The sequence below is a fragment of the Sus scrofa genome, chromosome 7 (genome assembly GCF_000003025.6).
Source record: "Sus scrofa isolate TJ Tabasco breed Duroc chromosome 7, Sscrofa11.1, whole genome shotgun sequence".
In the NCBI taxonomy this organism is placed as follows: Eukaryota; Metazoa; Chordata; class Mammalia; order Artiodactyla; family Suidae; genus Sus; species Sus scrofa.
Window position 1 is genome coordinate 75632729 of NC_010449.5, and position 136901 is coordinate 75769629.

A 136901-nucleotide genomic window follows, 5' to 3' on the forward strand; every position below is an offset into this window, starting at 1 on the left:
AGGGTTGAGGATGCTGACTCCCAATTACCTCACCACCAACCAATCAGGAAAATGTCCATGAGCTGATCTCGTCCTGCTTTTTGAACACTGTCCCCTCCAGTGGGGGCACAGTCCTTGAGGTACTAGCCTGCTGAGTTCCTTCTTTGCCTGGCGATTAAAGCTACTTTTTCTGTTTCCTCCAACTCTGTCTTCATGTTTCTATTCAGCATCGGTGTACAGAGGTAGCCGATATTTTAGCAGCAAGATCATTTTCCCATTTTTTAATTGAGCTATTTGTGTTTTTTAGGGCAAGGGTTTTTTAGGGCTGCACCCTTGGTATATGGAGGTTCCCAGGATAGGGGTCAAAGTGGACCTGCAGCTTCTAGTCTACCACAGCCACAGCCACAGCTACACCAGATCTGAGCCACATCTTCAACCTACACCTTGTGGCAATGCTGGATCCTTTAAGCAAGTGAGCAGGGCCAGAGCTCAAACCAGAATCCTCATGGATACCAGTTCGGCTCTTAACCCCCTGAGCCACAATGGGAACTCCAGGCTACTTGTCTTTTTATTATTGGTTATAAGTCTTCTTAACATATTATGAATTCAAGTCCTTTAACAAATACATGATTTGCAAATATTTTCTCCCATTCTGTGGGTTGTTTTTAACTTGCCTGACATATATCATCTGTATCATTTGAAGCACAAAAGTTTTTTGAGAAGTCCAATTAATTTCTCTTCAGTTGCTTGTACATTAGATGTTATTTTTAAACCATTCCCTTATACCAGGTCATGAAGATTTATGCTTATAGTTTCTATTAAGAGGTTAGCTCTTATATTTACATCTTTGATCCATGTTGAGTCATTTGGGGGGGGGTGCTGTACCCAAGGCATGTGGAAGTTACCTGGCCAGGGATCAAACCTGAGCCACAGCAGCAACTTGAGCCACTGCAGTGAAAATGCCTGATCCTTAACCTGCTGTGCCACAAGGCAACTACATGTTGAGTCCATTTTTTTCTTCTTCCCTTTGGGGCTGCCCCCATAGCTTATGGAGGTTCCAGGCTAGGGGTCGAATCAGAGCTGCAGGTGCCAGCCTACACCACGGCCACAGCAATGTGGGATCCAAGCCTCGTCTTTGACTAAGACCACAGCTCACATCAATGCCAGATCCTTAACCCACTGAACTAGGCCATGGATCAAACCTGTGTCCTCATGGAGGCTAGTCAGATTTGTTTCCGCTGAGCCACAACGGGAACTCCTTGAGTCAGTTTTTGTTTATGGTGTGATGTAGGGTTCTGCCTTCATTCTTTTGCATTTCAATACCCAGTTTTTCCTGCGCTATTTATGGAAAAAACTACTTTTCCCCATTAAGTTCTCTTGGCACCCTTTTTGAAAATCGGTTGACTATAAATGTATAGGCTTATTTCTGAACCCTCAATTCTATTCCATTCATCCACCTGTGCCAGTACCACACTGTCTTCATTACTGTGGCTTTGTAATAATAAGTTTTGAAAGTGGGAAGTATGAGTCCTCCAATATTGTTTGGCAATTCTCGATCCCTTGCATTTCCAGATGAATTTTAGGATCAGTTTGTCAATTTCTGCAAAAAAAAGTCAACTGGAATTTTGATGGGGATTTTGTTGAATCCATAGATCAATTTGGAGAGTATTGTATTGTCATGTCAGCAATATTAACCCTTCTGATCACTGAATCTGAGATGTCTATTTGTTTAGCTCTTTTAAAATTTCTTTCAAAAATATTTCCTGATTTTCAGAGTGTAAGTTTTGCATCTCTTTTGTTAAATTCATCCTTAAGATGAATACAACACTAAGAAGAATAAAAATCTTAAGGATGAATTTAACAAAAGAGATGCAAAACTTACATTCTGAAAAGCTCCACTTGTGACCTATGCCACAGCTGCAGCAATGCCAAATCCTTAACCCACTGTGCTGGGCTGGGGATCAAACATTCAAGCCAGCATTCTCAAGACACATCCAATCCCTTTGCACCACAGTGGGAACTCAAAGACTTTATTCTTTTTTATGGCTGAGTAATAGCCCATATATACCACATTTTCTTTATCCATTCATCGATCAGTGGACACTTAGGTTGTTTCCATGTCTTGAGTATTGTAAATAATGCTGCAATGAACATGGGGATGCACATATCTTTTGAGTTAACTTATTCCTTTTCTTCAGATAAATATCTGGAATTGGAATTGCTGGATCATATGACACTTCTATTTTCAGCTTTTTGAGGAACCTCCATAATGTTTTCCATAGTGGCTGCACCAATTTACATTCCATCAAAAGTGCACGTGTTCTTTTTTCTCCACAACCTCACCAACACGTGTTATTTCTTGACTTTTCAATAATAGCTATTCTAACAGGTGTAAGGTAGTATCTCATTGTGGTTTTGATATACATTTCCTTAATGATTAGTGATGTTGAGCATCTTTTCATTTGCTGTTGGTCATCTGTAAGTCTTCTCTGGAAAAATGTCTATTTAGATCCTCTGCCCATTGCCCATTTTTTTTTTTTTTTTTTTTGCCATTTCTTGGGCCGCTCCCACGGCATATGGAGGTTCCCAGGCTAGGGGTCGAATCAGAGCTGTAGCTGCCAGCCTACGCCAGAGCCACAGCAACACAGGATCTGAGCCGCGTCTGCAACCTACACCACAGCTCACGGCAACGCCGGATCGTTAACCCACTGAGCAAGGCCAGGGATCGAACCCACAACCTCATGGTTCCTAGTCGGATTCGTTAACCACTGCACCACGACGGGAACTCCTGCCCATTTTTTTTTAATAATTTTATTTTAGTTTTTTTAGGGCCACACTTGCGGCATATAGAAATTCCCAGGCTAGGGGTCCAATCAGAGCTACGGCTGCAGGCCTACAACACAGCCACAGCCACGCCAGATCTGAGCTGTGTCTGCGACCTACACCACAGCTCATGGCAACACTGGATTCTTAACCCACTGAGCGGGGCTAGGGATCAAACCAGCATCCTTAATGGATACTAGTCAGATTCGTTTCTGCTGTGCCACAACGGGAACTCCTCACATTCCCCCCCCCCCCGCTTTTTTTTTTTTTGTCTTTTTTAGGGCCGAACCCACAGCATATGGAGGTTCCCAGGATCTGGTGTTGCTGTGAGCTGTGGTGTAGGTTGCAGAAGTGGCTTGGATCCCACGTTGCTGTGGCTGTGGTGTAGGCCGGTAGCTGTAGCTCCAATCTGACCCCTAGCCTGAGAACTTCCATAAGTGCGGCTCTGAAGAGCAAAAAAGAAAAAAAAAAAAAAGGAGTGAATGGGAAAGAAGGGCTGAAACACGATGTTTTGAAGGTGGAGTCTACAGAATAACAGAAACGTTGGGTGCCTTTCTGCTGCGCCCCCTCCTCTTTCTCATTTATAATTCCCAGCTTCTTTGTGCAGGGCTCTTCATTCCCTACCTATGAAATCTAGAATCTCCTCCACAAATGACTCAGAAAATTTAGTGTCCCTTTTCCCAAGAATGACAGGTTATACCACCAACTCTATAACATCAGATAACATCACTCCCTCCCACATACACCAACACCACTTTAAAACACATTAATGGCTACTTGGTACCTATAAGTTAAAATCCAAATTCCATTAATTTGGTTCACAAGGTCCTTTGTGACCAGCCTTCACCTGCCTCACGGGCCTTCTACTGTCATATTTCCTCTGACTGCTCCCCTTCTTTAGCCACACTGAGCTCGTTTCAATTCCTCTCAAGCCTTCAGACATGCTGGTTTCTCTGCTCAGCCCCTTCTTTTCTTGACCTACTCCAGCTCATCCTTCAAGTCTCACCTTAAAAGTCATTTTGTCCAGGGGGCCTTTCCTGATCTCCAGTCCAGATTAGGTGGCTTTGCTTTGTGCTCCAGGATTTCTTCCATCATAGCCTTTGATGCCCCCTCCATCATAATACCTGCCACACTATGTGGTTCCTGCCTGTCTGTTGTCTGCCCCTCCATAATACCAGTGAGTTCTTGAAGTCAGGACTGCGTCTGCCACAAAGTTGGTGCATGATCAGTGTTGGTGGGATGAATGTTCATTCCCAGGCTGTGGAATTATCATTCTCATTAATGAAAGCTGAACAGTCAAACTGGAAGGAGCTGGGACCTGGAACTCTTAAACGGGGCCCACTGAGATGGGGCCGATCCTTTGGAACACTGTCATTGCTGGAAGGAAGTCTGGATCAGCCTGGCGGCAGATAAAAGGAGGTAGTAATCTATTAAAGCCGTCAGACTCAGGAAGATATTCTAACAAGAGGGCACTGGAACAGGTTTAGAAAGCCAAGCAGGCAAGTGGAAGTAATAAATACCACTTACTGTTAGAAGATGTGCCTACGACTTCTTTTATTTTCTCCATTTTTATTAAAGTGTATTTGGCAAATAAAAATTGTATATATTTAAAATGTACACCATGACATTTTGATATATGTATATACTCTGAAATTTTACCACAATCAAGCTAACAAGCTAATTAAAATATCTGGTCAGAACAACTAAGATCTACTCTCAGAGCAAATTTCATGAGCGCAGTACAGTACTGTTTTTTTGGCTACACTTATAGCATGTGGACGTTCCCAGGCCAGGGATCAAACCTGCAACACAGCAGTGACTCAGGCTGCTGCAGTGACAACACCAGATCCTTAACTACTAGGCCACCAGAGAACTCCAATCCTTCCTATCCTGAAATTTCATACCCTTTGAGCAATACTTCCCCCACCTTCCAGGCCACTGGAACCACCATTCTACTCTGTGCTTCTAAGAGTTTGTCTTTTTTAGATTCCACATATGTGAAATAACGCAGTACTTGTCTTTCTGTATCTGATATATTTTACTTACCATAATGCCCTCCAGGTTCATCCATATTGTCACAAAGGATGAGATTTCCTTCTTTTAGAGCTGGGTAATACTCCGTTATAAATATGCCACATATTCTTTGAGTTAGGGCTTGTGATTCTGCAGTGCTAACAAGCTCCCAGTGATGTGAATGTATTAGTCCATGGACCACACTTTGAGTCACAAGACTCTACCCGAGTCGCATCTGTGACCTACACCACAGCTCGCAGCAACGGCGGATCCTTAACCGACTGAGCAAGGCCAGGGATGGAAGCTGAATCCTCATGGAAACTAGTGGGATTTGTTAACCACTGAGCCACAACGGGAACTCCAAGGATCTGGTTTTGCTGTGGCTATGGCATAGGCCGGCAGCTGCAGCTCTGATTTAACCCCTAGCCCGAGAACTTCCATATGCCACAGGTGTGGCCGTAAAAAGAAAAGAAAACAAAACAAAACAAAAAACAAAGAAACAAAAAAACCCTATGCTCTTCGGCATTAAGTTATGCTGTCTATTCTCAGGAAACAGGGCCCCCAGCTTCCAGCCTGGGGCTTAAAGGAAAAAAATTCTAATCCCTGAGAAGTAGAAAGATGCCAGAGAAACAAATAGGTTACCAAGACAGGGCCTCTGGCAGAGGCAACAAAACAAGGGCTCAGTTACCAGTCTGGGGCACAGGGTGGGGCCCAAGCCTTAGGAACAAGATAGAAGGTGAGTTTCCAGAACTACAGCACAGCAGCAAGGGCAACTTCATGCTGAGATTCTAAAAGGTGGGCAGTAGTTTGTTCTATCCCTGGGGCCTGAAATGGGGCTAGAGCCTGGGGCAGGACTGACACTGCCAGTGTGACAACGTCACACTGAGGAGAAAAAGGACACAGTGTAGGAGCCACAGCACCCATCACACCCTCCTCACCAGGATCCTTGGCACTGACCAGAGAGGCCAGGCCCTCCTAGGTCCCACCAGAACCCTTTGTGGCTCCTGACCCCATTCCCCGCACTCTCCCTTTCCACCTTCCCATCTCTTGGTTTCAAGGCTTCCTCCCACCTCAATCCTCTACATACAAACTTCCAGTTTGAGTGACAGGATGGTTCCATATTTCAGGCCCTGACCCTATACCTGTTCTGTCAGGATCAACAACAATTATCTAAAATTTTTTTCTTTTTTCCCATCCTGCCTTGTTCCCTTTGAATGGCCAGGGTATAGGTGTCTGGGAAGTGGCAGGAACCAGGCTCACCATACTGACTCAGTCTGGGGTCTTCAATGGGAAGTGGGGGCATGCAGAAGTAGCACAGAGCAGGGCGAGAGTAGGGTGCAGGGCATTCGGATGCTTCTGGGTTTATGCTTTCACATCAGGAATCCATCTATCCATCAGGAATCCATCCACCAGCTGTCAGCTCAAGGGCTGCAGAGTCATAGACTATATTAGGATCTTGGTTAGAACTTTTGATTGACTTCTGGCCAATGGCTACTTTAGAACTTCCAATACAAAGGACAGGTACGAATGCAACCTAAAAGAGAAGTTACAGAGCCCAAAACAGAAAAATGACTAGATAATCTTCTGAGTTTGAAATTTTGACAATTCAGAATTGGCTTTGCCAAAAAAATTATTGGACATCCTTATGTCAATGTTACTGTTTTGGAAAACAAAACAAAACAAAACTCTTTTTCACAGCCGAGATAGATATAGTCTCTGCTATGTTAGGGTAATTTCCCATGACCCAAAAGCCCACCACATACCTTCTGCACTTCTGCCCCCAGGCAGAGTCTATCAACATGACACGTCTTCCGAGAGGCGGATGTCCAGGGGCAAAGAAGGGCTGAGGCAGAAAGTGGATGTTTGTTGGCATCCTCTTACATGTAGGATGTACATGTCTTTTCTAGGGCCACACTTGCAGCACATGGAGTTCGCAGGCTAGGGGTCTAATCAGAGCTGTAGCCACTGGCCTACACCACAGCCACAGCAACATAGGATCCGAGCCGCGTCTATGACCTACACCACAGCTCACGGCAATGCCGGATCCTTAACCCACTGAGCGAGGCCAGGGATTGAACCCACAACCTGGGGCACAGAGACAATGCAGGATCCTTACCTGCTGCATCACAGCCAAAGCTCTGGGCTCATTTTTTGAGAACTGATGACTGTTTAGCCTCTGGAGAAACTGGTAATCTTCCAAATGCTCGTTACTTGAGCAGGGACCCCCTAGAATCATCCATGACTTAAGAAGCCTCCAAAACTGCAACTAGCTCATTTTTGTACATCCCAGTTCAAAAAATATATATATGTGTATTTTATACATACACATAAAAGTGTATCTGGATGAAAAAAAAATTGTATCTGGGATTTCCTGCTATCGCACAGTGGGTTGATGATCTGGCTTATCTCTGTGGAGATGCCAGTTCGATCCCAGCCCAGTGCAGTGGGCTAAGGATCCGGTGTTGCTGCAGCTGTGGCATAGGTTGCAGCTCCAGCTCAGATTTGATCACTGGCCCAGGAACTTCCACATGCTGTGGGGTGCATCCAAAAAAGAAAAAAACAAGTGTATCTGGATGGATTCACTCAAATTATTAACCATATTTTCCTTTGTAGAATGGGACTGTGAATGATGGAAAGAGTTTCATCTCTTTTGCCTTATAGAAGATGTAGTGTTTGAATTTTTAAAGTAACAAGCATTTCTTTTATAATTTGTCAGGAAAGAAAGGAAGAGGAAGGGCGGGAGGAGGAATGGAGAAAGATTTGAGAGAGAAGAAAAGACAGACAAAGAGGGAAGGAAGGAAGGGAAAGAAAGAGAGAGAGAAAAAAAGAGAAAGGAAGGAGGGAAGGAAGAAAGAAAGAGAGAGAGAGAAAGAAAGAAAGAAAGAAAGAAAGAAAGAAAGAAAGAAAGAAAGAAAGAAAGAAGGAAAGAAAAACAGAAAGAGAAGCTACCTCCACCCTCTCCCTGAATTAGGTCCAGGGAATCTCATCTATGTCCTTTTTCCTGCAGGAGCACTTGGAGCCCTCACAGGAAAAGAGAACAGCAGCTGTTCACCCTCTTTGGTACATTATTCATCATGTATTTATTTTATTTAGATCTGTCAGCATTGAAAGACCTCAAGATAAAATCTGAACTCTTTCTGGACATTTAAAATATCAAAACAATGAACAATACTTGGAGGGACAAGAGGCAGGAGAGAGGACAAAGGGAAAACAGAGAACGAACATATTGGGCAAGAAAGAAATAGCAGTTTCGAGTAAATAGCAGCAAATACCCGTCTGCCTAAAAATCCTGGAGGCTTAAGCCATGACAACCTTTTCCCCTAGAGGCTGGGCCAAAAAGGTCAATATAGAAGCTTCTGTCTCCTTTATTTCCCCCAGAATGCACACAGCCCTAGATGATGGCAGTGGATGGGGCTGCTCAAGACTTGGCCCTTTCAGGACCCACCTCCAGCTTACCTTCCACAGAAACCTTTCCTCTCCCCTCACTGCCCAGCCTCTGCATTCCTATATTTACGGACTCAAATTTTCACTTACTTTACACATGATAAGTGTTATTATTCTGGACCTATGATCACATTGGCCATGTGTTCATTGATCTGAAAACTCTTTGAAGACAAAGGGGCCTCTGACCTGCCTCTTAACCCCTCAGTGTCTAGGTGCTGCCTGGTCCACAAAGGGAGTGCTGTGACCTTCCTGTCCCCTTCTCGCCACCTCGCCACACTCTTCTCCAGTGACAGTGCCAGAAAAGCCAGAAGGACCCTGGTTAGCAGATGACCACACAGGCACGTCTGTCTAATTCTAGCCAAGGGCACGAGGAAAAGGACAGGGCCCAGGGACCTGTGGCCTCTTCTCTGAGAGGACGCAGGGCTAATAATAGGATGGGAGATTAGGAGGGATTTGAACTGCATTGTTATCTCACAGGAATGGCCTTCGGGAGCCTTTTTTCCAAGCTCTTCTAAGAGCTACCCCATCCCCTCCTCTGCCCTGTGTCTCTGTAGGTGTGCCCACCACTGCACCTTCACCATTTTTTTTGTTTGTTTTTTTTGTTTTTTTGTTTTTTTAGGGTCGCACCTGTAGCACATGGAGGTTCCCAGGCTAGGGGTCTAATCGGAGCTATAGCTGCCGGCCTACACCACAGCCACAGCAACTCAGGATCCAAGTCTCATCTGTAACCTACACCAAAGCTCACGGCAACGCCGGATCTTTAACCCACTGAGCTAGGCCAGGGATCGAACCTGCAACCTCATGGTTCCTAGTCGGATTCGTTTCTGATGTGCCAAGACAGGAACTCCTGACCACTTCTTCCTCTTCTCTTTCCATCTGCTCTTCTCTGTGAACATCCATCTGTTCTGGTCCCCTAGTCCTATCCCCCATCCCTCTCCAGCGCTGTCCTAATTCTTCATCCCCTTTTACTTATGCTCCTGCCTCCTGCACCTCATCCCCTGCTGCTCTGCCTGGATCTGCTTCCTTCCTCCACTTCCCACGCGTCTCCCCACTTAGCCTGCTCCCCTACTGGCTCCTCTGCCCCACCACCTCACCTCCTAGGCTCCTCACTCTTTTCAGCTTCAGGCACAAGATTTGTTTTCCAGGCCGGTGGCCTTCGTTCCCCCTTTCCGAACACATTTGGACCCATTTCTTGTCTACCCCTCTCTCTGTCCCATTGCTATGTGGTCCCCCCTCAAAGCTGAGCTGGACATGCACAAGTAGCAGAGGTTGAGGTAGACTGACAGCCTCTACTCCCCTAACAATCAGCACCAGACACCAGGCAAAGGGACACCTCTGAGAACAAGACCAAGGACGTGCAAGCCTTAGGCGACACCTCCCCCAGCCCAGCTATTCTTAGGAACGCAGTACCACAAAAGGGCCTTTTGCTTTGTTTCACACCAATCTATGGAGCCGCTCTTGGCAGCTGAGGCTGTAATCTCAGAAACAAGGGGCCCAGGCACTTGGGGGGGGGGCTGGCTGCAACCTGTGCCCCTGGCCATGAGGCTCTGCCCTTGGGGCAAGGTCACCTTCCATCACAACACACAGACACACAGCTACCCAGCTCTGTCACTCTTTCTGTGGTCTTGGTATAGTCACAGCTCTGTTGCCCCCCACCCCCACCCCCGCTCCTCTGCTGCCCCACCCTGGCCTTGCCCCCTCTCTGGTCCCCACGTATCCTTTCCCGGCTCTTCCCCACACCCAACAAACCCACTCCCTCCTCATCTTGCTTCCTCCCCACTCTTCCTGATCACAACGGGTCAGGCTCTTTTTATCTAGTCAGTCCAAAGCCCTATGACAAAGGCTCTTCTTTCCTTGCTGCATGTGGGGAAGCCAAGACCCCGGCTCTGAGGTGTCAAAGAGCCTGACCAGCTCTCAATCCCTCGTCTGGTCTGTGGATCTGAGGGAACCTGGCAGTCAGGTTGCCTGCTGCCCTTGAAAAGCTCCCTTGGGAGAAAATAGCAGCCAGCTCCTGGCCTCCTTTTTTCCAAATCAGACCCAGAGAGGACCTGCAGGATGTGTGTATCTCTTTGCGTTCTTAGTTAGTTTCTAATATTTGTGTAGAACTTTGGGGCATGTGTAGCTGAGGACCAGAATCAAAGTCCTGCACTAAACTGGGGCTTGCAAACCCAGCAGCTGGAATGCAGCACAGGCACATCAGAAAAGGGCCAGTCTCCACCTTCTATCCCCTTGGAATACCAGCGAGAGCTCTGTTCTAAGAGACCAACTGTTATCCCATAACCAGGTTATGGGTTGGAACAGAGGCACCCGTGCCATTAGAGCAGGTGAAATAAAAATACTGAGGCATAAACAACAGAAGACGCTGAGTCACAGATTCTACTGTTTCCAGATCACTCTGTAGGGCTAGCCCTAGGTTAGTCTTCATTCAGTGGCTCACAGGAGGCTGAGTCGCTTCTCAGTGCAGTCAGTGAGGACCACAGGGTGAGAGTGTGGCTGCCCTCATGTTTGGCTGCGAGCTCCCTACATTCTTCTCCGGGCATGAGGAATGAGCTGGCTGAGCCTCCACCCCTTTGCAAGCCCACTCTAGGGAGGCGGGCACCTCAGTCCTTCAAGTATTCCCAAATCACCCTTCTGGTTTCTAGAAAGAGAATTAAAAAAAACAACAGAACAGAACCAGAAAATGTAAAAGGGACTGGAGAACAAAATGAGCGCATCTTTTATCGGCCCCTTGTCATAAGGGCAGGGGTGCTCGATTTTCTTTTCTTTTTTTTCTTTCTCTCTTTCTCTCTTTCTCTCTCTCTCTCTTTTTTTTTTTTTTTTTTTTTTTTTTTTTTTTTTTTTTTTGCTATTTTAGGGCTGCACCCACGGCATATGGAGGTACCCAGGCTAGGGATCAAATTGGAGCTATAGCCACTGGCCTCCACTACAGCCACAGCAACAGGGGATCCAAGCTTCGTCTGCAACCTATACACCACAGGTCACGGCAACACTGGATCCTTAACCTACTGAGCAAGGCCAGGGATCGAACCCGAATCCTCATGGATCCTAGTCAGGTTCATTAACTGCTGAGTCACGAAGGGAACTCCAGGATTGCCTGATTTTCAAAACAAAACAAACTGTGTTACTTGGCCCTCTTCCCTGTCTAGTCACTGTCTAATCTCTCAACTCACAGCCAAGCTCCTCAAATGCAGGGTTCACACCCACTGTCCACTCATCCTTTTCTTAATACTTGCTGCAGCCTGGCTTTACTCCTTGACTCTGCAGAAGGTTCTTACTCCGAGATCACCAGAGTTCCCCTTCTCGACCTCCCTGACATTCAGCCTGTCTTTGGCATCTGACTATGCCACCTGTTCCTCTTGAGACACTTCTTCTGGCTTCTAGGAAACTGCCTTTTTCTTGTGCTCCTTGGCGCTCTTTGAGTTGCCTTCTCCATGTTCTGTGGGCTTCTCTTTCTCCCATCTTCAAACTGGTAGGTCTCTCCTTGAGCTTTTCCTTTTCTCTCTAATCTCATGGCCAACCTCCAAGGTAGTTGGTCTTGAGTACCAGCCCTGCCCTCAGTCCCATAATTCCAACTTCCTACAGGGATGCAAACCATCTTCATCAGATGCCCCACTGTTACCTCCAACTCCCCTAAATCAGACACTCTGTCCTCTTCCTGCCTGCCTAAGAGCTTGTGCCCTTTTGCTGCTACCCCCATCCTTGCCAACATCACAGTCATGAGTCTTCCTCATTTCCGGCATCCAGTCTGTCAGCAAGACCTTCTATATCTTCCTTAGAAATCCTTTTAGCCTCACTCTTTCTTCTTCATGTCTGCTGGCCCCACTCTTCCCCTGACCTTGATCGATACTCTACCCTCCTCTCTGGTCTCCCTGACTCCAGCCTCTTCTCCATCAAAGCACCCAATAATACCTGTACTAGGCCTATGAATTCTGCTGTCATGATATCACAGAAACTGCCCCCAAGCTATATAGCTTTAGTCATTCTTTTTTTTTTTTTTTTTAATTTTTTTGGGCCATGTCCATAACAGGTGGAAAAGCTCTGGGGCCAGGGATCGAACCCATGCCACAGTAGCAACCCAAGCCACAGCAGTAACAACACTGGATGATCAACCCATGGGAAGATTTTCTAGGGAAGTTCCTAGAAAGCTTTAGTCATTCTTCACTGCCTCTAGGACATTGTCCATTTTGCTGGTCTGGGAAACATGGCAGAGTCGGTAGAAAGCACTTTGGAGCAAGCCAGAATTGGGTTTGAACCCTGGTACCACACTTGCTGCTTGGTCTTGAACAAACATCTCAACTCTCTGAACCAATAAAATGCAATTTAACCGATAGGTAAACATGAGCACGAAGGGAGATGATGTGCATCAAACAGCATGTGTGGTGCTTGGCAGAGGTGGGCACTCCACACACCAACAGCCTTTTCCCCTCTTCTACAACGTGGCCTCACCTGAAATCTCCAGACCCTCTAGAGTCTGTTCAGGCATATGTCCTCTGAGTCCTTACTACCTCATGCCATTCCCCTACCATGCCTTCGGTCATGCTGCAATGCTTACCACCTAGACCATGACCCCATTCCCCATTCCGAATGCTTCTCAAAGTCGTACTCTCCCTTCAAGCCCCACCTAGAAACCTTTGACTGTTCCCGCCCACACTGAGCGAGACCTTCTTTGCCCTGGGGTCATTCTGGAGGTGGACCATACCGAGTAGCCCTGAACCATCCTCCCTTGATTTCCAGCATGTGGCTTTCCAAGGTGATAGGGGTGCCTGTGAGTCTGAGGCCGTGTGATCCTCCTGGGGCCTCCAGAGCTGGGCATGCAGCAAGGTCAGCAAGGCATCAGATTAAGGGACTGCTAGGACCCAGCTGGGGGGTAGAAGGAAGAACGAGATAGGCTGGCAGCTGGGAGAGAAGCACCAACACTCTGCCTTGAGACTGGCTACAAACAGGGCACCGACTCTGTACCTAGGTGTTTGCACAGAGGTGTACACATACCCATGTATGTGTGGCGTGTGCAGGCGTGTGTGCTCCTGTACTCCCACCTGCATTTATGGTGGGGGCTGGGAGGAGAGGGGGGAGATAGGTGATGGTTCCAGGAAGGAACCCCTGCTTAAGAAAAAGGGGGCTCTGACCAAAAAATAATAACTTTTTTTTGGCTTTTTAGGGCCGAAACTGTGGCATATGGAAGTTCCCAGGCTAAGGGTCGAATTGGAGCTACAGTTGCCAGCCTATACCACAGCCACAGCAACGCCAGATCCAAGCCGCGTCTGCGAACTACACCACAGCTCACAGCAACGCCAGATCCTTAACCCACTAAGCGAGGCCAGGGATGGAACCTGCAACCTCATGGTTCCTAGTTGGATTCATTTCTGCTGCACCACAACGGGAACTCAAAAAATAATAATAATAAAGTACAGAATCCCTTCTCCTTGTGGGAAGGGGCAGCAGATTATTCAACTTCTTGGCCCCACACTGAGCAATTACCATTTATTAAATCCCATAGACTCTCTACCTGGGCTGGTCCAGGCCTGGAAGCCACAGGATACTGGTCCAGGAATGCCAGTGAACAGAGCTGAGGTTCTCGGAGGGAGGAGAAGGGGCCTGTGCTGAAGCCCAACACAGGGAGAGCAGCATGCAGGGCACTAGGTCCAACACCAAAGTGCCCAGCAGGTGACTCCAGGATGCTAGCTTTTAATTTCCCCAACTAATGTCATATCACCTTGCCCCGGCTATTCTTCTTCCAGACATTCCTAGCCCCTCTACATCCTCAGTCGCTCAAGCCCAGGGATGGTTAGCACTGCAGAAGGAAACTTGGTCCAAACCAGGAAACTTGGCCTCAGTTTTATCTGCCTCCCCTCCACACCCCAAATCCCATTCCCTAGGGCCAACCCAACTCCATTAGGCAGCTCCATCCAGGATCACTGAGAGCTTCAGGCCAAGATACACACACATTCTAACAGATGGTTGGTTGTAAGGGTCAGGCAGCCCCCACCTCAGAGCCTCTGCCCCATCAAGTGTCCTTGGCCCATATCACCACTTAGTCTGGGTGACTCCTGGTGGGACTCCACTAAGCCCAGTGCCATATCGTGAGTGCAAGTCCATGGGCTATAGTCAGAGAGTGGTGCCTCTCCTGGCCTCAGGGCTGGGCTGTGGCCTGCACTGAGCCTGGGACAGCTTAAGGACTGCTGTTTCCAAGGGCAGCCACAATTTGGGTGAAAGAGACCACAGGCCTACTGGATCTCTGATCTACCCTGGCCCAGACCACCCCTTGAACCAAACTGACATACTGGGACTGGGGGAGGTGTGGGCATAAAACCCACAGCAGGGAAACCGCTTTTCCTGCCTGCAGTCAGGTCTGCATTCCTAACAACAAAAGCTGCCATTCAATGAGGGCCCACGATGTGTCTGGGTTGTATTGGACCCTTTATTTGTGCAAACTCTAATGGTCTTCATAGCACTGGAAGGTAAATGTGACCATCCCCAGGTTCCAGGTGATGAAACTGATTCTGAGAGGTTCCATGACTGACACTGACCACACAGCTAGGAGATGGAGGGGCTGTGTTTCAAAGTGGATCTTTGTGACTGACTCCAAAGCTTTGCCAGGCTGCCCCTTGCATGTTCTCCACGGTCTGAATCCAGACTGGCCACACCCCACAAAGCCTCTCTTTTGGTGAGCTGTGCCCCTCTAAACACTCCTTGAAGGCAACATCTACCTTCCCAAGCACCCCAAACTAAACTGGACCAGCCCTCTCCCCGCTGTCCTTCCAGCTGTCCACTGTCTATCGGAGAGCAGAGACTCTGGACAAGGGGGCGGGGGCAGGGTTCAGAGGGGTACAAAGATTTGGAGGCCAGCAGGAAGACAAAAGAATGACAAGAAGGAGCAGCTGTTTGTAAAGGGAAACCTGAGACGGGCACAAAGCTCAGGCCCTAAGCCCAGGCTCGTGTGAAGCCAGGGTAGGGGTCCCCCCAAGGTCAGGGATTCTGGGGGCAGGCAGACAGGAGTGTTCGGCCCCATCCCAGGGTGGGTCCTCTCTCCCGTGTGCCCAAACAACCCATGCCTCCTTCCTCTTCCTGGGCCAGGACCCCTACCTCCTTCTGTCCCTCTCTCCTGCTCCCATCGCTTTGGGTTTGGGGGCTCCTCTCTGATTTCTCTCTTTTCCTGCTGAGGTATCCTCTAACTTGCCCTAGCGTGCCCCTCCTCCTCCCATTCCTGGTAGTAATTTTAGCAACTTTTCCTCTGAACTCCCGCTGGCATGTTCACAGCAAATGGCCCCTGTTGGGGCCTGACACTTGATCAGGGTGGTGACAGAGCCCAGACAAAGCCGTCACAATGCTGGGGAGGGGAGGGCAGGGGAGACAGACTACCTTCCTTCCACTCCGGGCCTTATTTGGTCTACCTTGCTGAGGCTGTGCTCCCTCCCGCCCCTCTTTATTTATAGCAATTTGCTCTGCTCTCCTTTGTCTTGTCTGCTATCACTCTGCAGTACACCCTGCACTAGCCCCTCACGCCTCCCACCAGGAATGTGCATGTGAGCAGCGGCACCGGCTATAAGCTCAGGCCTGGATTTCACTCCTACAAACAGTGGAATAAAGCTGCCCAGTGGAAGGATTTTTATTTTGGTCACCGTCAGATCCTTATTAGCTAGAACAACACCTGGCACAAAGGTGTTCAATAAATACTTGTTGAATGAAGGATTTGGCGAAGCTGCTCTGTCCTCAAACAGTAATGAGCAGCAAGATCTGAGGATCAGGACGGAGCCAAAAGCAGGTGCTGGAGGGCTGGAGAAAGAGTAAGGATCTTTAGGGACATGAGACCCTCCAGTGTATCTCCAGATTGGGGCACTGAGGCAGAGAGACGAGTTCTATTCTGCAGTGGGGTGTGTAGAACAGGAACACTATAGGCCAGCGCCCCCCCAGACCTGACAGGAGGGAAACAAAGTACAATTGATTTACTATTGCTAAAGGTATAAAAGGCTACCCCCCACCACACTACCCCAGAGGCTGGCCCATGATGAAGACGGTGGCTTTGAAATGGCTCAGCCACCTCCCAAGCATCCTTTGTGCATCTCATTTGCCCGCATCTATGTCTGAGCCTCGGGAAATCAGGGACGGGCAGTGGCTTTGAGCTTGGAAAGCTGGAGAGGGTGGATGAAAAAAGATTTTGCCTTTCATTGCCAGTTGCTGAGGTCTCTACCAGTGGGCCTGATTCTTCAGCGCTGGTAGGGCCTGGTAAGGACCCCTGGAATTTGCTCTGTTGAGCAGGACCCCTGGGGGCTGCTGAGGCAGCTGTATACCTCAGCACTGCGGAGTTGCGGCTACACTGGAGGGCTGTCCTATGGTCAATGGCCTGCCTCCCACTTGCCTGCGCCCTCCCACTAAAGCTGCTCAATGCCCTCAGAATGTGTCTTGGTTACAAAGAGCCCTCACCAAGGGCCCCACCTGTATTTGCCCTTCCCTGCTGTGCCCACTTTCAAAGTGTACCTGCTCTGCACCCCACCCCCCAGGCTGGGAGCTTGCCTTCCGAGGAGACAGCTAATCAGATGGATTAACCCACATGTGCTGCAGAGCTGTGATTGAGAAGGAGGGGGAATTTCAAACCAAACCACACGGTGGTTGCCTAGACACGGAGCCAGTGAAGCTTGCACGCCCAGTTGCTGGAGGAGTGCGGCATCGGCTATGTGCTGTGTTCACAGGCTGAGCCCCAGCTCCCTTTCCTCACCGACTCTGTGGCTGCCCCTGAGGCCTGCAGGGAAGCAAGAGCTCTTTCCTGTCCCTCTGCCCAACTTGCCAGAACACCTGTCTCACCAGAGCTGGACAGGGACCACCCCACAGAATACAAGAGCAGTGTAGCAGGCACTGTTGTCTTGGTTAGGGATCTTCTAGATCAGCGCAGCTGTATGATCTGTGGCCCTGGGCTAGGGTATTTACTACCTGTGGGCAGTGCTAGGAAAACAGGCAAAGGGCTCCAAAATAGTACTTTTGCGGAGGCCGGGTCCTGCCTCCACACAGTGGATCCTCGCCTCCTTGGACTCCCAGCCCTCCTTCCCAGGCCTCCCTCTTACAGGCTGGGCTCCATCCCCATCTGCCGAGCTCTCCTCCACCCCTCCCTTGAATCTTGCTGCCCTGACCAGCTGCAGGACCTTAAAGAGGGCATTTCCTCTCTCCGTAAAGTGAGGGACTTGGACCCACTACTGAGGCCTGTCTGGCTCTGAGGTCCCATGACCTCAACACATGGCCAGGCCAGTCCAAGGAAACCAGTGCCCCATCCAGAGTCCCCATTTCTAATCTCCCTAGTCGCTGTTCTTGCCATCTGGCTGGGAAATCTTCTTCCAGCTGCCCCATGGGCCCAACTCTGCTCTGCTCCTCTGCTGCTGACTCTCAGCCCTTCCCATCTCACAGTTGGAGGCATGACCTGGGCCAGGGAGCAGGGAGGACTCTGTGCAAGAGGGCCCAGGCTGGTCCCAGGGGGCAGGGGCCCGAGGGCAGCAGTGTCAGGGGCCAGGAGAGCACTGGGGGAAGGGCCAGGGCCCTGCCTGCCCGAGGTCATGGTGGTCGTGGTCAGTTCCCTCTCCTGCAGCTGTGGAATGTGAGGCCCGGCCTGGGAGATATTTTGGCTGTACTTAGAGCCATCCCCGCCCCCTGGAATCAGACCCTGCTCACTCCATGCCATAACAATGACGACCACTTCCAATTGTTTCCTAGGTGGAGGGGGTGGGGAGGGGAGCATGGCTTGGGAAGGGGGGGAGCCTGGGGGAAATACTTCTAGTGACAACAGTCCTTTCTAAATCCGGCTGGGGACTGGGTGCAGGTGGGGGTGGGGACGCCCTGCTGCCCCATATATACAGCCCCTGACCAGGTCAGCTCCACAGCTCTCTCCCGTGCTCCGTCTTCTTTCCTTGCTGCTCTCAGGTAGGAGCGTGGAGCTGGAGGCCTTCCTCTGGGATAGGGGCCCCAGGTTTAGGAAGGGGCTCCTCTAGGAACAGCAAGCTGCATGCAGGGCTTCATGCAAAGTACCAGGTCTGGTCACTGAGCACACACACATGGACAGGTCTAAACATGAGTATATGTGCTAATGGGAGTGTGGGGGGGTGGAGGGGGCTCATGTGTTACAGGGGGCAATGTCTGTATCTGAGCATGTGAGACTAGAATGCCTCAGAGAATGTGTGTGTGTGTGTGTGTGTGTGTGGGTGGGTGGGTGGGTGCGCGCGTTGTGAACAGCGTGCACTGTCTGAATGCACGGTGAGGGAGGCCACGACCTCACTGCCTAAAAAGCAGAAATATCAAGTGGGACACATGTTTATGATCTGGCCCGAGAACAAGTAGGTCCATTTGGTGGGAGCAGAGAGGGTAGCAGAGAACAATTATTTAGAAAGTGTCCTCAAAAGCTAGTTCTGTGAGGTCTGCAATATGTAACTACCCATGTCCGCACACGCTGAGGGGTTTGTGTACACATCCAGGGGTTGAGACCGTCACTATGGGTACCCCCTGCAAAAGACGCCCACAGGCACAGGCATGCGGTGTGGCTATTCCTGTCTCCTACACTTGACGTGCCTGCGGAGAACACTGGGCTGTGTCATGGGTGTGTCTGGGAGATGCCCACAGGGGCGCCTCTCTGACAATGTTCACCACAACTGACAATAAAATGGGGACGTGATGGAAGAGAACTGGCTTTGGAGTCATAAGACTTGGGTTCAAATCCTGGCTCCACCACTTATTGTTAACGTGCTCTTGGACAAGGAAGCCTATTCACCTTGATTGCTTCCGCCATAGACTAGGGCGAGGATTGACAAGGAGGATGTGCCTAAAAGTGTTCTGCAGGCTGTAAAGAATGTATCTCAGGAGGCTCAAAGAAGGCGAGCTTCACCAGATGGGGCTAGGCAAGGGCGGGACCATCTCCCAGGAGTGAGGAGTAAAGGGCTTATTGAGTTGACATCAGAAACCTGGGTGGGCCGGGCGGGCCGGAGGGGGAGAGTGTTGGAAAGCGAGAGAGGACAGGACCAGAAAAGCCTACCAGCACCTCCCACCTATGTTCAGGCCTGGGGGCGAGGGCTGTGAGGGCAGAGCCAGGGCAAGGCAGAGAAGTAGCCCTGACACAGCCATCCTTCTCCCCAGGCCCCTGCCAGCTTGAGCCTCTTTCTTCTCCCAGGGACATTCGAGAAACCAAGGTAAGGAGAGCAGAAGATGGGGTGTGGGGGGTGGATCTGGGAAGACAGAACTCGAGTTTCTGCCTTGGGGAGCATGGCTTGGTGACCAGGAGTTCTCACCTGTGACTAGTGAGGGGGCCGAGGAGGGATAAGGCTTAGAAATGGGTCTAGTTAGCTTCCTGCTCCCGAGAAAAGCCCAGGATACGTCTTCCTCCTCTGGGAGACGCCCAGACTGGACAAATGTTAGCCTCCCTCTCTGCCCAAGCAGGTTGGCTAGGCCGTTCTCAGGCTAAGGAGTAAGCTCAAGGAATAAGGGACTCTTGGTGACCCCTCCTGACTCCTGAGCTCAGTGCTAGGCCTTGGGGCTCCTGCTAAAGAGATGCCCCCAGGGAGGGGAGGGCAGCCAGCTCCTTCTCTCTTCTGCTACAGGCGCAGCCATGGTAGATGCGGAGATGGCCGCATTTGGGGAGGCCGCCCCCTACCTGCGCAAGTCAGAGAAGGAGCGGCTGGAAGCCCAGACCAGGCCTTTCGACCTCAAGAAGGATGTCTATGTTCCTGATGACAAAGAGGAGTTCGTCAAGGCCAAGATTTTGTCTCGAGAGGGTGGCAAAGTCACCGCTGAGACCGAGCATGGCAAGGTGAGTGGCAGGACCAGTGTGAGAGGACACCCTGGATGCACCCACACCTGGGGTGGATGGAGGGGGTGCCACCAGGAGGCACCCCCTACGGCCCTGAGGATGGTCTGGTTCTCCCTTCCTTTGGGTAGGGATCTACTCCTTCCAAACAGCCCTTCTCATCCCCAGCATCAGACATCTATCCTCTCTGGGACCCCGATCCTTTATCTCTCATGAACACCACTGTGCTATAACTTGTCCAATTCCCATCCCTGCTGAGGGGGCTGACAGAAGGGCCTGCATGTGGGCTGTTGCAGACGGTGACTGTGAAGGAGGACCAGGTGCTGCAGCAGAATCCACCCAAGTTCGACAAGATCGAGGACATGGCCATGCTGACCTTCCTGCACGAGCCCGCGGTGCTCTACAACCTCAAGGAGCGCTACGCCTCCTGGATGATCTATGTGAGTGTGGCCCCTGGGACATTCCTCTTAGGCTAGCAGTCTTCTGCTCTGTGTATTTCCACCTCCTGGAGCCAGAGTTTCTGTCCTTTGTGCCTGGGCAGTACTGCATTCTGTCCTGCTCCCTACATCCTTGGTTCAGTTCTAATACCCTGAGGTCTCAGATTTAGTACATTCATAGGTTTTCTCTTCTCTTCTCCCTCTCTTAAGACCTTTCTCTAACTTTGAAAACCACCATCCCTCTTCCTTCATCACCAACAATGCACTCTTCCTTTTCCTCCCCTAGACCTACTCGGGCCTCTTCTGTGTCACAATCAACCCCTACAAGTGGCTGCCGGTGTACAACGCTGAGGTCGTGGCTGCCTACCGGGGCAAGAAGAGGAGCGAGGCGCCGCCCCACATCTTCTCCATCTCTGACAATGCCTACCAGTACATGCTGACAGGTGACAGGCCCCAAGCCAAGGGTTTCCTGAGGCCCTTCCTTCTCCCAAGGGGTTCAGTCCACTTGGGGTTGTGTGAGAGAGGCAGGGAGCAGGGATGGGGAAAGCCAGATGAAGTACTCTGTATAGCTCCTGACTTTTTCCTCCCAATTTTCTCCCCACAGACAGAGAAAACCAGTCCATCCTGATCACGTGAGTGTGGTTCTTAGCCTGCTCCCTTCCAAAATCTCCCTGAATCCAGCCCCCATCAGGACCACAGCCCCCATGCAGAGACCCACAGTTCTCTTCCCCTCACCTTCATGCCAGCTCTGATTCCTTCTCTGGCCTTCACCTTGACCTTCTCCATGCCCCCCTCTTCCTTTCTGCTTCCCATCCCTTATTTTTCCTCTCCCATCTGCTTCTCTCATGTTCCTCCACCTTATCCCCCATATATCCATAAGCCCAGTATCACCGTGTCTTCTTCACCTCTTCATTTTCTTTCATCTTTCACTTTGGAAACATTCCCCATTCGTCCAACCCCTACCTATTCTTTTCCAAACAGCCCAGGCCCGTCTCCTCTGATTGACCTTTCCCAGCTAAGACCAGGTTCCACCTGCCCAAATCCACACCTTTTTGGGCATCCTTCCTGGTTGCTACCCTTGACCTGATATATGTCAGAGTACAGCTGTATGTTCGGGAAGCATATTATCTGGTAGCTTTCTGCTTCAGAGCTCCCACTGCCAAATAAAACCAGGCAATCTCTCCTGACTGGAGGCTTGCTGGTCTCAAACAATGTTTGTCCACTGCCTAATATGCCTGACTGTCCGGACAGCGGAGAATCCGGGGCAGGGAAGACAGTCAACACCAAGAGGGTCATCCAGTACTTTGCTGTCATTGCCGCCATTGGGGACCGCAGCAAGAAGGAGCAGACCCCAGGCAAGGTAGGTGTCCTATCCACCAAGGGCCAGCATGGCAAGGAGGGAAACGGCAGCCTCTCATTTGCCATCCTTCTTGACCTCTGCAGGGCACCCTGGAGGACCAGATCATCCAGGCCAACCCTGCCCTGGAGGCCTTTGGCAACGCCAAGACCGTTAGGAATGACAACTCCTCCCGCTTCGTGAGTGCTCCCTGACTTTGGACTTGGGATCTGGGCTGGTCAAAGGCTGGCATCAAATATGAGCCCTCCCTCAATTCTTCACTACTCTTCTCCATCTCTCCAGGGGAAATTCATTCGAATCCATTTTGGGGCGACTGGAAAGTTGGCGTCTGCAGACATAGAGACCTGTGAGTGGCAGGGATTCACTAGGGCTCAGCCTGAGCTCAACCTCTCCTCTCTGTCCCTCTCCCTTTCTGTCTCTGTGCCTGAAGGTCTGCATATCCATCTCCCTCTGGTCGTTCTCCATCTGTCTCTGCATGTCTGTGTGTCTTTCTCTGGGACTTTTCTCAAAGACCCTTTCTCTCCTTCTGGGACTGTCTCCACCTTCACCCCTGTGTGTGACCTCTGCATGGCTGTGTATGCGTCTCTCCCCCCTCCCTCTGTCCTTTGTTTATAATATTCATCATTCATTTTTCTCTATTTCCTTGTACTTAAATTCCAACCATTTCTTCTTCTCTTTCTTCTCCGCCACTATTCACAGACCTTCTGGAAAAATCCAGAGTTATTTTCCAGCTGAAAGCAGAGAGAGATTATCACATTTTCTACCAAATCCTGTCTAACAAAAAGCCTGAGCTGCTGGGTGAGTCAGAGCTACCAACCGAGACCAGTATCTCCATGGCAACCTATCCCCTCAGCTTGTGGCTGCTTGTTGACAGGCCTGGGTTTATGGCATTGCAGGATTCAGTTCTGTGGGACGTGGGACCCCATTAAGCCCTGTCATGTGCTCTCCTGCAGACCATGTGCTGCAGCAGGCACCCCCAGGGAGGGCCAGGGGTTTGCACCCACATTCTAACCATGTCTTTCTCCCCCAAGACATGCTGCTTATCACCAACAACCCCTACGATTATGCATTCATCTCCCAAGGAGAGACCACTGTGGCCTCAATTGATGATGCTGAGGAGCTCATGGCCACTGACGTAAGTGTGTGAGGACCCAGCTGAGAGATGAGGGGCGGGCTGTGAGGGGCAAATGGGGGCCAGTTCATTGGCCCAGGAGTAGAGCCAAGACACTGGCTGTCTGCTGTTCAAAGTACGGCCCTCCCTGAGGGCCAAATATGCCCTATGACCAGAGTGTGCTGGGGAAGTGGTATGATGAGACAAGGCAGGCCGGTATTTGATGTTTTCAAACAAACCAGAGAGGACTGAAAGCCGTGGGACAGAGAAGCAGAAAAGCCAAAAAACAAGGCATCACCAAGGGAAAGGGGGTGGTGGTGGTCGTGCAGATGGCACGGGGCTAGAGCAGACTATTAGGTAAAGAACAGGTATAGATACATATGAAAGGTCTAGACAGGAAGCAAGAGTAGGACCTGGAAGAGAGGCATCGGTAGGAGACATGAGTGGGTTTCCCAGCGCAGCTCCAGAGAACAGCTGTGACCATGATGCTGGGGCTGGAGCTGTCTACACCCCACCCTGCTCCTGAACCTCACATCTTAGTTCTGGAGTTCCCCCTGGGGATGGGAGTCTTAGAACCCACAGGGATGCAGGAGACAGGTTGGCTCTCCAACGGAGAGGGATCTTATTTACCGCCACACTCCTTTCTCTGGGATCCACCTCCCTTCTCTGGGGCCTGTCTACAGAATGCCTTTGATGTGCTGGGCTTCACTTCAGAGGAGAAGAACTCCATGTACAAGCTGACGGGCGCCATCATGCACTTCGGAAACATGAAATTCAAACTGAAGCAGCGAGAAGAGCAGGCTGAGCCAGACGGCACTGAAGGTGGGAGTCAGGGAGGCTGGGGGCAGCTGTGGAACCACTGAGACCAAGGTCTGCAGAGGCATCATCCCTTTACCACCTATGTGACCTGCCCTTTCCTTCCAGAGGCTGACAAGTCTGCCTACCTCATGGGGCTGAACTCAGCTGATCTGCTCAAGGGGCTGTGCCACCCTCGGGTGAAGGTGGGCAACGAATACGTCACCAAGGGGCAGAATGTCCAGCAGGTGGGTCATCGTCAGAAATTAAATTGGCAGGTGGGTGGAGGAGTGTCCAGTATGATGCAGTGGGAGCTTTGGAATTCACTCTTCCCCACCACCCTCTTTCTCACCTTCCAGGTGATGTATGCCACTGGGGCCTTGGCCAAGGCCGTGTATGAGAAGATGTTCAACTGGATGGTGACACGGATCAATACCACCCTGGAGACCAAGCAGCCACGCCAGTACTTCATAGGGGTCCTGGACATCGCTGGCTTTGAGATCTTCGATGTGAGTCGGGAACCCTGGGGGCGGGAGAGCAACAACCTGCTCATTCACACAGGCAGCCACTGCTGGCCGAGCTGGCTACAGGCCAGGCGGGGAGGGCAGAGGCTCAGCAGTGATGCAGATGGTCGGTCGTGTGTCTTCAGGGGAGGGAGCAGCCACTCCCCTTGCTGGGCTAGAGGCAGCCCTGGGCTGACCCCATGGGCCACCTGACCCGCCCCCTCCCCTCCCTGCCCCACAGTTCAACAGCTTTGAGCAGCTCTGCATCAACTTCACCAATGAGAAGCTGCAGCAGTTCTTCAACCACCACATGTTCGTGCTGGAGCAGGAGGAGTACAAGAAGGAGGGCATCGAGTGGGAGTTCATCGACTTTGGCATGGACCTGCAGGCCTGCATCGACCTCATTGAGAAGGTGCTGCCTCGGCCCCTCTGCCCAACCTCTCCATTCACACCTCACACATATGAAGGTCCCAGACAAAAATGGCAGCCCCCTCCCCCACTTCTGGGGATTGATCCAGATAACGGAAGAATCCCAAGCCATCGTTTCCAGACCCCTGTGTTATCCTAGCCACCCAGGACAGGGTGGGACATGGAAGAGTTCCCAGAGGCTTGAGAATGGACACATGGAGGACGGGCACCTCAGGGATGGTCTCCCACGCCAGTGTGTTTAGCAGCCCTGGTTTGCCCATCCAAGGAGCAGGAAGTTTGAGGGTGGGATGGGGGGTTCATAAAAGAACACCTATTTTCAAACCCAGGATCTCCAGGATCTGGGGGATGGAGTGATGTGTAAAGCACTTATAGCATCCACATTCCCAGACTTTCACAAAAGTCCCTCTGAAATCAAAGTCCCATCTTGGGAAGGCTTGAACAGGTACCAGATCACTGTACTCAGAACTGATCCTGATACATTAACACCCAAAGGAGCACCTCTATTTGCAAATCCTGACCTTAGATCAGGGTCCACCTCCATCTGCCTGAAGCAGGCTCAGTCATGCTCGCCCCTCCACCCCCAGCCCATGGGCATCATGTCCATCCTGGAAGAGGAGTGCATGTTCCCCAAGGCCACCGACATGACCTTCAAGGCCAAGCTGTACGACAACCACCTGGGCAAGTCCAACAACTTCCAGAAGCCACGCAACATCAAGGGGAGGCCTGAAGCCCACTTCGCTCTGATCCACTATGCTGGCACCGTGGACTACAACATCATAGGCTGGCTGCAGAAGAACAAAGACCCGCTCAACGAGACAGTGGTAGACTTGTACAAGAAGTCCTCTCTCAAGCTGCTCAGCAATCTGTTTGCCAACTATGCTGGGGCCGACACACGTAAGTAGAGATGGGGACCCATGGGACTAGGAGCAGGGGTTCTGCCATGGTTCTACAGCAGGTCAATTCTACCACCCGCCACTTCCATGCCATGTTGTGCTCAGAGGCTCAGTGAGATAGAAATGGGTGGAGAAACCGAGGCACCACAGTAAAGACCCTGGGCTGGAAGTCAAAGGTGAAGGCCCCCTGTCCACTTATCTCCTTTTCTTTTCTTTTTTTGGGCCGCATCTATGGCATATGGAGGTTCCCAGGCTAGGGTTAGAATCAGAGCTGCAGCCGCCCGCCTACACCACAGCCACAGCAACACCAGATCTGTGACCTACACCACAGCTCACAGCAATGCTAGATCATTAATCTACTGAGCGAGGCCAGGGATCAAACCCGTGTCCTCATGGACACTAGCTGGGTTTGTTACCACTGAGCCACAACAGGAACTCCTGATCTCCTTTTCTTGATTCTCTTTCCCACAGCTGTTGAGAAGGGCAAAGGCAAGGCCAAGAAAGGCTCATCCTTTCAGACTGTGTCAGCTCTGCACAGGGTGGGTGTGTGACCTCCGACCCCCTCCCCCAGCCCTGTTCCTTCCCTGTCTGCCACCTCAGGCCATCTGTGAAGCTCTGCACTGTCTTCTCTCCCCTCCCTCCGCTGGCCTCTTCTCTCTCCTTTTTTTTTTTTTTTCCAGTCTTTTGTCTTTTTAGGGCTATATCCACAGCATATGGATGTTCCCAGGCTAGGGGTCTAATCGGAGCTACAGCTTAAGGCCTACGCCACAGCCACAGCAACGCCAGATCCGAGCCACTACAGCGAACTATACCGTAGCTCATAGCAATACTGGATCCTTAACCCACTGAGCAAGGCCAGAGATTGAACCCGCAACCTTGTGGTTCCTAGTTGGATTTGTTTCCACTGCACCACAACAGGAACTCCAGCTGGCCTCTTCTCTTACTCCTTGCCCGTCTCACATCTCTTCTCCATCCCTTCTGCCTCCCATCCTCTCCTTCATGGCTTCCCCTAGCACTGCTTCATACTCCAGTTCCCCACATTCTCTGCCTATCTCTTTCCCTTTCTTTCTCTCCTCTCCCTTTTTTAAACACCTCTTTCTTTCACTTTCCCCTCTTGTGTTCTGGGCCACAGGAAAATCTGAACAAGCTGATGACCAACTTGCGCTCCACACATCCCCACTTCGTGCGCTGCATCATCCCCAATGAGACAAAGTCTCCAGGTGAGCCAAGTAGTCGGGCCAAGCCTGCTGCTGGAAACCCAGGACCCTGGGCATGGGGCCTTCTAGGTCACCTCCTGATCTCCACCACAGAGGTTTCCAAGTCACATTCTTCCCTCCCTACCCCTACCCCGGCCTCAGTGCTACCTTACATTTGCAAAGGGTAACTCAGGGTAACATGTAAGGCACTTTGATGAACATTACCTCGCAAGTGCCTTATAACCCTCAGGAGTCATATGCATTGTTTATCCTTTTCTAAATGATAAGGAGATGGAAGAGTTCAGGTGCCTGGGTTCAAGGCCTGGCTCTGTTCTGATTAGCCTGGTAACCTTGTAACCTTGGTCAAGTCCCTTAACCCTTCAGGGCTTAGTTCATTCTCTAGAAAGTGGGCTATTTTTGTCCTAACTACTACCTATGATAAAAGGCATAAACCATATAAAGTAAGAACTGTGAAAGCCTTTTGGTTACTCTTAAAAATATGGCTAGAAAAAAATGAAAAAAAAAAAAGAATTATTATTAACTGACTTGCTAAGGTTATGGGCTAACACGTGGCAGGGCTAGGATCAGAACCTAGAATCCTTGGCTCTTGATCCTGTGCTCTCCCCACACACTCCTCTCCCTCTCCCCTCCTACCACAGGGGTAATAGACAATCCTCTGGTCATGCACCAGCTGCGCTGCAACGGCGTGCTGGAGGGCATCCGCATCTGCAGAAAGGGCTTCCCCAACCGCATCCTCTATGGGGACTTCCGGCAGAGGTGGGTCCTGGGGCGCCCCTGGGACTCAGGGAACAGGGGGAACTTGCGTGGCCTTAGATTCTGTGGGCAGAGCAGACCAATGCAGAACTTGGGTGAATCCAGGCACCTTCCTCCCCAGGTATCGCATCCTGAACCCTGCGGCCATCCCCGAGGGCCAGTTCATTGACAGCAGGAAAGGAGCAGAGAAGCTGCTGGGCTCCCTGGACATTGACCACAACCAGTACAAGTTTGGCCACACCAAGGTGAGGAAAGAGAGGAGACAAACTGATTATAGGAAGACCTCTTTTGTCCTTTGGCTCCTCACCTCATGGCTCCTTCCCTTTTACCAATCATCTCAGGACCACTGCTAAACCACATGCTAGCCCTTACTGGGGACCACATGGCACTGCTTCCCATCCCAGCTTCAGCTGCCACTGACCTCCTTCCGGCAGTGCTTTGCTGCCTGGTTACCGCCCCCTAGATAACCCCCTCCTCTTTCTTCTCCTGCCCAGGCTAATCATGACCACACATGCCTTCTCTGCAGGTGTTCTTCAAGGCAGGGCTGCTGGGGCTGCTGGAGGAGATGCGGGACGAGAGGTTGAGCCGCATCATCACCCGCATCCAGGCTCAGTCCCGGGGTGTGCTCTCCAGAATGGAGTTCAAGAAGCTGCTGGAACGCAGGTGAGAAATCTCAGGAGGAGGTTCCCAGGCATCTGAGGCAGTGTAAAGAGAAAGAACTCACCAGGTCTTCAAATGACAAAGGGAACACAACACGCATATGGACTCCAGATGGGCCTCACTGTTGGAGTTTGGGGCAGGTGGCAGAAGGGGCCATTACCTCAGAGCCAGGACCTCAGGATGGGAAGGAGGAGGCTCTCTCACCACCCTTCTTGCTGGATCCCCACAGAGACTCCCTGCTGATAATCCAGTGGAACATTCGGGCCTTCATGAGCGTCAAGAACTGGCCCTGGATGAAGCTCTACTTCAAGATCAAGCCGCTGCTGAAGAGCGCAGAGACAGAGAAGGAGATGGCTACCATGAAGGAGGAGTTTGGGCGCCTCAAAGAGGCGCTGGAGAAGTCAGAGGCCCGCCGCAAGGAGCTAGAGGAGAAGATGGTGTCCCTGCTGCAGGAGAAGAACGACCTGCAGCTCCAAGTGCAGGCGGTAAGGCTCCAGGGCCTCTGCTGGCTCTTATGCCCTGCTCTGCCTGCATCTCCCACAAGTCCTCCACCCAGGGGCTCACCGCCTTGGGGCTCACCGCCTTGTACCTTCATAGCAGAGGGTCCTGGAAGCACCGCTTCCAAAGACCTCCAAGGAGGTGTCTTGAGGGAAGGGGAGAAAGAACTAACTTAAAAACACAGGCTTTCCACCTGAATCCACGGCGTAATGATTTTGTGGTCCTGGGCAAATGATGCCTTATCTTTGATTCTCAATGTCCTCATCTCTAGATAGGGAATAAAGCTGCTCATCTTGCCAGGTTGTAAACATGTAAAGTTCTGGCATCAACAAACACAGTTCCCTCCCATGGAGGAGACCAGAGAAGATGAAGAGACTTCTGACCCCCTTCCCTTCTGCTCTCATCCCCTAGTGCTCCCATCACACTGCCCTAAATCTCTTCCTCTTCCCATCTTGAGGTTCTTCGCAGCTGGGCAGACCCTGGAGCTCTCCTCCTACAGAGATGGCAGAGCCTGTCCCTCCGTCCACCTGCCACCCACCAAACAGCCTTCCCTCTGTACCTTGCCCTCAGGAACAAGACAATCTGGCTGATGCAGAGGAGCGCTGTGACCAGCTAATCAAGAACAAGATCCAGTTGGAGGCCAAGGTGAAGGAGATGACCGAGAGGCTGGAGGACGAGGAGGAGATGAATGCTGAGCTCACGGCCAAGAAGCGCAAGCTGGAAGATGAGTGCTCTGAGCTCAAGAGGGACATTGATGACCTGGAGCTGACGCTGGCCAAGGTGGAGAAAGAGAAGCATGCCACAGAGAACAAGGTGAGGGCAGCTCTCTCTGGCTCCAGACCCAAGACGTCTCAGGGTTCCCAGACCTGAGTGTGGTCCTAGTTCTTGGAATTGGAGGTCTCCACAGATGTTTCCAAGTTGGTGACATTTGACCTTAAAGGGGATGGGGTTCTTGGCTTGCAGGTGAAGAACTTGACAGAGGAGATGGCTGGACTGGATGAGATCATCGCCAAGCTGACCAAGGAGAAGAAAGCTCTGCAAGAGGCCCACCAGCAGGCCCTGGATGACCTTCAGGCCGAGGAAGACAAGGTCAACACCCTGACCAAGGCCAAAGTCAAGCTGGAACAGCATGTGGATGATGTAAGTAGATTGTCACAGAACCTAGATATACCATGTCCACTTGTGAGTGTGTGTGTGTGTGTCTGTGTTTAAGGGTTGGATGGGGTTGGAGAGTACTCCCTCTCCTGACACCTTTCTGAAAGGGAGCTGGGAGAGTTCAGTGGAAACGAACCTAACTAGTATCCATGAGGATGTGGGTTTGATCCCTGGACTTGCTTCAGTGGGTTAAGGATCCGGGGTTGCTGTGTCTGTGGTTTGCGATGGCTGCAGCTCTAATTCTACCCCTAGCCTGGGAACTTCCATATGCCGCAGGTACAGCCCTAAAAAAGCAAAAAAAAAAAAAAGTGTATATAGTAATAAAAGGGAGCTGGGGAATAGAAAAAGGGGAATGATGATCAATTTTGAGTTATGCATCTCATCTCACTGATAAGATCAGCAGTAGAGATGGGCTTCCTTATTTCACTTTAGGCTCAAGCCTATACAGCTCTACCTTCAACCACATTCAGAATGTTATAACGTGATAAATTTTCTTGAGAATTTTGTGAAGCTCCATGAGGAGGATTGCTGCACTTCTAATATTTTAGCCAAGATTTAGTCCTCAGAGATCACTGTCCCCAAAGATAGTCCTTTGAGCATATCTTTACTGAATCACTCTTTATCACTCTGTGTTATCATTACTGATGTATCTGTCCCAGCCATAAGTTGCCTTGAGACAGGAACTTGGATTTATTCAATTCGTGTCTGCAATGTCTAGCATGGCACCTAGAACCCAGCAGGTGCTTAAAGGATGCAGAATGAGTGAACATAGCTTTGGGATTTCATCCCAGTCATTCATTTGGTCATGTATCAAACAGTTACTGAGTATCCCTACACATCAGGCACTCTCACAGTCCCCTGGCAACAACCGGCACATTCTGAGGAAGCTTTCCCGAGTCTTGGCACCTCACAGCATTCCTCGACCCTGGAGGGACTAAGCACCCAAATCACCAAATCAGGGTGCTTGGCCTAATGGGGCATGTGGCCCTTCTCTCTGACAGCTGGAAGGGTCTCTGGAGCAGGAGAAGAAGGTGCGCATGGACCTGGAGCGAGCAAAGCGGAAGCTGGAGGGTGACCTGAAGCTGACCCAGGAGAGCATTATGGACCTGGAGAACGACAAGCAGCAGCTGGACGAGCGACTAAAAAAGTAGCGTGTTCCCCTGCCCAGTACCCTTCCTCTTCTGCCCAGCGGTCTGGTCCGCCAATGGCAGTACCAGCTAACCTGAGACATCCATCCTCAGAGGCAACAGCCTTATGCAGCCTTGATAAGTGGGTACAAAACTGTGGGCAAAACTTCCAGGAAGAGAGTTTTCCTCCCCCAGACATGCACATCAGGGCCTGGCAGGCCTTCCTGGCGAAAGTCTAACCCAAATCTCTCAAACCCTTTCTTCCTGCTGGGCACTCAAAAGGGATGGAAAATAACAGCTCACCCCCTTCATACACAAGTCTCTTTGGAGACCAGTTGCTTACCACAGAGGAAAGCTCCACACAAAAGCCTCTCAGGAAAGTCCTTTCGGGTCCTTCACAGGGAGCCTAGAGGACCACAGGGAAACCAGTCAGCTGCCACATTTGAGCAGTGCTGGGTCCAGGCCATTTCTCTGTTCTATGATCATGTGGTTCCAATTCTTATTGCAAGTCCTTCCAAAATGTGTAGATTGACTTTCCACACTTGGTAAACAGTGAGTCTGTAGGCCATACTGGGATAATCAAGGATCTTATGATGCTTTGGGGTCAGGACTTTGCAAGGCTCTGAGATTCATCATGATTTACAACACTCACCAGGAAGTCTTCACACTCCCCCAGTCATTTGTTGAGTGAATGAATAAATATATAATTCCACTTATCCTCAAACTCCCTTTTACGAATGGTACTTTAACCTTACTTACCAAAGAGGAAAAGAAGGCTCAGGAAGGTTACCAAACTGCCCAAAGTACAGTGACAGAATTAAAGATCATCAGAGCTAAAAGGGGCCTTTGAGATGATCTTGTCCTAAGTCCTCATTTTACAGACCAAAGATGGGAGCATCTCAGAACTCAGGTCCTGTCACTCCACCTACAATGTTCTTCATGTTGCTTTTCCTGTTGAACTTCAATCCTTCAGCAGGTGTTACACTTTCAGGGGCGCTACAACAGCCCTGGGAGCTGTTTGTTTGTTTGTTTGTTTGTTTGTTTGTTTGTTTGAAATCCTGCTCCTTCTTTGTTTCATTATCAACTCCAACCAATGGCAGGCCCTCCTGAAGCTCAACTGGCCTTCCTTGTCTCACCCTCCATCCTTCCTTGCAGGAAAGACTTTGAGCTGAATGCCCTCAATGCAAGAATTGAGGATGAGCAGGCCCTGGGCAGCCAGCTGCAGAAGAAGCTCAAAGAGCTTCAGGTAAGGTCCCCAGGCTGGTCCTTCTCTCCCAGCATTACACATACTGGCTCTGTGTCCCTGAAAGGAAATGCTGAGCTATCACAGTTCCCCAGTGGAGCACCTCCAGGAGGGCTGGCTGATCCAAGGATGACACCGGAAGAGATCTTGAAAAGGTCTCAGGTCTTGGGGCAGAAATCCTCCTTCCTGTGTCACTTCTGGTTTAGCTGGTGACCTGGGGAGCTCCCTGCCAATCTCTGGGTCTTCATGTCCTCCACTGTTCCCTGTGATTTTTTTGTTTGTTTGTTTGTTTTTGGCCACATACACAGCACATGAAAGTTCCCAGCCAGGAGTCAAAACCATAACACAACAGTGACAACACTGGATCCTTAACCTACTGAGTCATCAGGGAATTCCCTGTGATTTTTAAGGCCCCTTCAGCCCTAGTGGTCTGTGACTTCAATTCTTAATTGTCTGGTCAGATAGAATCTGGCTCTCATTTTAACTTCTATTATCTTTGCCACAAAACTGCTTAAAATATCCCTAGAAGATAGGTCGTTCTGTCTTTCAAGAGCCAGCTTCAACCACTTTCTTTGCAATAAAAAGAATGTACAATGTTCTGGCCCAAAGGCAGGCTAACTCAGTTGTCCAGATCATCTCCCCAGATCCTTTTATTTCTACTGTTCACTGGTGGACCTAAGCTGACTGGTCTTCCAGACAGGCCAGGATTTATTTAGCACCCTGGGAAGGGGGTTCCAATGGAGGGGTCTGGGTGATGGGTCTGAGCCCCCTGTGTCTGGCCCAGGCACGCATCGAGGAGCTGGAGGAGGAGCTGGAGGCCGAGCGCACCGCCAGGGCCAAGGTGGAGAAGCTGCGCTCAGACCTGTCCCGGGAGCTGGAGGAGATCAGCGAGCGGCTGGAGGAGGCTGGCGGGGCCACGTCCGTGCAGATCGAGATGAACAAGAAGCGAGAGGCTGAGTTCCAGAAGATGAGGCGGGACCTGGAGGAGGCCACGCTGCAGCACGAGGCCACGGCGGCTGCCTTGCGCAAGAAGCACGCTGACAGTGTGGCCGAGCTGGGTGAGCAGATCGACAACCTGCAGCGAGTGAAGCAGAAGCTGGAGAAGGAGAAGAGCGAGTTCAAGCTGGAGCTGGATGATGTCACCTCCAACATGGAGCAAATCATCAAGGCCAAGGTGGGCTGTACTCTCCTCTCCCCTCCTCCAATTTCCTCCACCTGCCTCCACTTTTCTCTCTTTGATGGTTCAGTTTCCCAATTCCCTTCTTCTACCCGGTTCTTGGACACTTTCCTTCTGCCATGCCTTCCTCTCCCTTTTTCCTTTAACTGCACTACTCACACCCCTTTCAGCCCCCCACATCCATCATACAACTCTCCTTCCTCTCCCAGGCTAACCTGGAGAAGATGTGCCGGACCCTGGAGGACCAGATGAACGAGCATCGGAGCAAGGCTGAGGAGACCCAGCGTTCTGTCAACGACCTCACCAGCCAGAGGGCCAAGCTGCAGACTGAAAACGGTGAGCAGCCCCACCCTGGTCTCCTGACTTCCTGAGCCACCCTAAGCTTGGGTGCATACACCTCTCCAGAGAATGGGACCTGAGGGTTAGGGGAAGGGTTGGGGAAGAGGAGCAACTGACCTCGAGTTGAGTGTGCCCCCGTGCCTCTCCAGGCGAGCTGTCCCGGCAGCTGGATGAGAAGGAGGCACTGATCTCCCAGCTGACCCGAGGGAAGCTCACCTACACCCAGCAGCTGGAGGACCTCAAGAGGCAGCTGGAGGAGGAGGTTAAGGTGAGGCCTAGACTCAGGCCACTTGGTCCAGCACACTTCTTTTCCCAAGAATAAGGCTTGTTGTCTACCCAGTACTTTGACATCTTCCAAAAGGCCCAGACCCTACCACGTGCCTTCTAAATCTATGTCCCATGCCATGTCTGCTGCCATCTCTGGAGGGCACGGAGTAAGGGTGCCAGGGTTGGGTGGAAGTGAAGTGAGGAGAGGAAACTAGGGAGATGCGATGGCCTTGGCTGGGCACAGGTATGGGATTCAGGAACTGTACAAGTGGTCCTGGGATTAGCAGGGCAATCTGAAAACTGGAGAAAGAAACTCAACTGGATCTTATCCCTCGCACTTTGCTGGGCTCATGAAAAAGGGAAAAGAGATGACTTAAAAAAACACCAGGGCTCAAATCCTAACCTGCCTCTTAGAGCTTGGTGATCTTGGGGGAAATCACCTCTCTGAACCTCCATCTCTTCCCCTGTAAAATGGGGGTGAGGATGATAACGCCTACTGCAAGGAGGAGCACAGAGGGACTGGGCACGAAGTGTTTTGTAAATAGTGCAGTGCTGCATGGAATTTCTTTGTTAACAGTACTTAGTAAACCATTCCAGGTCCACCGGGGATTTGGAGATAGGGGAGACCATGGGAGGATGCTGAAATTAGGATGAGAAGATGGGCAAGAACTGGAGTTGCATCATGGGGAAAACTGAGCCCACCCCCCTGTGCCCCCTCTCCTAGGCAAAGAACGCCCTGGCCCATGCGCTGCAGTCGGCCCGGCACGACTGCGACCTGCTTCGGGAACAGTATGAGGAGGAGACAGAGGCCAAGGCCGAGCTGCAGCGTGTGCTGTCCAAGGCCAACTCAGAAGTAGCCCAGTGGAGGACCAAATACGAGACAGATGCCATCCAGAGGACCGAGGAGCTGGAGGAGGCCAAGTGAGTCCTGGGTGGCCTTCCTCTGGCTGAGGCCCCTATGTGGGCAAGACACACCCCATGCCATTCCTCAGTAGACTGGCACAGGAGATAGATGCTTAGCTAGGTTTTGACAACAGAGGACCCTGCCCCAGCCCCACCTTCTCCTCTCAGGGAAGCTTTTTGCTCGCGTTATGTTTCTCATCCGAATATAAGACGAACAAAAGGTTTGTCTGAGGGCAGAGTGCTCCCACCTGGGGCAGGGTGCCGTGGCAGGGAAGATGGGGGGCTCAGAGTCCATGTGTTCTCCATGTCTGCAGCCTAGAGGCTGGCCCAGGGTCAGAGGGATGCCACGGGGAAGGCCCTCCCTGGGTTGTGGGTCCTCATAACCTGCCACCCAGATCCTCTGCCTATCAGGTTCTTGGCCCCTGGGACCTACCCTTAGGCTTCGCCAACAATGCTTCTGAATTTTCAGGGACTGTTTTCTGTGAGACTCATGATGTTTCTCCTTGTCCAAATCCACACCCTCCATCCTCCCCACCCTCTCCCACCACTCCACCACCCCACCAACCCGGGCAGGAAAAAGCTGGCCCAGAGGCTGCAGGACGCCGAGGAGGCCGTCGAGGCCGTGAACGCCAAGTGCTCCTCGCTGGAGAAGACCAAGCACCGGCTGCAGAATGAGATCGAGGACCTGATGGTGGACGTGGAGCGCTCCAACGCGGCCGCCGCCGCCCTCGACAAGAAGCAGAGGAACTTCGACAAGGTGGGCCCAGGCTGGGGGCCCCGGCCAGGGGGCAGGGCAGGCGGGCGGCAGTAGGGAACGTCCCCCTCAGAGGCAGAGCCTGAGCCCAGGAGAGGCACCAGGGCGCCCCTGGACGGCGAGGCCGGGGCCGGGGCTGCGCAGTGAGCCGCGTCGCGTCTCTGCAGATCCTGGCCGAGTGGAAGCAGAAGTATGAGGAGTCACAGTCAGAGCTGGAGTCCTCGCAGAAGGAGGCGCGCTCACTCAGCACCGAGCTCTTCAAGCTCAAGAACGCCTATGAGGAGTCTCTGGAGCACCTGGAGACCTTCAAGCGGGAGAACAAGAACCTGCAGGGTGCGGGGCGGGAGACTCAGAAGGGGCGGGGGGTGGGGGGGCGGTGTCGACAAGGGGCGCCACCCAGCGGCTCCTAGAGACGTGCACCCCCCCACCGTGGGCCCAGGGCAGCCCCCAGCTGAGCAGCCCTCCTCTCCCACAGAGGAGATCTCCGACCTTACTGAGCAGCTGGGTTCCAGTGGAAAGACCATCCATGAGCTGGAGAAAGTCCGCAAGCAGCTGGAGGCAGAGAAGCTGGAGCTGCAGTCGGCCCTGGAAGAGGCCGAGGTGCGTGCACAGGGGGGAAGGGGGAGGGGAGTGGAGAGGAAGAGGAGCTGTAGGCTGTGGTCCTTGTTCTTCCTTTGTTTGGTTCATCTGGTGCCTCCTCAGAGCCTAGAACACTGCTGGGCCCACAGCAGGCATTCAACAAATATTGTGGAATGAACGAATGAATGGGTCACTTACTTCCTTTCACACAAATACTTTAGACAAGATATCCTGTTTCACTACCCCCTTCCACCACTGCCTGCCTCTTCATTTTTACATTCTGTGCCTGATTGCTTCTGTTTCCTTGGCAACACCTCTCTCTTCATTTTCCTCTTTGTCTTCATAGCTTGCTCTCCTCTGTGAGAGCCTGAATCACCTTCTCTTAGGCTTTTTTTTTTTTTTTTCTTTTAAATTCTCTTTTCTTCCTCCTTCTACTTCTTTGACTGAACCACTTAGAGCACTCTTGAACTCATTTTGCAACCGCAATTCATGGACAGACCCCCTGCCCCCATCCTGTGCCCTGAGTCCTGAGTGCCTCACACCCTCTCTCCCTACCCTCCTCCAGGCCTCCCTGGAGCATGAAGAGGGCAAGATCCTCCGGGCCCAGCTGGAGTTCAACCAGATCAAGGCAGAGATGGAGCGGAAGCTGGCCGAGAAGGATGAGGAGATGGAACAGGCCAAACGCAACCACCTGCGGGTGGTGGACTCGCTGCAGACCTCCCTGGACGCAGAGACACGCAGCCGCAATGAGGCCCTGCGGGTGAAGAAGAAGATGGAGGGCGACCTCAACGAGATGGAGATCCAGCTCAGCCACGCCAATCGCATGGCCGCCGAGGCCCAGAAGCAAGTCAAGAGCCTGCAGAGCTTGCTGAAGGTACACGGAGAGTCTTGGAAGCAGGAAGTCCCCTCACCCAGAGAGGGGCAGTGGCCAAGTTGGGAAGTTGGGTAGTGGTGTCCCATCACAGCTCCAGATCCCTCCTGCCCCTGGGCCACTGCAGACTCCCCCCCTGCGCCCCGACCCCTCCTAGCCTCCACCGTGAGCTTTCCCGGGCATCCAGAGGCCAGCTCCCTCTCTCACGCCCACTCTCGTGATGTGCAGGACACCCAGATCCAGCTGGATGACGCGGTCCGTGCCAATGATGACCTGAAGGAGAACATTGCCATCGTGGAGCGGCGCAACAACCTGCTGCAGGCCGAGCTGGAGGAGCTGCGGGCCGTGGTGGAGCAGACAGAGAGGTCCCGGAAGCTGGCTGAGCAGGAGCTGATTGAGACCAGCGAGCGGGTGCAGCTGCTGCACTCCCAGGTGAGCAGCTTCCTGGGGTGTTCCCAGAGGGAAGCAAAGGCAGGACCCAGCTGGTGAGGTCTGGGAGATGCTCCTGGATGCTCAGTGCTTTTCCTGCTTTGCCCACCCCTACCTGCAGAACACTAGCCTCATCAACCAGAAGAAGAAGATGGAAGCAGACCTGTCCCAGCTTCAGACTGAAGTGGAGGAGGCGGTGCAGGAGTGCAGGAACGCCGAGGAGAAGGCCAAGAAGGCCATCACGGATGTGAGTCCCCCCACCCCAGACTGTCTGCTCCAAGCCGGGGTCCCCTTGAGCTGGAAGACTCAGACCCTGTGTCCCGTGCACAGGCCGCCATGATGGCGGAGGAGCTGAAGAAGGAGCAGGACACCAGCGCGCACCTGGAGCGCATGAAGAAGAACATGGAGCAGACCATCAAGGACCTGCAGCACCGGCTGGACGAGGCCGAGCAGATCGCCCTCAAGGGCGGCAAGAAGCAGCTGCAGAAGCTGGAGGCCCGGGTGCGGGAGCTGGAGAATGAGCTGGAGGCCGAGCAGAAGCGCAACGCGGAGTCGGTCAAGGGCATGAGGAAGAGTGAGCGTCGCATCAAGGAGCTCACCTACCAGGTGCGGGCACGGGGGCCACGCTGGGACCGGGCCCTCAGGAGTGGATATGAAAGCGTGTCCCTCAGTCCACCTCCTGACCCTTGAGGGCCCCATGCACAGCCACCTTCCAGGAAGGCCACCCAGCCCTCCTGCCGGGCCCTCTGCATCAGGACCTGAAGCCAGGGTGACAACCACCCCAGAGGGATTAAGTATTTTTTCTTAGCATCTTCCAGGGCAAGGGGTGAGAGTACAGCCCCTAGCTGCCCTGTTCCTACTCTTCCTGGCCCCGTCCTACCCTGAGTCTCCCCTGGCTCAGAGAGCTATCTCTGAGCCTCCTGGCCTTCAAGCTCCACCTCACCATTCACCCTCTGCCTGTCCCCTGGAGACATACCCAGAGCTCCAGCAGAGCTCACCCAGCATGATCACCAGAAAGCAAATAGGTAGCCAATCCTTAGCGTGGTGTTATCATCACCAAAATACACCCAAGCCATTAAAATGAGTCTCAGAACTTCTCTGCTACTCAGGGAGGTATAGGCTTTAGCTCTCATGATGTTTCCTAGAATCAGACTATCAATTAGATTTTGTTTCTGTTCCAATCTGCAAAAAATTGCCATCCCACTGTGTATACTCGTCTTAAACCTAGATCAAGTCTATGTCATTTCCCAGCATCCCAGGAAATCCCATCAGGTGTGCAGTCCCAGAGTTTCTGCCAGCCATGCTGGGTTCTTGGAATAGAGGGTTTATCCTCCATGGGGCCCCAGGATACCCCAGGGCCTGCTCCCTGGAACAGTGCCTACTCCCTGGAACAGTGCTCACACAGTTTTGTGTGTAATTTCAGGAGGCCCATCAGCTCCCTAGATTCTTTCTTGGTACATACTTTTTTTATATATATAAGAAATTGTAAGAATTCAACTATTTGGTGAGGATCCAAAAGTTGAATTGGGTCAGGATATTACATTAATGTTAAGATGAGTGGGGGAGGGGCCACACTGCTTCCCATGATGGTGCCAAACTCACTCCTTCCTGCCAACCCCCTCCACGACCCCCAGACGGAAGAGGACAGGAAGAACCTGCTGCGGCTACAGGACCTGGTGGACAAGCTACAGCTGAAGGTCAAGGCCTACAAGCGCCAGGCCGAGGAGGCGGTGAGTGACCCTGTGGGGCCCGGGCCTGGAGAGGCAGGTAGCTGGTCTCCAGGATGGGAGGCTAAGAACCCCTGGCCCCTCTCACTCATCCTGCCACCCCTGAACCCCCACAGGAGGAACAGGCCAACACCAACCTGTCCAAGTTCCGCAAGGTGCAGCACGAGCTGGATGAGGCGGAGGAGCGGGCGGACATCGCTGAGTCCCAGGTCAACAAGCTTCGGGCCAAGAGCCGTGACATCGGCACCAAGGTGGGTTGTCCCCATGGCAGCACCCTGCCAACATCAGTGCCCCTCAGACAGAGCCCCTCACACCAGGATTCCTCCCCTTCATTCATCCCCCACGACTAAACCCCATGGCCCGAGAGGCAAGGTAACTCAGTCTCCTGTGATTTCTAAGCTTCTTCCAGCTCTAACTTCCAATGATTTTGTGGTCAGCAACCCTAGAAGACCCCATTTTGTATACACCCAGTGTGTCCCAATGTCCCCCATCTGCTATCTCTACTTCTCTTCCATTTAGTTTACATCTAGGCCTACAATCTTGTAACTCCAACCTAAGATGCATGCACTTCCTTGTCCTCACCCAAGCAGCATTCCTCCAGCTGACCCGAGCCCACCTTCCAGAACTGCCTTCCACACTGACCCCTAGGACTCACCTCCCACTGCCACAGGGCCTCCCTCAGGCCACACAGTGGTCCTCCCCTCTGTGGGTGCCCATCTCCCCTTTGTTGTATGTGTCCATCCCTGTACCCACCTCTCGGGAGCTAATTTGGACTTTGTTTCCTTTTAAAAGGGCTTGAACGAGGAGTAGATTTGCCACATCTTGATCTGCCCCATCCTGAGGGCGCAACAAAGCTCCCAGTCCTGGAGCCTGGAGAGCAGCCCCTTTGGAGGAAGCAGAATAAAGCACTTTTCTTTGAAGTGAGATGCTGCCTCTAGACTCTTCTTCACGGCCTGCCAGCCACAGGAACACAGGGACACAGACATGGGGATGGGGGGGGGGTGACTCCAGGAGGCTTCCCTGGTGAGCCCATGAGGCTCGGAACATCCTACTGCAACAATGCTACATGCTCCTTGCACCTCCTCAGCAGGTGAAAGCTCTCCTCCCAGCCCTCTCCCTGGCCCAGAGACACTGGGGATTAAAGGAGATTTGGGGAAACCCTTAAGGCTCTCCTAGAAAATGTAAGCCCACCTGCTGTGAACCTAAACCTCAGATCTGATCAACACTACCCCCACAGCTGATAACACCAGGGCTGTGAGGAGGAGGCTGGGCATGTAGGGGTGCCCTCTGAGGCATGACCAACTTGGACAGGGGATAATGGCTCCCAGCCCTGGTCCAAGGCAAGGGTCTGAAAGGGCACGAGGTCTTGCAGCTATAGCCCATCCCTGCAGACATGGCCTCCATGGTCTCCAACCACCCCAGAGGCCAGCGCCTCCTCCCCCAGCACCACCGGGAGAACTGTACCCTAGCCCACCCTCCTCTCCTCTTCATTCCAGCTTCTCTAGCACTACACTCTTCTCCTTTCTTCCCATGGTAGCTTCTATTCCCAAGACCCTCCTCTTCTGGACCTGCTGGAAGATGGAGGTTCACTGGCTCCTTTAGAGCAGGCCATCTGGAGGGAAGGCAGACAGATGAGGGACTGAGAAGAGCCACATGTGAGCAGGACCCTGGGGAGAGGACGGGATGTGTCACCAGAGGAAGGGTAGAAGTGGAAGAAGGAGCAAGCACTCCCTGGAGTCACTGCCACATCTGGCTACTTAGGGAAGGCTTGGGACTGTGGGCCACAGAGGCAGGCACTTGGGAGGTGGTGGGACTGCCAGCCTCCAGCTGGAATTCCCAGGAGCCCCGGTTCAGCCCTGACCTGAATCTCTCCCACCCTCTCCACACAGCCACTCCTAGCCACCCCAGGCTCGGAGCTCCCAGTGCAGCAGCCAGAGTGAGGGCCCATCCCAGGAAGGAGGGAATGCCAGAATTAGAGAGCAAGAGAGAGGGAGAAGGGAGAGGGGGAATAGGGAAGAAATAAGACAGACCTGAGGAGGGGAGAAGTGGAGAGAGAGGGAGAGAGCTCCGGAACCTGGAGGAGGGTGACCAGGGTAACCAACAGAGAGAAAAGGCAGGGGAAGGGAGGAGGCGTCGGAAAGACTCAGAGCTGTCCCACCTCCCTCCTCACACACTCCTCCATTCGCCCTGCCTGGCACCACTCCTCTTCCTAGGAAGGACTTGAGAGCAATAAGGAGATAAGTGGAGGAAAGAGAGGGACACACTTTAAAAAGGAGATGCAGGGGATGCCCAGAGCAGAGAAGAGAGAGGTGGAGAGAATGGCCAGTGACTGTGCAGAAAGACAGTGGGGTGCAAGAGGCCCGGCAGTCCAGACACAGAAGCAGGGTGATGAAAGGGGATGGGAGAGGAGACAGGGAGGGTGAGCCTTGGATTGACAAGCTGGAAGAGCTGACAGGGTGGTACTGGACAGAGGAGAGACTCCCAGGTCTTTTCAGATGCAAGCAAAATCAGGACAGCGGAGAATAGTTAGATTAGAGAGAGATGGATAAAGCCCCTGAAGCAGGGCCTGGAGGCAGAGCTGGGACAGGCAGAGGGTGAGCAGAGGTCGGGCTGAGGAAAAGCAGAGACATGTGGAAGAGCAGGCCTGTCAGACCCTGAGAAGGGCAGAAACACAGCACCAGGGAGAATTGGAGGCCAGGTCCGACTTGGAGGTAGGGAACCAGGCAGAGGGAAAGGGAGACAGACAGACACATGGGGAGCCAGGCAAAAGAGGGGTGACCTGGTGCCAAGGACGCTGGCCCTGCCTCCTCATCCCCTCACCTGTGGCAGTGGTCTCCATCCGGTGCCCTTGCCCTCCAGGACTGCTAGCAGAATGAGGAGCTGCTTCAGGAGGCAGCTGAGGGGGGATGGAGAGCAGGGATGGATGTGAGAGTGGGGGAAAGGAAGCGGCCTAGGAAAGGGAGAGGAAAGCAAACGGGACCAGGCAGGGGACAGAGCCCTGGAGCCAGTTAACCTCTCCTCCTCCAGCTACAGGAGACAGCGAAGACTGCCTGCTTCCCCCTCACCCCAACTCCTATATTGAGTGTGGTCCCCTCAGGACACAGAGTTCCCTGAGGACAATGCCTAGTCCTTGTCACCTGGGCCTGACCCAGCCTGACCTGGTGTTCTCAGCCCCTTATCACGTCCCCAGGGCAATGGAACTGGGCAGTGACGCACTGGGCCATGGGCTAACCCCCAAGCTTGCACTCTGGGTCCTCAAGTGACCCAGGGCTGAGGACAGGTAGCTTGCATCCCCTGGGGGTAATGATTTGGCACATGCATCGGCAGGAGGTTGGAATGTGGGGTTGACTCAGGTCCCCCCAAGCTCACTGGATATGGAGTCCAAGTTCCCTGGAGATAGATGTGGATTCCTGAGTCCAGTAATGGGGCAGTGGAGGGTCCTAGGGAGTTGGAGAGACCACATATCTGGTAGAAAGTTCTCCTACCCAGAAAAGCTGACCCCGGCCCATCCTCCCCACCTCCTCACTCTAGAGCTATATTGAGAGGTGACAGGAGATGGACTAGGAGAGGGAGCTGCGAGAGTGTTCCTGGGTGTGAGGGTGTGGGGAAGAGCCAGGGCAGGGGAGTCTGGCTTTGTTTCCTGAACACAATGTCCACTTAGTCATTAACAGGCACGGCCTGCTGAAGACCCAACACCTACTGCCTCTAAGAAGTGGCATCACTGGAGGTTGGGGAGGGGGGCCTTGAGGGCCTGGGGTGCTTGGGGACACCCATGAAGAAGGCCATGTGAGCATGAGCCCTGTGGGGGCTGGGAGAGGACCCTGGAGTTCTACCTGGGGAGGGGGGGAGTGGACTGCAGAGCCCCACCCCCACCCCATGGAATGCAGAGCCTGGGGCACAGCTGGTGTAAATCCCCAGGCCTGCCAGGGCCCCAGCCGGCCTCAGCAGCACCTGCACCCTCTGGCAGCCCAGCGAGGCGGAAGGGAGCAGCCCCCACCCCCACTCCTCCTGTCTCAGGCCCCCAGGATTAACGCCTCCTGCTTCTCCTCACCCCTAGATTGCCCACACAGGGAACAGAGGGTGGCAGTTGTGGGGAGGGGCACGGTAAAAGCTTATGTGTGCAAATGTGTTTCAGTGTGCATAACAGCAAGTAGGAAAATCTACCAACTTCAGTGTGTAAGTGTAAAAATTTGCACGTGTATGTTTGAACGGGCATGGAGCCGTGGTGGTAAAGCCCATACATGAGGGTGCTGGACTGTGGGTCTGGGTGCAAATCTGCTGTCGGGCAGGGGGGGTCCCTTCCCCGTGGGGTCCCTTCCCCAGTTTGAGATGTTGGACAGTGGCACTGTACCAGGAGCATCAGGGGAAGGGTTGGGAGCTCCAGATGTGTCCCCAAAGTAATGCAGCCTCAAGTCCCCAGGAGGACACCTGCCAAGAGGACACCTGCCAGGAGGAAACCAAGACCACAGGGAAAGAGAGAGGAGCATGAACTTCTTTTCCTGAGAAAGGGAAACTGAGTCAAGCGCCCAGTCAGTAGAGCCCCTCCCTGGGCATCCTGGCTCCAGCTCCCTGTCCCCGGCACCTTGGGACTCCAGGTCCAGAGAGAGCAGGGTTGCTCCCAGACTGGGGCTGTGTGAGGACAGGACAGGGAAGAAAGGAGGGGTGGGGAAGAAGGGAGGGGATCCCGTGGTTGGGGGGCAGGAGACAAGCATCTGGCCTGCAGAAGGTGGCCCTCACCCAGTGTGCTCAACTCACCCTTCGGGTTAAAAATAACCAAGGTAAGGGCCTGGTGGGGTGGGGGAGGTGGAGTGAGAGGTCCTGTCTTGCCACTATCTGCCCATCAGCTCTTTGGAGGGCAGGAATGTGCCCAAGGACTAAAAAAAGGCCCTGGAGCCAGAGGGGCTAGGGCGACAGACCTTTCATGGGCAAATCTGGAGGCCCTGTTGTCCTCCTGTCACCTCCAGAGCCAAGGGATCAAAGGAGGAGGAGCTGAGGGGGGAGGGAGGGGGAGGGGGGTTCCCTCCGGAAGGACTCCAAATTTAGGCAGGGGGTGGGGGCAGCAGGATATAAAGAAACAGCCTCCAAGGACAGACTGACACTCCTCTGAACCAGGTAAGACAGGGCTTGGGGTGGGGGCTCTGTAGCCAGCCCTCAGAGCCCCCAGCCTGAGGGAATGGGGTGCAGGCCAGTCGGAGACCCAAGGGTTCTGCAAGAACTGACTGCTCCAACCCTGGGGACTTCCCACTGACAGAAGGGAGGCTCCAAGGGGGAAACCAGGAAGCTCTTTTCCTCTTTTCTGCATCCCTTTCCCCGTCCTCTCCTGCTTTCTGTAGCCTCCAAGCGCTTTCTCCATCTTTCTCCCTCCTCAATAACCCTCTTTGTCCAGGCTTATTTTTCTCTCTTGGTCTCTGTCACTTCTTGTCACTATCATACTCTTTGTCCGTCTCTCCCCCTGCCCTTCCTTCCTGGCTGTATGTTCTAATCTCCTCACCTCTCTCCGTTTCCAACTTGGATTTCACACCCCACTCCTCACTTTTCCTAACTCTGCATACTTTCTTTCCTGCCTCTCATACTCCCCCCATCTCACCCCCCATCTCCCATTTCTGTCTTGCTCAGTGGCTCTCAGGGTTGAGCCTGGAGCCTCAGGCTTATTCCTCCTTGTCTGTTCTCTGCCTGCTGTCCCACAGTGACTCTGCCCATGGTCCAGTCTGCAGGATTCTCTGTGAAGAGATAACCAGGTGAGAGCCACCCCAAAGTTCTCTTGGGAGCCAGGCTGCTGGACCAGGGGCCCCCATCTCTCTCTGAGCACCTCCCTTTGGCAAACTGCAGCCAATTCCGCCTCACATAGACTTTCCCCCAGACTCTCCTTCGGTGTCACATCAGAGGGCAAGGGAAGCAGAACCGAGTTGGGGAGGGCTGGACCCAAGCCAGGTGCTTCTCAGTTAAGGAGGTGAGAGTGATAGGACCCAGGTGGTGAGGGGCTGGGCAGGGAGTAGAGCTGCAGAGGGCAAGGGCAGTGCCACCCACTAAGGCCCAGGCCTTCCTCTCTGGGCCACAGAGGAGCGACAAGATGACTGATGCCCAGATGGCTGATTTTGGGGCAGCAGCCCAATACCTCCGCAAGTCAGAGAAGGAGCGTCTGGAAGCCCAGACCCGGCCTTTTGACATCCGCACGGAGTGCTTCGTGCCCGACGACAAGGAGGAGTTCGTCAGGGCCAAGATCCTCTCCAGGGAGGGAGGCAAGGTCACTGCTGAGACAGAGAATGGCAAGGTGAGTGAGGCACGGGGAGGGGGGGGGGCAGGGGTGTGTGTGTGTGCAGGGATGGAGCCACTTGCACTGGGAGCTGAGGGGCCTGAAGAAGAGCCAAAGCCAGTGGGGGTGCAGGATGAGCCCCTCTCGAGAAGCCCAGCATCTGAGTGAGAACCCTGAACTTTCGCATCAGATCTGAGCAGCTGTAACGAGGTACCACCCCAGGGATGCATGCCCCTTACCAGAGAGGATGCTGGGGGCAAATTTTGATTGGTTTCCTCTTCAGGGGGTGTTAAAGACATAAAGGGCACAGACACAGCATCCCTTCTCGAACCTGTATCCTTCTCCTCTGTGCCTCAGTTTCCTGCATGGACCAACTCTCCCCAATCTTCCCCAAAGATCAAACTCTCAGACCCAGGAACACAAAGAGCAGGAACCCTTGAGCTGAACACCAATCCTTGGCTGGCGACTGGCACTCAGGAGTCCACAGTCCCTGGTCCCTCACACCAGCCATGAGGACTGCAACTGGTCAGCAGCAGCTGCTGAGAACTGTGTGCCTCGCAGATGCAGACACACTGGCTAACTGTTGCATCCCAGAGAGGCGTGCGATCACAGGCCATAACCCGCTGAGGGCTTTGACCCTGAACCCAGCTCTGCCACTAGCAGCGACCATGCTGGCGATTCATTTAATTATTCGATCCACAGCTTCCTCTACTGTAAAAAATGCTGGAATACTTACTCACAGGATCTCATGACATCAGGGAATGGCAAACTGACTGGTGGTGATCAAACCATTTCACAGTGACCAATGAAGAGTGTAGAGTAGATAGGTGAGATGTTTTTCCGGTAGCATCGAGGTTTGCCTGAAGGAACTGATGCCCTCGAGCACTGCCCCCAGGGAATCAGGGTAAGGTGTGGGTGCACAGATCAGAGAGTGGCCAGCCTCTCTTGAGTTTGCTCCTAGACACTCGAAGCAGGGACTGCACAATGATGCCCATGGGCACAGGATCTGGGGAACTGCAAGACACAGGAACTCAGAGTTCCCGTCGTGGCTCAGTGGTTAATGAATCCAACTAGGAACCATGAGGTTGCGGGTTCAATCCCTGGCCTCGCTCAGTGGGTTAAGGAACTGGCGTTGCTGTGAACTGTGGTGTAGGTCGCAGATGCGGCTCAGATCCCACATTGCTGTGGCATAGGCCAGTGGCTACAACTCTAATTAAACTTCTTCCTGGGAACCTCCATACGCCGTGGGTATGGCCCTAGAAAATCCAAAAAAAAAAAAAGACACAGGAACTCTAGGACAGTCCCTAGGATGGGAGAGACAGTGGGCAGGTAAATTACCTGGCATCTTGGGGAGCTCTGGGCTAAGAAGAGACGAGCTGGGGGAGCGAGTCTGGGTAACACCTGCATTCTGGGAGGAGCTAAGTGGATGAGGCTGGCAGGGTCCCGGTGGGAGTGTGGTCACCCCCTGTCCTTCTGCCCTCCCAGACGGTGACCGTGAAGGAGGATCAGGTGCTGCAGCAGAACCCGCCCAAGTTTGACAAGATCGAGGACATGGCCATGCTGACCTTCCTGCACGAGCCTGCAGTGCTTTTCAACCTCAAGGAGCGTTATGCGGCCTGGATGATCTATGTGAGTGTGTCCTGCACACAGCAGGCAGCCTGTCCTGCACAGAGCCCAAAGTAGGCCAGGTCACTCTCTCGAGGAGAGGGGGTCAGAATCCTCCCAAGGGGGCAGGATCCCTCTGCCCTCTCATTTCTGGTCAGCTGCAGGAAGAAAGGAGCCAGCTGGGGTGACCAGGGACTCCTCTGACTTCCACCACTGCCCATCCTGGGCTCTCCACTCCAACTTCTGACTGCCTGGTCTCCTGCTTCAGACGTACTCAGGCCTCTTCTGTGTCACCGTCAACCCCTACAAGTGGCTGCCAGTGTACAACGCTGAGGTGGTGGCCGCCTACCGGGGCAAGAAGAGGAGCGAGGCACCGCCTCACATCTTCTCCATCTCTGACAACGCCTACCAGTACATGCTGACAGGTGGGCTGGCAGCCCTGACCTGCGTCCTCTCACCCCACACCCATGGACCTGGGCCCTCAGCCCTGACTCCGTTGCCTCTCCTCTTTTCTCTTCCAGATCGGGAGAACCAGTCCATCCTCATCACGTGAGTGAGCACCATCCACCCCTAGAGGGGCCTGGCGGGGAGTCCTAGGCTGATTTCTGGGGTTGTGGGGGTGGGAGGAAAGGTTCAAGACTGTAATTGCAAGGAGCTGGGCTCTCCAAAGAGGCCAGAGTGACCTGCAGTGATGGGCAGATTCTGCAGGGAGCTGGGCCCTGGTGGAGATTAGATGGATGGACTGAGGGAGGAGGGTGTGGTGCAGAGCTCCGAATGGGGAATCTGGGTTCTGACGGATCCCTGTTGCCCCCAGGGGAGAATCCGGGGCAGGGAAGACTGTGAACACTAAACGTGTCATCCAGTACTTCGCCAGCATCGCGGCCATAGGTGACCGTGGCAAGAAGGACAATGTCAATGCAAACAAGGTAGAGGGTGGGCCACAGGCTCTACAGAAGGGGTCTGGGGGGTCAGGCTGACCAGGTGACCCCTAACCTGCCCTGGGGAACAGTGCGGACAGCGCCCTGAACCCAGTACTCAAGACCTTCCCGGTGGGAGACATATACTCTGAGGTCCAAATATGCCCTGTGGAGCCACAGACCCACCAGCAGCCCATCCAACCCCACCCACATCCCCAGCCCAGAGCCGTGCCCCTCCCCCTCCCCAGCACAGCCTGGAGGTGAACTGGAGATGAAGCCCCATGGCTCTGCTCCCTTCACAGGGCACCCTGGAGGACCAGATCATTCAGGCCAACCCTGCCCTGGAGGCCTTTGGCAACGCCAAGACCGTCAGGAACGACAACTCCTCCCGCTTCGTGAGTGCAGCTGACCACTGCTAACTGGCCTTGTCCAGCCTTAACCAAAAAGAAAGCGGGGGGGGGGGTGCAGTTTTGCCAACAGTCTCCACCCATGTTTGGTTCTGGGATATTAATCAGCGTGCACACACTCTAAACCCTTCCCACTCAGTCTGGCCCCTGAATTCTGGCAATACAAGAATGCACAGCCATTACAGCTGCTCCAGAGCCAAGTAATGAGACCGATTTGAGTCACATTCTAGATTTTCCAAAGCTCTTCCACATTGGAAGTGGGAAGAAAGCAGGGGCAGGAGTTTCTGCTATGGTGCAGCAGAAACAAAACCGACTAGTATCCATGAGGATGTGAGTTTGATCCCTGGCTTCGCTGAGTGGGTCAGGGATCCTGCATTGCTGTGGCTGTGGCATAGGCTGGCAGCTGTAGCTCTGATTTGACCTCTAGCCTGGGAACTTCCACATGCTGTAGGTGCAGCCCTAAAAAGAGGAAAAAAAAAAAAAAAGAGAGAGAGAGAGAGAGAACATGGGCATTGGAGGCAATTCCTCAGCTTCTACCCACCCAGCAAGTCTCCACACCTCTGTGAGCCCCAGCTCCTTCATCTGTGAGAGAGAAGTAATACTATCTACCTTGTAGGTTATTGGGAGGATTACATGAGATCACATCAGAGGTACAGACAAAAAGCATTCTACCTGTGTTCACTCCCGTGCTGTTGTTTCTGCACAGAGATCCCTGGGTGATACGTGGGGATGGGCATCCTTTTCCCTGTTTTACTGATATGAACCTGGGACCCCAAAGAGGTCATTTACATTTCCAGAACCAGCCAGGGCACTGTGCATTGGGTTGCAGTCCAGCATCTCCATCTGTCTTTTCCGGCCAGCTCCCTCACTCTTTGCCCCATCCACCCCCAGGGGAAATTCATCAGGATCCACTTTGGAGCCACTGGAAAGTTGGCTTCTGCGGACATAGAGACCTGTGAGTACAAAGGGAGCCCTGCCCCCACCCTCATCCCCTCCATCTCTGCCTTCTTTCCCCGCCGGCCACCCCATCTCAACATTTCCCCTCCATCTTCTGTCTCTGTCTCTATTTGCCTCACGGCTTTAGAATTCTTTTTCCTTTAAACCGTGTCCTTCTTCTGACACTCTCCACTTGAAGTCTTTTTCCCCAGACCTCCACCCTTTTGCTGGCTCACCTCTCTTTCCCTCCTAACCCGCCTTCTTCCCTTTCCTCACTTCAGATCTCCTGGAGAAGTCCCGGGTGATCTTCCAGCTGAAGGCTGAGAGGAACTACCACATTTTCTACCAGATCCTGTCCAACAAGAAGCCAGAGCTGCTGGGTGAGCCTGGCCGGATGCCTCCCCAGCCCCTGGCACCCTTCTAAAGCCCACTGGTGCAGGGCTGATCCCTCTCCCCACCCACAACCTCCCCCAGCCCTGCTCGCCCCCTTTCTCCCTCCATCTGCCCACTGCCTTTCTCTTCCTCCCCCACTTTGGACTTGCCTGCATCAACTCTTGCCTCCCTTTCCACCCTTCCTTATCCTATTCCTCCTCCTCCTAGATTTGTCTCCTTCTCTGTATTTGTCGCCCCTTCCCCCACCTGTCATTCTCCCACCATCCTCCCTGTCTGGGTCCCTGCCGCCCACTTTTCCTTTTCTTCTGGATCCTCCCCTGGGTACTTGCTGACTGTCCTCCTATCTGCTCCCGTTCCTTTCCCTTCTCTCCACCTCTCTCCCACACCGTGCCCTCTGGTCCCCTGCCCTGTCCCTCGCCTGGACAGACATGCTGCTGGTCACCAACAACCCCTACGACTACGCCTTCGTGTCTCAGGGGGAGGTGTCCGTGGCCTCCATCGACGATTCCGAGGAGCTCGTGGCCACGGATGTGAGTGCGGGGTCAGTGGGAGGGCTCCGGGGGCTCCTGGGCCACCCTTCCCGCCACCCACTCTGCCTCCCTCGCCCTGCCGCAGAGCGCCTTTGACGTTCTGGGCTTTACTTCTGAGGAGAAAGCCGGCGTCTACAAGCTGACGGGCGCCATCATGCACTACGGCAACATGAAGTTCAAGCAGAAGCAGCGGGAGGAGCAGGCCGAGCCTGACGGCACGGAAGGTGCGAGAGCCCGAGGGAAGGCGCTCGGAAGGCCTGAGGTGCTGGGTGTCTGCCCGTCATGCAGAGACGGACGCCTGGGAGCACGGTCTCCCTGGCTGCAGCCAAAATCGGTGCCTTTCCACGATTCTTAACGAGCTAAGTTCAAAACCGCGACCCTAGCGCGCCTGTGGAGAAAGTGGGAGGAACCGGAAGTAGGAGTCGCGGCGGTCGGAAGGCGGGGCGTCTTCCCAGGGGCGGGCTCGGCCCCACCCCCTCCCCACCCACCGCGGACTCTAGGCTTTCTCCTAGTTAGAACCCAGCCAGAGGCCACCCTTCATCCCAGACAGGCTGGCTCCCAAAGGAACTGAGGCTTGTGGGTGGGTGAGGACAGGGACATGGCAGGAGTCGGAAGACAGGGAGGCGCCTCTGGGTCCCACCAGCTTCTCCACCCTAGCAGCGTGGAGCAGAACTGGAGAGATTTCCTCCTGTGCCCAAGACTCCTCCAAGCCAAGGAAAGCACAGACCTGAGCTCTGCACATCCCCGTCACTAGTGCAATGTGTAAGGGAGGGAGACCCAGCCCTCGGCTGAGCCCCTCACAGACTCCAGGCCATGCTCTGTTTGGGAGGCAGGAGGCCAGGGCTCATGACACAGCTCAGGACGTTGGCATGTCACCCACATCACTGGGCCTGTTTCCTCCTCGGTGAAATGGAGTGATAGTCCTTCCCAGCTCCCTCTGGGGGAAGTTGTAAAGGTGTGAACAGGGCCGGACAGATGCCCAAAAACATTCCTCTTGGCCTACCTTCAAGGACCCCGTCTCTGTGTCTTCCCAGAGAAAATATTAACCCTGAGTTTCACAAGAGCATGTCGCCAGTTATCACAAAACTCTTGAAATTAAACCAAACAAATTCCCTTTAAATAGAGATCGTATGTTGGAAGGCACATTTTGGAGAGCTGGGTGTTGGGGGTGGTGAACAACATGCTGTTAGGAACCTTGATTTCCCAGCCAGTCAAGTTGATCGACATATGGATTCAGAGTAGAGCATGCCCAGTCTTGGGCTGGATCCTGGGATTGGGGACAAAGGAGGCAGGGAGCAGAGGACATCTCCTTTCATCAGCCACGGTCCCAGGGACACACCACACAGGAGATGTAAAGATGGAGGCAAGGGGGCTGTGTGGTGGGAGATTGGGGGTGATGGAGGGGCCTGGGCTCCAGCCTGACTCAGGCACACACTGGCTATGTCACCATAGCAAGCCTTGTTCTCTTCAGGCCTCAATTTGCAACTTTTTTTTTTTTTTTTGGTCTTTTTGTCTTTTTAAGGCCCCACCAGAGGCATATGGAGGTTCTCAGGCTAGGGGTCCAGTCAGAGCTGTGGCTGCTGGCCTACAGAACAGCCACAGCAACGACAGATCCCAGCTGTGTCTACGACCTACACCACAGCTCACGGGAATGCCAGATCCTTAACCCACAGAGCGAGGCCAGGGATCGAACCCACAATCTCATGGTTCCTTGTCAGATTCGTTTCCGCTGCGCCACAACAGGAACTCCAATTTGCAATGCTTTAATGAGGGGTAGGACCTGATGGCCCTGGGCAGGGAAGGTGGGTCTGTTCAAAGTGCTTGCTTATTTCTCCACCAGATGCCGACAAATCTGCCTACCTCATGGGGCTGAACTCAGCTGATCTACTCAAGGGCTTGTGCCACCCTCGGGTGAAGGTGGGCAATGAGTACGTCACCAAGGGGCAGAATGTCCAGCAGGTGTACTACTCCATTGGGGCCTTGGCCAAGGCCGTGTATGAGAAGATGTTCAACTGGATGGTGACACGGATCAATGCCACCCTGGAGACCAAGCAGCCACGCCAGTACTTCATAGGGGTCCTGGACATCGCTGGCTTTGAGATCTTCGATGTGAGTCGGGAACCCTGGGGGCGGGAGAGCAACAACCTGCTCATTCACACAGGCAGCCACTGCTGGCCGAGCTGGCTACAGGCCAGGCAGGGAGGGCAGAGGCTCAGCAGTGATGCAGATGGTCGGTCGTGTGTCTTCAGGGGAGGGAGCAGCCACTCCCCTTGCTGGGCTAGAGGCAGCCCTGGGCTGACCCCATGGGCCACCTGACCTGCCCCCTCCCCTCCTTGCCCCGCAGTTCAACAGCTTTGAGCAGCTCTGCATCAACTTCACCAATGAGAAGCTGCAGCAGTTCTTCAACCACCACATGTTCGTGCTGGAGCAGGAGGAGTACAAGAAGGAGGGCATTGAGTGGGAGTTCATCGACTTTGGCATGGACCTGCAGGCCTGCATCGACCTCATTGAGAAGGTGCTGCCTCGGCCCCTGCGCCAGGGTCCTCTTCCCCTGCTGTCCCAGAGAAAGTGGCAGCCCCATCTCTTCTACATCTGGGAAGCTAGTCCTCAGCATCCCAAACCTCCCTCCAGGCCCCACTTCCACCCACTGTGAGGTCATGGGTATACACAGGTCCAGCCCTTCCTTCTCTCCCCAACACCTAGGACCTTGTCCTGAGTGGTGGTGACCTCCCAGGGTCTTAAGAGGGGGACGTAGTGAAGGAGAGAACTCCTGGCCCCTCTGACACCCTGTGAGAAGCATCATTCTGGAAGGAACCTAGGCTGAAACTAGACACGTTGGCCTCCCATCCTCTCCCTATTGACTGAGGATAAGATGATCTTCAGCCCCTCCCAGTGCTCACTTGCTCTCACCATGCCTTTGGGCTCTTCTGATGGTGGCCAGAGTTGGTGGTAACCGACCTTGTCCCAGCCCAGCCATGGCCACTCAGAAAATAGTGGCTTCCCCACAAGCTTTGTATGGTTTTCAGGATGCTCTCTTCCAGAGGCCCTCAGAGTCCCCTGAAATTGTATAGAAAACATGTGCGTGTGTGCGCACGCGCGCGCGTGTATGTGTGTGTGTGCCTTTTTCTGGGAGGGAGTCTTTATTTTTTGTTTTTATATTTTAGGGCCACACCTGCAGCATATGGAGGTTCCCAGGCTAGGGGTCGAATCGGAGCTACAGCTGCCGGCCTACATGACAGTTGACAGCAATGCCAGATCTGAGCCGAATCTGTGACCAACACCACAGCTCACGGCAATGCCAGATCTTTGACCCACTGAGCGAGGCCAGGGATTGAACCCACAACCTCATGGTTCCCAGTCGGATTCATTTCCACTGTGCCACAACAGGAACTCCTGGGGAGGGAGTCTTTGGATTCATCAAACTCTCAGGAGGATTCCTGTCCCAAGAAAAGTCAGGAACCACCACACTTTCTGAAGTGCAGGACATGGGGCAGAACCTGGATCCCTCTAACCATCCCTTGAAGGATTGGCACCTGTCATATAGACGGGTCTGGCCTGCCCTGCAGTCTGGCACCCCTGACACATCTTTCCTGGCCCTCATCCCACTCCAGGGCAGGGAGCCATCCAGGAAGGGGCTGTGCTGTGAGCTCTGAGGGACCCCCAGGTGGGAGGGGGACGGGAAGTATAGGGCTCTTTTCTGGGTCCAGTGGGGCAGAAAGAGGTTACATAGGCCAGATCTGAATGTATTTGGTTTTAGATTAACTCCAGGAATATTGGCTTCCTTTATTGGGACAAGAGGTACCAGCACACGGCTTCTGTGGCCTGCCAGCTACACTGGGCTGCAGGCTCTCCTCTGTCAGGTGGGAGACCCTGCAAGCCTGGGCCTGCACTCAGTAACACTCTCTCTCTCCCCTCCCTGCCCCCAGCCCATGGGCATCATGTCCATCCTGGAAGAGGAGTGCATGTTCCCCAAGGCCACCGACATGACCTTCAAGGCCAAGCTGTACGACAACCACCTGGGCAAGTCCAACAACTTCCAGAAGCCACGCAACATCAAGGGGAAGCCGGAAGCGCATTTCTCCCTGATCCACTATGCTGGCACCGTGGACTACAACATCATAGGTTGGCTGGAGAAGAACAAAGACCCGCTCAATGAGACAGTGGTGGGCTTGTACCAGAAGTCCTCCCTCAAGCTCATGGCCACACTCTTCTCCTCGTATGCCTCTGCTGATGTGGGTAAGAAGGTAGCCTGCACAGGGGCAGAGCAGTTCTAAAGTATAAGGGGCCAGGGGCCTGCTGCTTCAATGTACATGACCCCAAAGGCAGGAGGGAGCCATGGACAGTGGGGTCAGAAGATCCCACAGCAGCCCTCTGTGCCCCCTTCTGTGGAAGTGCAATCTTCTACACTTTGTGTTATGGATGTCAGTGTACACGCTGTATGTCTCCTCAAGACTGTGAGCAAACAAAGATCAGAGAGGGTGGCACAGGCATCACTGCAGCAGGCCTGGCATAGAGTGGTGCCTGCAGGAGGCTGCAGGAACTGTGAAGGAGATCACTGCCTATACGGTAGAACATATGTACAGTACACATGTATACACACATACTGTATGACATATATAGTGGCCTCCAGGTGAAAGAAGGAAAAGAAAGGGTATAGACTGAAACGAGGAAGATAAAGTATGAGAAGAAAAGTAGAAAGTGGGAAGATGTTGACATGGAGCGTGGGGTAGAAGAGGCTGAGAGGAGACCACTGATCCTACTGCAATGCCTACTATGTGCCAGGCACTGGGGAGGCACCCTACACTCTTGATCTTTCCTAATCTTTTTCACATCATTTGAAGCTTGTTGCCCTCCTCCTCATGGGAAACTGAGCCTTGGAGAATAACTTGCCCAAGAGTTCCCATTGTGGCTCAGCAGTTTAAGAACCCAACATAGTGTCCGTGAGGATGCAGGTTCAATCCCTCGCCTCACTCAGTGGGTTAAGGATCCAACGTTGCTGCAAGCTGCAGTGTTGGTCACAGATGTGGCTCGGATCCTGTGTTGCTGTGGCTGTGGCATGGGCCTGAAGCTGAAGCTCTGATTTGACCCCTAGCCAGGGAACTTCCATATGCCACAGGTGTGACCATGCAAAGAAAAAATAATAATAAAAGAAAAAGAAATAACTTGCCCAAAGCCACACAGCTGGTGAGCAGCAGAGCTATGCCCCTGTCCAAGGGCTCCTCTGGGTTTTTTTTGTTTTGTTTTGTTTTTCTTGTCTTTTTGCCTTTTCTAAGGCCGCTCCCATGGCATGTGGAGGTTCCCAGGCTATGGGTCTAATCAGAGCTGTAGCCACTGGCCTACACCAGAGCCACAGCAGCGCCAGATCCGAGCCACGACTGCTACCTACACCACAGCTCCCAGCAATGCCAGATCCTTAACCAACTGAGCAAGGCCAGGGATTGAACCCACGACCTCATGGTTCCCAGTCGGATTCGTTAACCTCTGGGCCACGACAGGAACTCCAAAGGGCCCTTCTATTTTCAAGCTCTTGTTCATCATTCCTTCTTTTGTTATTAGGGGACAGCAGTAAAGGCAAAGGAGGCAAGAAAAAGGGTTCATCATTTCAAACAGTGTCAGCCCTCCACCGGGTAAGAAGGGCCCAGAGATGCCAAGAAACATGTGGTGGGAAGGCCCAGCCCAGAGTATTTTGTCTGCTCCACCCTAACCTGATGCTCTGAGTGTGGGGAGGAAAGAAGCTAGAGTTATGTGGTTGTTTGGGGGTGTAAATTCCACACAAGCCTGAACTAACATCAGAAATTATGTGTCAGATCCCTGTCCCTTAGAGGGTTCTCGTGACAGGTCATCTGGGGCCCAGGGACCAAATGGATGGGCCCTGTGTCTCCTGACCTCCAAATCTCATCCACCCCCAGGAGAATCTGAACAAGTTGATGACCAACCTGAGGACCACCCACCCTCACTTTGTGCGCTGCATCATCCCCAATGAACGGAAAGCTCCTGGTGAGCGATGCAAAGGGTCCAGTCTAGAGAGGGCACGGGGCATCCACGTGCCCTGAGGCTGACTCTCTCCCTCTCCTCTCCTGCCATAGGGGTGATGGACAACCCCCTGGTCATGCACCAGCTGCGCTGCAACGGCGTGCTGGAGGGCATCCGCATCTGCAGAAAGGGCTTCCCCAACCGCATCCTCTACGGGGACTTCCGGCAGAGGTGGGTCCTGGGGCGCCCCTGGGACTCAGGGAACAGGGGGAACTTGCGTGGCCTTAGATTCTGTGGGCAGAGCAGACCAATGCAGAACTTGGGTGAATCCAGGCACCTTCCTCCCCAGGTATCGCATCCTGAACCCAGCGGCCATCCCTGAGGGCCAGTTCATTGACAGCAGGAAAGGAACAGAGAAGCTGCTGGGCTCCCTGGACATTGACCACAACCAGTACAAGTTTGGCCACACCAAGGTGAGTCTAGAACCCCTTAGGGTGGAGTTCAAGATGTGTGGCTGGCTGGGTTGAGTGGAGCAGCTGGGAGTTCAAAAGGTAGACCACGAATTCCTGGCTTCCTATTCAGCCAAAGGGCTGGAACCTGAGTTCCTGTCTTATTTTTCACATTTTACTCCCAGGTCTAGAATGCACAGGTGATGGGGTCCCAGAAAGCCCAACCAGAGTCTCCCACCCTCTTCCTCAGCCCTGGTTACCCTTCTCTGAGGCTGTGGCCCCCTTGTTTCTACCCCTTACCCCCAGGTGTTCTTCAAGGCGGGGCTGCTGGGGCTGCTGGAGGAGATGCGGGATGAGAGGCTGAGCCGCATCCTTACCCGCATCCAGGCACAAGCCCGGGGTCAGCTCATGCGCATTGAGTTCAAGAAGATCTTGGAGCGCAGGTGAGGCTGGAGGGAAAGAGAAAGGTGCTCCCAAAAGACAAAAGAGGGAGGCGAGCAGAACCCACTGGTATGGGTCAGAAGACCTGAGTTCAAGTTCTGACACTTACTAGCCGGTCTGGGCAAGTGACTTCAGCACTCTGTGTCTCATTCTGAATTCTTTCAAAAAAGAAAATTCCCCATAGGGGAAATTAAGAGATACCATTTTAAGAGTTCCCCTTGGGGCTCATCAGGTTAAGGACCCAACTAGTATCCATGAGGATGTGGCTTTGATCCCTGGCCTCCCTCAGTGGTTACGGATCTGGCATTGCCACAAGCTGCAGTATAGGTCACAGATGCAGCTTGGATCCCCCGCTTGCTGTGGCTGTGGTGTAGGCCAGCAGCTGTAACTCTGATTTGACCCTAGCCTGGGAACTTCCATATGCCACAGTTGTGGTCCTAAAAAGAAAAAAAGAGAGAGATAACATTTTAAAACACTAGACTGACCAAAATCGATTAGTCAGACCTCCTGCTACGGATGAATAAATTCATGCAATCTCTTTAGAAAACAATTTGTCGTTTTCTTTTTGAGCAATTACATACTTTTCCGTTCCACTCCTGAGTGCATTCGCACAGAAAGTCCTGCCCTGAAGGCAATGATCTAGTTTTTGTTGGTTTTTTTGGCCACGCCCACAGCATGTGGAAGTTCCTGGGTCAGGGATCAAACCTGTGCCACGGCACCTACCAAAGCTGTTGCAGTGACAACACCGGATCCTTAACCTACTGCTCCATAAGGGAACTCCATTGTTCTAGTTCTTATCTTGGTGATGAGTTCATGGACAGTCATTTTGTTTCATGCTTCATAACTTACACATGTATTATAGATATTCCTAAATGGAAAACATCATATTTTAGCATATTTGAGGTTCTTATAAGATTAAAAACACTGGACACAGTAGACGGTTTACAAGTGGTAGCTTCCATAGCTAGTAATGCCCCAGTAATGAAGGTATAAATGGCCCTGTCATTGAATCGATCAATTAATAAATGTTTATGGAGCAACTCCATGTTCAGTGTGGTAATGTTGGGGTGGGGGTGCATATCAAGGCGACAAGACAAGGCTTCTGCCCACAGGTACCTACAAACTTGCCTAGATGGGCTGGGAGCTGAGTGCAGTTGGTCGCATGATTGGGAAGTGCTCTTTCTCAATGCCCATCCCTGCCTCCATGTTTCTTTGCCCAGGGATGCCCTGCTGGTAATTCAGTGGAACATTCGGGCCTTCATGGGGGTCAAGAACTGGCCCTGGATGAAGCTCTACTTCAAGATCAAGCCGCTGCTGAAGAGCGCAGAGACAGAGAAGGAGATGGCCACCATGAAGGAGGAGTTTGGGCGCCTCAAAGAGACGCTGGAGAAATCAGAGGCCCGCCGCAAGGAGCTGGAAGAGAAGATGGTGTCCCTGCTGCAGGAGAAGAACGACCTGCAGCTCCAAGTGCAGGCGGTGAGGCCATGTCTCCTCTCCTGCCCCTGGATTAGAGCCCACCTCATCACCAGGGACAAGATGTCTTGGAGCTCCAGCTCTCTTTAAGACCCCAGGTCTCTCTTCTCTTTCATCACCAGCTCTCCTCTCTGTCCTCTACTCCCAGGAACAAGACAACCTCAACGATGCAGAGGAGCGCTGTGACCAGCTGATCAAGAACAAGATCCAGTTGGAGGCCAAGGTGAAGGAGATGACCGAGAGGCTGGAGGACGAGGAGGAGATGAACGCTGAGCTCACGGCCAAGAAGCGCAAGCTGGAAGATGAGTGCTCTGAGCTCAAGAAGGACATTGATGACCTGGAGCTGACGCTGGCCAAGGTGGAGAAGGAGAAGCATGCCACAGAGAACAAGGTGAGGGCAGCTCTCTCTGGCTCCAGACCCAAGACGTCTCAGGGTTCCTTAGTGTGGTCCTAGTCCTTGGAATTGGAGGTCTCCACAGATGTTTCTAGGTTGGTGACCTTTGACCTTAAAGGGGTTGGGGCTCTTGGTCGGCAGGTGAAGAACCTGACAGAGGAGATGGCTGGATTGGATGAGATCATCGCCAAGCTGACCAAGGAGAAGAAAGCTCTGCAAGAAGCCCACCAGCAGGCCCTGGATGACCTTCAGGCTGAGGAGGACAAGGTCAACACCCTGACCAAGTCTAAGGTCAAGCTGGAGCAACAGGTGGATGACGTGAGTAGTAATTACCACACTCCATCTCTTTCAGGTCAGAATTTTTACAGGCAACACCTATGGCCAAGGGGTTCCTGATCCCTAGAACTAAATTCCATGACTTCTGGGGCCCTTTGTTCTCTGCAGTTCCTTACTAGGCTGGGTCTCTGAATCCTTTGTGCCTGCAGGGATTTCTCTGCTTGTCTAACTACCAGTCTCATTGGACTTCAAGTTTTGAAGGGAGCAGAAGTGGATGCATCGTGGATTTCAGGTTTTCTACACTCTGTTCATTTTCTTCTCTTCACCAGCTGGAGGGGTCCCTAGAACAGGAGAAGAAGGTGCGCATGGACCTGGAGCGAGCAAAGCGGAAGCTGGAGGGTGACCTGAAGTTGACCCAGGAGAGCATCATGGACCTGGAGAATGACAAGCTGCAGCTGGAAGAAAAGCTGAAGAAGTAGGAGCCTGTGGCAGCCAGGAGAGGCTACTGGGGGTGTCTGGACTGAGGGTTAGAGCTTAGGGTGCTGAACTGCCTGTGGCCAAGGGTGCCCTGGGCACAGTGGGAACAAGGAGGTCAATCACAGACCTTCCCCGCCCTCAACCTCAGGGCCAGGAGGAGGGGACTGGCCCTGGCACACCGAGGCAGGAGGAGAGGTCAGGTGCAGAGGAAGGAAAACCACCTGTCACCCCCTTCTCCTTCAGGAAGGAGTTTGAGATCAATCAGCAGAACAGTAAGATAGAGGATGAGCAGGCACTGGCTCTTCAGCTGCAGAAGAAACTGAAGGAAAACCAGGTGAAGTTCTTCGGGGTTTAGCCAACTGGGAGCTCAATAGTGCTGAAGCAGCTGAGGCTGCAGGATCTGCTAAGGGTTCTAGACAGTTCCAGACAGTATCTAGAACTCCATGCCACCTGAAGAACCCCCCTCTCCCCTCCTGAGTTAACGGCACTTGGGAACAGCAGTCCTCTCCCATTAGAGCAATGATGCCTTATTTCAGCAAGGCTGTTTCGTGTGAGGGTGGGGGTGGGGGGAGGGGGTCATACCTACTAAAAGGAATTCTCTTGCTGAGCTGTGCTTTGCCTTGTGGGTTTTCTACAATTGCTAGCTTTCAGTTCTCCTCCAACCCTTCCTTTTCATCATGGGGGTGAGAAAGGCCTTCATGGACCACCTTCCCCTGGGGAGCTCTGTTCTTACTCTTCCCAGGTACTCACCCCAGTCACTAACTCAGGCCGAATTCCCACAGAGCACCGTGATATGGAGTTAACTCCTGCAGTCTTGAGCTAACCACTTCTCCTCCTGAGCCTCAGATTCTCTTCTCATCTGTAAAATGGGACTCATGACCCTTGCCTTGCAAAGGACCAGAGGAGATATTGTACAGGAATCCACTCTGTCAAACAGGAGGCGCTATATGTATGTCATTTCAATACAGCTCAGGTTAGAGAAGTCAGCCAGCCACTAGCAAGATGTTCTTTTGTCTTCCTCTGCAGGAGGAGATTAAATTAACTGCCAGAGTCTCTCTTGCCTGTAATGCACCCTGAATTTTAATGTGCTTTTAGCCTCCTGTTTGTCAAAAGAGCCCTGGAAGCGAGGAAGACAGGAACTCGTATCCCCATTCTATAGCTGCAGAAGCTGCATGGCCATGACTGGACACGGTGACTCCAAGGGCAGCAGGGACTCAGCTATTTGTCCTCTCATTTTCATTTTTTTTAGGACTGCAGCATATGGAAGTTCAATCGGAGCTGCAGCTGCTGGCCTATGTCACAGCCACAGCAATGCCAGATCCTTCACCCGCTGAGCGGGGCCAGGGATCAAATTCACGTCCTCATGGATACTAGTCGGGTTCGTTACTGCTGAGCCACAATGGGAACTCCTGTCCTCTCATTTTCTGATGAGGCCACAGCTTGTGGAGAGAGAGGACCCCCTCGGAACTCAGGGCCGATGGCCCAGGCTGCAAGTAACACAGGAACACCATTCCATTCCTCTGGGGGCAGCTTAGGAGATGGCCTGCCTTCAGTGATGCTCTTCCCTCCTGTCTTCTTGGGGTGCCCATTCTGGGTTTCGGCCAGAATATTAGGATAGCCCCAGGTTCTTCTACCCTAGTTTTGGGCAACTTCTTTGACTCTTGGACCCAGAACAACAGTGTTGTCATCCTCACTAGGTCTTGGCAGCGGGCTGCGGCTCCTCCTTCTTCCTGCCCAGGCTCTGGCACTCAGTCCCCTCTTCTCCATCCTGGGAAGAGAGGCATGGTGGCCCTCTCTCTCCTGCTCCCAGGACCCCCCCCACACACACACACATTCCGTCAACACCATCCACAACCACAGATGAAGGCATCCCACCAACCCTCCCCTTTGCTCCTGGCTAGTCAGACAACAGATCAAAATGGTAGATGGGACATTCTCCCAACTTAGTCAAGGCCAAGGCTAAGGCCAGAAAAATGAGGCAGGGGCATGATACAGAGGAGGCCACCCTGGAAGGGAACAATGAAGCTGGAAGGGAACAATGAAGCTGGAACCTAGCCCTGGATAAATAAAATAAGACCTGGAGAGTGAGGTCTTGGTTCATTAGACTTTGTGGTTAACTCAAAAGATAACAAAAGTTTTTTTAAATTAAGTCATCTTGTTGCAAATGTTTGTAAATATACAAGCATCCACTTTCCTGCCTTATCATTAGCAGAGCAGAGTTTAGCAAATCAGTGGAAACTTTGAGATTCAGGATCTCACAGGATTTCAGGATCCCTCACTGAACACAGATTCTTAGAATCGCAGATGCTCAGACTGGGTCTGAGATGCCCCCAGGAAATGCCTGAAGACTTGGCTTTAACCCAGTTCTTATTGCCGGTCTGTGCCGGTCTGGTGGCCTCCCTGGCCTCTACTCACTAGAAGCCAGTAGCAACACCCCCTCCCCAAGTCACAACAATTAAAAAATGTCTCTAGAGTTCCCATTGTGCCTCAGTGGTAATGAACTGTATCCATGGACTAGTATCCATGAATATGCGGGTTCAATCCCTGGCTGCACTCAGAGGGTTAAGGATCCAGTGTTGCCATGAGCCGCAGTGTAGGTTGCAGACACAGTTCAGATCTGGCGTGGCTGTGGCTGCGGTGGAGTTCCAATTTGACCCTAGCTTGGGAACTTCCACATGCCATGGGTGTGGCCCTAAAAAAAGACCAAAAAAAAAAAGTCTCCAGACCTTGTCAACTGTCCTTTGGGGCACAGAATGTCCCCTGGTGAGAACTACTGCTCTGTAGAACTTGGATGCTTGGGTCAGAAGCCTTCTAGAGCCCTGGGAAGCGGGTTCCAATGGAGGGGTCTGGGTGATGGGTCTGAGCCCCCTGTGTCTGGCCCAGGCACGCATCGAGGAGCTGGAGGAGGAGCTGGAGGCCGAGCGCACCGCCAGGGCCAAGGTGGAGAAGCTGCGCTCAGACCTGTCCCGGGAGCTGGAGGAGATCAGCGAGCGGCTGGAGGAGGCTGGCGGGGCCACGTCCGTGCAGATCGAGATGAACAAGAAGCGAGAGGCTGAGTTCCAGAAGATGAGGCGGGACCTGGAGGAGGCCACGCTGCAGCACGAGGCCACGGCGGCTGCCTTGCGCAAGAAGCACGCTGACAGTGTGGCCGAGCTGGGTGAGCAGATCGACAACCTGCAGCGAGTGAAGCAGAAGCTGGAGAAGGAGAAGAGCGAGTTCAAGCTGGAGCTGGATGATGTCACCTCCAACATGGAGCAGATCATCAAGGCCAAGGTGGGCTGTGCTCTGCTCTCCCTGCCCTCTTTTCTCTCACAGCCTCACAGGCACCTTCCTTCCACTTCCTCTCCCTGCTGTCGCTCTTATTCTCACCCCCTTCACCACTCTCTGGTCTCTCTCTCCCTTGCATCCTCCATGCCCTCCACCTGTGTCTCCATCCTCATCACCTCTCCCTTCTTTAATTCATGCACCCTCTTCAGACTGCGCCTCTCCAGTCCTGCCCCATTTCAACCCCCCCACCCCTTGCCCCTTCTGTGCTCTCCCCAACTTGGCCCTCCCTCCCTTCCTTCCACGGGTGGACCCAGCCCCTCCCACATCCACCTCTCCTGTGTCCCTTACTGCCTGAAGGCAAACCTGGAGAAGATGTCCCGGACGCTGGAGGACCAGGCCAACGAGTACCGGGCGAAGCTAGAAGAGGCCCAGCGCTCTCTCAATGACTTCTCCACCCAGCGAGCCAAGCTGCAGACCGAGAATGGTGGGTGCCCCTAACCAGTGCTGCGCCTGCCCCAGGGCAGGGCATCAGGCCCCTTTCCATGGCTTACAAACCCTCGTTCCCACCTCCAGGTGAGCTGTCCCGGCAACTGGAGGAAAAGGAGGCACTGATCTCCCAGCTGACCCGAGGGAAGCTCTCCTATACCCAGCAGCTGGAGGACCTCAAGAGGCAGCTGGAGGAGGAGGGCAAGGTGAGGCCTGGCTCGGGGGCCACCAATCTCAAGGCCAGAAATGGAGCCTAGAGACTGCAAAGAGTCCTCTGGAATGGAAAGACCCCCAGGCCAGGTTCTTCTATGCTTCAGCTAAGCCACAATCACCAATGCTTCCTTTCTCATGTGTGAGGGGTGGGCAAACTGGGAAGCTACCCCAAGACATTGCGATTTCACACCAGCCCTCACCCTGAAGGAGGCTGGGGATCTGCTGAAGTTCCCAGACATGAAAAGGATCTGGAGGAGGGGAAGGCATTCCCTCCTACCTTCCCAGGGCTGAGCCCACCCCCTGTACCCCCTCTCCCAGGCAAAGAACGCCCTGGCCCACGCACTGCAGTCAGCCCGGCACGACTGCGACCTGCTTCGGGAACAGTATGAGGAGGAGACAGAGGCCAAGGCCGAGCTGCAGCGTGTGCTGTCCAAGGCCAACTCAGAAGTGGCCCAGTGGAGGACCAAATACGAGACAGATGCCATCCAGAGGACCGAGGAGCTGGAGGAGGCCAAGTGAGTCACCGCGGCACCCCCAACCCTGACTCTAAGAGAGGAAGGAGCAACAAATAGCACCTGGGTGGGGACAGACAGAGTGGGCACGGAAGAGAGACTTGAGGTGGGAAAACTGTGGTGGGCAACAGAGGAGCGTGAAAGAGAGCCTGGATCCTGCACTCTGAGTGAACCCTGGCTGGCCCTGACTCACTTCCTGTGACGGGCGAGCTTTTGGCCCGGGTTATACCTGATGCTCACGTATAAGACGAGCAAAAAGCTTGTTGGTCAGAGGAGCTACCGCCGATCAGCCTGGGTGGGGAGGGCTGGGGGCTCCCACACAGATGCCACTGCTGGTAGTGGGGAGACTCTGCTCTAGGCACCCACAGCCCTGGCTCCCTGGAGGGTTCCATGGCCTGAAAGGCTGCTCAGTGTTCCAGAAAGCTACAAGGAAGGACTGAGTCCTCCTCATCTGGCAGTTAAAGGAGGCAGTGGGTCCCATACCCTGCTGTTCCCAAGTAGAGTCACACATACACACCCAACTGCCCTGGGCAGGAAGAAGCTGGCCCAGCGGCTGCAGGACGCTGAGGAGGCCGTCGAAGCCGTGAACGCCAAGTGCTCCTCGCTGGAGAAGACCAAGCACCGGCTGCAGAATGAGATCGAGGACCTGATGGTGGACGTGGAGCGCTCCAACGCGGCCGCCGCCGCCCTCGACAAGAAGCAGAGGAACTTCGACAAGGTGGGCCCAGGCTGGGGGCCCCGGCCAGGGGGCAGGGCAGGCGGGCGGCAGTAGGGAACGTCCCCCTCAGAGGCAGAGCCTGAGCCCAGGAGAGGCACCAGGGCGCCCCTGGACGGCGAGGCCGGGGCCGGGGCTGCGCAGTGAGCCGCGTCGCGTCTCTGCAGATCCTGGCCGAGTGGAAGCAGAAGTATGAGGAGTCACAGTCAGAGCTGGAGTCCTCGCAGAAGGAGGCGCGCTCACTCAGCACCGAGCTCTTCAAGCTCAAGAACGCCTATGAGGAGTCTCTGGAGCACCTGGAGACCTTCAAGCGGGAGAACAAGAACCTGCAGGGTGCGGAGCAGGACACCCAGAAGGGGCAGGGGTTGGGGGGGCGGTGTCGACAAGGGGCGCCACCCAGCGGCTCCTAGAGACGTGCACCCCCCACCGTGGGCCCAGGGCAGCCCCCAGCTGAGCAGCCCTCCTCTCCCACAGAGGAGATCTCCGACCTTACTGAGCAGCTGGGTTCCAGTGGAAAGACCATCCATGAGCTGGAGAAAGTCCGCAAGCAGCTGGAGGTGGAGAAGCTGGAATTGCAGTCGGCCCTGGAGGAGGCTGAGGTAAGGGCCTGGCTCTGCCTAAACCACTGCCTGGGACCTTCTCCTACCCCCCCCTCCACCCCCATGATCCTGTCTCTGACTCCCCACTCTCCCTCAACTGGGGGTGACACTGACCCAAGACAAAAGATATTAGCTCATTATTCATACATAATCCAATGTCATCTACCCACTTCCATGACTAACCTCCAAAGCCAAGGTCTACATAAGGGAAATGCCACAACCTAATCATAGGCCATAGGTTTTGTTTCCCACCGGGTTTATAAAGTTAAAACCGGGCCATCTAACAACTCCCCAGACAGGGATGGGAGCATGGGCTCCAGAATCAAACAGACCTGAGTTTGAAACTTGGCTTCAGGACCTTTACTGTGACATTGGACAAATTCCTTAACCTCTCTGTACCTCAGTTTTCTCATCTGTGAAATGGCATGACCTGTACCTACCTCATGAGATATTTTACACATAACTATTATGAAGATTCAACAAGGTAACACACTTAAGCACTTAATAGCTGTTGTAACTGTTCATTTTTAAGAGCCTTGTGATAGCCCTGAAATTTAGGGCTTCTAATTTTTTTCACTACAGAGTGAGGGACGTGGGACACAGAGAAAAGTTTGTTGATATAAAAAATCCTTTCCTTTTCTATGATTTTTTTTTTTTTTTTTTTTTTTTTTTTTGCTTTTTAGAGTCTCACCCATGGCATATGGAGGTTCCCAGGCTAGGGGTTGAGTTGGAACTACAGCTGCCAGCCTACACCACAGCCACAATAATCTCAGATCCGACTGCGACTGCGACCTACACCACAGCTCACAGCAACACCGGATCCTTAACCCATTGAGCAAGGCCAGGGATCAAACCTGCAACCTCATGGTTCCTAGTCAGATTTGTTTCCACTGTGCCACAATGGGAACTCCTCCATGATATTTTAGGTAGGTCAGGATCATGCAATGTTGGTGCTGGAGAGTCTTGGCAATCATGAGGTTAAAACAATTACCTTGACAGAAGAAGCCCAAGAATATCCAGTACTTCCTCCCCCAGAACACCTGAGTGGCCTGAGATGCAGGTCTCACCCCGCCATCTCTTTCCAGCTCTCCCTCTCCAGGCTGACACCTTGCATCTTCTCAGCCTCCCTCCCCTCGTGCCCTGAGTCCTGACTCCCTCACACCCTCTCCCCATCCCCCTCCAGGCCTCCCTGGAGCATGAAGAGGGCAAGATCCTCCGGGCCCAGCTGGAGTTCAACCAGATCAAGGCAGAAATTGAGCGGAAGCTAGTGGAAAAGGATGAGGAGATGGAACAGGCCAAACGCAACCACCTGCGGGTGGTGGACTCGCTGCAGACCTCCCTGGACGCAGAGACACGCAGCCGCAATGAGGCCCTGCGGGTGAAGAAGAAGATGGAGGGCGACCTCAACGAGATGGAGATCCAGCTCAGCCACGCCAATCGCATGGCCGCTGAGGCCCAGAAGCAAGTCAAGAGCCTGCAGAGCTTGCTGAAGGTACACGGAGAGTCTTGGAAGCAGGAAGTCCCCTCACCCAGAGAGGGGCAGTGGCCAAGTTGGGTAGTGGTGTCCCATCACAGCTCCAGATCCCTCCTGCCCCTGGGCCACTGCAGACTCCCCCCCCCAAGACCCCTCCTAGCCTCCACCATGGGCTCTCCCGGGCATCCAGAGGCCAGCTCCCTCTCTCACACCCACTCTCGTGATGTGCAGGACACCCAGATCCAGCTGGATGACGCGGTCCGTGCCAATGATGACCTGAAGGAGAACATTGCCATCGTGGAGCGGCGCAACAACCTGCTGCAGGCCGAGCTGGAGGAGCTGCGGGCCGTGGTGGAACAGACAGAGAGGTCCCGGAAGCTGGCTGAGCAGGAGCTGATTGAGACCAGCGAGCGGGTGCAGCTGCTGCACTCCCAGGTGAGAAGATCAGGGGAACCTACCAAGTGGCAGAGCTGGGACATGCAGTGATGTTCTGAACCAGATGCCCTGAGTAAGCATTTGTCCAACCAGGATCATAAGTTATTCATCTCTTGGGCCAATTCACTTCTGTTTTTTTTTTTTTTTTTTTCGTCTTTTTGCCATTTCTTGGGCCGCTCCCGCCCCATATGGAGGTTCCCAGGCTGGGGTATAATCGGAGCTGTAGCTGCCAGCCTACACCAGAGCCACAGCAACGTGGGATCCAAGCCTCGTCTGCAACCACAGCTCACAGCAACGCCGGATCCTCAACCCACTGAGCAAGGGCAGGGATCGAACCCACAACCTCATGGTTCCTAGTCGGATTCGTTAACCACTGCGCCACAACAAGAACTCCACATCTGTTAATCATGGTTGTGGAACCACTGCCTTGAGAAGGAGATCTACACTTACAAGCTAAGAGAGTCATGGTTGATTGGTGATGCCTGCCAAAGTCACAGATCTGGGAGTCATGGAATGCATGTTGTTACATGATAGTCTAGATCAAGAAGACAGCCTCAGCTTGCACTTAAAAATGGGACTTTGGGGGAGTTCCCATTTTGGCTCAGTGGTAACAAATCTGACTAGTGTCCATGAAGATGAAGTTTCGATCCCTGGCCTTACTCGGTGGGTTAAGGATCTGGCGTTGCTGTGAGCTGTGGTGTAGGTCGTAAATGAGGCTTGGATCCTTCATTGCTATGGCTGTGGCATAGACCAGCAGCTGCAGCTTCAATTTTACCCCTAGCCTAGGAACTTCCATATGCCACAGGTGTGGCCCTAAAAAGAAAAAACAAACAAGCAGACTTTCAAAGTTTAAAGAAAGCACAACTGCATCTATTTTAAACCAATTCTCCACGGCACCCCATTTTTCTGCAGTCCCATAACACAGCTATACACAGCAGTGGGGTTTTGTGTCCATCTTACTCCTGTGGAGTTGTGCTCCATCGTCTAGTAGGTATAGGGATGACATCACCCACTGACCTGGTCCTCTTTTCCTTAGCCTACTATACTACTTCTGTAACTATAATCACTTTTAGGATATTGTCTTGGTTTAAAAAGTTGTTCTCAGGAGTTCCTGTCGTGGCTCAGGGATTAACGAACCTGACTAGTATCCACAAGGATGCGGGTTCCATCCCTGACCTCACTCCATGGGTTAAGGATCCGGCATTGCTGTGGCTCTGGTGTAGGCCGGCAGCTATAGCTCTGATTGGACCCCTAATCTGGGAACTTCCATATGCTGCAGGTGTGGCCCTAAAGAGACAAAAAGACCAAAAAAAAAAAAGTTGTTCTCATTTTTCTTGGGATGTTTTCCCACTCCTGCATAGGCATGTTACTAAAGAGCTCAGGAGTAGAACTAAGACCCTTTCCTGCTTGAAGTCTCCCTTCAGAGCTGAGTCATTTTAGACATAACATTTAGAATATATCTATTTCCATAGGTAAAGAGAAAGCAAATGCAACACAAGGACAATACAAAAATATGGAAGACATATTTTCAAAAGATGATCGGTTCTAATTTTCTCTGGATAAAGGTAGAGAATCAGGTGACAATTTGAGTTTTCTCTACTCATATCTAGAACACTAGCCTCATCAACCAGAAGAAAAAGATGGAGTCGGATCTGACGCAGCTCCAGTCAGAAGTGGAGGAGGCGGTGCAGGAGTGCAGGAACGCCGAGGAGAAGGCCAAGAAGGCCATCACGGATGTGAGTCCCCCCACCCCAGACTGTCTGCTCCAAGCCGGGGTCCCCTTGAGCTGGAAGACTCAGACCCTGTGTCCCGTGCACAGGCCGCCATGATGGCGGAGGAGCTGAAGAAGGAGCAGGACACCAGCGCGCACCTGGAGCGCATGAAGAAGAACATGGAGCAGACCATCAAGGACCTGCAGCACCGGCTGGACGAGGCCGAGCAGATCGCCCTCAAGGGCGGCAAGAAGCAGCTGCAGAAGCTGGAGGCCCGGGTGCGGGAGCTGGAGAATGAGCTGGAGGCCGAGCAGAAGCGCAACGCGGAGTCGGTCAAGGGCATGAGGAAGAGTGAGCGTCGCATCAAGGAGCTCACCTACCAGGTGCGGGCACGGGGGCCACGCTGGGACCGGGCCCTCAGGAGTGGATGTGAAAGCGTGTCCCTCAGTCCACCTCCTGACCCTCGAGGGCCCCACGCACAGCCACCTTCCAGGAAGGCCACCCTCCTGCCCTTTGAGAAGCTGTCTTGAGATTGTTTTTCTTTCACATTCTCTGGAAACAGTCTGGCTCAAGCCCACGAATTTTTCTAGTGATGGAAAATTTACTTCTACTTCCTGAAAGCTCTTTGAACCAGCATTTCCCCAGTTTTTTTTAATAACCTGAAGTGCTACCATGAAGGCTTTAGGACAGTCCAAAGAAACTCCATCAGCAGGGACATTGTGTGGCATTTTAGAAATAAAAGTCAGGGAGCTCCCATTGTGGCTCAATGGATTAAGAACCCAGCATAATCTTCTTGAGGATGCAGGTTTGATCTCTGGCCTCGTTCAGTAGGTTAAGGATCCGGTGTTGCCACAATGGGAGCAGATATGGCTCAGATCTGGCATTGCTGTAGCTGTGATGTAGGCCAGCCACTACAGCTCCGATTTCACCACTAGCCTGGGAACCTCCATATGCTGCAGGTGTGGCCCTAAAAAGAAAGAAAGAAAAGTAAAGGATGGGAGAAGATTTGGATCTTCCATGGAACTTATGGGACAATAGATAGAAGGCCTTAGAGGGAAAAAAAAAATCCCAGAATGTTCTAAGACCTCCATCTGCATAGCTCAGAGCTTTTGCCTTTGACCTATGATTTTCACAGTGTGCCTGGGCAGGAAGGACAGAGAAAGGGGGTACTGGTCCATTTGACAGCTGGATATAAGAGGCACAGGAAAGAGATACAGATGTAGAACCACAGGTATACTGTGGACATGAGTGGAAATGGTGCCCTAGCACATACCAATTAGGAATGATCAGGTGACATTGGAACCACTGATCCTGGTGCCCAAAACCTGGCCCAGGATCAAAATATTAGAATAATGGGCTGTGATGAACTAAAATGGTCTGGATTAAGATAATCCCTTCTTTCTGCATTCCTCATTGGCCTTTCTGATCACTGTAGAACCACTGGCCAGGAGCACCTATGGAGCTTCAGGTTGGAGCTGGAACAGCCCAACTGTCTCCATATTATCATATGAAGAAATTGTGTTTGGTTCTGAGCCCCTTCTTGCATTTCCAGCTTTGGGGCCACAGCCCTCCTTGCTTTTTAGGTCTGAACTGAGGACCTTGCCATGGCCCTTTGACCTATAAGTAGCATCAGAGATGAAATCTCCCCACCACCTCTTTGACCTGCTCATTGGAGGGAGGGGCAGCTAAGGCATGGGGAGAAGAAGGGGTGATGAGGGAGGGAAAGATGGTTGCTTGTGGTCCTCACCCAAAACTGGCTTCTCCCACCCATCTGCCCCCAGACGGAAGAGGACAGGAAGAACCTGCTGCGGCTACAGGACCTGGTGGACAAGCTACAGCTGAAGGTCAAGGCCTACAAGCGCCAGGCCGAGGAGGCGGTGAGTGACCCTGTGGGGCCCGGGCCTGGAGAGGCAGGTAGCTGGTCTCCAGGATGGGAGGCTAAGAACCCCTGGCCCCTCTCACTCATCCTGCCACCCCCGAACCCCCACAGGAGGAACAGGCCAACACCAACCTGTCCAAGTTCCGCAAGGTGCAGCACGAGCTGGATGAGGCGGAGGAGCGGGCGGACATCGCTGAGTCCCAGGTCAACAAGCTTCGGGCCAAGAGCCGTGACATCGGCGCCAAGGTGGGTCCCTCCCCAGACTCCGCTACTCACCCCCATAGCAGCGCATGCCCCAGGACATCAGCGCCCCTCAGAATGGGCACCCCTCGCCCTGTGTTTGGATAGCCCTGAGGGCCCTGCAGCCCCCACACCTGAGAATCCCCCCACCTGCTCAGAGAAGCCCCCTACAGACTGGTACCTCCTTAGCAAGCCCAGGCCCACCCCTCAAACCACAAGGACCCCTAGGTGGGACCCCAAGATCCCTGAGGCCTGAACATCTCCCCCTAAGGGGATCTCCCTCAGGCCCCTGAAAGCCCTGGAGATTCCTCCCCAAATCTTATCCCTCTTGCCAGCTGCCCCCTCACACCTTTTATTCTTTCTCAGCAAAAAATGCATGATGAGGAGTGACTGCCTGTGGAACCTCGCTCTCGCTGACCTATAATAAACATGAGCGCCAGACTCTGCCTGAGCCCCTGTTCTTCCTGCTGGCCAGCCAGGAGCTGTTCTGGCCTCCTGGGGGGGAGGGCGGCCCCACCCCATGTCAGAGCCAGGGGAGCCAAGACCCCCCACAGCTACAGAGGAGGAAACTGAGGCCCAGAGAGGTAATGTGTCCTATCCCTGATGCAGTAGAGCCGGGAGTCCTGGTTCTGCTCAGTCAACCATACAAGGGACAAAAGGGAGAAACTTCAAAAGTAGAGAAAACAGGGAGTTCCCATCGTGGTGCAGCAGAAATGAATCCAACTGGGAACCATGAGGTTGTGGGTTTGATCCCTGGCCTCACTCAGTGCGTTAAGGATCCGGCGTTGCCATGAGCTGTGGTATAGGTTGCAGATGCAGCTGGGACCTGACATTGCTGTGGCTCTGGTGTAGGCCGGTAGCTGTAGCTCAGACTGGACCCTTAGCCTGGGAACCTCCATATGCTGTGAGTGCAGCCCTAAAAAAAAAGACAAAAAAGTGGAGAAAACAAAGGTACCAAAGGGTGCAGCAATTGTAGACATAGGAGACAGAATTCAATGCTGAAGCCGAAGCTACCCTCCATCTGCCCGCCTCTGAAGTCACAGGAATTAAAGGCGTTCTGGGACAGCATTTTCCTCCAAAATGAATTTCCCACTGATGCTGGAAGAGGCTCAGAGCTGGCTGGGGATGGAGATGCAGAGAAAGCAGGTGGTACAGGTCCCTTTCTGTCAGCCCTATAGAAGTAAGCCCCAGGGACCCCCCCTCGCCATCCACTCCAGGTGCAATTGACTGGGGTCCAGGTCTGTGGGCCACGCCTCACTATGAGGGCAGCCTGAGACTCTGGGGCCAGCTGATGCCAGGCTGAACTGCTGCCCTGTGTGGACCAAACCAGGCCCCTCCTGTCTCATCGTGACCCCTCACCAGACACAGATGAGCAGGGCACACCGTACACTGCACATCTGCTCCCTCTGAGCTCCTGCCAGAGACAGGCTGGCTAAGGTCACACAGCCGCTCAGGAGCAGAGCTGGGCCTGACCCCACTCTGCTCTAAGTAAACCTCTGCCTCCTACTGGGCTTTATGGCCAGGCTCTCCTGACCACCTTCCCATCCCCTCACTGGCTCTCCAGCTCCTGGACTCCCCTGGCCAAGCCCTTTCTATCCCTCCTCTGAAGCCTTGACTGCCCCCTGCCCAAGGTGGGTCACCAGTCTTGAGACTGGCCTGTACATAAAGTCCTGAGAACTGAGCAGACACCAGAGAAAGACAAAAGCCAATCAGTTCTAGCCCTGGAGAGGCTACCATCTCTGATGAGCCAGGACCTGAGGAAGGAGATCGATAACCTGGGGGCAGGAAAAGCCAAGACCAAGAGAGGCCAGTGGTCAGCACCCGGGGGAGCAGAATACCACTACCAGAGTTCTGGGTTCAGGTGGGGTTTGGGGACCAGGGCCTGCATCTGGAAGGAGCACCCTCGAAGAAGGAAGGTACTTCAGGGCAGGGATGCACAAACATTGCAGAGGGGCTAGCAAGTCAGCTTGGATAAGCTAGGCCATGCTTGGCTCTGCAGGGCTGGGCAGAGATGGCCCCGCAGCACTGGGCTGCCATGAGACGGGCACGGCTAACTCCAAACTGCCCCTGAGCCATGACTGCCCTTTACTAAACCATCTTCCCATCTTTGAGCACTCAAAACAGGCCTGTTGGTGGCCTCTGAATCCCTGAGGCCCAGCATGAGTTCTGCATGCGGGAGATCCTTGGACAATGTCTGCTGAGGGGCTGGCAAGCTGGAAACATGGACCCACTAGTGGAGGGAGCTGGAGATGAGGCTGGGCCATTTTTCCTGAGCTATAGGGGGCTCAGTACAATATCCAGAACACCTGTTTAGATGTTAGGAGAACTAGGTTCCAGCCCTTTGTCACAAATAAAGAGGTCACTTCCAGAAGTTCCCATTGTGGCTCAGTGGTAATGAACCTGACTAGTATCTATGGGGATGCAGGTTCTATCCCTGGCCTTACTCAATGGGTTGAGGATCTAGCATTGCCATGAGCTGTGGTGTAGGCTGGCAGCTGCAGCTCCAATTTGACCCCTAGTCTGGGAACCTCTGTATACTGCAAGTACAACCCTAAAAAGCAAAAAAAAAAAAAAGGAGGTCACTTCCCTTAACTGGGCATGTCCTCTCTTACTTGAAATGACGGCATTAAACCAGCTGATATCTGAAGATTTGTCCAGCTCCAGCATTGGGGTCTCTCTGCCCTCTAATGCTAACCTCTTTCCTGCCACCCGTTGGCCAGGTCCGCCCCACACCACCAGGGGGAGCTCTACACACGCCCCAGGCAAGCACCTCACCTCTAAACCCACTAAAACCTGTGCGTGGGAGGCTGGGCAGATGGGCACACACTCACACTGGGAAGGCAGGTGTGTGCCTCCTCAGACACACAACTCTGGGTGCTCAGCCACCAGGCATATCACAAGGTCACCTTGCATGCAGTTGTGGCATGGAATGTTTGTGTTGATGGATGTCTTCAGCATCTTCAGTCTAACCCCCCACTTCCTCGTTGGCCCAGTCCCAGAGAAGGGACCATGACCTGCACACACCATCCGCATGAATACACCTTAGCATTCCTTGTCTGCCTAATTTCTGGGGAAGAAGAAGACTCACCGGTAGGATCCGAAGCTTTTAATTTGGGAACGATTTGCTTCCTCCTGCACCTTCCCCTTTGTCCCTAAAACCCCCTCCCCAGCTAAGCCTCATCAGGAGCCAGATCTCAGAGCACCAGGTCCCACAGACAAGTCCCCGGTGACTTCTCAGGCCTGGCTCCATTTCTGTAGGCCTGGGGTAGGGGATCGTAGGCTACAAAGTGAGTGAATCCAAAGGAGATGTCTCTGGGCTGTGCTGTCCCCCTTTTCTGGCTGGACCTGGGAGCCAGGTAGCCCAGGGTCACTGCTGGTCCCCTGTGAAGATGGAGCCAGGCAAGGTAGGGCAAGTCAGGGTGGGGTAGCTGGGGCAGGGTGGGTGGGAGTGGGGATCCCCTCTCCCCAGAACACCAGCACTCACCTTGGGTGGCCCTGGGTGCCATCTCAGTCTGGTAGATCTTAAAGGCATCATAGGCAAAGACAGAAACCAAGATGATGCCAAACACCTGTGGGAGCAGGAGCAGGGATGGCACCACAAAGGCCACCCGGCCATCAGATACTAGGGACGGGGAGGGGGTGGTATAGGGCAATGTGTGAGCCAGACCCCTGGCACTGGCTTGAGCTTGGGGCGGAGAGAGGAACAGAAAGTGTGCCACCACCAGCCAGAGGTCTTTGGGGAGCTGGAGAGCTCTGTGGGGCTGGACTCACGAAAGCAGCAATGGCAGCTCCTTCCCGGGAGGTCACAGCCGCAAAGGAAACCACCAAGAAGATGATGATGGCGCTGACACAGCGGAGGAAGTCCTGGGGGTTGGGGGTGCGGAGTCAAAGGGAAGCGGAGGGCAGGGGCCATCACCCTGCGGTTTTCCAGGCTAGTCAGTGTCTTGACTCTTGGGGCTGTGAATTCCTACACGGAGACTCACTTGGACACAACATAAAGCATTGGAGAGACAGAAAGATAGAGCTCACACAGCTCCCCCAGGGAGGGAGGCAGAGGAGTAGAGAGCCACCAGGACTAGAAGCCAGGGGCCTGGGCTGGGGCCGGGCCTGGATGAGGGAGCAGAGGTAGGGGATGTGGGCCAAAGCAGTGTTTGGATGCAAGGTGCAGGGGCCAGACTCCATACTCACCCAGGAAAAGGAGAGGGGCTAGGAGAGGAGAGGGAAAGTCAATGCTCAGAGGAGACTAAAGGGACCAGAATGGGGTGGGCAAGGCAGGGTCCCTCACCAGACAGGGCCAGTTCAGCCGGTCAAAGCGCTGGTAGTACTGGGTGGCATAGAGGAAGAGGAAGGCGAGCGTGATGAAGAACTCCAGCAGCGCGGCAGCCATGTAGGCGGAGATGGAGGCCGTGAAGCAGATGAAGATGATGAAGGTCAGGACCTGCAGGACCGAGGCGGGGGAAGCTTACCAGGGAAGGGATGCAGGTAGAGCCAGGCCTTTGCCTTCCCCTTATCAGAAGTTCCCTCGGCCTGCCCCACCACCTGGCCTTAGAGGTCTCCCCATCCCTGGTGGTAGGAGCCACATCCAGGGCCTTTGCCCATCAGTGGCTGTCTCCAGCCTCCTGCCTCTGCCAGCCCTGGCTGCCCCTGCCCCAGGATCCCAGCAGCCCCAGCGCTTTGGCCAAGCTGCATGGCTCCGGGGGGCACCATTCTATGAGAGCCACAAGAGAGGGGTCCCCTTTGAACATAGAGAACAATGGGAACACCGCCCCCTGGAGTGGTGCCCACAGCAGCCTGCAGCGCCAGGAGGGACCCCTGCCCTTAACACTTTCCCTACTTCCAGATGCTTAAAACTCCTCTAACAAGGACCAGAGCCTCTGGTTCCACACCAACAGGCAAGGTTTAAAAAGCCGATGCTCCACAGGGGACTCTGGGGTCCCTTCAGCTCTGATGATATAGGACGGCATATGTGCAAAAGACTTAAGTTCACACTTAGGTCTTGCCAAGTGACACGGGGAAGATCATTTCCTGAGGACAGACGTTCATAGGGAGCAGGCAACAGATAAAGAGGGGCTGCAGGAATTCTGCCCTTTTTGATAGTGGAAAAGGCCAAGAAGAGGCCATCTTAGAGCTCAGGGAAAGGCTGGCTGGTGTCACCCCTGTCCCATTCCTGTGCCTCACACTCCCCAATGTCCCAGAGAGCTGTCCTCTAACTTCAATCCTTCCTGCTGCAACTGAAGCCTACTGTGACCACCTCCAGATGGAGAGGCAGCAAGAAGACAGGGGAGGAGATACGGGGAGGGGAGCCGGGCAGGAAGGGTGTCTGTGAGCCTGGGGAGGGAGGCGGCTGAGGGGTGAGCCCTGGCTGGAGGGGGGGCAAGGCTGGGAGACGAGGGTTCCAAGTTGGGGAGGCAGCTGTTACCAGCTCAGTTTCCAGCAGGATGCCTTTGAGGGAGGACAGGAAGGTCTTGTCCACGGCGAAGCCCTGGAGCCCTGCAGCTGCCACCTCTTCACGGGGCCGGTCCCGGCGATCCCAAGCACTGAGCATCTCCACAGGGCCCACTGGGCGCAGCCCCCTACTGCCACCAGCCCAGGAGGGGAAACAGGAAGATGGAAACCTGGAAGGATGGGGACGCAGACAGGCACAGGAAGACACTGAAACCTGAAAGTGAAGCAAAACCTGAAAGTGAAGTGGGCAGGCCTGCTGTGGGGCCCAGAGAAGGCGGCTGTAGTGTTGCGGAGGAGGCTTGCCCAGATGGGCCTTCATGCAGCTGCTGGGAGTGTCCTGCTGGTGGCTGCACTGCCCCCCAGGAGGCACATGGGAAGGGAGGGGCAGGGAAGGGGGGAGTGGTCAACCCTCCCCTCACTCAGAGCCCAACCCTGCTGCTGAGGGCAGAAGAGGGAGGGGGGAGGAGGAGGTCCTTGGAGAAACTGGGAGGAGCTGAGAGGTGACCCAGAAGCATTTGGACTAGGAGCCCCCAAGGACCCAAGCCTGAGGAAGTCTGTGTCCCCCTTCCCTATCCTTAAACCTCTTCCTCACCGTCCTCTCTCCCAGTTCCTTTTTAGGGAGGGTGGGAGCTGGAGCCCAGCCCAGGCAGCAGCCCCTGAACCAAGCTACAGCAGCCAAAACTGAGGACAAAGGCAGATTGTTGGGGGGACAAGGGGGCGCTGTGTGCCTGCTGCAGTGCCTCAATGGGCCTCTGTCTCTCCAGCATGCCAGGAGGGCAGCCTGACCCCCACCCCAGTGTTGACGGCTGGGCCAGGGATCCAGGGAAGGGGAAGGCTGGGGGGGTCCAGCGGAAACTCTGGAGGGCAGTGGGAGAGGGCAGTAGGTGAGGGCTGCCAGTGGGGAGGAGAAGGGGCCAGGCTGGGGACCACAAGATGCTCAGGCACGAGGGATGCCAACAACAAATTAGGCCACTTTTAAATACAGATGATTTATTTGGATAATTCTCCTCATGCTCAGGAACAGTCTCTTCCTCAGAGGCACCCATGTCAAAAGTAACTACACCAGGATGTATAAAATAGAGCATCCAAAGTAGGTGCTTACCGAGTGTTTCATGAATGAATGAATGAGCAAACGAATGAACGAAATGAAGGGTTCTCCATGGCGAAGGGGAAAATATCAGAAAGTGCCTGTGCTGTACCAGGGCAGCTGGGGATGGGAGGAAAGAAGAGATGGAAACAGGCAGAGCTTTGAAGACCTTTCCCAGGAGGAAATGCCAGGACACCAGCCTCCAGGGGCCATAAGCAGCCACTGTTCCCCTGGACTCACTTTGCATTTTCCATCCACTTCAAAAAGTGCAAAGTGCGGTCCCCCCCAAAATCCTTTCCCAAGATCCTGAGACTTTGGTGGTGCTTTGGAGGGGTTGAATGCTCCGGCATCCTAGCTCACAGTGGCAGGTGGTTGTACACCCAGCTCCAGTGTTCGACCAGAGCCCAGCCATGGGTGGCTCCATTAGGCCATCACACGGGGCCGCACACACACGCAAGCCAGGGAGACTTGGTAGAGCCTGGGCTCCAGACAGTAGCTATCATGGGCGCCCTGCTGTCCAGGGCACGGCCGCCGGTAGAAGACGGTCTGGTTGTGGTACAGCAGCTCTGAGTTACCCAGGGGATCCATGTGGGAACCCGTCCGGAGGCTGACACAGTGTGGACACAGGCAACGAGCGTGGTACAAGTCCTGGGGCAGCCGGTTCAAGTCTCTGTCCAACCTGTGGGGGTGGCAAGCGTCAGGTCCTGGAGGGAGGCTGGCCAGCAGATAGGGGATGGGCTGGGAGCAGCGAGGGCCAGAGTAGAAATGCCAGGGCTGTCAGGGGCCTGGCTTCTTGTCCCAGCTCTGGTACCCACCTGCTGGGTAGTTTGAATAAGCCTCCCTTCTTCTGGGGTTTATTTTCCCCAACTGTAAGGGAGGGTCAGGGATGGATGAAAGACTTTCCAACTGATCCCAGAGCCCTAAGGGCAGCACAAGCTGGTGGACAACTCCTGCCTGAGCCTCTACCAGACCTGCTCAGCTTCATGTGATATATATATGCTGGGCTCTAGCATGAGGTTTCTTTGTGTAATTGTTATTCTACTTTCAGTGCTTTTTTTTTTTTTTTTAATTTTAAGGTGAAATCTGCTCTTAGATCGGGAAGTACAAGAAAGCATCAAGTGGGAGTTCCTGTTGTGACCCGACTAGTATCCATGAGGATGCAGGTTCGATCCCTGGCACCTATCAGTGGGTTAAAGATCTGGATCCAGCATTGCCCTGAGCTGCACTGTAGGTCGAAGATGTGTCTCAGGTCTGGCGTTGTTGTGGCTGTGGTGTAGGCCGGCAGCTACAGCTCCACTTATCCGATTGGACCCCTAGCCTGGGAACCTCCATATGCGGCTGTGGATGTGGCCCTAAAAAGCAAAAAACCAAAAAAGCATCAAGTAAAGGTTGCCGACCACCTCTAGATACCAGTGTGCATGTATTATAAGCACATGTAAGAGTGGATACTAAGACATTGACTTACTCTGAAAGGATATCATGGCCCCCCTTTGCAGGTCCTACAAAGGTTTGGGACTTTAGAAGCCCAGTGGGAAACAGCCGCTTGGTCATAAAACCATCTTCCAAACAGACAGGCCTTAGCAAACTGGGGCTCTTTTGCTGGTGCAGCATCACCTAGAGTGGGTTCCCTAATAAATACGGTGCAGCAGAAGGGGGTCTGTGGCCAAATGGGTCTGGGAAGCACTGAGTTTAATGGTCTCTTCTCTGCAGACCTGAACCTGCTGAGCACACTGGGAACCCCCAAGGGGTGGGGGCTGCAGCAGCTTTCCCCACACTTTCTCGACATCATCACTTCTTTTCTGAGGAGCAGCTTGTAGGACAAGGGTTGCAAAGAACACCCTTTGGGGAAGACTAGTCCGGTGGTTACTGGGGGTTCGCATTCTCCCAATCAGGAGTCTAGACCCCAGCTGAGTCAGCCAATTAGCACCCAACCCCCTCAAAGGGGCTCCCACCTCTTTGGATTTAGCCCAGAACCCAGCCAATCCCCTGAGACCACTTCAAAGCATCGTAACAAGCCGAAGTCTCCACCATGGATCTACTGCCAGTCAAAGCTGACCCCCTCCCTAACCACAGACCTTCTCCATCCATCCATCCCCAAAGCCAAGGTTAAGTCAGAACTAGACTTATAGTGAGTGGGAACACAGACTCCCCATGAAGACACAAGACAAAGGAGAAATGTTGGGGATCCCTGAGGCACTCATTTTTAATTTTTAAATTCATTATCCTGATTTCAGTGCTTCCTAATGTTTTTTACATCCTGACACAAATAGTGAATTAGAATATATGCATGGCACACAGAGAAAGAATAAGACTGCTCAGGATGAAGAGTTCCCGTCGTGGTGCAGTACAAATGAATCCAAATAGGAACCATGAGGCTTCTGGTTCGATCCCTGGCCTCACTCAGTGGGTAAAGGATCTGGCATTGCTGTGAGCTGTGGTGTAGTTCACAGACACAACTCGGATCCCGCGTTGCTGTGGCTGTGTTGTAGGCTGGCGGCTGTAGATTTAACTCAACCCCTAGCCTGGGAACCTCCTTATGCCACAAGTGTGGCCCTAAAAACAAAAACAAAAACAAAAACAAACAAACAAAAGACTGCTCAGGATGAAAGATAACCAGCCTGAAGCTCAAGCCCCAACACCTCCCACCCAAAGCGGAGGGAGGGTTTTAATCTCTTCATATACTCTCTTCCATTCATGGCTCAGGGCCTTTGGTATTGGGCAGCTTCAGGCCTATATTGTACATCATTATTCCCTGATATTTTAGTTAGAAAAATGTGGCCACTGTAGGAAAAAAGAAGAGGATGGGGGCGGGGGGGAAGAGAAGTAGAGACAGAATAAAGGGAGCAAACCAACATTTTCTGTACTAAGTGCAGATTTTTCACACCTTATTTCATATGATCTGCACCATTAGCCATGAGATATTACTTCGTTTTGCAAGTGGGAAATAACTGAGCTTTGAACCCTTTTGTAATTGGCTCATAGTCACCCAATAAGAGTCAGAGCAAGGCCCCCTCTAGCACCCAAACTTAACAGCCTCCCTGAGGTTAAAAGGGGAAAGGTAGGCTGGAATCGGGTGGAACTCCCCTGGTCCCTCACACATATTCTGACTGGCACAGAGCAGGCATTCAGGAGGGGACAAGGGCCCGAGGACTCACTCGTATCTCCAAGGGGCAATGGATCTGCTGTTGAGGGGTCCGTCTTCACTCGCCTTGCAGGATTCTGGGTGGGGAGTGGGGCTGGCCATCTCCAGAGGAGGCATGAGCACAGCATTCTGCTTCAGCCACTCTTCTATGGGGTTCTGTCCTTTGCTGGGGCAGCAGTTGGGCCAGTGGGGACAGCCCTTCTGGGACCACAAATGGAAGGTGTGGGTTCCCATGACCATTGCCAAGAACGCAACCGCCTGCAAGAAAAGGCCAGTGAGAAAACTGCTCCCATTGGTCTGGTTGTCCCTTTCCCCAGCTGTTCCCTGGGATCTTGATTTTCTGCCCCACCTGGGAGCTCCCTCCACCTCCAGCCACCTCTCTGCTCCTGTCCCAGCTCAGCACCATCCCAGCGGGGCCACTGCGCACTCTTACCTGGTACATGCTGGCTGCTGCTGGCCCAGCCTCGCTGCTGTGCTGCCTGACAGCAGGACCCTGTAGAAGCAGGTTGACTGGAGCAGTTTAGGAGTCCTGGTTTTATTTTCAGCAATCCTGTTTTGTTTATTCAAATTTATTTCCACTACCTTTTGGAGGGTGTGACCTGAGATTAAAAAACAAAACAAACCCCCCCCCCAAAAAAATCGACAAACTTGAAAGGGTTTCCAAAAGCTACTTTAAATGCTAGACTCCTGGAAGTTGTGATTAACATCATTGTAAGTCCGGTAGCCTATTGGGTAAACTTTGTTCTTTGCATCTTTCCGGGCGTGGGGTCAATGCAACAGCATCCTACTATTCTGTGCCTTTGAGAACTGGCATTATGGGCATTTCTCTGGTTCCCTTGGTACCCAGAATTAGGGAACATCATCCAGTCTCTCACCAAGAGGCATCGTTTCTATGATCCCTGCTGCTTCCACCCAGAGTCTTTTCTCTTCTCTTTCTTCTCATTTATCCTCCTGATCACCCATCTTAGTGGGCATTTCCCCTCTAACCCCTTGTTCTCTGACCCTTTCTGTTCTCTGACCTTTCCTCACCTTTGATGACCCTGACTTCTTTGACCACGATCATCTAGGACTTTGAGCCATTGTCCATCACCCGCTCCCTAACTTCCTCCTCGAGCTCCTTGGGGGCCACCCCATTCCCATCCCCACCCCTACTTTCCCACACTTCCTCTGGGCTAGCGATACAGACCTAAGCCCACAGCTTGCCAGGAAGGCCCGGACCCCATCAGTCTGTTGCTTTGTTGTACAGGGTCTGGTGGAAGAAGCTGTAGATGACTGTTCCCATCTCATGAATGGCAAGACCGAGCCAAGAAGAGAAGGGGCAAGGGGACATCCTCAGCTGAGACCTAACAGGAGCACCCAGCTCCCAGATCAAGATCCCTGCTGGGCCTTGGGGATAAGGACTGTGGCTGAGGGAGCTGTCACTCTCAGGCTATGGAGCAAGCCCACCCAGTCTCAGCTCCAGGGGCCACCACTGTCAGCCAGGACAGGGATATGTGTGCTCTGGCAAGGCTCCAGCTGGGCCTGGCCCCAAAGACATGGGTCAGCAAGGGGCTACCCCATCTGGGAGGCTCTTTGCCTACTTCCTTCCAGTCTTCTTTTCATCCTTGCTTGCCAACCCCCTTCATCCCCACACCCACGACCCCCCCACCCCGCAAGCCAACACACTCATACACAGACATTGTCTCTAGAATGATGTTTCCTGATTTGCATGTGCTTTCCCTTAGAAAATACTCCTCTGGTAACCAGGGACTCGGGAAATAAACAAAGAGAACCAGGAATAACTTAAACTCAGGGTGAGAAGGAATCCTTTGAATGCTTCAGAACAAGGCAGCCCCAAAGCAGCAGGGCATTCTGGGGAAGGGGGAGAAGCTGCTCTGATGAGTTTGGGGGACCTAGAAGTGGAGGCGGGATGGGGCTTAGGGGAAACAGGTGGTGGCTGGGAGAGCAGGGGCACTTAGGAAGAGCACTAAGGCCAGGAATACAGCGCCCTGCTCCCACTCTCTGCCCCATTCTCTGCCCCTGGGCTCCCAGGCCCCCTCTCGTTTCCAACCACTGCTGGCCTCAGCTCCTGGGCATCGTGTGCCAGAACAGTGCCAAGCCCTGCACACACATCAGCTCATTTTACCCTAATAATAAAACCATGACATGGAAACGATTATCCCCATATGAAGATGAAGAAACTAGGACCCAAAGAAACCGAGTAACGTAATCAAGGCCACACAATTAGGAACAAGCAGAACTGGCTTCCCACCCCATCTCTGACCAGCTCCAAATCTAAGCTCCTGGCATGGAGATGCCACATGGTGCTGACCCCTGATTGGCTGCAAATAGAAGGGAAGCCCCCCCTACCCCCGCAGTGTGGGCTTTCCCACTCACCTGTGGTGGGCTGAGGCAGGTGTCACCTGAACCTGCCTGAGGCCCTAGGGCATGCCCACCCACACAGGCATTCAGCCCTGCTGGCCGGGTTCCACAGATCCAGCTTCTTCCTTCCCAGCCCTTGGTCTGGCACATGGCCCCAGGGTGGCATCTGGTATTTCTGGGCAGCCCCCAATACCAGAAAAGACTCTGAGGGGGCAGTGTTCTTCCAGAAGAACTGGAAACCTAAGGGTCTCCCCCAAACCGATCAGAGCCTCAGACCCTGACCCTGGACCAGAGCTCTTGATCTTGGCCTCCATCCAGGACGGGGTGCTCGAAAGAGCTGGAAGTGATCCCAGCTACTTGTTTTATTTGCTGACGCTGCAAAGGATCCACATTGGTTGCATGAGACATGCCCTCCAGGAGGGGCCTTTGGGGTGTCCCCCTGCCTCTGTGTGGACCAGGACCTCCTCTGAGGAAAGCCCTGAAGAGCTGAGGGAGGACCCTTGAAGCACACAGTCTCCCCCGGGGTTGGTCATCATAGTCTCCCCTGTGATGAGCAGCCCTGACCCAGAACCTGTGCTCCAAGCCGCACACACACACCCCCACCCCCTCCCACTTGCTCAGTCTCAGCCCTTATCTCAGTCGCACCTGTGGGTCTCCTCAGGGTGACTCCCTGCCGTGAGAAACATTTTCCAGAGGGTTTTCCTCCTGGGGTGACTAGTTTGGGAATCCCTGAGTCACTTCAGCTTCCAGGGAATCCTTGGGGGCGTGGGGAGATAGGGGTGGCAATGGGGAGAATGCTGGAGAGGGAAGCAGAGGAAAATTTGCCCAGTACCTGACATCAAGGGTGCCTCCACATATGTCCTCATCTGCCTGGGTCTGACCAGTTGGCAGTCCCACCCAGAGCCTCTGGAAAGAGATCAGCCCTGGGCAGGGAAGATATGATAGGGGGTACTCCACCTTGGCCAGGAAAGCTTGCAAGATGCTGTCCTGACCTTCCTCAGAAAATCATTCAAGTTCTCACCCCACCCACTCCCTTGAAGTCCTGCCCCTGCCCTTGACCAGCTCTTCTCCTATAGGACTCTCTCTTCTCATTTGCAGAAATGTGGGTGTTTGGAGGGAGGGAGGTTGGGAAGCGGTGGGACGGCGGTAGCAACCTGCATGGCCACAAAAGGGCCAACCAGCCTGGCAGCTCCTGAAATAGTGCTGAAAGCATAGGACTCCCCTGGGCCTATTGAAGCTCATCTGTGCTCACCTGATGGGAGGAAGGGGCACTGGTGGTTAAAATGCTGAAATACTTCTGACCCTGCTAGTAAACAGATGCTGTGCTCAGTGCTGGAGCACCCCCATGCCACAGCCTCCCTGTGATCCTGCAACTAAATGGGGGCCAGATGGGGACCTCTAGGACAGGTTCCCATGTCCTGATGGGTAGATGATGATGGGACTGGTTGCTAATTATTTGTAGTATCACCTTTAGTTACAAAGGTGCCCGGAGCCTGCCTTCAAAGGGAACCCAGTCTGGGAGTTCCTGTTCTGGCTCAGCGGTTACAAACCCGACTAGTATCCATGAGGACGTGAGTTCAATCCCTGGCCTTGCTCAGTGGGTTAAGGATCCGGAGCTGCTGTGTAGGTTGCAGATGTGGCTCAGATCCCATGTTGCTGTGGCTGTGGTATAGGCCAGCAACTGTACCTCTGATTCAACCCCTAGCCTGAGAACTTCCCTATACCACAGTGAAGCCCTAAAAAGACAAAAAAAAAAAAAAAAAAAAGAGGGAGAGAGAGAGAGAGACAGGGAACCCAGTCTGGCCTGAGAGACATGCAGAGAATCAGAGTGAACAGGACAGAAAGTCCAGCAACTTCTTCCCCCAGCCCAGCGAGGCCTTTGGCTTACTCAGCTTTGTCCAACAGTCGTGGCTGCCCTGTTCATCAATCCATTTGTCAAACACTTACTGAGCATCTGCTATCCACCAGGTACCATTCTAAATGCTACTAGGAATGCAGAGGAGGACAATCCAGATAAGGTCCCTGCATCAGGAATCTCAGGTTTTAGGAGGAAACAGATGGCAAACAAGGAAGTGAGATAATTTCTGATAATGATAAGTGCTATGAAGAAAATGAAACAGTGTTAGAAGACAGGGAATTACTGGACAGTGGGGAGTGGGTAGTGAGAAGGGGCACCTTTAGCTTAAAAAGCTAGGGAAGGCTCCAAAGATGCAGGATTTGACATGATGATGGAAAAGGGTCTGGGGCAAGAGTGGTCCAGGCAGAGGGCACACGACATTCCACCCAAAGGTGGAAGAGCTTGGCATGTTTGAGAAACAGAAAGGACAGTATGGCTAGAAAAACAAAGGCTAAGGGTGAAGGGAAGAGATGGGTAGGGACCAGATCACATAGCGTCTTACAGGCTGTGGTGGAACATTTAGATTTTACCCAGGGTCAGTGAGAAGGTATCAACTGTATTCAAGCATGATCTACGTGATGGCAGTTTCTTCAGGGCAGGCACCATGTCCTTGACCTTCTGCTGCCCCATAGAGCTGGCATCAAATGACAGTAAGATTTGCTTTGAGCCAACATTTACACATCATGGACCAGGCACGGTTCTCAGGATTCTCTTAATCCTCCGTTCCATTATTATCCTACTTGACGGACAAGGAACCTGAGGCTCCAAGAGGTCACATAGCTTGCCCAGGTTGGACTTTGCCAGGGTTGGAACCAGGATTAGAACTCAGGGAAGCTGGATGCTAATGGGGCTAAAGAGAGGAGAACTGGAAGAATTCATAAGCACTTGAGATGTTCCGCAAATCAAGAAGAACAAGAACAGGTCAAGAAAGTCATGACGGAATGGCATGAGGACGAGACCAGCTGTGGATGAGCTTGGCCTTGCTGGGAAGGGACAAGATTGGAAGAGAAGACTGGGACCCAGAAGGCCAAATGGAGAGGTTCCTTCCTTCCTACCCCCTGAAGAATGGCAAAGACAAGCCTGAAGCTGAGGGCCCTCCTGTCTGAGGCAGGGTCTTAGCAACCCACCCAAACTAACCTGGGGCTCAGAACCCTCCCTGAACAAGTCAGAATCATGTTAAACTTTTGTTTGGGAACAAGAGGGCAGAGATGAGGCCTAAGAACAGGGAGAAGTCTCCTCCTGCCCTCAACAAACACTTTGAGCTCTCACCAAGGTTCAAGCTGTGGGGGGAGTGGGGAGCCATGCAGAGCCAAGGTGAAGAGGAAGAGCCATTGTGCCATGGACTTTACACATATTTACTCACCAAAGTCGCTGTCCAGATGAGGAACTGAGCAACAGAGATGTTGCAGATCTTGACCAAGGTCACCCAGCTGACAAAACAGGATTCACTCCTGAGTCTAACTGGCTCCACTCCCTGCCTGAGCACTCCAGAAACACAGACTTGTTTTCCTGCAGGTTTGCACTCGGCTCCCCAGTCACCTAGCCGCAGGCACAGGGCCTCAATGCCCACATTTCAAACCACCGTTTTGCCAGCACTTCCTTCCTGCTTAGTCTTTTCTGGCTTCCATCTATTTTCCCCTTGTGCCAGTCAGAGCGGTCATCTTTGGGAACTGGGTTTCCTGCCCACCTCCATCTTGAGCCCCACCTCCATCTTGTGCCTTGGCAGCCCCCTGGGCAGTGGTCATGCCAAGTCATTCTCCAGCTGCTAAATTCCAGGCAGCCAGACCCCCCAGGGCTGTGGTCTGGAAGAAGCTGCATCAGGCTGGAGCTGGAATGGGGGAGCTCTCTCTTCAGATGCATCTGTAAATTTAAAAATTCCTCTCTCAGGGTTCCTGTTGCAGCGCAGAGGAAAGGAATCTGACTAGTATCCATGAGGATGCAGGTTCGATCCCTGGCCTCGCTCAGTGGTTTAAAGATCTGGCATTGCTGTGAGCTCTGACGTAGGTCTAAGACAGGGCTCGGATCTGCCATTGCTGTGGCCAGCAGCTGCAGCCTGGATTCAACCTAGCCTGGGAACTTCCATAAGCCACACGTGTGGCCCTAAAAAGCAAAATAAAGTTCCTCTCCCATCCTAAGAGAGTCTGAGTCTGTTCATAGGTGCCCAAGCAATGAGGGGGTCGGATGGAGCTGGGGCAGGTATCCCCCCTCCCCTACTGGCTCCCTACCTTTCCTCCCACCTACCTGGACACGGACACGTGGGCCCGGAATGTGGGGTGGGGGGGTGCTGGTAGGTGGGAGGAAAGGTAGGGAGCCTCTATCCAAGGCCTCAAGTTCACAAAGCGCCTTAAATTAGACTTCTGATGTTATCGCCAAATGAGGTTTTACACAGAGCCATTGTCTGTTCACGTGTTTGAAGTGTTAATGCGCTAAATGTAAACATTGAAAATATACCACAGCTTTTCAATCCTGTTTGGCATCTCACTTTTTAAATTCCAGGAAGCTCAAAAACGGAAGAAGGAAGGTTCTCTGGAGTTTCTGAGGGGCCTTGATGTATGCCCCCAAAGGAAGAACGCGGAGTGGGGGCTAGGTGGAGGGAAGTTGCGCCCACAAAGGAGCAGTAAGTAATAGGGCAGGAGAGGTGTGGGGACCCCAGAGCCCCGCCCTTTCTGCTGAAGCTCCTGAGGGGCCAGAACGCAGCTCCTCTGAAAGAGTCCTATCCGCTGTCCTCAGTTCTCCTCCTCCTGGCAGCAGGAGTGAGCCAGAGTGACGGCGAGGGACAGGCCCGGACTGGCTGAGGCGGCACGACCGGCGGGGCGGCAGCTCTGGGACCCGACGCTCAGGCAGCACGTTCTCTCCTCAGGTCCAGAATCCGTGTCCAGCCCCAGCCCCGCGACCTGCCTCCCCCGCAGAGAGAGGCCAAGCCAAGAGAGTGGAGCGGCTCCGCGGAGGACCCCAGAAAGACGGAAGAGGCGCGCTCCCTCCCACGGGAAAGACAGATGTGGGGCTACTGAAAGGCGGGCAGAGAGGCGCGGGGCAGGCGGGGGAGAACAGGAGCGTGACCGGGAGAGGAAAGCTCTCCGGAGGGAGCGAACCAGACCACCGGGAGGTCCGCCGCGACGTCGGGCAGGAGCAGGCGCCGGGGAGAGGAGCCAGGAGGGGGCGTGCAATTTGGCCCGAGGGTCCTGAGCTGAAACTCAACACCCGCCTTTAGAGGGAACGTCCCCCTTTCCCCTCCGCCCCTTCTCTTCCCCTCCCTTTTCCCCTCCCTCCTTTCTCTTAATCCCTGGGACTGAGCCCCGCGCCGGAGCGGAGAGGGCCCGAGGGGAGGAGAGAGGAGCTGCACTGAGAGGGCGCCGGGAGCCCGGGAAGGGGAGGGAAAGGGAGCTGCGAGCCGGGGGTGAGCCTCGGGGCCACGCGCCACCCCTCCCCCCGGAGCCTTCCTAGTCGTCTCAGTGTCCCCCAAACCCCACCTTCAGGCGAGTCCGCAGGACCCTGGTCCCTGCTCCTCCTTCGCATTCTCTTTGGTCCTTCTTTTGCTTTGTGGCCTTTCTCTCGGTTCCCAGAGACACCTGGGCTGCCCCGAGCCCTGGGGCGCGCGGAACGGCCCCACAAAGGGTGCGAGTGAGCAGGACGAGGGGGCTGGTTCCGAGGGCCAGGGGGCTGAGGGCTGGAGAGGGGCGGGTGGGCCCCTCTGGCGCGTGGGGAAGGCCGTTCCGCCCCTTCGAGCCGGGCCCTCGCGCGGGTGGCGAGGCGCCGTCGCCGCGCCCCCAGATCCCCGGGCGAGTGTGCCTGCGTGGGAACCCGCCTCCCCAGCGGCCGCGGTCTCAGAGCCCTTCGGCGCCAGCCTGGCCTCCGCTCAGCAACTCGGAAGAGTTTAAAGAGGGACGAACGTCTCCGTCCTGATCCCTCCGCCCTCCCTCGGCGCCGGACCCCAGCCCCAGGAGCACCGCACTCCAGGCCGGCTCCCGGCTAAGGAGGGTTGGCTCCTAAACTCGCTCGTCCAGCCCGACCGTCCCGGCAGCTTCTCCCTGCCCTCGGGGCCGTCCTGAGCGGCCCGGGGAGGCGTCGAGGCGCAGCCCCAGCTCCCGCCTCTTCTCCTTTCCCGGCCCTGGAAGGGAGGTTTGGGCCCATGCGGACCCGGGGTGCCCCCGCGGCCTAGGGCAGGCAGCTCCCCGGCCTGGCCCACCCGGCGGCCCCCGGGAGGCCGCGGGACAGTGCAGAGCGCGCGCCCTTGGATGAGGTCCCGCAGCGACGCCCTGGCCCGCCCCGCTCCTCCTCCTGCCCGACCAAGCTGCCTCCCATTTGGGGAGTTTTGTGGGTTTTCTTTTTCCTCCTCCAACCTCCGCGGAGGCCACGACTCAGGCGCCGCTGCTGGGGGCCGCCTCCATGGTGTGGGGCAGCCGCTGCTGAAGTCAGCGAAACAGCCTGGCCTGGAGCTGGCCACGCGGAAGGCCAAGGCCATGGCCATAGCCACGTCGGTGAGTCCACCAGAGAGAGGAGACTGCTGGGCAGAGACCTCCACAGTTTGTCCTGCACTCCTGTCACTTTGATTTCTGCCTTCTCTTTGTCTGGCTCCTTGGTCTCTTGCTTCTCTAGGTGGTTGTGTCCCCCTCCTGGCACTTTGTTTCCCTCACTCCCTCTTACTCCTCGTCCCAAGCTCCTTCTGGGTCTGGTTTCCCCTTCTCCCTTCCCCCTCCCCATCCTCCTTTTTTTCTTTCTAGAGGCTGTGCCTGGAAGGAAGGGAGGGGGCAAGCCTGAATCCTAGCTACTCCTTTGCGGTGGCCACAGGAACAGATGGCCACTGGCTGTTGGCAGGGGCTTGTGATTGAAGGGCTAGTAAAAGGTTAGGAGGGGGATGAAAGAACGGAGATAGCTCCCAGAAAAGTGGGAGAGGCCAGAGGACCCAAGGAGGCCCTTCCCAGAGGAGGGATGGAGGAAAGGGGAAAATAGAGCAAAAGAGGGAGAGTAGTCAGGGAACAAAAAAAAAAAAAGTGGAGGAGGGGAGGTGATGTCAGCCAGCCTCTGGCCACTTTTCTGGGACTGGTGACAAAGGGAGGAGACAGCTGGCATGATGGGACAGTGGGAGGAGGCCTCCCTGAGAGTGTGTGGCCCACTGCCACCCTCCTTTAAGGCAACCAGCCGCTCCCTCACTAGTCAGAGGCCCTAAGGAAGGGGTAGAGCTGGGGTGGCCACACCCCTCATCAATCAGACTATCAGGAACTCTGGCCTGGGTTCCCTCAATTGCAAGACCCGGAGGGTTGGTCCCATTGGACAGAATTCAAACCTGACACTGGGAGGAGCTCTCCACAGCCTCACCCCTGCTTTCTGAATCCCTGCTGCTCTGTGCCCTTTCCACCTTTCCCTCTACCCTGGGATTCCCAGGGAAGGTGAGGGTGCCACCTGCTTTCTGGCTCCCTCTGAATGTGCACTCTAAAAGGAGGGTTGTGAGCCTGGGAAGAAAAGCATGGCTCCTGACATCCTCCCACACCCTTGAGAATGAGTTAGATTTTTCACTCCTTCTCAAACTCCCCTTCGTTTCTCCATCTGTATGATGGTAAGCAGACCTTCACTTAGAGCCAGAGGAGGGGGAGGTCCTGAACAGAGTGGGGTACTCTGACCGGGAGCCAACTGGTCAGCTGGTCAGCACTGAAGTCTCAGAGGTAGATCTTTCTTTTTGTGGGGGTTGGGTACAGGGATGGTATTTATGTTCATGAAACTCACAGGATCCTAATAACAGCTAATATTTATTGAGCGTATTCTGGCCCTGTGCTGGCCCTAAGCTTTGTCCTGTTTGGGTTTTTTTTGTTTGTTTGTTTTTTGTTTTTGCTGCTTTTTAGGGCCGCACTTGCAGCAAGTGGAGGTTCCCAGGCTAGGGATCTAATCAGAGCTATAGCTACAGCTGCCGGCCTGCACCACAGCCACAAGCAACACGGGATCCGAGCCGTGTCTGCGACCTATATACCACAGCTCACGGCAACACCAGATCCTTAATCCACTGAGCAAGGCCAGGAATCGAACCATCAACCTCATGGTTACTGGTCGGATTCATTTCCACTGAGCCACAATGGGAACTCCTGCCCTGGTCTTTTGATGCATTATCTCATCCAGTCCTCACATGAGGCTAGTACTGTTATTATCTGAAAGTGGATATTTGGATATGGGTATGGAATCCTACAAAGGAGGAAACTGAGGCTCTAAGGCTCGGAGAGGTTAAACAAAGTGCCCAAAGTCACCCAGCTTGAAAGCGGTAGAGCAAAACTCAAACCCAGGTCTGCTGCTTTAGAACCATGCTCTTAACCCCGGGCTAAATCCAAAACACCAATTTCTAATTTGCAGTTAGAAAGTGCCAAGTTAACCAGGAATTTGTGCCATTGGCTAGCATGTTCTCTTTCTGTGGCACATCCTTTAGAAACCAAAGTATAATCTGGAGTTCGCTGGTGGCTCAGCAGGTTAAGGAGCTGGCATTGTCACTGCTGTGGTGTGTGTCAGTCCCTAGCCAGGGAACTAACATTGTGGTGGCCGAGGTAAAAAAAAAAAAAAAAAAAAAGAAGAAGAAGCAGAAGAAGCCAAACTATCATCAGAAAGGGTTTGGTGAGTTTGGAATCAGGCAAGAGGAAAAGTCAGTTTGTTATTAAAATCACCCAGCCATGAATGGCTGAACACCCTTTCTACCTAAGGGAAACACCAGCTAGGAGGAGCATGCACTTATGCTGGCTGAACAGGCCATCCCTCCCCCAGAGCCTGGTGACCAAATGCAGCCCGTCAGAGATCTTGAGCTGGAGAAGTTTCACCAAATTAGTCAGCTCACATGGATTACCTGCTCAGTTATGCTTACTTACTTTCTATCACCACTGTGTAAGCCACCACTGCTTGGGTTCCTGCCAGCAGGTGTGGGTCACTTAGCAAACATAACTGAAGCAGAATATATTTTGATATTGCGAGTAGTTTAAGCTCGATTCTATCAAAGGACTTTGTGGAACCAGTGCCTGGTGAAGAGTGACTAGCAAAGGGAACTTGGGCACCATGAAGACTTCCTATGAGCTTGAGTCATGTTTGAGTCATGCGCCCTCTTGATACTCTTACTAATACAAGAAGAGAAAACTAAATCCTTATGTTTGTGTTTTTGAAGTGGCAGCAAAGGAGTGATTGGGGGTGCAGGCTCTAGAACCATGAAGCCTGGGGTTCAAATCACACTCCACCAGCTGCACCAGCTGTATGTCATTGGGCAAAGTGCCAACATCTCTGTTCCAATTTCCTTTCCCAATAGGGAATATGATGGTGCCTCCCTCTTAAGGTCGTTGTGAGGATTAAATGAGATAATTAGTGTAACTGAGACTCGAACAGTGTCTGGATCTCTAATTGGTACTTGGTGTCTGTGACTTACCTGAGTAGGTAGCTCTCAAAGGAAAAACCTTAGATGTCCCCATCACACAGAACTGGAAACAGGCTGACAAATGTTTGCTCTTGGTTGGTACACACACAAGCGTATATACTTTTCTCTTCTCCATGGCAACCGCAGCCTCTGCTGGTAGAACCTTATTTGCCCAGACTGAGAAGAAAACAATTGCTTTGGTTTCTGTTTTCCTTATTATGCCGAGGCTCTGTCTGGGCTGGGCTTCTCCCCGTCTTTCTCAGAATGAGGGTCTCTGGAGCTGCTTAATCTAACCTGTTTGTAGGGGGTACTGACTGGGAAACAGGGAAGGCAAAGGAGAGTCTATGGGAGACCACTGTGGGACTTCCTCATGGAACTCATTCAGCATATGTTCACCGAGAACTGACTCCTGGTCAGGCCTATTACAGGGGTGAGGACTAAAACAGTCACTTTTCTCATGGGTCTGACAATACATGGCAAGAAATCAAGTTTTAAAAGTATGCAGACAGTGGAGATTCCTGCAGTGGCTCAGTAGTAACGAACTCAACTTGTATCCATGAGGATATGAGTTCAATCCCTGGCCTCACTCAGTGGGTTAAGGATCTGATATTTCCGTGAGCTGTGATGTAGGTTGCAGACACAGGTCAGGTCCGGTGCTGCTGTGGCTGTGGTGTAGGCCAGCAGCTGCAGCTCCTATTGGACGCTTAGCCTAGGAACTTCCGTATACCACAGGTGCGGCCAAAAAAAAGCAGATAAATAAATAAATAATAGTAGAGTTCCCAGGTGGCTCAGCAGGTTAGGGATATGGCATTGTCACTGCTGAGGCTCTGGTTACTGCTGTGGTTCGCAGGTTTGCTCCCTTGCCTTGGACGTGGCCAAAAAAATATAAAATAAATTAAAAGTAAGTAGACAAATAGTATAAAGTACTGCAAAAGAAACAGTGGGTGGAGACAGACATAAAATGGGGTAGGGGAAAGAATGAAGAAGAAAGCTTGAAAAGGAGACATTTAAGGAGAACTGAAGGATGAAGAAGGGCCAGTCAGAGTCAGCAGAAGAGTGTTTCAGGCAAAAGAAATGTAAAGGCCCTAAGGTGGGAGAGAACTTGTCTAGATCAAGGGCTGGGAAGGAAGAGGAAGTCTGCAGGGGATGAATTTGGAGACAGACAGCGCCCAGTCAGGAAGAGCTGAGTCAGAAGGTCAGATTCTTAGCTTGAGGAAAGTGGGGAGCTCGAGAGCATGCTCCGAGCAGGGGGTGACACAACCTGATACGTGTATGAAGACCCCTCTCCCTCCTCCTGCCTCCCCACCAGGCTCAGCTGGCCCGGGCTCTGTACGACAACACTGCTGAGTCCCCACAGGAGCTGTCCTTCCGCCGAGGGGATGTCCTCCGAGTACTGCAGAGGGAAGGCGCTGGTGGCCTGGACGGCTGGTGCCTCTGCTCCCTGCATGGCCAGCAGGGCATTGTGCCCGCCAACAGAGTGAAGCTCCTTCCTGCCGGCCCAGCACCCAAGCCTGGCCTCTCCCAGGTGCCCCCAGCCCATCCTGGCTCACCACATCCAGCTCCAGAGAACAGCAACGAGGACCAGGAGGTGAGAGTTGGAGCCCCTCCCACAAGCCCACTGTGCCTGCAGGTGGGGCTCTGCACCAGCTGCTGTATGAACCCTGCCAAGCCTTTCTGGGCTGTTTCCCCACTGGTACAGGGAGGGGGTTGGAAGATGTCTGAGCTCCTCCTGGGTGCATATTATCCGAGTCTCTGGCCCCCACTCCTGACCCACCAGCCTGTCTTGATCCCCCAGGTGTATGTGGTGCCACCCCCAGCTCGGCCCTGTCCTACCTTGGTATCTCCACCTGGACCCTGTCCGCCCTCCCCTGATCCCATCTACAAGGTCCCCAGAGGCAGTGGGACACAACTGGCTGTCCCTGGAGATGCCTTGGAGGTGAGGGCTAGAGGTCCGTGTTTATGCTGGGCAGGAAACAGACGGCTCTTGGGGGTGGGGGTTAGGAAAATGGGGAGCCCATTGCTGAGCCTTAGAGTAACTAACTCTTCCTCTCCAGGTCTATGATGTGCCCCCCACTGCCCTCCGAATTCCTTCCAATGGCCCCTATGACTCCCCAGCCTCCTTTTCCCGCCCTCTGGCCCGGGTGGCCCCAGAGCTCCCTGGAGAGGATGAAGCTCCCTATGACGTGCCTCTGGCCCCAAAGCCACCCTCAGAGCTGGAGCTGGACCTGGAGTGGGAGGGGGGCCGGGAGCCAGGGCCCCCCCTCTATGCTGCCCCCTCCAACCTGAAACGAGCATCAGCCCTGCTCAATCTGTATGAAGCTCCGGAAGAACTGCTGGAAGATGGGGAAGGCGGGGTCACTGACGAGGGCATCTACGACGTTCCCCTGCTGGGGCCAGAGACACCGCCTTCTCCAGAGCCCCTGGGAGCCTCTGCCTCTCATGACCTGGACACCCTGGCCCTGCTTCTGGCCAGAAGCCCCCCAGCCCCACACAGGCCCCGCTTGCCCTCTGCCGAGAGCCTGTCCCGCCGCCCTCTGCCTGCCCTACCTGTTCCGGAGGCCCCCAGCCCTTCCCCAGCTCCCTCTCCTGCTCCGGGCCGGAAGGGCAGTATCCAGGACCGGCCTCTGCCCCCACCACCGCCCCGCCTGCCGGGCTATGGGGGCCCCAAGGTCGAGGGGGATCCAGAGGGTGGGGAGGTGGAGGACCATCCAGGATACCACAATGAGTATGAGGGCATCCCGATGGCTGAGGAGTACGACTACGTCCACCTGAAGGTGAGCTCCGCCTCCAGCCAGCCCCCCCAGAAGCACCTCTGGAAGAACCTGGAGACGTAGGCCCCCACTTCCTCTCTCTCCCCTTCCTCTGGCCCCACACCCTTTGTCTGGGGCCCCAGTACCTGGCCACACCACTCAGTGCCACATTCCTAACCTCCCCCCTGGGGTCCCTGAGTCCTCTGACCTGCCACTACCAGAGCTCTTCCAGACCCAGAGTCAAGGGACTGTAGGTCTGACGGCAGGAGGGACCTTGGGAGGAAGTGGGAGTGGGGAGGAGCAGGAAGACCATGCAGGCACCTGGCCCTGCTCCCCACCCCTGCACTGAGACCCCCATCCCCTCTTGCAGGGCATGGATAAAGCTCAGGAGGCCAGGCCCCCGGATAAGGCCTCCCCGGGTGATCCTGAACTGCTGGAGAGGGGGCAGCCAGAGCAGCAGGTAACCCCTGGGGGTGGTGCTGGAGGAGGGGGCCTGGGGAAGGAGGAGCAGGGACTTAGAAGTATTCTTACTGAAACATCAAGGGAAATCCATTAGGATGGGATTAAGAGTTCAGTGAGAGGGGACAGCTGGAGGAGAAAGGAGTTAGAATTCAGGAAGGAGCTGGAACTTATAAAAGGATATCAGGAATTCAGAAAGAGGGGAAAGAATGTGTTGGAGAGGAGTCAGAAACCCTAGCAGTTAGGGAAGCAGAAAGTTTCTGGGCCGCAGCTCAGAACTGGGCTGGGTGACTTCTGAGGCTCCTTCTGTGAATTCCTGGGTTCCTAAGAGACCTGGCTCCTAATCCCAGCTCCACCACTAAGACGCTGGGGGCTCTGAAGCCGCCAGTTAATCTCTCTGGGCCTCAGCAAAGTGAGATGGTCTAGAATGGTCCTAATCACATCAGCTACCATTTGGTGGTCATTTACCAAGTGCCAGACCCTGTGCTCAGCACATCACATACGTCAGCACTAATCACAGCCATGGTTAGCGTTCATGGGGTGCTTGCGGCGCGCAGTGCTCTGTTCTCAGCCCTGTTTCCTCATCTTCACTGTAGCCTTAGGAGGCTGCATTAGCCATTATGGTAGCCACCAGCCACATGCAGCTCCTCATCCCTCCAAATGCGACTGGGCCAAACTGAACCGTGCTGTAAACACCAAGTGTACAACAGATTTATCAGACAGTATGAAAAACAATCTTGGGAGTTCATGTCGTGGTGCAGCGGAAATGAATCAGACTAGGAACCAAGAGTTTGTGGGTTCGATCCCTGGCCTTGCTCAGTGGGTTGGGGATCTGGCGTTGCCGTGAGCTGTGGTGTAGGTCGCAGCTGTGGTGTGGCTCGGATCTGGCATTGCTGTGGCTGTGGTGTCGGCCGGCAGCTGTAGCTCCGATTGGACCCCTAGCCTGGGCACTTCCGTGTGCCACAGGTGCGGCCCTAAAGAAAAAAACAGACAAAAAAAACCCAAAACCAATCTCAAGTTTTATATTGACTACAATGTTGAAATTACAACTTTCTTAATATGTGAAGTTAGAAAAACTTACCAATTTCTTTGCACTTTTCTTAACATGGCTACTAAAAAATTTTATGTGTGTGGTTCCACATTGTGTTTACATTGGACAGCACAGTACTAGGCTCCCCATTTCCTTTTAATTTATTTTGCTTTTTAGGGCCACACTCGTAGCATATAGAGGTTCCCGGACTAGGGGTCGAATCAGAGCTACAGCTGCCAGTCTACACCACAGCCACAGCAACGCCAGATCCTTAACCCACTGAGCGAGCCGGGAATCGGACCCACAACCCCATGGTTACTAGTCAGATTCGTTTCCGCTGCGCCACAGTGGGAACTCCCCCATTTTATTTTTATTTTTTCTTTCTCAGCCACCCTGGAGGCACATGGAAGTTCCCGGGCCAGGGATCAAATCCAAGCTGAAGCTGCAATCTATGCCACAATTGCAGCTAATGTCAGATACTTAACCCACTGTGCCACAGTGGGAACTCCTACTAGGGTCCCCATTTTAGAGCTAGGAAACAATGACGTTCAGAACTTGTTTTTGAGGTCTTTTGAATCCAGACTTACCTGACATCAATTCTGGGCACCTTGCTATGAGAATCTCAATTGTCTGATGGGCAGAGGCAAAATCTAAAGGGATTGCACTCAGGGAGAAAGATAAGAATAAGGAACAAAGGGAGGGAAGGAGAAAGGAAACAAGAAGGAAAGTGGTGCTAATGACAACTGTCCCACTGACCACTCACTCCTCTTGCCCTCAGGACCCCCTGTCCCCAGAAGAGCCACTGGTTCTGCCCGCCGGTGATCTACAGCTCCTGCACTTCTACGCGGGCCAGTGCCAGAGCTACTACTCTGCTCTGCAGGCAGCTGTGGCAGCCCTGATGTCCAGCACCCAGGCCAACCAGCCCCCACGCCTCTTTGTGCCCCACGGCAAGCGGGTGGTGGTGGCTGCTCACCGCCTGGTGTTTGTTGGGGACACCCTGGGCCGGTTGGCAACCTCTGGCCCTCTGCGAGCACAGGTTGGGGCTGCAGGCTCAGCACTGGACCAGGCCTTGCGGGCCACTGTGCTGGCTGTCAAGGGGGCTGCCCTGGGCTACCCATCTAGCCCTGTAGCCCAAGAGATGTCGCAATGTGTGGCAGAGCTGGCAGGGCGGGCCCTGCAATTCACCACCCTGCTCACCAGCCTGGCCCCCTGACCTCCTTGGCCCCCATTTTGCCCTTGCCTGCCTGCCAGAGCCCCCCCTAGGGCCTTGGGTGGCTGGAGGGCTCCGTCTTGGGGACTAGGGGAGGGGGAGGCCCCTTCCCCTCTTCCTACCCCCTCCAGTCATCTCAGCCTCTCACAGAGGCACTTTCTCCCCCTACCCTTCAGCTTTTTGTACAAGCCATTTTGTATAAATTATTTATATTTAATGTTATTCTCTGTTTTGCTAGGGGCAGGTGCCAGGTCCTCCAGGGTAGGGAGGAACTGGAGCCTCCTCCTCCCTCAGCCTGGGGTAGAGGTTCTTGGCGCCACACAGCCACCCACCTCTGGTAGCTTGGCCCCACAGAGAACCAGGTGGCTGAAGCCTGGGGCCACCTGGAGCCCCTTTCTTGTCCTATGCCTTGACTAGAACATCAGCACCTCACTGCCACCTGAGAGTGAGGGCGGGACATTGGCCACCCAGAACAGGAAGGTCTGAGAGAGGCCAGAGGACGCCTCCCGGCAGGAGGTGGAGGAACTGGGCCTCCAGCACTGGTGTGCACCTCAATAAACCCAGCTGTCTGGTTTCCTGACTCTGCTTCTTGAGAGCATGGGGGATAGACCTGTACCCTTGGCCAGAACAATGGGACACCCACTGAGGGCAGGCTGCCTGTAGGGTCTTTTGGGAAATTTTACTGTTTCTTTCACAGCTATTCATCTGGCAGGTTCTCAGCTCCCATGATGGGCTGGGCACAGTTCTGAAGGTACATTGTGGGGGTGGGTTGGATGTAAATGAGTCAGCTAAAATAAGTAAATAAAAAAGAAACCTGCCACAGCGTTGATGGTGCTGGTAATGGAAATAAACAGGGTGATGTGCCAGAGTAACTAGAGGAGGGGGGAGGCCATTGAAGGAGACTTTGGACAGGATGGCTGGGGAGGTGCTATTTGTGCTGAGACCCTGATGATGAGAGAACCAGGAAGAGTCTGAGATGTAGCCTTCCAGGAAGGTAGTCCCTGATTACTGACTGAGCTCTCTCCTCCAAGACCTCATTGTCAAATGACATCATTAGAGACGTGCACAGGAGGAAAGGCTGGCCACAAGAGAGCCTGATGGTGCCATGCTGAAGAGGTCACCCCAATTATCCTTAGCTTTGCACCACAGGCCACATCTCCATAGGCCAACTGGAGAGGGCTGTTGGCCTGGCCACCCTCTCCCCTAGCTTAACCCAAGGGGCTACAAAATGCCCTTTCCAGGCTTCCTGCTGACCATCCTTCTAGACACATCTTTTAGAGGGGCTGAGGGGCCAATAAATGCAATGTATTGGAAGTCCATGGTCCACAGCACTTTGGGGAAACGGATGGGCCATGGCTTAGATGGGGGAATCACTCCAGCCACCTGCCACAGGGAAAGAGGTCCAAGCCACAGAGCCACTGCTTCAGTTCTGCCTTCCCAAGATGCTACCCTGGCACAGTGACTGGATTTGAGGTGTCCAAAATTCAGTCACAGTTTTAATCCACTCCATTTTGGGTTCTTTGTTCTCATTTAACTCTCAAAAGAAAACTCATTTCCAGATTCTGGGGCCACCAAAATTGAAGACTTATAACAGAGGCCATCCTTCATCACCTTCCAGGAGGAATTTCAAGAAATCAGCCTGGAATTAGAGTCAGAGGTCTCAGTGCAAGTCTCCATGTACCTATGTGTCTGCAGGTAAATCCTGTCAATCCCTCTGAGTTGTGGTTTCATCTTTAATATGAGGATGAGCATAATATTTCACAGAGTTGTTGTGAGGTCCTAACAAGATAATGCATGTGAATAGCCCAGCATCACAAAGTTAAAGGGATTATAATTCCAAAACAGACACAATGACACAAATAATCCCCAAGGAAGGTTGGCTGTGACAGCAACAAAGTAAATCCTGAAGAGATGCTAAAATGAGTTGGGGAAGGGAGAGTGAAGGGAGGCTGCTTATTGCACTGGAAGAGTTTCCCATATTTGGGAAATTTCTCAATAGCGGAGACAGATTAGAAGTGTGTGATCGGGTGGAGAGAGGAGGAGATGGACTTCCTGGCTGAGACTGACGGTTGCTTCTTTCCAGGCCTTACATGAGATTAGAGAATAAAGTGTCTATTAGGTATCAAATCTTTTAGAGGAAGCATTCCCATTATGGCTTAGTGGGTTAAGAACATGATGTAGTGTCTGTAAGGATGTGGGTTCAATCCCTGGTCTTGTTCACTGGGTTAAGGATCTGGTATTGCTGCAAACTGTAGCACAGGTTGCAGATGAAGCTCGATCTGGTGTTGCTGTGACTGTGGTGCAGGCCTGCAACTGCAGCTCTGATTTGACCCCTAGCCTGGGAACTTCCATATGCCACAGGTGCATATATTAAACAAACAAAAAACCTTTTAGAGAAAGGCATTTCAAACTTTAATGTACATGTACTTGGGGATCTAGTTAAAATGCAGATTATGACTCAAGGGCCTGCAGTTCTGCATTTGTAATAAGATCTCAGGTGATATGGGTGCCGCTGGTCTGTTAATCACATTTTGAGTAACAGTTCAAGGAGTTAGGGAAATCCCTCGGGTAAATATACTTGAGCTGACAGCTGAAGGATGAGAACTTGACCAAGGGAGGAGAAGATTTCTAAGCATAAAAACAGGCTTATGCAAAGGCCCTGTGGCATTGGAAAAACCAATGTGTGACCAGAGTGCAGAGAGTTTGGGGAGAGAAGTGAGTTTGGGGAGAGTGAGCTGCAGAGAGCATGGGACCTTGTATGAAGTGTCTAGAATATTAGCATTTACCTTGATGGTGAGAAGACACTGAAGGCCATTAAGCAGAAAAGGGACATTCACAGATCTGCATTTTGAAAAGAGCACTCCATCTGCACTATGAACAACAGATGGGGGGAAAGGGATGGCAATAAAGCAGATGCAGAACACTGGTTAAGAATTAGGAGGCTTCTGTACAACAGGTCCCTTGACTAGCGGTGGTAGACACGGAGAGAAACAATATCTGGGAACTATGTAGGAAGTAAAATGAACAGGATTTTGTAAAAGATTTGACACAGCGGTAAGGAAGAGGGCAGTTTAAGGGCTGTTACCTGAGCATCTGGCCACAACTGGATGAGATGGTACCATTCAGTGAGGAAAGAAGCACTAGAAGACAACCAGGTTGCAGGGGGTGGGTGGTAGACCATGAGTTTAGTCTAGGATGTATTGAGTTTGAGGTCTATGTGAGTTAGCCGAGGTAAGAGGGCAAATAAGAGGTGGCTTCATGGGTCTGGTGCTCAGAAGAGAGGTGGGAGCTGGAGATGTAAATCTAGGAATCAGGTTTGTATTGGCTTGGATTATTTACACTGAGGATGATTGAAGCCATGGGCACAGGTGTGACCCTGAGGTGGAAAGAAGAGTGTGAGATGAGAGGATGGCCTAGGACCGACCCTCTGAACATCACAGACACTAAATATTGTTGAGGAGGAGGAGCCTAAAATGGAGAAAAGAGGAGCAAGAGAAAGAAAATCCGAGAGTGTGGCACTTAGCAGCCAACAAATAAAGTGTTTAGAGGAAGGGGTGGCCAACAGTGCCAAATGCTGTTGAGAAATGATGGAGACTCAGCCAGGGTGATGGTGATGAAACCAGAGAAGTGGTTTTGTAGAGGACCAAAGCCAAGGCTGAGTCCAGTGCCCAGCCCGGTCCACCATATACAAGCTCTGTGTGATAACTTCCAGTATACTGTCTGACTCCTCGGTAAGGTACTCCAAGGTCGGTCTTGTCCATCCTGTTATCCCCAATGCCTAGCACAAGGCAAGAACATAGCAGACACTGAATAAATTCTACTGATGGAAGAATGACTGGATGGTGGGTGGGTGGGTGGATGGATGGATGGATGAGAAGGATTAGAAGCAAAGGAGGAATCGCTGGCATCTGCCTGGGCTAGCTACTATCTTTCAGCTTTTTTTCCTTTATACCGCAATGGCCCGCAGACCCAGGGAGCAGAGACAGAACCCCATCCTCTCCCTCCCCTGGGCCCTGGCCCCCCTTCCTCTCTCTGACGAAGAGTCTGGACCCAAGGTTCTGCTGACGTGGGAAGGGGAGGAGAGTCTGGAGGAAGGGGAGGGGAAAGCAGCGCAGAGATCGCAGAGAGGAAGGAGACGCCTGCGGCTGCAGAGCTGCAGAGCGGGGTCTCTCCGGCTTCTGTGTCCGGGCACCGGGCGCACCACTGGGCCAGAGGGCAGCGCATCCTTTCGGTGCGGGCCGGCAGGGCCCCTGCGGTCGGCAAGCTGGCTCCCCGGGTGGCCACCGGGACCCCCGAGCCCAATGGCGGGGGCGGCAGCAAGATCGACAGCACTGTAGAGATCACCCCCAGCCCCAACGGAGTAAGTGCCTGCGCCCTGGGGGCTACGCCATCATCTTCCCGAACCCCCGCCAGGAGCCTGGCATTTTCCTCCCGCGCATCTCTTGCCGCCCACCACCTTCCTCGCGCTCCCTCGTGCCCTCCCTCTTCCCTTACTCTGCGGTTTTCTCTGCTTCACCCTTCTTCTGCATCCCCCCAACTCCTCACCCCACCGCCCACAGCAGGTCGGGACCCTCGGAGATGCGGTGCCCACGGAGCAGCTGCAGGGTGAGAGAGAGCGCGAACGCGAGCGGGAGGGGGAGGGCGACGCGGGCGGCGACAGGATGGGCAGCAGCCTGTCGCTGGCCGTGCCCCCTGGCCCCCTCAGCTTCGAGGCGCTGCTCGCCCAGGTGGGGGCGCTGGGCGGCGGCCAGCAGCTGCAGCTCGGCCTCTGCTGCCTGCCCGTGCTCTTCGTGGCGCTGGGCATGGCCTCGGACCCCATCTTCACGCTGGCGCCCCCGCTGCATTGCCACTATGGGGCCTTTGCCCCCAACGGCTCTGGCTGGGAGCAGCCCCCCAACGCCAGCGGCGTCAGCGTCTCCAGCGCAGCCCTAGCAGCCAGCGCCGCCAGCCGTGTCGCCACCAGTACGGACCCCTCGTGCAGTGGCTTCGCCCCACCAGACTTCAACCACTGCCTCAAGGACTGGGACTATAACGGCCTCCCTGTGCTCACCACCAATGCCATCGGCCAGGTGAGGCAGCCTGGTGGGCCGTGGGTCTAGGGGTGGGCTGAGAGCAACCTTCCAGGGGCCTCACACCCAACCCCATCCTTCTCACATCCCCAGTGGGATCTGGTGTGTGACCTGGGCTGGCAGGTGATCCTGGAGCAGATCCTCTTCATCTTGGGCTTTGCTGCTGGCTACCTGTTCCTGGGCTACCCAGCAGACAGGTGAGGGCTGGGCGAGCAGGGAGGAGGGTATGCTAGGGAGGCTGGTCCAGGCAGCCAGCCTTCACAAGAGGCTGAAGCAGAGTCATGGGACTGTGTGATGTTTTCTGGATTTCTTCTGTTTGATGATATGCAGCCCGATCCCTGTCTCAACTTCACTCCCCATCAAGAAATACTCCTTCCATACCTCTTCTACATAAGGAAATAACTCTTCCCCCACTCCCAATCCCTCCATCCACAGATCAGTGGCCTGCTCACCAAAGATGACAGCCCTATCCCTGCTAACCAAAACCTCTATATCCACAGATCAAAAACCCTAGTTCCTCCTCTACTGTCCCTATCACCACCAACCACCTCCCTCACCATCTTCATAGATTAACAGACTCATCTCAGCTAATAGCCCCATCCACGAAGAAGACTGTTAAACTCGATCTCAATGGCTTCATTCCTAAAGATCATTATGTTAATTTCTAAGTATCAACAGCCCCATTCACAATGATCAATAGTTAACTCTACAAACAAATGACTACCCTCATGGTGATCTATAGTTGAACCCCATGAATCAATGACCACATTAGCACCCCTCCCTCAAGGTTAACAGTCCTATCCTCATGGATCTTCAGTGCTCTCAGGACCTTTCAGATCAAAAGCCCCATTTCCTAGAATCAGTGGCCTCATCACAAAGATAAAAAAAACCATTTGATCACTCTTTCCAGCGATCAAAATTCCCATCTCCTCTGACTCTCAGCACCATCACCACTGACCAGGTGGCTCCATCTCCACTGACCATCCTTGTGGATTATTAGATTCATCTCCACTAGATGGGATCTAGAGTCCCATCCAAATGGATTTATAGTTCAACTCCCATGGATCAAAGGCAACCCAACATTCAATAATCCAGTTCCCGAAAAGCAATACCTATCCTCACTACCCAAGAGTCCCACATCACTGTGGACAAATGATCCTAAATCCATAGGTCAATAGCCCATCCTCATGTATCAGTGGCCTCATTTCCACAGACCAGTAGCATCATTCCTATGGAATAATAGCCTCATCCTCAAAGACCAATATTTCAGTCTCCTAAATTCAGCTGCCTTAGCCAATAAGTTCATCCCCATGGAAAAATGGCCCCACTCTACTGGATCAGTAGCTTTGCCCCTAGGCATTGGTGCCCCCTTTCCACTGATCAGTGAACCCAGTCTACATCCCCATAGACCAGTGATCTTATTCCCCCCAAGCCAATAGCCCGGCCTCCAAGGATCAGTGGCACTGTCCTCACTGACTCATAGTTAGTAACTGTCATCAGTGGCCAATAGTCTCATCTCCTCTGGTCTATGACCCCCATCCTTACTGATTATCCCTGTGGATTAATAGATTCATCCCTACTAGTCAACAGTCCCAATCACATGGACTGAGATCCCTACCTCATGAATCAATGACTCCATCCCCAAAGATCAACTGTCTAATCTCCAAAGAATAGTGATTATCCCTACTGATCAATAGTATCTCCATTCCCACAGATCAGTGGTCCCATCCCCACTGACCACCCCTATGGGTTAGACCCAGGGGCCAACCCCATGGAACAATGGTTTCATCTCCCATAATCAATTACTCAGTGTCCTAAGCTCAAGAGCTCCATTTTCACTGACCAATGCTACCCCCATGGACAAGTGACCCATGGCCTACCTGCATAGATCAAGAGCTCCAACCACATACATCAATGACCCTATCTCCTCTGACCAGTCTGAGCAAGACAAGTTCCATCCCCACTAACTAATAGCTCCATCCCCAAGGACCAATGGTTCTAAGTTCCCTAAGCAATATCCCATCCTCTCTGATGGAACCAGTCTCTAGCCTCAGTCTACCTCTTGCTCCCAGGGCCTCATGCTCTTACCTCCAACTTTAAAGTAGGCAGTTGGGCCCCAGCAACTCCTCCCCTAGGGAGTCTGGGTGACCAGAGGCCCTCCCTGCTTCCCAGGTTTGGCCGTCGTGGGATTGTGCTGCTGACCTTGGGGCTGGTGGGCCCCTGTGGAGTGGGAGGGGCTGCGGCAGGCTCCTCCACAGGTGTCATGGCCCTCCGATTCCTCCTGGGCTTTTTGCTTGCTGGTGTTGACCTCGGTGTCTACCTGATGCGTGAGTAGCACCCTCCCAGAGCTCCTTCCCCAGGGGCTCACACCTGCTGTCTGCATCCCTAGGCTACTCCCACTGCTCACTAGGACCCCCTCAGTCCCTTCTTCAGCCCCAAATTTTGGCTGTCCAGAATCTCAGCTGTCTTCCTGCCCAGGCCTTTGAAGGATCCAGGGGTCTTGCTTTTCTCCGTACCCCTCTCCTCCCACGACCTTGAAGGCTTTCCTTGCCCCGGACTTACTGCTGTCAGGGAATGAACTTTATTTTAAAAAGGAAATCCTAAGTAGCCATATGACCTTGAACAATGGTTGATATGAAGGTCAAATAAGAGGTCTGATGTGAAAGGGCTGGTAAACTGGGAATGCTGAACACCCACCAGGGCCTCTGATCCTTGAGCCCTCCCAGGTTTGAGCAAGGGAGGAGAGAGGACTGAACAATCTCTCTACTCCTTGTCTTAGCGGTTAGTCTGGGGGAGGTGATGGCTGCAGCCTCCACTCAGGGTCTGACCTTGCTCTCTGTCCTCCTCCCTCCCTCCCTCTCCCCTCTTCTCTCCCACGTCTCCTTCCTCCCTGGCCTCTCCTCCCTGTCCTTGCTGTATCTCCAGGCCTGGAGCTGTGCGATCCAACCCAGAGGCTTCGGGTGGCCCTGGCAGGGGAGTTGGTGGGGGTAGGGGGGCACTTCCTGTTCCTGGGCCTGGCCCTTGTCTCTAAGGACTGGCGATTTCTGCAACGAATGATCACCGCTCCCTGCATCCTCTTCCTGTTTTATGGGTCAGTATCATCCTCCGCCTCCTGCCTGGCCATTCCCATCTTTCCCTCCAGCATAGCTCTAGCCTGGAGACCCCTCCTCTTCCCCACTGTCCCTCGTCCAGGCCTGCTCCAGCCGCAGCCCCTCAGAGGAGGGAGCTGTCCATCTCTGGGTCAGCAGAGAGGTGGCCTCACAGTGTACCCCCTCCCTCCCCCCAGCTGGCCTGGTCTGTTTCTGGAGTCTGCACGGTGGCTGATAGTGAAGCGACAGATTGAGGAGGCCCAATCTGTGCTAAGGATCTTGGCTGAGCGGAACCGGCCTCATGGGCAGATGCTGGGCGAGGAGGCCCAGGAGGCCTTGCAGGGTAAGACAGGGGTCCCTCCGGGCAATACCTTGTGTATGCACACTACGGTACCCTCTGTTGTAGTTGTGCTACCTTTTCCCAGGGTTCCCACCACCCATGTGGGAGGACGCTGGGTTCTCAGCTGTTCCTTCTAACAGACAGCTCCTCTCTCTCTCCCAAGACCTGGAGAACACCTGCCCTCTCCCCACAACATCCTCCTTTTCCTTCGCTTCCCTCCTCAACTACCGCAACATCTGGAAAAACCTGCTTATCCTGGGCTTCACCAAGTGAGCCTGGGTGTCTGAGCCACGGGCCAGGCCAGTAGCTGGGATGGGGGCTGGCGGGGGGAGGGGGACCCTGAGGACTCCTGCAGAGGGCAGCCAGGGCTGTGAAAGGCTGGATTGGGGATTCAACACCGGTCTTTGCCTCCCACCCTGTCTCACAGCTTTATTGCCCATGCCATTCGCCACTGCTACCAGCCTGTGGGAGGAGGAGGAAGCCCGTCCGACTTCTACCTGTGCTCCCTGCTGGCCAGCGGCACAGCGGCCCTGGCCTGCGTCTTCCTGGGGGTCACCGTGGACCGATTTGGCCGCCGGGGCATCCTGCTTCTCTCAATGACCCTCACTGGCATTGCGTCCCTGGTCCTGCTGGGCCTGTGGGATTGTGAGCATCCTCCCTTTCCCACAGTGTGGGCTCAGCAAAGGAACCCCAGCAGAGATGCCTCAGTCTCAGCCACTTGTTTCCAGCACCAGCCTCCCAAGATCAAACCAGACCCTGCCCAGATCTTCCACAGTCCTCTCCCAGGCCGCACAATCCTGTCTGTTTTCTCAACCCATTAGGGAAGGTTCAGACCCACCCAGCTAGGGATCAGAGACCCACCCAATGGCAGAGAATAGGCCAAGCATGATCCCTCCACCTCCACTCACGTGCTTCCTCTTGGTCCTCCAGATCTGAACGAGGCCGCCATCACCACCTTCTCCGTCCTTGGTCTCTTCTCCTCCCAAGCGGCTGGCATCCTCAGCACCCTCCTTGCTGCTGAAGTCATCCCTACCACCGTCCGGTGAGAGCAGGGGTGCTGCCAGGGGATCTTCTTGGCCTCTGGCTGAGGCCAGGGCCTGAGGGATGAAGGAGGGAAGGCCAGCTGCTGGAGAATGGTCGGGGGGAGGCCCACAGCCACAGGCTCAGTGCCTCGTCCATCTCCCTCAGGGGCCGAGGCCTGGGCCTGATCATGGCTCTAGGGGCACTTGGTGGGCTGAGTGGCCCAGCCCAGCGCCTCCACATGGGCCATGGAGCCTTCCTGCAGCATGTGGTGCTGGCGGCCTGTGCCCTCCTCTGCATCCTCAGCATCATGCTTCTGCCGGAGACCAAGCGCAAGCTCCTGCCCGAGGTGCTCCGGGATGGGGAGCTGTGCCGCCGGCCCTCCCTGCTGCGGCAGCCACCCCCTAACCGCTGTGACCACGTCCCGCTGCTTGCCACCCCCAACCCCGCCCTCTGAGTGGCCCCTGAGCACCCTGGCAGGAGGCTAGCCCATACAGGAAGGTGGCACAAGGCCCTGGCAAGGAGAGCGGGAGGACTGAGTGAGGAAGGCAGGGCTGTCTGGAAGGCTCAGGCACCTCAGGCCAGCCAGCAAGGAGCTCAGAGGGCTGCCCTCACCCCCATTTCCTCCCTGCTGCTTTGTGTTCACTTCCTTGGCAAGAGTCAGGGGACAGGGAGAGAACGCCACACTGTACCCACCAGGTCTGGGCTCCATCTTGTGCTCAAAGACATCCTCCCAGACCTCACTCTCTCTCCCTTTATCATCCTGTTTCAATAAAGACATTTGGAATAAATGAGCATACCACAGTCTGGACTTCCCTCCCTTCTTCCGTTGTCCTTCTGACTACCTCCCCGGGGAAGGTTTCTCTCCGTGGAACCCAAACCAGTCACCATCTCCCTCCCTGACCCCTTCCCTGTGCCTGCCCTTTCCTTCTCACCCTCACACCCACCCCCTTGTTAACTCAGACAACTACCACCCCTGACTGATTGCTTGCTATGCTGCTAGGACTGGGCAAGGCACTTTACAAATTTCATTGAATTATTTAATCCTTACAACATGGCAAGGTAGGTTTTTGGATCAATTAAAGGTTTGGTTTTTTTTTTTTTTTTTTGGTTTGCTTTTGCAAGCAATAATAACCAGCTGACTCTAATGAACTTAAACACAAAGGGGACTTACTAGAGGGACTTGGTGGGGCACACTGTGGTGGCAAACTCAGAGAATAGAAGGAAAAGCCGAACTAGTCATAAAAAGCAAGGAACCAGAAAAGACAAGAGCAAGTGACTGGCTAGCCTGAGTATCATGCCACCTGTGCCCCTATTACTGACAACTGGGGAGGGGAAGCAGGACTGGGATTGTGCAGGTAAAAATAATGGATGCCCAGGCAGTTCCTGTTGTGGCTCAGTGGTTAACGAACCCAACTAGTATCCATGAGGATGCAGTTCAATCCCTGGCCTCGCTCAGTGGATTAAGGATCTGGTGTTGCTGTGAGCTGTAGTGTAGGTCGCAGACACAGCTTAAGATTTTGCGTTGCTGTGGCTGTGGTGTAGGCCCATGGCTACAGCTCCAGTTGGACCCCTGGCCTGGGAACCTCCATGTGCTGCTGGTGCAGCCCTAAAAAGACAAAAACAAAAACAAAAACCAAACAATGGATGCCCAGTAGTTGGAGTTGGGGGGGCGCTGTGCTCACAGCATGCAGAAGTTCCTGGGCCAGGGATTGAACCCACGCCATAGTGGTGACAACACGGGATCCTTAACCTGCTAGGCCACCAGAGAACACCATTATTCTTTCACAGGTGACAAAACTGACACTGAGAGACTCAGTAACTTGCCCAAGGTTATAAGGTTGAGTGATGGAACTGGGGTATGATATAATCCTAGAGTCAGACCTCTTCACTGCTGAACACCATGGCTGCCTTCCCAAGTCCTTCCAATCTGTGTGCTATCCTTGGAAGTAAGGAACAAACATCCAGGTCCCCTGGGAGGTGGCAGTAGGAAACTAGGCCTTCCCCTTCAGTGCCAGGGCCTGCCTTTCAGACCAGCCCTGGCCTGGCTTTACTGCTTTGGGCAAATCTCTTAATCTCCAGCTTCCTTCAGTGGTTGCTATGAGGATTAAACAATATGTTGCAAGTTCGTCTCAAATTACCCTACTAGTTTGTAAGCTCCTTGAGGACAAGAACTTTGCCTCACTCAACTTTGAAACACCAAGCCTGACCCATGAGAGACATTTCCAAAAGCTGTATTTGTTAAGTCTTTCGGCAAATGTTTCCTGTACCTGATTTATTGACCAGTACCATCCTGGCTACTTATTTAGAGCATGGGCCATCCTTCAAGGAGCTTAAAATCCATCTCACACTGGGAGTATCAATGAGGAAGAAGAGAGACCAATGGTTTGAAGCATCAAAAAGCTGCCTCCTGGAGTTCCCATTGTGGCTCAGTGGTTAATGAATCCGACTAAGAACCATGAGGTTGCGGATTCAATCCCTTGCTCAGTGGATTAAAGATCCGGTGTTGCCGTGAGCTGTGGTGTAGGTTGCAGACGTGCCTCGGATCCTGAGTTGCTGCGGCTCTGGCGTAAGCTGGTGGCTACATCTCCAATTAGACCCCTAGCCTGGGAACCTCCATATGCTGCTCGGGAGTGGCCCTAGAAAAGGCAAAAAGACAAAAAAAAAAAAAAAAAAAAAAGCTGCCTCCTGGAGTTCCCGTCTTGGCTCAGTGGAAAAGAATCCAGCTAGGAACCATGAGGTTGTGGGTTTGATCTCTGGCCTTGCTCAGTGGGTTAAGGATCTGGCATTGCCATGAGCTGTGGTGTAGGTCCCAGATGTGGCTCAGATCTTGCGATGCTGCGGCTGTGGTGTAGGCTGGCAGCTGTAGCTCTGATTAGACCCCTAGCCTGGGACCCTCCATATGCTACGGGTATGGCCCTAAAAAGCAAAAAAAAGAAAAAAGAAAAAAAGTAAAGAAATGAAAAAGAAAAAAAAAGCTGCCTCCTGAAAGAGGTGAACCTCAGAGAGGCAGGAAGACATCAAGCAAGGGCCCAGGAGACAGGTACATTGCTCTCAACTCCAAGAATATAGGGAGAACAAAGGCCTGGAGGCAGGAAAGGGTGAGGTGGTCCTGGGGAGAGGGAGTCTTCAGAAAACCAAGTCTTGATGCCATCCTCTTCCCACAGAAGGGAGGCCCATTACCCACAGATGCCTGCAGAACCAGTGTTCCTGTCTCCTTCCCCATGCAAGTCCATGTCCAAGGCTCAAAGCTCTATGAGCTAAGCCATACTTCGGGGCTCTCAGTAATAACCACAGTGTTACTGAACGACTCATAAGAACCTTTCTCATTTAATCTTCACAGTCCCCTGAAATAGGTATTACTGGTTTTATCCTAGCTTATTCTTCCTACTGAGGAAATGGAAATGAGAGAAATGGAAGGAACTGCCATGAAGACGCAGAGCCAGGACTCAAACCCAGGCCTTCTGGCTGCGCTTTCTACTCCACCACAGTTCTCGCACAGTTAATCGACATTCTGCATCACACGTTCTGTAGAACAATGTCTATGCAGTTTGAACTGATTCCAACGTTGACTTTTTAGCTCTGAATTGCCAAGGATAACACAAGAGATCATAGTCAGTCTCCAGAGATTCTGTGAGAACCAACAGGATGGTAGATACGCACTTTTTGGAAGAAGCCATGTAAAGCCAAGGAGTTACTGTATGCTAAGGACACTGTCCAAAGCACACTGTGAGGAATGGTGTCAAAGAGGTGCTTCGACGAACACTTTTTTTTTCTTTTTTTTTTGCCATTTCTTGAGCCACTCCCGCATGGCATATGGAGGTTCCCAGGCTAGGGGTAGAATTTGAGCCGTAGCTGCCAGCCTACGCCAGAGCCACAGCAACGCGGGATCCGAGCCGTGTCTGCAACCTACACCACAGCTCATGGCAACGCTAGATCCTTAACCCACTGAGCAAGGCCAGGGATCAAACCTGCAACCTCACGGTTCCTAGTTGGATTCGTTAACCACTGTGCCACAACGGGAACTCCAACGAACACCTTCTTTACACACCACTGGAAAAAGATCCAGGGAAGGAAAACAAAAACACTCACAAAGCTGGAGGAGCTCCTGTAGGAGGGTAGGTCAAATAGCAAGCTTCTCTCTCTTCAACCAAAGACACAAAGGCAAAGAAAATGGGAGATTTCAAGAAGCATCAAGGAAGCAGAGAGGAAGATACAATCCCTCACACCCAAGCCACTAGTGGTCTAGGTGGAAAGGTCCAAGGTGTGTCGCTGCAACTGGCTTCTTGTCAGATGGTCTAAAATTCACCAACATGATCTCACCGGATCCTCCTCAATAACTCCATGAAAAACACTTATTATTTTTTAGGCTTTTACAGATGGAGAGATTGAGGTTTGGAGAGGTAACTTTTGAGGTGACTGGTCATTACCATAGCCAGATCTTGACACCTGAGAGCCTGCAATCTTACTGCATACCAGACAGAAAATAATTCTAAACACCAGAAAAGAATGTTACTTATCCTGAGTTTAGAAGGTACCCCAGGAACTTGGAGACCATTTTCAGATAAACAAGGAAAGGATTTTCCTTGGAGAGGCTGTACTGATGAAACATGAAATGTTTAGGCTGGATTCACAACTAAGGGCCATAATGGATTATTGAGGAGAAAATTAAAAGGACACACAGAGTACATTTCTAACCTTAAAGTTACATGGGAGTTCCCGTTATGGCTCAGCTGAAACTAATCTGACTAGCATCCATGAGGACGCAGGTTTGATCTGTGACCTCACTCAGTGGTGAAGGATCCAGCATTGCCATGAGCTGTGGTGTAGTTGGCAGCTGCAGCTCGGATCTGGTGTTGCTGTAGCTGTGGTGTAGGCCAGCGGCTACACCTCTGATTTGACCCCTAGCCTGGAAACCTCCGTGTGCCATGGATTCGGCCCTAAAAACCAAAAAAAAAAAAAAAGAAAAGAAAAGAAAAGAAAGAAAAAAGTAAATCAAGTGACGCGAAAGCCACTCCCATTCCTCATTCAGTCAACCTACCTGGCTAACATGCAACCAATTTTTGTTGATTGTCTACTATAGTCTGGTGTTGCCTCCAGTCTGGGGCATGGTCCTGACCTGCAAAAGCTCAGAACACTGCAAGACAAATAATTACAATCTCATATGAAAAATGCAGAGAATTGTAAAAAGTTCCACAGCAGCTCTGAGGAGGGCAGCATATACCGTTGGAAGCAGTCAAGGGAAAGCTTCTCAGATATTTACAGGGAAATAGAGGGAAAAGTCTTGAGTTTGCCAGGATAGAAAAGAAGAAACTGCAGAGCTTAGAGACACAACAGAACACGATGTGCATGGAGAAGAGCAAGTGTTTATCTTAAACACGGAATAAAGGACACCTATGAAAACCCAAGAAGAGCAAACATCACACAAAGCAGTGAAAGACTGAACACTTTTCCCTCAAGATCAGGAACAAGACAAGGAGGTCTACACTCACAACTTTTTTTTGTTTTTCTCACCACTTCTATTCAACATTGTACTGGAGGTTCTAGCCAGGGAAATGAGGCAAGAAAATGAAATACAGCCATACCTCAGAGATACTGCAGGATCAGCTCCAAACCACTGCAATAAAGCAAGTTAGACAAATTTTTTGGTTTCCCAGTGTATATAAAATTTATGTTTAGGAGTTCTCACTGTGGCTCAGTGGTAACGAACCCAACTAGTATCTATGAGGACACAGGTTCGATACTTGGCCCCATTCAGTGGATTAAGCCCTGTTCTTGTGTTGCCATGAGCTGTGGTCACCAACACAGCTAGGATCCCACGCTGCTGTGGCTGTGGCATAGTCCACAGCTGTAGCTCCAATTCGACCTCTAGCCTGGGAACTTACATATGCTGCAAGTGTGGCCCTAAAAAGAAAAAAAAAAGTTATGTTTACACTGTGGTGTAGTCTATTAAGTGTGCAATAGCATTGTATCTATAAAAGACAATGCACATACCTTAATTAAAAAATACTTTATTGCTACAGAATGCTAACCAGCATCTGAGCCTTCAGTGAGTCATAATCTTTACACTGGTGGAACGTTTGAGATATTGTGAAAATTATCAAAATGTGACAGAGACACAAAGTGAGCAAATGCTGTTGGAAACTGGTGCCAATAGTCTTCTTCTTCAACACAGGGTTACCACAATTTGTAAAAAAACGCACTATCTACAAAATGCTATAAAGCAAAGCCCAAAACATGAGCTATGTCCGTAAAAAGCACCAAGAATGATAGAGACAGCGTAAAACTTGCTATTTGCAGGTTACATGATCTCGTATATAGAGAATCCTAAGGAATCTGCAAAAAAAACTATTAGAACTAAATAAATTCAGCAAGGTTACTAAACTTACAATTGAACTTGGAGGATACAAAATCAATATACAAAATCAATTGTATTTCTATACAACTAAAATGAACAATCTGAAAATAAAATTAGCAAAACCCAGGAGTTCCCTGGTGGTCTAGTGGTTAAGGCTCACTGCTTTCACTGCTGCAGCCTAAATTCAATCACTGGTCTGGGAACTGAGATCCCATACCAAACTGTTGTACACTGTAGCCAAAATAAAAATGAAATAGCAAACCCCAAATACCTAGGAATAAATTTAATAAAAGAAGTTAACACTTGTACACTGAAAATTATAAAACATTGTTTAAAGAAATTATGAAAGACTTAAAAATATGGAAAGACAAAATGTGTTTATGGACTAGAAGACTTAATATTGTTAAAATGCAATCCTCTAAAAATTGATCTACAGATTCAGCGTAATCCTTGCTAAAATCTTAGCTGTCTTTTTTACAGAAATTGACAAGATGATTCTAAAACCCATATGAAATGTAAAAGACCCAAGAATAGCTAAACGATCTTGGAAAAGAGCAAAACTGGAGGACTCATACTTCCCATTTTCAAATCTTACTACAAAACTCCAGTAATGAACACAGCGTGCTACTGGCATAAAATGGACATACAGATCAACAGAACAAAATTGAGAGTCCAGGAAGAGACTTGTACATTTATGGTCAATTAATTTTCAACATGGGTGCCAGGACCATTCGATGGGGAAATAGCCTTTTAAACAAATGGTGCTGGGACAAATGCATTATTTGCATGCAGAAGAATGAAGCTGGAACTCTATCTCACACCTTATACAAAAATGAATTCCAAATGGATTATAGACTTAAATATAGAGCTAAAACTATAAAAGTCTTAGGAGAAAATATAGGCATAAGTCTTTGCAACTTTAGCGCTTCAACGGACATCGTCAAGAAAGTGAAGGGGAGTTCCCATCGTGGCACAGTGGAAATGAATCCCACTAGGAACCATGAGGTTGCGGGTTTGATCCCTGGCCTTGCTCAGTGGGTTAAGGATCTGGCGTTGCCGTGAGCTGTGGTGTAGGTTGCAGATGAGGTTCGGATCCCGAATTGCTGTGGCTCTGGTGTAGGCCAGCAGCAACAGCTCCAATTAGACCCCTAGCCTGGGAACCTCCATATGTTGCTGGTGCAGCCCTAAAAGGACAAAAAACAATTTTAAAAAAGAGAGAAAGTGAAAAAACCCACAAAATGGGAAAATGTACCTTTGTAAATCACATACCTGATAAAGTCTAGTATTCAGAATATATTAAGAACTCTTACAATTCAATAATAAAGACAAAAAACCCAATTTAAAAAATGAACAAAGGATCTGAACAGAAAATAGGTAAATGGCTAGGCCAGCAAGCACATGAAAAGATACACTCAGGTGAACTGAAAAGGCATGGTCACATGAAAATTTGTGCACAGATGTTTGCTTCAGTACTACTATTAACAGTCAAAAATGGGACATCCCAAGTATCCACCAACTGACCAATGGATAAACAAAATGTGGTATACCTATACCGTTGAACTTGGGAGTTAGTAGTGTTGACCCTCCACGCAGTTCACAATCTGCAAAAACTTTATAGACTGGAGTTTCTGCTGTGGCACAACGGGATCAGCAGTGTGTCTGCAGAGCTAGGACACAGGTTTGATTCCTGGCCTGGCACAGTGGGTTAAAAGATTTGGAGTTGCTGCAGCTGCGGCTTAGATCTGATCCTTGGCCCAGGAACTCCACATGCTGCAGGGCAGCCACAAAAACAAAACAAACAAAAAAAACTTTACAGTCCACCCTCTGTGTCATGGTTCTGCATCTGTGGGTTCAACCAACCATGGACCATGTAGTACTGAAGTACATATTTACTGAAAAAAAAAAAAAAAAAACGTTTAAGTGGGCCCATGCAGTTCAAACCCATATTGCTGAAGGGTCAACTGTATAATGAAATATTACTCAGCCATAAAAAGGAATGAAATATTGATAAATGCTACAAGGGTAAATCCTGAAAACATGCTAAGTGAAAGAAGCCAGACAGAAAAGGACACATGTTATACAATCCCATTTATATTAAATATCCAGAAAAGGCATATCTATAGATACAGAAAATAAACCAGTGGTTTCTAGGGACTAAGACAAAGGAAAAATTGAGAATGTTTGTTAATGGCTACAGGGTTTCTGTTTAGCATGATGAAAATACTCTAAAATTAAATTGTGATAGTTATTAATTCATGTATGTAAATATAAATGTATAGGAGTTCCCATCGTGGCGCAGTGGTTAACGAATCCGACTAGGAACCATGAGGTTGTGGGTTCGGTCCCTGCCCTTGCTCAGTGGGTTAATGATCCGGCGTTGCCGTGAGCTGTGGTGTAGGTTGCAGACGCGGCTCGGATCCCGAGTTGCTGTGGCTCTGGCGTAGGCTGGTGGCTACAGCTCCAATTCAACCCCTAGCCTGGGAACCTCCATATGCCGCGGGAGCGGCCCAAAGAAATAGCAAAAAGACAAAAAAAAAAAAAAAATATATATATATATATATATATATATATATATATATAAATGTATAAATACCTTGGTTACTATAAACCTATCTACTAAATATCAGTAAAACTGTACACCTAAAAGGCAAACTTTATAGTATGTGAATTGTATATACATATAAAAAAATTTCCACATCTTTTTGGCAGGATGCAAGTCAGAAGTATGGCAAGCTGACTTTTCTTTAGCAAATAAAGTTCCTAGTGACTCTTTTTCTATAACAAAGTCTAGCACCTAGAACAGTGCTCAGCACTTGGTAAGTACTCAGTAAATGTCTATTTGTTGAATGAATGATTATCATAGGCATAAAGAAGAGGAAAGAGGCATGAGAAATTAGCAGGGTTGACATTTCATTGTCTTTTTACGGCTGCACCTGCAACATTTGGAAGTTCCCAGGCTAGGGGTTGAATCAGAGCTTAGCCACAGCAACGCCAGATCCGAGCCATGTCTGCAATCTACACCACAGCTCAAAGAGGAAAAAAAGGCGAGGGAAGCTGTTACACAATTGAGAAAACCCAGCTACTGTTTTTTTCTATTGCTGCTCTCAGTTTGGGCAAATGCTGAGAGCACAGGGCTGTCCTCATTCATTTTTTATAACCCATAGTCCCTCTAAAGTTCTCAGATTCAGACTCTCACTCCAGAGAAATCTTAGACAGGCTCCCCCAGTCTCTCCTCCTGAAGGACACTTCCCTCCCACGGAATCCAAATGAGACTGGGCTTACTCCTATCCCTTGGTCAAGAGAAAGCTTATTAGGAATGATTGACATAGGAACCAATTTTCCTCAAAGAAAGCAACCGGTTTTCCATACCACTTCCTCTAACATCACTGAGGATGATAAAGGAAAAATGGAGAGCAGGTCAAGTAGGAAATCTGATTCCTGTAAGGATAGCAATCACCAGGCCCAGGAATAAAGGGACCCTCACCCTCCAAGGTGGATTAACACCTTCTGAGCACCTACTAAATGGAAGGCAGGTGCTGTGAGGCCATACAAAGGCACAATCCATGCCCTCAAGTGGGTAAGACACCGTTGGGGAAACGGATGTAATTATCTCAATTATGAAACCATGAAGTACAAGATAGAGGAAAAATTTGCCCTGAATGCATAGTGATTCACCCTGCCCAGGGAATCAAGAAAGTTTCCCAAAATATTGCAATATTTGGCTGATACACCTTGGCTTCTATCTTATGATTGATAGAGTAGGTGTGAGGTGGACATAGCAGGCTGGAGGAACAACATAAGCAATACATGAAAATAAAGCAAAACTCAACTGGAATGCAGAGTCCCTCAGATGTAGGGCAGGATGTGGCAGGAAAATTCAATTGGGATCAAACTGGGAAAGGTCTTAGCTCCACATTTGGCAGTATAGGGGTCCTTCTGGAAACATGGAGCCAGAGATTACCTGCCAGGACTCCACTACAATGAAGATGGAGAGCTGCTTAAATTACGTAGAATGGAGTATAGACAGAATATTGACAACTGACTGAAGACAGAAAATTAAAAATAAAGGGTTAAAAGAAACCAATTCACCAAGATCCAACAGTTGACAGGGTTTTTTTAGATAGCCACTTAGTGCCCCCTGGTGGACAGGCAAGACTTTCCCAGCATTAAGAGCATCAAGCACTTAGCATATCAACCATTTTCTGCTAAAAATGGTTAACACTGAACACTCTATCCAGTCTCTTGCTAATCAGCCTCTGCAGAAGTTTCCATACTCAGCCTTGAACACACTGTTCTAGCTAAATCTAGTTAAAGACTTCCAAATGCCTAACAAATGACAGGAGGTGGTACAGTAAGTGATCGAATACTAAATTACATGGTTGATACTGACCTGAAAATTCAGAATACAAAGCCACTGGAGAGGTGGGCTAAGGCTCCATGGACCTGGAGAGCCATTTCTTTAACCTAAGATTATCCAAGAGAGCATCTAGGGCAGAGGCAATCATGAACGAAATATCCTAGGAACCCAAGTGGATGGTACAACGGAGATTTAAGTATTTAGGACCTCTGTAAATAATGGAGAATGGATGAAGGCTTGGACGGTGTAGGGTATGATGGAGTATCCAAGGGTTTTAAGACCAATCTAACATTACAAAACGCAATTATCTTCACTAACTCAACTTTAAAAAAATTTTTCTTTTGAGCCCATCTTTGGATAAAGAAAGGCAACTCAGACTCTAATGTAAGAATCTAGTGCTGCTGGTGTAGATAATTCATTTGCCCATTAATTTTTTCAGGAGCACACACACAAAACGTGCTATTACAACACTCTAATCTGGCCATCCTATTACATATTCCCAGGCTCGTTTAATTTATTTCTCAAATGCCAATCAGGGTTACATGCTTTCCAGAAAACCCATCAACCTCAACTAAACACATAATGTTCCTGCTAGTTGTAATTTTAACTCCTACTCTTTAATTTTTAAGTGGGAACTTGCCCTCCACAACACCAGTACTTCCAGAAAGAATTAACAGCCATCTGGGATCTAAGAGAGAACAGGAAGATAGATAAATAATCCATACACCCAAAAGGCCAAACATTTTTTATTTTCAAAAACAACTTTATTCATGACACATATTAAAAAAAAAAAAAAAAAATTCCCACCCCCTGGAAATGAGCTAAAAAAATAAACAAAATCCACCTCCCACCTCCCTGTTCCCACTTCCTCCCATTCCCTCCAAATAAAAGGGAAAAAAAGGCAAAGAAAAACAAAACAAAACAAAAAACTGAAAAACAAAAAATGCCCCAAAACCCCCCAAAACAAGGTAGTGCATTTCCCCAGGGGAAAGGGGAATTTACACTGGAGCCGCTGGGAGCGGAACGGAGATCTTCCGGCTACAGAAACCTGCAAAGAAAGACACTCAAAACAGAAAAAGAAACACAAAAGGAAACAAAATAGATCACCAGGCAATCTGGAGGGGCAGGGAGCCAGAAAAGAGGGGTGGGGTGGGTGGCAGACCTGGCAGGACAGGAGCAGGCAGGAGGGGACTGTGAAAGTTAGGGAGAAGATGGAGGGAAGGTAACAAGCAGAACAGTTTGGTGTCCTTCCAGAGCCCTGGGTGAAAAAACCCCTCCTACCGCCCATTCCCACCTACCCTTGAGCAGCCCCCGAAGGGTGAAGGGGGTCAGGGAAACAGGGGGAGCAGCTTGCGCAGTTGAGACGTGTCCATGGCGAATCCCCAGAGTGAATGAGCAGCCCCCTGCCCCGCTCCCTGGGCCTTCCCCTACTCCCCAAAGCAGGTCCCTCCTCAGCAGTTAGTTATGGGATTCTCCCCCCTTCCACAGTGTATCTTTTTTTTAAAAATATTTTTTTTTTCCATCAAGGTCATCTTCTGTTTTTCTTTTTTTTTTTTTTTAATTCTTTTTTTTTTCCTTCTTTTCTCTTTTTTTCCTCTCTCTCCTCCTAATACACACTTTTTTTAGTAAGGGGAATACCATGATGTCGCTCTAGCCCGGCCCCTGGAAGAAAGAAGGAGAGTTAGGTGTTAACATGATCACTAAATAGTTCAATACAAGCCCCTCCCCGTGGGCCCTTGCCCCAGTTATTGTGAAGGGAAGTGGGGAAAGAAGTTTTTAATCCCACAATCCCAGAAATAGTGACACACCTGGCAAATGGGAGGGGAAATTAACAGACTACTTCCGCCAAACAGTGGCAAATAAAGAAGTGCATCTGAGACATAGGGGCAAGAAAAAGGACTTGTTTATCCAGTTTTCAGTTCTCCACAGTTCTTAAATTCTAGGCCCTCACCAACAGACCCTCCCTAACTCAGGGAAGCAGACAGGTAAATCTTATGAAAAGCCAAGGTCGTAATACCTAACCTGTCCATTTAAATGCAGAGATGGAAGTAAAGAAAAGCAAGGATATGGGCATCACACTAGACCCAGCAAGAATGTTTAACCTCCTGAAAGTCTGGCTAAAGAGTAAATATTTCAGTACCCTCCCACATGGCTGCTGAGGAGAATCAACTAGCCTCTGGCTTTCTTCCAAGGGAAGTTCAAACTTCAACCCTTCCCTAACTCTGGGAAAAGTAGCAAATGTCCAAGCAGTGCTCTTGCTGCTCTGAGGCCCTATTTCTTCCCGGCCTTCTGTGTAAATACCTTCACTGCCATCAACTCTCAAAGGAAAAAAAAAAAAAAAAGCTGGGGAAAGAAGCATCTCTCAGAACAGGGTGGAGAGATCCAGCCCTTATCACCAATTCCTGCTCCAGAAAAAGATGAGACTGGCCTCCTGGCCTAGCCTGCCAACTACCTTCCTTACCCTGCACAGGCAGGAAACCAAGTCCCTGGAACCAAGGGGAGGGGGTAAAGGAGGGGAGATGAGGAGAGAAGGAAGCATACAGGGTTCACGGGAGGCGGGGGAGAGGAGCAGCCCATCTATCCTGACCTGTAGACACGACCCCGGGGCCTGCTGTTAAAACCACTGTAGAATCGAGAGCGGGAACTGTTGTAGTTGGTGGTCCGGGCACGGTATCGAGCTCGTGGAAAACCCCGGTCTGTTGTGCTGATGCCTGGTCTGTTGGTTCGTTTTGGGATCACCTGAGAGTGAGCGATGTACAACAGAAAGCCTTAGAATTAACCTAAAGAGTTTACATAGATCAGAACAGCAATGAGCATGAGGCTTACCTTGATTTGTCTTCCTCTAAATAGGGACTCATCTAAGGCCAAGGAAGTCCTCACTGACTCTTTGTCTGAGAACTCTATATATGCAAACCTGAAAACAATAATTGTCACTTTATCTACTATAATCTGCTTATCTGAGACTGCAAACAGAAGTCAGAGATCAAATTCAACTTGCAGGCGGGCTTTGAGTACAATGTATTCGTATTTGTCCAAAAAAATGGAAACTTTGGGAATGTGGAAATTCCCAAGCCAGGGATCAAACCTTGCACCAGTTGTGCAGTTCTTTAACCAGCTGTGCCACAAAGGAACTGCCCTCTGAACTTTCAAATAGAAGAGTCTAATCAAAATTTGCAGCTATTCTTGGATTATTTTAAAAGGATACAGAGAACCTGGGTTTCCACATGGTGGAACAAGGTGGAGCCAAGCAGAAGCTGGCCTCCCCCCATTCAGTTCAAGATCCCACCCACATGCAGCCCCCATCTTAGTTGTCTGTTGGATCTCTTAAGGCAATTAGGTGAAATCCTAATACCTATTACCATTAAAAAACAAAGACCACTTATTTTAACATCCATTTAACTTACTGCTCAATATAAAATTATGGTTAAAAAATGTCAATTTACTTCCTCACTTACCCTTTGGGATGGCCACTAAATTTGTCACAGAGTATAGTAACGCGGTTGACTGAACCACAGCCATGAAAGTGTGCTTCCAGCTCTTCTGCTGTTGCACCATAGTCCACCTGTGGGGGGGGTACATCTCACAGATAATGGGCAAACTCCCATTTCAACAAGTACTGGCCAAGCCTTTGGGCTAGGCCACCTATAAACACCAAAGCAATTAACTCTATTTTCTAAGGAACTCTTTTCTTTCCAATCCCATGGCCTCTGCTAATCACCATTAACTTTCACCTCATTCCAACCCTCCCTCTACTCCTTAAATCCACCACCACCTATCCTGGAGATGATTCAAGACTCCCATTAAATAATCCCCCCCACAATAAGAGCTTCCCCAACCTCAATCAAGGTCCTAGTACATACATTGCCAACATAGATAGATCGGGCATCTGCCTCCATCTTCTCCTCAATGGACATGATAACTGGGCCAGCTATGAGGGAAGGAAAAAAAAAAAAAAAAAAAATCAGAAAAAAATCCTTTTTTTACTTAGCCAATATATGCACACCATTACCACAACCGCCACTAGCAAAGACAAAGATTTTGGTCTATTCTAGCCCCTATTCCCACTGCTTAGAACACAATAAAACAGTCTAGCATACAGTAGGTGCTCATTAAATATTTGACAAACGAAAGAAGAGATCAATACATTAAAAGAAAAAAACAAACTAAAAAAAACCACAACAGTACAGGAATTCCCTCCCAACCCCAAATCAAGTCCCTATTGAATAGCTTTGGTTGCAATGATCTGGAAAGTGAACAAAATTAAGTGGGCTGAGATTGGACGTTTCTGGATTAGAGAGGAAGCCCCCTGAAGCTGAGCAGTTCTCTTAAGACTCCTAACTAAAGGGTCTCCAACTGAGAGAACTATTGGACTTGAAGGTCAAATGCCAGCTGGCAACCTTCACAAAGGGCAGAGAAAGACTAAGAACAAAGAGCAACACATTTGTAACAGGAACAAAGGGAGGCACAAGACTACCATCACCAAAACAGACTCGGTCTCACAAAGGTCAGAAACACACAACGGACTACGACCGAGGCACCTGCCCAATAACTGCTCAGACAAGCAGCTCCAAGGTATGGAGCATCCAATCCCATATGAACCGTGCTCCCATAACCCTTCCAATGCGAGAACCTGGGATCCGCGTGTAACCGCCAGTTACTCACCATTGCCTGGTGGTGGACTCATATTCATCTGCTTCTCTACTTCGTTCTGTAGCTCCTTTAGCTTCTCAGCTTCTTCCTCCATCTCCCTGACTCGAGCTTTGATCGCTTCCAGCTCCTACAATGAGTGGGGAGGGTATGGAGAAGAGCTTAAGAGGAACCAACGCAGGGGCTTTGCCCTGCTCTCGATCGGCGCGCGGCCCCAGCCATGCTCTGCCATTTCCCTTGCCCCACGCGAGGGTCATGATAAAAAGAAAATCAAGCTACCTTTTTTAGAACAACACTAGACACCCATTACGTCCGAATCCACCCGGCTGGGCCCCTTCTGGCGGTCGATGCTGCGTCCCCAGCCCGGCCCCAGCCACGTTATTCCCCGCCCACCCCCACCCCCCGCCCGCCTCCCGCTCGCCCGAGCTCTGGGCCTCCCGTGACCCGGCCGGCCGGTCGCCGGCCTGCTCGCTCGCCCTCCTTCCCTCACCGGGTCCTCAATGGCGCCGTCCCCCGGGTCACCCTCGACCAGTCCCGGCTCCTCCTCCTCCTCCTGGCTGCCGGGGGCTCCCGAGCCAGGCCCAGGGCCCGGAGCTCCTGGGGGGGCGCGGGGCCGGGGCGGCTCCTCTTCGGGCTCGGGCTCCGGCTCGGGCTCCAGCAGCAGCTCCTCAGGCTCCAGCTCCTCAGACTCCAAGCCGTTCCCGTAGTCCCCTGCGCCCCCCGGGGCCCCCTCCCCGGCCTCCCCACCGGCCCCGGGCACAAGATGGCGCCGCCGCCCCGGCCCGGAGCCCCGACCGCCCGCAGCCCCCGCTGCTGCTGCCGCCGCCGCCGCCGCCGCCATCGCCGCTCAGACTGGGGCCCGCCGCCCAACGATTGGAGAGCTGCGCCGGCCACGCCGAGGATTCATTAGTCAAGCAGCCTGCCCATCACGGCGAGCTAGGAGTCCATTGGAGAATATTACTTGGCAATCAAATAAGACCCCACCCCTAAGGCGGGGGATTGCCCCAAATTCTCAAATCCCGGTAGGGGAAATCGGTCTGTCAATCAACGCACGTACCACCTCCTCTCAAGCCCTTAGGTAACAATGCCGCCACGCTGTGACGACGTTCTTGCTTCTCCCCCGCCTACGGGCGGATCCGCAAAGTATGGCGCTCCGTGATTGGCCGCTGGCTGAGCGAGTGGAAAGGACCAATCTAGCGATCCCCTCGCCGGAGTGGCCCAGTCTCAAACGCCGACTGGCTCGCGAGATTCGAAGGGCTGACCCCCGTTTTGTGACAGGTGAACTTTGCCCCCAAACGAACTGCTCGGCTTCCAGCGAGGGAAACCCTAGGTCACATGACTAGTCTTTAGGGTGCCGCCATCTTGATACTGTTGGTTGCCAGTATCAAGGTTGAACTTTTGAAAGGCAGAGGTCGGAAACTCTGCGGCGGTTTCTGGAAACCTGTTTCTGGGCACCAGGAATGCCCCAGTAGGTGGGATGTTGCTGGAAATGGAGGGTTCCGAATGGCGCTCTCCAGGAAGGAGCTTACCTTTCCCACTCAGGTTATTGGCACCATTATGCACTAGGTCTCCCCAAACCAGAAAGCAGGGAGGAATTCTCACTCCAGTACCAGTCACAAGTTCTAACCGTGCTGTCTTCCTACATAGGCATACTTTCCAAGCATTCTGCTTATGTCCCAGTTTCAGCCTGTTTTTCTCTTGCTTGGAATGTTTGCTACAACTCCCTAATGTGTCAGCTTCCAGTGTCACCATTTCAATCCACACCACTACCAGACCGAACTGGCTCCCCTTTGCTGGCCAGGTAAAGTCTTAAAATTCCTTGCTGAGGCCTTAAGAGACCTCAGGACCAGACTACTTGGTGTTATTTCCACAATCTTCATTCCAGCGGGTGTATCTGCACCCAGGTCTGTGCCTCTACATGCAGTCAGTCCTTTTTCAAGCAGACAGCTACAAACCCCGTCTTCACCTCCCCTGCGGAAGCCTTCCACTAGCCTCCCGTCTTCTCCCTTGACAAGCGGTCCTTCCTCCGCTGTGCGTTTGAGTGTTCTGTGCTGCCTTTCCTAACTAGAGTTTGCAAGAGCTTGGAGACGAGATTGGACTCTAAATTTGCACCTCCACCATGGGGGCAACATGCCTAGAACATAGTTTTCAATGGTTGACCACAGGATGCATGGGCTGAGGATCTGGGTGCCACCCTTCATCTTCAACGCTTTCCCAGCCCCCAGCCCCTCCTATAGACCCTAGAGGAATTCCACCGCACTGCTGCACTCTTGAGATACCACTGAGACCTAGCCCTGGAAGGCAGGATTGCTACAGTTTAGGGGTGATGCTACTCATTTATTAAAAAGGAAGGAACGGCGGTGCTAAGTTTGCAAGAGGGATATTTATAGCCAGACCAAGCTACCGGTTTCAGAGCCAGATTCACATGAGCTCAACCAAATAGTTAAACAACCTGGACAGGATGTGCATGGCTGGGGTAGGGGGATTTGGATGAGAAGAGATTCCTATTAGCAAACCAAAGTCAAAAGTTTCCCAGTATACCCCATTCTTCCCCACACCCTCATTTTATCACACAAATTCTTACCTCAGGAATAGGGGAACTTGGAGCAGAGTCACAGTTGCTTAAAATTTCACTGAAAATTACTTCATCAGCCATCTCAGCTTCAGTGGTCTGGGAGAACTTAGTTGAACACCGAAGATAAGCTCTAAACAATTGTGAGTTTGCTGGAAGAAAAATCTTCTCTACTGATTTTAAGCAAACCAAGTCTTAGGTGTTTATTGGTACCTAATTACCTTTTTTTTTTTCTTTTTTGGCCACCCTGAGGCATATGGAGTTCCTAGGCCAAGTATCAGATCTGAGCCCCGGTTTGCAGCAACACCGGACCCTGGGCCAGGATCTGAGGACCCATTGTGCCAGGCCAGGGACCCAGCAGGGGTCCTGGCTCTGCAGAGTTGCTGCCAACCCTATTGTACTACAGTGGGAGCGCCTATTGGCACCTAATTTAAACTAAGAAAGCCAATTAAGGGAAATGTGATTTTTTAAAATAATGCCCTTGAACCTCGATTTTGTTGAGCACTTGATTTTGTTAACAGACACCAATCCTAGACTCCTTGTTATATTCTTATTGAATTCTCACATGAAGTAAGAGTCTAAAAACCATAACCTTTTTTAGAGATGAGGAATGAAGTAACTTGCCCAAGTCAAGGAACTAATTAGAAATGAGTAGAGAATTCAAAGCCAGCTTTCAAAGCTCAGATCAAAATTACTATAAGGTCTGTTTTAATACACAAAGATTATAGTTCGCAAGTGTTGAAATTGAGAAGACTAAATTCCAGCAATAGACAAATGTTCAGGCAAACTATAATTATACCCAAAAATTATTATGCACCTGTTTTTAAAAAAAAGTTTACACACAACGTGTGATAAACTTGCAAAAATAATTTTCGGTAGGTCAGAGAATGTAAAATTGTATTTAAGTATTATTAAAATTATGTATATCTGATTTTAAAAAAAAACCAATTTGGGTTTTGGGGCAAAAACAAAACAAAAAAAGTATGATCTTTTCTTTGGCAATATATAACAAAAGCTTTTAAAATGTTGAGATTCTGGGAGTTCCCTGGTGGCCTAGTGGTTAAGGATTCAGCATTGTCACTGTGGTGGTTCAGGTTTGATCCCTGGCCCATGAATTTCCACATCCTGTGAGGGTGGCAACAAAAAAAAAGAAAAAAAGAAAAAAATAATCTGAAAACTAGACAAACATTTGAAAATAAAGATGTTTGTCAAAGTGAAAAAGTGTCCCAAGTGGGCCTTTTAAGGAAAATTATTGTACATAATATATGTCACTTTATATAATGATTATGCCTTAAAAACACTTAAAAATTTTTTAAAATTTTTAAAAATTTTTAAAAATTTTTTAAAAATATATTTTTTCTTTTTATCACCAAACCTGTGGCATATGAAAGTTCCTGGACTAGGGATTGAATCGGAGCTACTGCTGCCAGCCTATGCCACAGCTTGCAGCAATGCCAGGTCCTTGACCCACTGGGCAAGGCCAGGGATCGAACCTGCATCCTCGCGGAGACTGTGTCTGGTTCTTAACCCACTGAGGCATAATGGGAAAGCCGAATTTTTTTTTTTTGGCCACACTCATGGCATTCGGAAGTTCCCGGACCAGGGATCAAACCCAGGCCACTTCAGTGACAATGCCTGATCCTTAATAAGCTGAGCCACACAAAAACTCCTGCCTTCAAACTGTTTTTAATGACCAGGAAGAATGCTAGCAATGCAATGGTAAGCAGAAGTGAAGTATACAAAACTGTATTTACAGTATGATCATAAAATATAAACACAGACAACAGATGGGGAAAATAATATACCAACATGTTAATAGTGGTTCTCTCTGGGTAGTAGGATTAGGATTGATCTTCTTTATAATTTTCTATGTTCTATGATTTTTTTTCACAATATCATATACTATTTTTATTCGTGATTAATTTGTTTTTTTGGCCACAGGTATGTGAAGTTCCAGGGCCTGGGAATGTACCCATGCCACAGATGCAACCTGAGCTATACCAGTGACAATGTCAGATCCTTAACCCACTGTGCCACAAAGGAACTCCCTCCATATTATTTTTATTTAAAATTAAAAAAAAAAAAGCACTACAGGAGTTCTCCTGTGGCACAGTAGGTTAACGATTCAGTGATGTCACTGCTGTGGCATGGGTTCAATCCCTGGCCCAGGAGCTTCCACATACTGCAAGCATGTTCAAAAAATAAAAAGAACAAATAATACTTTAGGAGTTCTTAGCATGGTGCATTGGGTTAAGAATCCAACTGCAGTGGCTTGGGTCACTGCTGTGGCCCAGATTCCATCCCTGGCCCAGGAATTTCCATATGCCACAGGCATGGCCATAAAACTTAAAAAAAAAAAAAAAAAAGGCAAAAGAATATTCCAACTTCCAAACTTACTCTAATAAGTATGATTACTTTTACAAACACATTTAAAAAGATATGTGAATGGGGATCTGTAAGCTATTTCCCTATTAAGACTATAAACTGTAAAAGGCAGGGATACCTTCTTAATTATATTTGTGTTGCCATTACCTATCACTGTGTGCTCAGTAAATGTTAACTGAATGGATGATCTTCTGTAATAATCTTATATAATCTCATGCCTGTTACTGATGCATAAAGAACATCAAAGACAAGTTTTCCTCTGAGAATGAATTTTTTAAAAATTGGTATGTAATGATATAATATTCACCTATTATATTTTTCCTTCAGTAATAACCTATCACTGGAGTTTTTTGGAAAAACTGAAATTCAGTGATGTCGTGCCCTAGAAGAAGGAAAAATGTGATAACAAAAGTGACTGCTCAGTAGAGCTAAGGAGAATTAAATCAATAAAAATGGATGAGGGCATGTCCAGTTCTGTCCAGAAGGGAAAAGGTTTCTTTTCTTTTCCCTTTTTTTTTTCTGTCTTTTTAGGGCCACAGCTGCAGTATATGGAGGTTCCCAGGCTAGAGATCCAATCAGAGCTGTTGCGGCCGGCCTACGCCAGAGCCACAGCAACGCCAGATCCAAGCCACGCCTGCGACCTATACCACAGCTCATGGCAAGGCCGGATCCTTAACCCACTTGAGTGAGGCCAGGGATTGAACCTACGTCCTCATGGATACTAGTCAAATTTGTTTCTGCTGAGCCACAACGGGAACTCCAGGAAAAGTTTTCTCATTAAATAACATAAATACTTTGCTTCCTGGTAGTTTTACCTGTTTGCTTTTTTAATGAGCTACTAGAAAATGTAAAACTACATGTATGGCTTGCATTATATTTCTCCTGGACAGTGTCAATACAGAACCTTGGAGTCATGATTACTTACTTACCTCTATTTTGGAGTCAACTAATTTTCTAATGCAGAGTCTGGCCCGGCCCACCTTCACTCCCTAGGTCCAACTTTGCACAGAAGTGAGGTGGCCATTTAAATGAGAAGGAGCCTCTGTTGGACTACTTAATTTCCATTCTGCTTGGTTCACTTTTAGAACACTTTGTACCTGAAAAATTTGTTTTAATATACTGTACCAGAATCCTTATCAAGAATCAGGAAATACTAATAGCAGAAAGAATAAAATCACCCATAAAATCCACCACCCAGAGATAATCACTAATATTTTGGCTTATACCCTTCCTCAAACTTTCAACACACAAATATGTATAAAGTGTGTGTGTGTATACATATTTTTTATCAAAATGGGATCATACTGTATGTATTCTAATCTATTTTCTTTTTTGCCTAATAAAACATTTTTCTATATGAATAAAAATATTTTTCCAACTTCATTTTTTTATAACTTCACTCAGAAGTTACCTTAAAAGTGAGGCCTTCCCTGATCACTCTATTTTTTTTTTTTTTTTGTCTTTTGTCTTTTTGTTGTTGTTGTTGCTATTTCTTGGGCCGCTCCCGAGGCATATGGAGGTTCCAAGGCTAGGGGTTGAATCGGAGCTGTAGCCACCGGCCTACGCCAGAGCCACAGCAACTTGGGATCCGAGCCGCGTCTGCAACCTACACCACAGCTCACGGCAACGCCGGATCGTTAACCCACTGAGCATAGGGCAGGGATCGAACCCGCAACCTCATGGTTCCTAGTTGGACTCGTTAACCACTGCGCCACGACAGGAACTCCTGATCACTCTATTTAACGCTGAAACCTAATACACACATTCCCAATCCTGCCCTAGTGAATTATTTTTCTCCGTAGCATTGTCACCTAATGTGAAATGTTATGTTAATGAATGTTGTGAAATTTATTTATTTGTGTAGGTAGGTAGTTAGCTTTTGTTTGTCTCCATTATTAGAATATAAGTAACATGAGGGCAGAAATTTGTGCCTATTTGTTCACTTCTCTATCTCAGTGCCTAGAATTGTGCTTGGCACACAGATGCTCGAATGTTTGCTCAATGAATGAATGATTGAGTGGACAAAGAGCTATATAGCATTTGATTATATTATGGTTTTTTGGAGTTTTTGGTTTTTTTTTTTTGCTTCTTAGGGCCATACCCAAGGCATGTGGAGGTTCCCAGGCTAGGGGTCTAATCAGAGCTACAGCTGCCGGCCTACACCACAGCCACAGCAACACGGGATCTGAACCATGTCTGCAACCTACACCACAGCTCACGGCAACGCCAGATAACAACTGATCAAGGCCTGGGATCAAACCTGCAATCTCATGGTTACTAGTTGGATTCATTTCTGCTGTGCCACAATAGGAACTCCCTTTTTGGTTGATTTTTTTTTCAAACCCTCGCCACAACCGTAACCAGAGCCACAGCCAGATCCTTAACTTGCTGAGCCAGAAGGGGACTCCTGAGTTTTAAAATATTATCAATTTTTTTTTTCTTTTTGCCATTTCTTGGGCCGCTCTCGCGGCATATGGAGGTTCCCAGGCTAGGGGTCCATTTGGAGGTGTAGCCACCAGCCTACCCCAGAGCCACATCAACTCGGGATCTGAGCCATGTCTGCGACCTACACCACAGCTCATGGCAACACCGGATCCCTAACCCACTGAGCAAAGCCAGGGATTAAACCTGCAACCTCATGGTTCCTAGTTGGATTCGTTAACCACTGTGCCACGATGGGAACTCCTAATTTTTTTATATCTCATCTGTATCCACAAAAGCAGTTTTTAAAGTTGTCAAGGGATACTCTCAACTAAAAGCACAGAATATCTATAATACATCCACTTGCTAGAAAGTATAACTAAATATTGCCCAATTTTGATCAAATGTGTCATCTGAATTATGCTAGAAATGTGCACATTTTATTAAATTTTGCAAAGAACTAAAAAAAAGTGTCTTTCCAGTTTCCAGTGTTATCTGGAAAAATAACATTCAAAGAGAACTGTCTGAAGGGTAAACAATCCATGTGTCCATTTAGATAGACTGAAATTTAGCCCTATTTTAAGCTATGCCATCATAGAACATACTTGGGCTAAATTGTGATGCGCCTCATACTAAATCCTGATTTGATGTTTCTACAAGAAACAGTAGTGTAAAACTCAACATCATATTTGCTGTCAGGTGTTGCAGAGGGTTGTGTCCACTATATTCCTCAGTATCTTCTCAGAAGAGCCACAAAACTCTTTGCTCATCTCTTTTTGGCTTTGTCCAAGGCATGTGGAATACCTCAGGCCAGGGATTGAACCCATACCACAGAGGCAACAGTGCTGGATCCTTAACCTGCTGTGCCATCAGGAATTTCCCTCTTTGCCCATCTTGAAGAACTGATAGGCTTTTATAAATCCTAAGAGGGATGTGAAACTAATTGTGTTTTCCAATTTGCTTTAGATGCTAAGAAGCTCAGAATTGAATTCATAGCCTACATTTAGTATTTGGGAATAATGCTTATAGAATGCTTTTCTATATTAATTTTCCTTTTGCTGTCATTTTCTTGTAATATTTCAATTTTCCTTTACCCTTACTTTAAAAATCTACATTTTCCTATTGTTTTGTCTTGTGTATTATAGTAAGATGTTGCAGACGATTTTTTTTTTTTTTTGTCTTTTTAGGGCCACATCTCTGGCATATGGAAGTTCCCAGGTTAGGGGTCTATCTGGAGCTGCAGCTGCCAGCCTATAACACAGCCACAGCAATGCAGGATCCAAGCCACATCTGCAACCTACACCACAGCTCAAGGCAATGCCAGATCCTTAACCCACTGAGCAAGGCCAGGGATCGAACTCGCATCCTCATGGATCCTAGTCAGGTTCGTTAACCGCTGAGCCATGACGGGAACTCCGCAAATGTTTTTTGGAACCAGGCAAACTGTAAACCAAACTGCACTAGTGATAAATGCACTATCTATGATAGCCTGATAATATTAACTATTAAGAGCATATAATTCCGAGTTCCCATCATGGCTCAGCAGAAACGAATCCAACTAGTAACCATGAGGATGTGGGTTCGATCCCTGGCCTTGCTTAGGGGGTTAAGGATCCAGTGTTGCTGTGAGCTGTGGTGTAGGTCACAGACATGGCTCAGATCTGGTGTTGCTGTGGCTGTGGCGGAGGCCAGCAATTCCCATTCGACCCCTTGCCTGGGAACTTCCATATGCCAGAGGTGTGGCCCTAAAAAAAAGCAAAAAAAAAAAGAGTATCTAATTCCCTTTTCCCTAAAGCCATGTTCACCAAGCCACTCTCTGATTGTAATATGGCTTGTCCCATAGATTTTTCTATATAGAGAGAATAGAAATGCAACACTAGATTCCTCTAAGCAGTCTATTTCTCACTACAATTTAACGCATAAACCCAATACCATTTTATTGCATTGGATTATAGAAAGACCAGAAATTCTTAAAATTAAGATCACCACTCCTGTCAGACATCACTTTGATACAGTCCTAGACTAGAAGTACAGGGCGATGGGCTGAATAGTTTCTATAGATCCCATTCAATTTGGCAGTTTGCGTTAAAATGGCTGAAACCAGGAGTTCTTTGGTGCAGTGGGTTAAGGATCTGGCATTGTCACTGCAGTGGCTCAAGTCACTGCTGTGGCACAGGTTCAATCCCTGGCCCTCAAACCTCTGCATGCCTGTGGGCACCATCAAAAAAAAGTAGCTGAAAACAAATGTCTCAAGGGACCAGGAAAATAAGCAGGAGTTTCATTTTTGTCAGACTTATTTTACCTCTGAAGTAGGCAGCAGGATATTGAGGATAAAATGCTTATTATATCATATACTTCTGATTAGAAGCTGAACCACAACTGGAGCCTTGATTACCATCACAAAGATTTTTGGTAGGTTTTCTTTGTTTTGGTTTGGTTTTTGTTGTGGCCATCCCAAAGTACCACATACACGCATCTCAAGGCTTGAGTTGGCACAGATGGATTCTTGGCTTCAGACATTTGTCTGGGGTAGGGAAACAAACCACTCTGATTTTCTTTTCTTTTCTTTTAGTTTTTACCTCAATGCTTTACCAAATCCTTATTAATCTAATTCTTGGCCTTAACAAAGTCATGATGAAATGATTAGATCAAGAAATGTCCTGACCCCAGCCTATATAGTATAGAAGTCACAAACCCTGCTCAGTTCTTCTCATTAAACTTCTGGGCTTTATTTATTTATTTTTAATACGACCATTACATATTACACAAAAATAAAAGTCAAATGAACTTGGTATTTATAAATTATTAAATAAAAATACAGGAATATATATTTATATTTATAGAGCTTTTTCTTTTCTTCTAAACTAACCAAATCTGTTCTCCCGCCGCTTTATGATTTAAAAAAGTAAAATAGTGTATGCCCTAGAATAAGTGGGGAGTGGGATTAATAAGTGCAGGACCTAGTTGCCCTACTTCTGCTCCTTCCTTGGCCTAAATAAAGTCCCTATTTGTCCCTTTGGGTTCTGGAGAGCAAGAAACACCCTCTCCACCTATTTAATCTCTGAAAAATGGCAATAAGATTTATTTCCCTTACTTTTTAAAAAGTGAAATTGATTTAAAAATTGGGAGCCATACTCAGCCTTTGTGGCCAAGAGCTAATCCCAAGGAACTATATGGCTCTAGAAGAGAGTCGCTAGTTTTCCCTGACAAAGAGTCTCTGGGGTTTCCACTGCCCATCAAGCTAAGAAGGGCAGGACAGATCAAAACTGCCCACTGTGGTCCCATCCAAGCTATGCTTCTGGGAATCCAGACCAAGCCCTTCACCCTCTCAGAAAACAGCCTCTTCCATCCAGGTGTGAAGGCCTCAGAGCAGGGCTTTCCAATAACCTGACCACGGTCCCTGTACCCCTGTTTGCGGAAGGCTCCCAAGAGAGCTGTCAGGGCCGGGTGTCCTGTGGTAAAGAGGAGGGGAAGAGTCTGCCCCAAACCTGGGGCAGCACAGGCTCCAATTTGGAGCTGATGGTCTAGTCAGTGGCTTTCCAACTTTTTTTTTCAGCAGCAAACCCCTTAATGCAAATAAAATCTTACCCTGAACCCCGATATATAAGACAGCTATAGGGGAGTTGTTCTGTTTGAGAGCAAATGGCCTAGGTCAGCGCCTCCCCCCTCCTATTCATCTCCCCCAAGGACTCCTGAGGCAACCCCTAGGAAATTTCAGGGCTCTGCCAAGCAGTTGGAAAACCACTGGCCTAGTTTGTCCTGAGCAAGTCAGAGACCCCCCCCACCCCAACTGCCTGCCACAGACCGGCTCTGAGTGCCTGGTACCAGCATACCCACGACAGACCAAGTGGCTATGCAGTCCACCACGTCCCCTATAAATACCATTTAAAAGTGCAGCCCTCTCTCAAAAGCAAAGGTCTGAGCTAAACACCTGAGGCCAATTTTGGTCCCACATTCTAGTGAGTACAACTATGTTGCCACATTCTGGGACCAAGTGAAAATCTCCAAGAGTCAACCATGGTCTAGCTAAGCTGGTCAGTGCTCAGGATCAAGGGCAGGGTTCTTGAGCACTGCGTCAGAAGAAGTCAGCATTGAAGAGCAGCAATTTTAGCACCTTGGAAAGTGCAGCGGTGAGGTCTGGCTCAGGGCATGCAGCTGGAGTGAAATCATGTCTTTCTCGAAAGTAAAAGCCGTCATCCGAATCTGTTCTAGAGGACTGTGAGCTCTAAAGTTAACATCCTCAGACTCTGAGGTGCAAACAAGTAACACCCATGCAAACAGCATGGCTTCCAAGAAAACACCAGTGCTTCTAGATCATGGGAGGTACTCTGGAATCCAGACACCTGGCCCTTGATAAAGCAGCACCAAAGCCCACCACATGGAATAGGCCAGTCACAGAGTGCATGTCACCCTCACACCCACAGTTCAGAGCTGGAATGTTTCTCTGAAAGCATCAACAGTCTCACCGAGACGCAGTGCAGGACCCAGACTGTATTCCAGATCTGACTTAGGTCCACACACTCAAAAAGAAAATTAGTTAGAGCCCCAATTTAGAGTTTAAGTGTGGATACAGAAGGTCCCAGAGATAGGGAACACTTTAGGCACCAGTGTGCCCCAAGGGGAGAGGAGGGCAACAGGCAGCTCCAGCTCCCGAAGCCTCCACCCACCGTGGGCTCCGCAGCCCTGCCTTTCTGTCAGAGCCCAGGAGGCAGCAGCAAGTGCACAATGCACAAGGAAGGGGGATAATGAAGGAACAAGGCCAGCTACAGAACCGCTCTTCTCTCCAAAGCCCTGCTGACAACCTTTTGCAGAAAAGTAGCCAAAGCCCTCATTCTGGGTACAGTGTTTCTCCCTCAGCCTTGAGGCAGCAGGATAAGGGGGTGGGGGTGGGGGGGAGGGACAGAGAGCTGCACACCTTGTTCTTGCCACCGCAAGAGGGAATGTTTTCTCCTAGAGGAGTCCCACCACCACCAGATTAGACAAGCAGCCCAGCATGCACACGAGCACGCGTGCACATGCACACTTGTGTCCCCAGTGCCCACGGTCACAGCCCTCTCCCTATCCCCTGAAAACCTCAAGCTCCCATGCCAAAGGGATGTGCCCTCAGTGTTTTCCCCAAATCTCGCTCATTCAGTGGAAATCGCCAACCCCTTAAGCAAGTCCACCTGCCTCGGGGCTGCCTCGGGGCTGCAAATCAAGCTCCAGGTAGTTTTCTGTACCTACACCTATAGGCATGATCCCTCCCACCTCCCCCTGACCCTGGAATGACTCCATCTCCTGGCCCCCAGACTTTCCAAATACATTCCACAATGTCTCCAGCTCACTCTCTCAACCGCCTGCCTGGCATGCTCCGCTCCCTCACACGCTACCCTGCCCCTTCCCATCCCCGTTCCATGCCCCTCCATACCCCCCGCTTCTTCCAAGGGCATTCCTCTGCTCTGTTCCTGCTCTCCTGTCCCCCAGCCACACCTAGCCCCACCTGGCCCTGGACTTTCTCACTTGCTAGCAAAAAAGGCCCCTACAGTTACCAGGGCCCCCAGTGCCACGGCCCCCGTCAGCACTGTCCTCACTGAGGCCCAGTTCCCCTCCCGCAGACGCCGCGCCTCCTCCAGGGCCCCGTCCCCGTATAGAGCTGTGAACTCCGCCTGTGGGAGAGAAGGGAAGTAGGAGAGAAAGAAGGAGAAAGGGATATCAGGAGAGGAAAGAGTGGAGAAAAGAGGAGAGGAAGAGTTCCAGTTCCATCCACTGCAAGCACTACCCCACCCCTAGCTCCTCTCCAGCCAAAGCTCTACTGGCTGCCAGCCCCTCTGATCCCCCATGAGCGCCTGGCTCATTTGTCCTTCTCTACCTCAAGCTAATCCCATCCTTTCCCTGGCCAAAAACTCTGCTCAGAACGGGCCTCCTTTGCCAAGGCTCGCCTGACCACCACCCATCCCTGATCCCTGACCCCCCTCCCCCCATGCCATACACTCAGGTATAAAAGGTTCCTGACAGTTGGATGCCTTTTCCCTGCAGGCACTACCTGGCTACTGGGTATTCTGTACTCTGCTTTGGACCCTGAGCCCACCCAGTGATGACTGCATGGCAGCCCTGGAGGGCAGAGTCCAATGATGCCCAGACAAGGGCATTCCATTCCACCCAAATAGGGAGACTCAGACCTCACATCTCATTCTCAGCACAGCTGCCCCCAGCTCCAGCCAGAGCCCCCATCTTCTCCCTGGAGACCAGCTTTTTGGAGGGATGTGCAGAACAGCAATTGAGAAGCTTCTTACCCAGCCCCCACTGCTGTGGATCCAGTCGGCCAGCCGTGTCTCCAGGTAGGTCACCATCCACTCCTGCACTTGTCCCACGAGTGGCTCCATCTCCTTATTGACACTCTCAGCACACAGTGCAGCTCCGAAGACAAAGAAGGCCACAAGGCGGCCCCAGTTGGGGCCTCCTTGGAAGAGTTCATCAGAGACCTGGGTGAAGCGCTGCTGGGCCGAGCCCGGGGTCACATGCAACTGAGCTGCCAAATCTGAGAAGGTGCGCCGGAAGCGGGTCTCGAACTCATCTCCAGCTGCCCGCATGGCTTGGTG

General features: G+C 51.8%; 8 protein-coding genes and 1 non-coding gene across 17 annotated transcripts in view; 5 read left to right on the forward strand and 4 right to left on the reverse strand.

Moving 5' to 3' along the window:
- Positions 18113-40180, forward strand: MYH7 (myosin heavy chain 7). The gene is made up of 40 exons (NM_213855.2): positions 18113-18162; positions 19366-19418; positions 19827-20035; positions 20329-20472; positions 20756-20912; positions 21074-21101; positions 21721-21829; positions 21913-22005; positions 22109-22172; positions 22526-22624; positions 22858-22961; positions 23621-23759; positions 23862-23980; positions 24092-24241; positions 24477-24647; positions 25249-25558; positions 26029-26096; positions 26690-26777; positions 27413-27530; positions 27649-27772; positions 28054-28190; positions 28417-28672; positions 29256-29498; positions 29649-29825; positions 30842-30987; positions 32123-32213; positions 32995-33384; positions 33597-33723; positions 33876-33994; positions 34718-34914; positions 35470-35653; positions 35818-35983; positions 36126-36250; positions 36795-37103; positions 37329-37532; positions 37651-37776; positions 37860-38135; positions 39164-39259; positions 39373-39507; positions 40049-40180. The coding sequence occupies exons 3-40, from the start codon at positions 19835-19837 to the stop codon at positions 40064-40066; spliced, it is 5808 nt and encodes a 1935-aa protein (NP_999020.2). The 5' UTR covers positions 18113-18162; positions 19366-19418; positions 19827-19834; the 3' UTR covers positions 40067-40180.
- On the forward strand, positions 35058-35137 carry MIR208B (microRNA 208b). Its single transcript, NR_038551.1, has one exon. It is a non-coding gene; the product is annotated as a microRNA 208b (primary transcript).
- On the forward strand, positions 44938-71758 carry LOC100736765 (myosin-6). 3 transcript variants are annotated; one of them, XM_021099235.1, is made up of 39 exons: positions 44944-44994; positions 45117-45206; positions 45315-45527; positions 46995-47138; positions 47383-47539; positions 47636-47663; positions 47929-48040; positions 48334-48426; positions 49330-49393; positions 49656-49754; positions 50194-50297; positions 50383-50521; positions 52138-52406; positions 52642-52812; positions 54224-54533; positions 55854-55924; positions 56207-56294; positions 56384-56501; positions 56620-56743; positions 57026-57162; positions 58381-58636; positions 58782-59024; positions 59169-59345; positions 59633-59778; positions 60024-60114; positions 62664-63053; positions 63405-63531; positions 63621-63739; positions 64065-64261; positions 64793-64976; positions 65141-65306; positions 65448-65572; positions 66756-67064; positions 67278-67481; positions 69092-69217; positions 69301-69576; positions 70975-71070; positions 71184-71318; positions 71679-71758. In XM_021099235.1, exons 3-39 carry the CDS (start codon positions 45327-45329, stop codon positions 71700-71702), a joined length of 5820 nt encoding a protein of 1939 aa, XP_020954894.1. In that variant the 5' UTR covers positions 44944-44994; positions 45117-45206; positions 45315-45326; the 3' UTR covers positions 71703-71758. The 3 variants fall into 3 exon arrangements, with proteins under 3 accessions (XP_020954893.1, XP_020954892.1, XP_020954894.1); XM_021099234.1 differs by lacking the exon at positions 45117-45206 and having other exon boundaries at positions 44938-44994; XM_021099233.1 differs by lacking the exon at positions 45117-45206 and having other exon boundaries at positions 44938-44994; positions 71184-71753.
- CMTM5 (CKLF like MARVEL transmembrane domain containing 5) lies at positions 74404-77081 on the reverse strand. Its single transcript, NM_001244546.1, has 5 exons — positions 76732-77081; positions 75598-75750; positions 75084-75176; positions 74797-74881; positions 74404-74693 (listed from the first exon to the last, which is right to left on the reverse strand). The coding sequence occupies exons 1-5, from the start codon at positions 76855-76857 to the stop codon at positions 74680-74682; spliced, it is 471 nt and encodes a 156-aa protein (NP_001231475.1). The 5' UTR covers positions 76858-77081; the 3' UTR covers positions 74404-74679.
- IL25 (interleukin 25) lies at positions 77725-84960 on the reverse strand. The gene is made up of 3 exons (XM_005666258.3): positions 81420-84960; positions 81000-81244; positions 77725-78523 (listed from the first exon to the last, which is right to left on the reverse strand). The coding sequence occupies exons 1-3, from the start codon at positions 81426-81428 to the stop codon at positions 78268-78270; spliced, it is 510 nt and encodes a 169-aa protein (XP_005666315.1). The 5' UTR covers positions 81429-84960; the 3' UTR covers positions 77725-78267.
- Positions 87305-98887, forward strand: EFS (embryonal Fyn-associated substrate). 2 transcript variants are annotated; one of them, XM_003128532.4, is made up of 6 exons: positions 87512-89722; positions 93926-94204; positions 94412-94552; positions 94671-95390; positions 95737-95826; positions 97634-98887. In XM_003128532.4, exons 1-6 carry the CDS (start codon positions 89480-89482, stop codon positions 98066-98068), a joined length of 1908 nt encoding a protein of 635 aa, XP_003128580.2. In that variant the 5' UTR covers positions 87512-89479; the 3' UTR covers positions 98069-98887. The 2 variants fall into 2 exon arrangements, with proteins under 2 accessions (XP_013833662.1, XP_003128580.2); XM_013978208.2 differs by lacking the exon at positions 94412-94552 and having other exon boundaries at positions 87305-89722.
- On the forward strand, positions 101996-108387 carry SLC22A17 (solute carrier family 22 member 17). 4 transcript variants are annotated; one of them, XM_013978206.2, is made up of 10 exons: positions 101996-102425; positions 102625-103134; positions 103228-103331; positions 105307-105461; positions 106060-106225; positions 106421-106566; positions 106727-106832; positions 106991-107262; positions 107494-107605; positions 107752-108387. In XM_013978206.2, the coding sequence occupies exons 2-10, from the start codon at positions 102727-102729 to the stop codon at positions 108038-108040; spliced, it is 1758 nt and encodes a 585-aa protein (XP_013833660.1). In that variant the 5' UTR covers positions 101996-102425; positions 102625-102726; the 3' UTR covers positions 108041-108387. The 4 variants fall into 4 exon arrangements, with proteins under 4 accessions (XP_013833660.1, XP_013833661.1, XP_001928953.3 ...); XM_013978207.2 differs by having other exon boundaries at positions 102628-103134; XM_001928918.7 differs by having other exon boundaries at positions 102005-102425; positions 106991-107208.
- On the reverse strand, positions 119843-123794 carry PABPN1 (poly(A) binding protein nuclear 1). Its single transcript, NM_001243548.1, has 7 exons — positions 123436-123794; positions 122961-123075; positions 122159-122226; positions 121754-121860; positions 121125-121212; positions 120886-121037; positions 119843-119960 (listed from the first exon to the last, which is right to left on the reverse strand). The coding sequence occupies exons 1-7, from the start codon at positions 123784-123786 to the stop codon at positions 119921-119923; spliced, it is 921 nt and encodes a 306-aa protein (NP_001230477.1). The 5' UTR covers positions 123787-123794; the 3' UTR covers positions 119843-119920.
- The window catches only part of LOC100154044 (bcl-2-like protein 2), a 5141-nt gene continuing 1114 nt past the window's right edge, over positions 132875-136901 (reverse strand). For all 3 annotated transcript variants that reach the window (XM_001928880.6, XM_013978205.2, XM_005666256.3), the window contains exons 3-4: positions 136596-136901; positions 132875-135968 (exon numbers count right to left, since the gene is read on the reverse strand). The exon at positions 136596-136901 is cut by the window's right edge and continues 134 nt beyond it. In XM_001928880.6, coding sequence (XP_001928915.1) covers positions 135819-135968; positions 136596-136901 — 456 coding nt within the window. In that variant the 3' untranslated portion in view covers positions 132875-135818. The remainder of the gene's footprint in view (positions 135969-136595) is intronic.

Excerpts from the sequence above, each read along its gene's own strand:
- MYH7 (NM_213855.2), top strand. The coding sequence starts at position 19,835 with ATGGTAGATGCGGAGATGGCCGCATTTGGGGAGGCCGCCCCCTACCTG. Across the intron at positions 33,385-33,596 it reads AGCAAATCATCAAGGCCAAG|GCTAACCTGGAGAAGATGTG; the intron begins GTGGGCTGTACT and ends TTCCTCTCCCAG. Across the intron at positions 35,984-36,125 it reads GGAGAACAAGAACCTGCAGG|AGGAGATCTCCGACCTTACT; the intron begins GTGCGGGGCGGG and ends CCTCTCCCACAG.
- PABPN1 (NM_001243548.1), bottom strand. The coding sequence starts at position 123,786 with ATGGCGGCGGCGGCGGCGGCGGCAGCAGCAGCGGGGGCTGCGGGCGGT. Across the intron at positions 122,227-122,960 it reads GAGTCCACCACCAGGCAATG|CTGGCCCAGTTATCATGTCC; the intron begins GTGAGTAACTGG and ends CTTCCCTCATAG. Across the intron at positions 119,961-120,885 it reads CCCCGGGGTCGTGTCTACAG|GGGCCGGGCTAGAGCGACAT; the intron begins GTCAGGATAGAT and ends TCTTTCTTCCAG.
- CMTM5 (NM_001244546.1), bottom strand. The coding sequence starts at position 76,857 with ATGCTCAGTGCTTGGGATCGCCGGGACCGGCCCCGTGAAGAGGTGGCA. Across the intron at positions 75,177-75,597 it reads GGCTGAACTGGCCCTGTCTG|GACTTCCTCCGCTGTGTCAG; the intron begins GTGAGGGACCCT and ends CCCAACCCCCAG. Across the intron at positions 74,882-75,083 it reads GAGCTGCCATTGCTGCTTTC|GTGTTTGGCATCATCTTGGT; the intron begins GTGAGTCCAGCC and ends CTGCTCCCACAG.
- EFS (XM_003128532.4), top strand. The coding sequence starts at position 89,480 with ATGAGGTCCCGCAGCGACGCCCTGGCCCGCCCCGCTCCTCCTCCTGCC. Across the intron at positions 95,391-95,736 it reads ACGACTACGTCCACCTGAAG|GGCATGGATAAAGCTCAGGA; the intron begins GTGAGCTCCGCC and ends CCCCTCTTGCAG. Across the intron at positions 95,827-97,633 it reads GGGGGCAGCCAGAGCAGCAG|GACCCCCTGTCCCCAGAAGA; the intron begins GTAACCCCTGGG and ends TCTTGCCCTCAG.
- LOC100736765 (XM_021099233.1), top strand. The coding sequence starts at position 45,327 with ATGACTGATGCCCAGATGGCTGATTTTGGGGCAGCAGCCCAATACCTC. Across the intron at positions 58,637-58,781 it reads TGCAGCTCCAAGTGCAGGCG|GAACAAGACAACCTCAACGA; the intron begins GTGAGGCCATGT and ends CTCTACTCCCAG. Across the intron at positions 69,577-70,974 it reads TCAAGGAGCTCACCTACCAG|ACGGAAGAGGACAGGAAGAA; the intron begins GTGCGGGCACGG and ends ATCTGCCCCCAG.
- IL25 (XM_005666258.3), bottom strand. Across the intron at positions 78,524-80,999 it reads ATTGCCCCTTGGAGATACGA|GTTGGACAGAGACTTGAACC; the intron begins GTGAGTCCTCGG and ends CCACCCCCACAG.
- SLC22A17 (XM_013978206.2), top strand. The coding sequence starts at position 102,727 with ATGGGCAGCAGCCTGTCGCTGGCCGTGCCCCCTGGCCCCCTCAGCTTC. Across the intron at positions 103,332-105,306 it reads CTGGGCTACCCAGCAGACAG|GTTTGGCCGTCGTGGGATTG; the intron begins GTGAGGGCTGGG and ends CCTGCTTCCCAG. Across the intron at positions 106,567-106,726 it reads GGCCCAGGAGGCCTTGCAGG|ACCTGGAGAACACCTGCCCT; the intron begins GTAAGACAGGGG and ends CTCTCTCCCAAG.